The sequence below is a fragment of the Microtus pennsylvanicus genome, chromosome 13 (assembly GCF_037038515.1).
Source record: "Microtus pennsylvanicus isolate mMicPen1 chromosome 13, mMicPen1.hap1, whole genome shotgun sequence".
Taxonomy (NCBI): domain Eukaryota; kingdom Metazoa; phylum Chordata; class Mammalia; order Rodentia; family Cricetidae; genus Microtus; species Microtus pennsylvanicus.
Genome location: NC_134591.1, coordinates 70,678,236 through 70,821,906, shown reverse-complemented (window position 1 = coordinate 70,821,906; position 143,671 = coordinate 70,678,236). Strand labels below are relative to the sequence as shown.

At 47.9% G+C, this 143,671-nt stretch overlaps 1 protein-coding gene across 11 annotated transcripts; it reads right to left on the bottom strand.

Moving 5' to 3' along the window:
- Positions 1-29,371: 29,371 nt before the first annotated feature.
- On the bottom strand, positions 29,372-141,349 carry Ubr4 (ubiquitin protein ligase E3 component n-recognin 4). Of its 11 annotated transcripts, none has more exons than XM_075944673.1 (108): positions 141,110-141,349; positions 133,193-133,290; positions 131,652-131,755; positions 130,782-130,911; positions 130,536-130,675; positions 129,648-129,750; positions 129,373-129,514; positions 129,106-129,230; positions 125,508-125,632; positions 124,875-124,934; positions 124,603-124,793; positions 122,643-122,742; positions 122,374-122,511; positions 121,714-121,831; positions 120,612-120,799; positions 119,353-119,512; positions 119,189-119,274; positions 114,684-114,853; positions 113,337-113,619; positions 112,415-112,550; positions 112,127-112,206; positions 111,169-111,297; positions 110,270-110,452; positions 110,011-110,133; positions 109,688-109,917; positions 108,176-108,297; positions 107,244-107,341; positions 105,917-106,074; positions 105,064-105,273; positions 103,796-103,897; positions 103,391-103,491; positions 102,962-103,160; positions 101,753-101,941; positions 101,068-101,131; positions 99,704-99,895; positions 99,167-99,237; positions 98,940-99,087; positions 98,350-98,577; positions 97,723-97,893; positions 96,370-96,552; positions 95,233-95,391; positions 94,751-94,903; positions 94,381-94,608; positions 93,194-93,351; positions 92,139-92,310; positions 91,583-91,784; positions 90,671-90,834; positions 89,991-90,207; positions 88,619-88,835; positions 87,858-87,890; positions 86,793-86,856; positions 86,372-86,506; positions 85,133-85,307; positions 84,311-84,394; positions 84,081-84,221; positions 82,967-83,088; positions 82,060-82,171; positions 79,605-79,735; positions 79,318-79,495; positions 78,845-78,949; positions 77,262-77,399; positions 76,637-76,811; positions 75,133-75,229; positions 74,465-74,572; positions 73,395-73,511; positions 72,265-72,474; positions 70,255-70,404; positions 68,928-69,155; positions 68,079-68,157; positions 67,387-67,632; positions 66,562-66,730; positions 66,027-66,171; positions 65,156-65,241; positions 63,939-64,026; positions 63,498-63,691; positions 62,034-62,273; positions 61,787-61,925; positions 61,220-61,345; positions 60,989-61,117; positions 59,935-60,278; positions 58,773-58,863; positions 58,432-58,516; positions 58,153-58,280; positions 57,192-57,321; positions 56,951-57,108; positions 55,704-55,813; positions 55,105-55,246; positions 54,700-54,781; positions 54,247-54,420; positions 52,066-52,187; positions 51,101-51,298; positions 50,345-50,425; positions 49,241-49,328; positions 48,671-48,798; positions 47,786-47,893; positions 47,244-47,363; positions 46,481-46,671; positions 45,878-46,051; positions 45,472-45,571; positions 42,106-42,324; positions 41,096-41,209; positions 39,975-40,117; positions 39,430-39,555; positions 38,309-38,503; positions 36,063-36,287; positions 33,028-33,118; positions 32,189-32,351; positions 29,372-29,740 (listed from the first exon to the last, which is right to left on the bottom strand). In XM_075944673.1, the coding sequence occupies exons 1-108, from the start codon at positions 141,283-141,285 to the stop codon at positions 29,676-29,678; spliced, it is 15,663 nt and encodes a 5,220-aa protein (XP_075800788.1). In that variant the 5' UTR covers positions 141,286-141,349; the 3' UTR covers positions 29,372-29,675. The 11 variants fall into 11 exon arrangements, with proteins under 11 accessions (XP_075800788.1, XP_075800789.1, XP_075800790.1 ...); XM_075944674.1 differs by having other exon boundaries at positions 77,262-77,393; XM_075944675.1 differs by having other exon boundaries at positions 119,189-119,265.
- Positions 141,350-143,671: the final 2,322 nt, after the last annotated feature.

The following is a 143,671-nucleotide window of genomic DNA, read 5'->3' as shown; positions in this document are numbered from 1 at the left end:
CCATTTTTTTTTTCACTCAGTCCAGCAGGCAATCAAACTTCCCAGAGACTCAGGCAAGAGGAAGACAAGTTGGCCCATTGGGCAGCTCATTTCTGATGAGACAAACAACCCAGGATAATCAGAACTTGGCATGCTGAAGGCACCATGGAGCTGCCCTCTGACCTCCAACTTCCATGGTAGCCCAGGGAGTTCCCAGAGAACAGGAACCCAGCCTCTCTGTCCTCACCCACCAACAAAGGGTGGGAACCCAGGATGGCATCAGAGCCAGGGCTCCCTTGGTACACACTGCAGCAGAATCTCCTCTGTCTGCCCTGGAAACACTAAAGATGCGTATTGTAGACAGTTCCCCAGGGTTGGGAAGACTGAAGGCCCAGCTCCCTGAGATGGGCCTCAGCGGCCCTTGGTAGTTCATCACTTAGGATCATAGGCAGAAAAGTACTTGTGAACTGGGACTGGGGGGATGGCTCAGTGGTTAAGAGGGTTTGGTTCCCAGCACCCGCATGGTGGCTCGCAAACCTCTGTATGTCATTCCAGCTCCAGAGGATCCGATGCATTCTTCTGGCCTCCATGGGCACTGCACACGTGTGCTACGCATACATACATGCAGGCAAAAACATCCATACACATAAGAGAAAATAAACAAATCTAAAAGATTTTTAAAGTACTTATGCACTAGAAAGCATAGGGGTATGCTAAGAACGTAAGTCTTTCCAGAAAACCCTATATTGTTTATACAGAGCCTCCATGCTCAGCCAGGACTTGAGACGACTTTCAGGAGACAGCCAACAGCATAGGAGGCCGGCCCAGTCAGTGACAGGTGTGGGCTAGGCACTGGGAAAGCTTGGAGGAGGGTGTAGAAGTACAGAATTAGGAAGCCTCGGAGATGATGGAGAAAGTCTCCTGTCGGGGATTAGCCTTTCAAAAAAAACAGCTCTTGCCAGGGTAGGCGCATGGAGATTTATAAATATTAGTAAAGAATACAAAGACACGTGAAAAACAATAAGACAGAAACCATAGACTAGTACTGGGAGGGCTTCCTCACTGGCTACAGATGTTTGGCAGGCACATTCCTCAAGCTGACTGAGAAGTTAGGTTCATAGCCGGGCGTGGTGTCACACGCCTTTAATCCCAGCAATCTGGAGGCAGAGGCAGGAGGATCTCTGTGAATTTGAGGCCAGCCTGGTCTACAAAGTGAGTTCCAGGACAGCCAGGACTCTGCTACACAGAGAAACTCTGTCTCAAAAATAGAACAACACCAAAAAAGTTAGGCACATGGCCTCTCCGGAAGTCTCCAAGCAGAGAGGTGGATGGGAGTGAGTGAGGAGGAGGGTGAGGGGCAGATAGGACCGGCAAGAGGCAGAGCAGAGTCCTAGTGGCCTGGGGACCCTGAGGTTCTCCTGGTGTCAGGCTTCTGCTTGCCTCTCACGGGAGCATCCTCTCATTGGAGGAGCCCATGGCTCACAGGCCCGCCCTGTGACAATAGCCACCTCCTCAGCCAACCTCCATACCTCAAAGCCAGAATGGAGAATGGCCTGGATTGGAGTCACCCAACAGTCACAATCAAAAACCAGGGTTGAAGAGATGACTCAGTGGTGAAGAGCACCAATTCTTAGCATCCATGTCTGGAGACTCGCAACTGTCTGCAGCTCCAGTTCCAGGGGGGTCTGCTACCCTCTTCTGGCCTCTGCAGGCACCCACAAATATGGCACACAAGTATACAAGAAGTAAACAAATTATTTTAATTAAATTAAGAACCAAGAGGTGTGGAGATGCTTAGTCAGTGAAGGGCTTGCAGTATAAACATAAGGACCAGAGGTCCATGCCCAGAGCCCATGTTGGAGTAAGGCTGTGGTGGTGTGCACACTTGTAACCCCAGCTCCAGGGAGGTGGAGACAGGCAGATCCTGGGGGCTCATTAGTCAGCCAGTCTAGCCAGATTGCAGTGCCCTGGGCCAGTAAGAGACTTTGACTCGAAAAACAAGGTAGATGATGCTTAAAAAGTAACAGCCGAGATAGTCTTCTAGCTTATATGTGTACACGATCATGTGCGTGCACACACAAACACACACTCTCTCGTGCTTTGTGGGATAGACAAGAGCAATATTAAATCATTTGGTCATGTGTATGTGGATGCATGTGTATGTACAGGGCATGTGCCTCTGTGTGTGTGTGTGTGTGTGCACGCATGCACGTGCGCACACATACATCGACTCTGCCTGCAGCCAACATAAAGTCTCCCAATCACCGCATGTCATGAGTGTAGACCAGGATGGGTGATGTCAGCATGACTAGACAGCTGTCAGTCACCCTGCTAGGCAATGCAGATGGGAACAATGCCTAAGCAGTCCCCTGAAGCTTATGACTGGGTCCCAAGGTCAGGCTCGAGCCTCGGTTTTTCCTTCTGTAAAATGAATAATAACAGTTCACATACAACACTTACTCCAGTCCAGGCATATGTACTGACTCCTCATTCCAGTGTCTCTGGTTCAACATCCCAACTTACAAGAGGGAGGGCTGAAGCACAGGGCATCTAAGTAACTTGCCCAAGTCACACAGTTAGTGTGTGGCAGAGCTGGGACTCAAATCCAGGCCATGATCTCCCAAGTCCCTGCACTGAATGCCAGGTACCCACTGTGTACCCGAGACAGCCGTGAAAACTAAGGTAAGGACTTTGCCCAAATGCTTGGCATCAGCTGGCACATGGGTAGCATTCGGATGTTGCTACTTCCGCCCTCTACAGAGGTGAGAGGGTGTGGGAAGAGCCCCTGCGTGACCTCTCAAAGCCTAGGGCACTCTTGGGTCACAACTCCCAGGAGGCAGTTTCCCTGTGCCACCCCCAGCAGAGGCTGAGCAGGGAATTCTCCCTGCGTCTTCCTCATAGCTTGGCGCGGAGGCCTGGGCAGGTGTGTGATTCAGGCTCTGAGAGCCTGGAGCTGATGGCTCTGGGACAGTGGGTGTCTGAGAGGGTGGCCAACCAGGTCAGGAGTGAGGTGTGGGCACCCTGTCTGGGTTCTAATGCTGGCATCGTAGATAAAACCAATCACATAGGTCAGAGAGCTCTGAGCCTGGGTGTAGCCATGGCCAGAGACCCATGCTAGTTAGAAGATGGTCACCCCTCAGAGAGCTAAAGACCTCCCTCAGGGTTGGGAAGATGGCTCAGTCAATAAAGTGCTTGCTTTGTAGGCACAAGGTCCTGAGCCAATTCCCAGCGCCCATGTACAAGCTGGGTGTGGTGGAACATGCTTGTAATCCCAGCACTGGGGAGGAAGAGACAGATCTCTAGGGCTTCATGGCCAGCCAGCCTACCTGGATTAGCAAGCCCAGGGTCTCAGTGAGAGACTTTGTCTCAATTGACAAGACAGATAGCACCCAAGGAATGACACCTAATGTCGGACTTCTGGCTTCCACATACATGTGCACACACACGCACACACACAATGATCTGACTCAAACTGACCCACCAATAGTTAGAACAGTCCTGCTTAGGCACAGCCGGAGAGATCATTGTCTGGGCTTCAGGCTCATCCTGTAAGATGGTCCCACAAATTGTAGGCACTTTTGTGGAATTTCTTTCTAGAAAACAAGGTCCCCCTCTGGCTTTGTCCTTTCTTCCCATTTCTTTGGGAGTCCATCATTTGAACAGCCAGATAATCAGATTGAGAGATACAAGTGTCTCTTTAGAGCATGTTCACTGGACTGGAGAGATGGATCAAAGGTTAAGGTTAAGACTGCTCTTAAACCCTCTCGGCTTCTTGGATGGAGGTGGGCGGTCCTTGGACTTCCCACAGGTCAGGGAACCCTGATTGCTCTTCGAGCTGATGAGGGAGGGGGACTTGATCGGGGGAGGGAAATGGGAGGCGGTGGCGGGGAGGAGGCAGAAATCACAAATAAATAAATAAATAAATAAATAAATAAATAAATAAATAAATAAATAAATAAATAAATAAATAAATAAATAAATAAATGAGTGCTCTTAAAGAAGTCCTGAGTTCAATTCCAAGCAACCACAGGGTGGCTCGCAACCATCTAGAATGAGATCTGGCGCCCTCTTCTGGCCTGCAGTCATACACGCCGGCAGAACACCGTATACATAATAAATAAATCTTAGAGTATGACCACTTCTGCCAGATCCATTACCATGTGGCCACCCTGTGCACACAAACTCAGTTGGTCAAACTAAACAGGAAACACCCAGGGAACCGCACACCCAGGTGGTAACAGAGGGTCCCTGTCCAGGAAGCAGAAAGAAGGATCTGTGACCCCACCCCCTCAGCTGGTGACTGTGACCTCACACCTGACCAGACAACAGTGTGAATAGGGAGAACAATCAGGGCCATTGCTCCAGAGAAAGGGTTCGGAGGGCAGCCACTAAGGCCCATGCATTGGTCTGGGGCTGCTGATTGCATACCTGAGGAGTGAGGCCACCTACCTGTAGGAGTTACCACAAACCTCTGCCCACAGTCCCAGGCCCAGGTTGGCAGGGAGCCAGGATAGAGATTGGGGAGAGCAGGAGGGGGAGCCCCAAAGCTATCACTTGGACAGCCCCTGCCCAAGGCCTGCTGGATCTGCCGCTGGGCACTGAGTCCAAACCACTGGTCCAGTGTTCTTGAACAGTCCCCAGGGTGATTTTGAAGCCCAGGTGAGGACGGGAGTATACGCATTCCGGCCCTACCCCAAACCGTGCAGCATCCTTCAAGCCAGGGGCCCATCCCTCCTGAGAGGGTTTCAAGACTTACCTAGGAAAGAGTGACAGGAGGGGGGGTCACCCAGGAAACGGGGTCCTCATGATTGTACAGCATGTGCTCTTAGCCACTGAGCCATCTCCCAAGGTTTGGGTTTCTTGGTTTTGTTTTTTAAGATACAGTTTCTTTATGTAATCTTGGCTGTCCTGAAACTAACTCCGTAAACCAGATTGACCTTGAACTCACAGAGACCCACCTGCCTCTGCCTCTGACTTGCGGGGATTAAAAGCACGCACCACCACCACGCGGCTTGTTTGTTTTTTGAAGCAGTCTCGTGTGGTTCAACCAAGCCTAGGACTCTCATAGCAGAGGATGGGTTTGAACTTCTCGTCCTCCTGCTCCAGCTCCCGAGAGCGGGGACGACAGACAGGCTGCAGCAGCATGTTTGACTTCTGTATTCTTCTTAGAGCATCTACTGTGGTTGAGCGCAGGGGTACATGCCTGTAATCCCTGTATTTAAAAACCTCAGGCAGGAGGATGGTGACTTCAAGACTGTCCTGGTGCCGTGCACACCGCGCCCCCATGTCTGCCCTCTGTGCACTGGCACCCAGTTCGCGAGCTTCGGGCCAGGGGGCTGGAGGTTAAAATACACAGACACACACAGACAGAGAGACAGCGACACGGGTCATCCTTGAATTCCCCAAGAATGCCCCCTTTATTGTGTTCAGGGGCAGATTCTATAGGGATAGCCATGCCCCAGCCAAACCCACCAGAAACCACTCTCCTGCCATCGGGAACTCCTGAAGCTCTCGTGCTCAGAGCAGCTGTAGGCACTCAGATCAGGGGATTACAAAAAATTCAAGATCTGGGGTCTCACTGCTCCCAACATCCTGGGTTTCATGGAAAGACCTTATCTCAAGGTACTGAACAAAAGCGAGACCTGGTGCGATAACCGAGTGCGGTGGTGCACACTTGCAAGACTGTAAATGTCTAAAAACCTGGGGCCAAGGGCTGACAGGGCAGCTCAGTTAGTTTGGCTAGCATGCAGGGGAGCTCTTGCCTTTGATCCTCAGCACCTGAACCAGGTGGTCCAGAAAGTGGAGGCAGGAGGCTTGGAAATTCAAAGTCATGCTCAGTTGTAGGTTAAGTTTGACTTTAGAAAAGATCATGATTCAAAAACAACAAGAACACATTGGGTCTAATGGTCAGGGATGGTGCTACATGCCTTTAACCCCAGCATGTGAGAAGCAGAGGCACACAGAGCTCTGAGTTCAAGACCAGCCTGGTCTACTTAGCGAGTTCCAGGACAGTGAGGGCTACACAGAGAGGAGAGGCCCTATCTCAGAAGAAGAAGGAGGAGGAGGAGGAAGAGAAGGAGAAGGAGGAAGAAGAGGAGGAGGAAGAGGAGAAAAGGAAAAAAGATAAGAAAAAGCAAAAAAAGAAAAAAAAAGAAAGAAAGAGAGAAAGAAAGAGAAAGAGAGAGAGAGAAAGGAAGGAAGGAAGGAAGGAAGGAAGGAAGGAAGGAAGGAAGGAAGGAAGGAAGGAAGACAGACATTGGGTTTGGAAGATGCGTCAACAGATATGCCAATCACTGACAAGCCTAGCACCCTGAGTTTGGTCCTAGAATCCCCAGGGTGGACGGAGAGAACTGACTCCTGAAAGTTGTCCTATGACCGCCACATGTGCATCATGGCACCTGCATACCTACACACATATGAAATGGGGGACGGGACATGGGCCTTGCAGTTACTGGAAGCAGATATAAGGACACTCAACAGCACAGACCTTTTAAAATGGGAAGCTGAGCTGGGGCTGGAGAGATGGGTCAGTGGCTAAGAGCACCTGCTGCTCTTGCAAAAAGACCCAGGTTCGATTCCCAGCACCTACCCACACGGCAGCTGACAACCATCTCGTTCTAGGGGATCCAATGCCTTCTTGTGAGCTCTGCAGACACCAGGCATGAACACGGTCAGAGCATATTCATACATGCAGGCAAAACATTCATATGCATAAAATAAAATCTTCCAATCACAACACATACCACTTGGCTATGGGGTGAGGGGCTGAGGCCGGGTGTGTGGCTCCCTGTTGTTCACCTGCAGAACGAACACGCAGGTGTATTTGCACAGGTGTGTCCATACAGGTGTTATCTGCTGCTTCTTGTACCGCAGAGTCACAGTAGTAGTGACTCTCTAGGCCAACACGGAACAAATGTCCCATGCTGGCTTACCCTGCCACCCCCACCCCAGAAGCTGCAGCTGGTGACTAACGGTGTGAGCAACAGTGCTCACACGCACTTGGTGTCTGAGGCAGCCCAACCTGCCCCTGACGGTGCCTTTGTCCTTTTGAAATCACGTTCCCTGGAACTGCAAGACGATAAGAAAGGTCCCTTTCGCTGAGCCAGACTGAGAACCGCCCAGCTACAGCAAGAGAATGGACCTGCTGAGCCAGATCAGCCGAGATTCTGGGCAGGATGGTGGGGATGGACTTGACCTTGGGTGGTGATCTTGAAGAAGGCCTCTGTTCCAAGGAAGTGGGTGCACACTCCCACCAGAGGATGCTGGAAGGCTCAGGTGGGGGCAGGGGCAGGATGTCATCATCAGTTCAGCCTTGTCCTTTGCTTCCTGAGCTGTAAGCGATGTGAATTAAAACAGAGCTGGAGGTCAGCCAGGCTCTGGAAGTCACCAGTTCTCATGACATCTTTTTGGAGGACTTCCTGGAGGAGGATCCTGTTGAGTGTGGAGGGAAATGGCAAGGATCAGCAGGAAAGAAAGATGGATCCAGCAGACAGAGTGAGCTCAGCAGCCACGCCACAATCCCGTCGGTCGGCGAGTGTGCGCTGTGTACGGACTTGCTGAAAGCTGCACTTTATGCTTTTTGGACTTTTACCTTTTCAGAGACAATCTCAAGACTGGTCTCAAACTCACCACCCTCTGCCCCCACCCTCCTATCCCACCCCCACCCCGAGTGTCAGGGATTACAGGTACTTTTTGTTGTTGTTGTTGTTGTTTTGAGACAGAGTTTCTCTGTGCAGCCGTAGCTGTCCTGGAACTTGCTCTGTAGATCAGTCTGGCCTCAAACTCACAAAGATCCGCCTGCCTCTGTCTCCCAAGTGCCAGGATTAAAGTCACGTACCACCATTACCTGGCTTCTGGCTTCATTTCTAAACATTCTTTGGTTGTGATCTATGATTAAGTAACCTTATACACTTGGCATCTCTTCTATGAGTTTCTTTTCTGAATTTGGTGACCAGGAAAACTATAACCATCTAGTCTTCAATCTCCGGAGACCTAAGAAGGATGAAATACTACTTGAGTCAACAAGAAGTGCAGAGCAACTTCCAATCTATAGAAAGGACAAAACAGGTAGCTGCCTGGACCATCATCCAAGGTTCCTCCATAATGCTGAGGCACACATCTTCAACCTACAGACCTAGAGCATCTGACAGACTTTTCTGTGAAGTGGGAATTTTGAAGGACTATCGTACCTTGTCTTGGCAAAGTTTTTTTTTAAAATATTTATTTATTTATTTATTTATTTATTTATTTATTTATTTATTTATTTATGTATGTATGTATGTATGTATACAATATTCTGTCGGTATGCCTGAAGGCCAGAAGAGGGCGCCAGACCTCTTTACAGATGGTTGTGAGCCACCATGTGGTTGCTGGGAATTGAACTCAGGACCTTTGGAAGAGCAGGCAATGCTCTTAACCACTGAGCCATCTCTCCAGCTTGGCAAAGTTTTGCAGTCACCTTTTGTTTTTTTTTTTTTTTTTTCTGAGACAGGGTTTCTCTGTGTAACAGCCCTAGCTGTCCTGGAACTCGCTTTGTAAACCAGGCTGGTCTCAAACTCACAGAGATCTGCCTGTCTCTGCCTCTAAGTGCTGAGATTAAAGGTGTGCACCACCACCACTCAGCCAAAGAAGTCACTTTCTTTCGTGCCCTTGCTTGTCCAACTTGAACAGCATGCTGTCAGCAATCCAGGCAAGAGCTGTTTCTTGCCCAGTGGGCTAACTTTTGCCACAAAGAAAGCAAATTCCATATGGAGCTTCTTAAACGTCTATGACCTCATCTGAAGTAGATTGGTCCTGCCAGGAACAGATGTGTCTCATTGTCATGAAAAGCCTTATGCTATTAAAACATCTTAAATGCCATATTCTGTACATCTCTGAAGAATCTGAAGACCATCTATCTATCTAAAACATATGTTTGACCTTAAAAACATACATAATATAGCCACAAATCTGATTGTTAGATGACTAACTACTAACCTGTATTTATCAATTATCCTAGATAGTTTGTAATAATAACTTTCAAGAACTAGAAATTTATATTACATTGTTAAATGAGCTGCATAGGTACAATACCTTAAACAAGAGTAGAAACACATATATAATACAAAAATAACCTCAAATTTGTATCAATATACAGAAATTCATACCAATGTAAAATATTTAAGACTAGTAGTTCCTTGTTTTGTTTGAAAGTAAATCAATATTCTACCCTTTTATTCTATCATTTTTATACCCCCTTTTCTTTTCAGAACAAGATCCCTGAATCTAATCTCTTTTGTTTAGTTTCCTCACTGACCAATAAATAACTTGCAACCAACACCCCCAAAAGATGATAAACATCCTTAACCCATGGAATGACCAAAAACCACCCACCCTACCTCTTGGGAATGTGGATGTCATGTTTTTAAAATTACTTCCTGTTGTCTGGGGGTGATGGTATCTTTAGGGGACACTGAAAAAAATGAAATAATGATCAAGCACTGGGAGAGCTGGCTTGTTGTTCAGTCTCCATGTGATGGGAAATTGCAGGGCTTATCTGAAGTCTTAGTCAGAGTACTCTATAGGTTGGACCATCTTAGCTAACTGGGGGCTCACTGTCCAGCCTAGCCAAACCATGGCCAGCTCCGGGTTCAATGAGAGACACTGTTTCAAGAAAGCAAGGCAATGAGCCACAGGTACCCATTGGTTTCCTCTGGCTTCTGCGCAGGCGCACATAGACGTGTGTATATCATACCACACACACATATGCAGGATGAAAGGATGGGCTGGATATGCAGCTCTCTTGGTAGAGTGTGATTATGAAGGACCATCGTCAGGCTGGATCTCCTGATGCTCCTGTCGGTTGTCACTGCTGCTCTGATTAGCTCGGAGGAAGGCATTCCATAGTATCTTGCCAACGGAAGATTGCGGGCCAACTTTGTTGAGATGAGAGGGCCATCCCAAGGGATGCTACCTGCGCTTTGGGTTTGGTCTCCTAATGATGACGTCAGCTTCGGTTGTTTAGTTGATAGCTGTGTGTGAGCTTTTGTTTGTTTTAGCAATGCTAGGGACTGAGTGTTGCGCCTCACGCATACCAAGCAAGCACTTGCCTACTTATCCACACCCCCAGCTCCAAGTTATTCTTTCTCAAGAAATACTTTGAGAGCAAGTAAATATCCCAGGGCCAGTGAGAGGGTTTAGCAAGGTGAGAAGCTTGCTGCCCAGCCTAGCAACCTAAGTTCAGTCCCTAGGACCTAACTGTCGGAAGGCAAGAACTGATTCGTGCAAGTTGTCCTTGACCTTCAGCTGTGCATCCCGGCACATGCCTGAGTGTGCGATGCCCCCTCACACACACAGTGAAATAAAAAACAGCGTTCCCCCTTCATCACACTTCCCACTTACTGGTTCAGTTACAGCAGCACAGACCTGTGGTCTATAGTCAACAGTCTGCCACCATTGTCCCACTTTAATTGCTGTCCTCTTCTTGAGCCATGGGATGGGTTAGTTTGTAAATTATGTGTATGTATGTAGGGGGGCCTACAGAGGCCAGAGGCATCCGGTCCCCTGGAGCTGGAGCTAAAGGCAATTGTGAGCCACCTGATGTGGGCACTGGGAACCAAACTTACGCCAGCTCCAGGAGCAACAATCATCTGTAACCACTGAGTCACCTCTCAATTTTTTTGGATAGGGTCTGACTATGTAGCTCAGGCTAGTCAGGAATTCAGAATCGTGCTGACCTGGCCTCCTGACTATGTAGCTCAGGCTAGTCAGGAATTCAGAATCGTCCTGGCCTGGCCACCTGAGTGCTGAGACCACAGGCGGGCACCACCACACCTTGCTTTTGGACACTTTTTGCTGCTGCTGTTGTTCTTAATAACCAAACACTTCCAAATTTGGTCAGACAGCTACTTCAAGTGGCCCCTGGAACCTGTTAAAACCACCCTTGTTCTTGCGAGCATTTCCTTACTTTTTGTCATGAGGTATCCTGGGCTCATTCTTTTTTTCCCCTGTGCTAAAATCAGTCCTAGCCCAAGTCAGTTCCCAGAAGCTGGCTTTCCTTTAATGGAGAGCGGAATAAGTGTGCACCACACACGCCACACACACACACAGACACACACACACAGGCACACACACACAGACACACACAGACACACAGACAGAGACACACACACCACACACACACAGACACACACACACAGACACACACACACCACTTGCCTCTGCAGTTCCATATTCTCAGAATCAACCAATCTCAGATGGAAAGGAGAATACAAAACAAACCCCATTCATACTGAACGCTCACAGGCTTTTCTTGTCGGCTCATGAGTTATTTACATAGCACACGTATTAGATATTATAAATAACTCAGAGATGTTAAATGTCTATGCGAGGGCCACGGGAAGTGGGGTACAGCTCTAATCCCCTCACTTGGGCATCTGGGGCAAGAAGAGTGTGAGTTCAAGGCCAGCCTGGGCTACACAGAACAATCTTGGGGTAGGGAGAAGGGAGGGGGAGGGAGGAAAAAAAGGGAAGCTGGGAGAGTCATATGTAAATAATGTCCTATTTTATAGAAGGCATCTGGGCACAGGAACTTTGAAAACTGAGGGAGACATTCTCTCTCTCTCTCTCTCTCTCTCTCTCTCTCTCTCTCTCTCCCTCTCTCTCTGTGTGTGTGTGTGTGTGTGTGAGAGAGAGAGAGAGAGAGAGAGAGAGAAACATACAGTACACATTTCTATCTGTATTTACCCACCTCTCTCTGATATTGAATACAATGAGCTCCTACAGGCACCCCAGATTTCAAGCTAACCCAGCCCAGAGAAATCACATCATTTAAATTCCTTCTCATGAGAATTTCTGCTTTTATTACTATTGTTGTGAGACAGCTCTCACTCTGTAGACCAGGCTGGCCTTGAACTCACAGAGACCTGATTGCCTCTGCCTCCTGGGTTTTGGGCCTAAAGAAATGGTCCACCATCTGGCTGATTTCTGTCTTTTTGCTTCTTACATCTTTGATCACTACGTTCAGCACCTCCTCTCTCTCTCTGTCTCCGTTTCCTGTGTCTCCTTCCTCTCTGTTTCTCTCTCTTCTCCCCTCAGGCCCTGGCACTCCCTGACAGACCTCTCCCCTACCGGGTAACCCTATCTATTGCCAGGATCTACCCATTCTGGGATACTTACGTCCTATGGACTCCTCAGTTGGTGACCAAGCTGAGATAAAATCCTGGGTCCGTGTGACAGACCCCCAGCTCTTCATCACATACTCCCCGAGAGCTGCAGAGTGATTTCCTGGCTGGCATATATAGGGACTGGAGGGAGTTTAGCTTCAGATAGGACCATCTGGGTGTAGGAAGGGTACCCGGTAGTCCCCTGTCTCCTTCTGCCTCCCGCAAGGCCCACAGGCCTCCCCACGTGAACTTGGGACAGGAGCACTTGCTAACTGGCTCTCACTTCTTTATGTACTTACTTATTTTGTTTTGAAGTGAGATCTCAGATAGTCCAGGACGACCTTGAGTTTGCTATGTAACTGTGAAGATTACTTTGAATTTCTGATCCTCCTCCTCCCACCCTCGGAGTATTGAAATTAAACCTGTGTACCACTGTGCCTGGCTTTATGTGGTCCTGGGGATCAAACCCAGGGCTTCCTGCATACTAACACCAACTGACCAACTGAGCCCATCCCCGGGCCCACAGTTTTCTTTTCCATGGCACTTTACAGATTGCCGAGACTGCGTAAAACTGAGCCCTGTGAGGTCTCAGGTGAGGCTCAGAAATTCCTTCTCCACTTGGTGCTTTGGAGCCTCAGTCTTCAGCATCCACGGTGGGTAGCAGAGACCAGGACACACTTAGGACTGCCTGCCAAGGCCTGGGCCTCTGCAACAGCTCCCCAGCTCACACTAATCTGCCTCCTTCTTTGGGGATGTTTGGCTCAGGAGTCTCCTGCCACCCCTGAGCACCTCCTGGGGAATCCCTGGGTCACACATCATCAGAACAGGCAGCTTGATCCCTGCCCCAGAGTCAAGGGCTGACATCACAGGGCAGTTTGGTGCCCACACCCCAGTCTCCTGGAACCCACATCCTCCCCTTCCTGGAATCGCCACCACGTTCTTCCTTTCCATTGTAACTGGCATGTCTTGTGTGTCTTCTGGCATCAAGGGTCAGCCCTTTGTTGCCTCATGCTCCCTCATGAAGTCCATGATCTTTCTTAGGACGGTGGCTCCAGCCCATCTGAGACTCACAGGCGGAAGCCAGCAGCAAGGACAGTCAAATCCCTCAGTCAGCAGGCCCCAGTGCCAGGACCGCCTGTGGGTGAGGGCGGCTGCTCCAGCCGGGAATTTGTTCACCTGCTTGGGCCTCATCTTAGGCGGGGTGGCAGGCTGGGCTGGAATATTCATTAGGTCCGCACGTGTCCTGGGACTGAGCCACCAGCGCGGCCTCGTGGGAGCCCCAGGGAAACCAGGTTCCTGTGGCCACAGCACTGTTGTGAGTCAACTCCATGCTGAGCTCCGAATGGAGCTCCTGGCCTGGTCCCACAGGGGACACCACTCCTGGGTTCCTCTAAGTTCCAACAGTGGGAGGCAGAGTCCAGGTATCGCTGGGTGTGGTGTTATACTAAAGCAAGCAGAGGCAATGCCCAGCAGGGAGGGATTTCCAGCAGGCTCAAGACCTCTGCCCACCCTGAAGCCTGCAGGCCCTTACTCTCTCTAGTACTTCCCAAGGGTACCCAGCTCCTCTTCCCAGGCCAGAGAACAAGGTCACAGCCAGATAAGAGTGAATCAGGGGCAGGACCTTGGCTCTAGAATCCATCCCTGACCCTGGAAAGATGGGCTTGTACAAAATACCTAGTCCAGTGATCTGAGTTCAAGCCCTAGGACGGAGAGAACCAGCTTGCACAAGCTGTCCTCTGACCTCCACACTCATGCCATGGCACACTTGAGCACGCACACACACACAAACATATTCAACAAATACATGTTAAAAATAAATAAGAGGCAATTGCTCCCTCTGCCCCCAGTTCTCATGGCATGGGAGCAGGGACAGGGCTGATGTCAGCAGGTAAGGACTCTGAAGCAAGACAGGACATTAGACAGGACAGGGGACAGTATGGGGTGTTCAGCCAGAGGCCTTGGAAAGGTTCCTTTGACAGTATGATTCGTGCTCTAAGTCTCTCCTGGCCTGAAGGAGCTCAGACAACCCAAGGAAAGGATGTTCAGGCCCTAGGCAACATGAGCAAAAGCCCTGGGGTGGACAGGGTTCAGTTTGCTGGAGGGAAGAAAGGTTAAGACCTTTCTTATAGTTCAGGTGGCCTCATGGGGGCACCTGCTTAGTTCCCTGCCTAACCCAGGCACAGGGTAAATTCTCTGTTTCCTTTCTCCTACAACTTGGCTTCCCTTGACTCCTGATTTGGGGGGCAGAGCTTCGAGATGTCAAGAACTCCTGCCCTTTGGGAACCCAAAGTCTCAGGAGTAGAGAGGACCATAGCCACCTGAACAAGCTGAGAAAATTCCCAAGACATTGAGCTCTGCCCCCGAACCTACCTGAACTCAGGTGCCCAGACACGTGCCAAGCTGACCCTGAGGGCTCCACCCTAGCAGACAGAGCTTGCCCGAGAGGAGATGATGTCATGAACTGTGGTCCTGGGACAAGCCATGCTGAGGGTGATGGAACAGTGTGTCACCGGCAGGACAGGGATGAAGGCTGGGAATGTGTCACGTGCCATGGACCCCAGCTCCTCTACCCTCCCGGACCTGTCTGGGGACCTGAGAGATGCTGCTGCAGGAGACTTTGCTAAGGACAGGGGGAGATGGGTTGACCTTGGGGAAAGGGAGAAGAGAAATATTGAAGAGAGAGAACAAGCATGCTAAGGAGCTGGGGGAAAAGGAAAGGTCCAGGGGTCACCTTCAGCCTTGGAGGGATTGTAGGGACCGTGGCTGTAACCCAAGCATCAGCTGTTCTATGCAGCCACCTGCAGCTCCTGGGGGGAGCTCACCTGAGCTCACTTGAGATAGGACTTCTCCTGGAGTACCCAAAGGACATCCTTGTGTGGGATGGGTTGCTGGGGAGGATCTCAGTAACAAGGTTCTGTGTCCCAGATTGCATTGGTTTAGGGGGCTGAGGACAGGGGCTTCCTCTGCCTTATCTATAACAAGGTCCAAATGGGCTTCACAGGGGGTGCTGACATCTGACAGAGTATGGTCTCGTTTCTGTGTCACAGACCTTGGCTAAGGCCTTGGGGTCTGTGGTGACCTGGATGTACACAGACATGTCCTCCACCCCATTCCATCCAGTTCCCTGGTGCTGGGCACTTTAGCCTGATTTCTAGGTGTAAGGCCACGCCCTTATCTTGAACCAACTCCTTCCAGTGTCCCCTGTCCTTTGCACATAGACTGTGGTGCATGCACACTCCCATACAAAATAAATAACAAATAAATATTTAAAGAGGCCCGTAGGCTCAGACATCAGAGAAATCTGGACATGTATTCCAGCTCAGTCCTTCCCTGCCCTGAGACCCTGGAGTAAATGCTACCCTTTCTTGGGCCTGTTTCCTTCTCTGTCATTACAGAACACTACTCTGCGGAGTTGGCACAGGGTGAGAGCAAGAGGAGACACTTTCCAGTGCCTACCATGGCCTGTCCCCTGCTGCAGAATATCCCTTTACATGGTGTGAAGATGCATGCTGTGATTGGCCAATAGCTAAGACAGAAGGAGGTCAGCTGGGACTTCTGGGGACAGAGAGGTCTCGGGGAAGAAGGAAGAAGTCACCAGTCAGATGCAGAATAATCAGGCTGGGCATAACAGAGACGAAGTGACAAGCACATGGAAGAACATAGATTAAAAAACATGGGTTAATTTAAGTTACAAGAGCTGGTGAGAAACAAGCCTAAGCTAAGGTTGAGCTTTCATAATTAATAAGTCTCCGTGTCAATTTTTTGTGTGTGAGTTGGTGGCCTAAGAAGAAAAGCCTTATTAAAACATCGCCAAATATGGAGCCAGATATAATCACATCAGGCTTGAGAAAGCTTTTTTAAAAAGTTCAGAAAACAGAGTCAAATACGGCTTCCTGGTGACCACAGTCTCTCAGGCAGGCCCAGTGGTGTCCAGAGGTGCAGCTACCGGCTGCTGCCTGCAAGCCGAAACCAGCACCATGCTGAGTCATGCCGGTGGCTGACAGAGCAGTTTAAGATTTGTCTCATGTGGTCAGAGAACGCTACAGGTGCTTGGTAAAGACAGGTCCAGATGGGAAAAAAACCTCTAAACAGGTGACAGTGTGCTTTAAAAAGGTGTGTAGGCTTTAAAAAGAAAAGAAAATGGGTAGAGCTGGTCATAGAAAAAATAGTTTATAAACAAGATAAAGCCTTTAAAGAAAAATAAAATAATATAAAAAGGATAAGTCAAGTAAAGATGGAAAATACAGTCTGATTCCTATATGGTGTCTTATTACTTCTTTTTTTGTTTTGTTTTGTTTTGTTTTTGTTTTTCAAGACAGGGTTTCTTTGTAGCTTTGGAGCCTGTCCTGGAACTAGCTTTTATAGTCCAGATTGGCCTTGAACTCACAGAGATCCGCCTGCCTCTGCCTCCCAAGTGCTGGGATTAAAGGCGTGCTCCATCACTGCCTGGCAGTTACTTTGAATTTTTTTATTGCTGATGAGTGAACAACAGTTGCTGAGAGACATGGGGTTGTAAGAGGGACTGGTGAATTAGACCAACCTAGATACTTAGGGATGCCTTAACTTTAAAATGGAAGTCAGAAAACATATCGATTTGGGGAAGAGGTTGTGTTTCTGTTTCCACAGGAAATGAAAGCCTGTGGATTTCTTCAAGGTTGATAGAGATCAGCTTTGATGGCGGAAGACCCCCTGAAAATCCTGGCTACAGACATAAAGAATAAACCTAGAAAACTACAGGACAAATGATGTGTCTTTTACCTGCTCAAACATAAAAAAAAACCTCTTTGGCTGGCTTGTGTACAACACATAGTCCATACTTGTGTTAATATAGATATGTATGTTACGTTTGAAAGTTGTGTGTTTTCAGAGCAAGGGGACCAGATACCAATGAAAACACGTGGCCCAGGTGATCCAGTCTCTCAGAAGGCCTGTTACAGTTTCCTCAGAGTTCTACGTCTAGAACAGCTTCAAGGCTGAGATGGTCCAGCCTCACTGACTATTCTAAGCAGGACTACAGGCAAGTCTTTCACTGTCCCATTGCACAGAGACTGGACAACAAATGTTATGGCTAGTTCTCCAAGGACTTGACCATTATCTCACTTTTCTCAGGGTTTCCTCAAGATGCTGTCACCCTAGACAACAGGAAGCAGTCTGGATAATATGAAGCCTCCATTCCCAAGAGGTGGAGTGGGATGGACTTGAAGACTAGATATTATAGTTTTCCTTAGTTTTCTATAGTTCCTTCGAAGGTAAAATAGGTACAAAACTTTGGACTAATTAAGAGAGGATAGATAATTAAGAGATAGAGTATTTCCTTTTGCCAAAAACAAATAGACTGGACATTATGAATGTAATTCTTACCTGGTAATTGTTCTTACTGCTTATAGTTTTATTATGTTAGAGTTAACATAATATTTTATTTAGACAAAAAGGGGTAATGTTGCAGAATATTCCTTTACACTACGTGAAGATGTGTCACTCTGACTGGTTTAATAAAGAGCTGAATGGCCAATAGCCAGACAGGAAGAAGTTAGGCAGGACTTCTGGAGACAGAACGGTCTCAGGGAAGAAGACAGGAGTCACAGTCAGATGCAGAATAATCAGGATGGGCATAGCGGAGATGAACTAACGAGTGTGTGGAAGACTGTAGGTTTAAAAATTTAAGTTATAACAGCTAGTCGGAAACAAGCCTAAGGTAAGGCTGAGCTTTCATAGTAAATCTCTGTGTCATTTTTGTGAGCTGGCAGCCCAAGAAGAAAATCCTGATCACAGTCACCATCGACCTCATCAGCAGTATCAGGCCTTCAACACTGTCATCATGAGATGACAATGCTCTGCCCTGTACCCACGGGAGGCAGGCAGAGTTCCCCGGGCTCTACAGCACAGAGCAGGGGTGTGGTGTTCTGGGCTCATTCAGCCTGGCCACAAGCAGGGGTGTCGCCTTATCCTTCCACACCCTGGGCCTTGGCTCCCCAGTGTGTGTTGAACGGACTTAATTCAAGGTACCGGCAGAGGGCCTGATCGCTCACAGCACTGAGTAACAACCAGCAGGGGACAAGTCTGGGGACGGGAACCATATTGCTGTCCAATCCCCAAGAGGTCCAGAAATGGACAATTGAACAGAGTAAAGGAGAAGACTGGGGTCAGGGGTGTTTCCAGGGACACTGGAAAGGGGCTCTCAGAGGTGGAAACAGGGTAAATGAGGGGTGGGGTGGCCTCCCACGAGGCCCAGAATCACACCTTCCCCCACTTCTGCAGGCCCATGTTGAAGGCACTCTGTGCCTACAGCCAGCCCCGCCCAACCACCTTCCCCCAGCACTAGCAGGAGGCTTCCCCAGCATGTCCCAGGCGGTGCCTTCTCTACCACAAGACACACTACTAAACTCTCCAGGTGTGGCTCCTCCAAGCCCCCCCTCCTTGATGTCCACTCTGCTCCCCTTCTGTCTTGGTTGTGCTCCCTCAGAGGAGGAGCTTGATGTGGGAGTCCCCTCTGTGTGTTCCTTGTATTGGCTAATGAATAAAGAAACTGCCTTGGCCTAATAGGGCAGAACTTAGGTAGGTGGAGAAGACAGAACTGAATTCTGGGAAGAAGAAAGCAGAGTCAGGAGACACCATGGAACTGCCACCGGAGATAGACGTGCTGAGACTTTGTTGGTAGGCCACGATCTCGTGGTGATATACAGATTAATAGGAATGGGTTAAATTAATATGTAAGAGTTAGCCAATAAGACGTTAGAGCTAGCTGGGTGGTGGTGGCGCACGCCTTTAATCCCAGCACTCAGGAGGCAGAGGCAGGCAGATCTCTGTGAGTTCGAGACCAGCCTGGTCTACAGAGCTAGTTCCAGGACAGGCTCCAAAGCCACAGAGAAACCCTGTCTCGAAAAACCAAAAAAAAAAAAGGGCTGGAGAGATGGCTCAGTGGTTAAGAGCACTGGCTGCTCTTTCAGATGTCCTGAGTTCAATTCCCAGCAACCACATGGTGGCTCACAACCATCTGTAATGAGGTCTGGTGCCCTCTCCTGGCCTGCAGGCATACACACAGACAGACTATTGTATAATAAATAAATAAATAAATATTTACTCTCAAAATTTCAGTGGATCGACATTATTAACCAAAATTTTCTGGCTTGTATTAATTAGAACACCCATGAAACGGCCCAGGCCATCAAGGGTATGCATATCCAAAAAGTCACCTGGTATCTGAAAGATGCCACTTTGAAGAAGCAGTGTGTGCCATTCCGACGGTACAATGGTGGAGTCGGTAGGTGCGCCCAGGCCAAACAGTGGGGCTGGACACAGGGTCGGTGGCCAAAAAAGAGTGCAGAATTTTTGCTGCACATGCTGAAAAATGCAGAGAGCAATGCTGAACTGAAGGGTTTAGATGTGAACTCTCTGGTCATTGAGCACATCCAGGTGAACAAAGCACCTAAGATGCGCCGACGAACTTACAGAGCTCATGGCCGGATTAACCCATACACGAGCTCCCCCTGCCACATCGAGATGATCCTCGCTGAAAAGGAACAGATTGTTCCAAAGCCAGAAGAGGAGGCTGCACAGAAGAAAAAGATATCCCAGAAGAAACTGAACAAACAACAACATAAATTCAACATGAAATAGATGCAGATAAGGTCCCAATGAGGAGTGGAAGGAGGGAGAAGATGAGCAAGGAAGTCAGGACCATGAGGGGCGCACCCACCCACTGAGGCAGTGGGGCTGATTTATTGGGAGCTCACCAAGGCCAGCTGGACTGTGACTGAAAATGCATGGGATAAAACCGGACTCTCTGAACATGGCGAACAATGAGGGCTGATGAGAAGCCAAGGACAATGGCACGGGGTTTTGACCCTACTTCATGTTCTGGCTTTGTGAGAGCCTAGCCAGTTTGGATGTTCACCTTCCTAGACATGGACAGAGGGGGGCGGACCTTGGACTTTCCACAGGGCAGGGAACCCTGACTGCTCTTTGGACTGGAGAGGAGTGGGGGGAGGGGGAGAAGGGTGGGAGGAGGGGGAGGGAAATGGGAGGCTGGGAGGAGGTGGATACTTTTTTTTCCTTTTCTCAATAAAAAAAAAGTAAAAAAAAAAAAAAAGAAGTTAGAGCTAATGGGCCAAGCAGTGATTTAATTAATACAATTTCTGTGTGGTTATTTTGGGGCTAAACTAGCCGGGCAGCCAGGACGAAGAAGCGGGCCCTCCTTCTACAGGAGCTCATCCCCAACACCACCTCCTTCAAGAAGTTCCCTTCTGCCTAACCATACAGGGGTTCTCCTTCCCTTGAAGCCCCAGGCTGTCCTTCCCCTTGCTTAGTGCTCTGGTCACTCCTTGCATCTGTCCCCTGCCTGGCAGGGACTCCTGATGTGATCTTGAGAGTCTGGAGGTGGCCTGTGGGTATGTGTGTGGGGAGGGTCCTGCAGGTCAGCCCTGGGCCAACACTATTCACACTAAGACTTACGGAGTTCGTGACAGGGAGCTGGTCCAGCACACACTGATCTCACGTTCAGGTGACTTGTTTGAGGTGTTACTATCTCTTTGAGGATCTGAAATCTAGAGAGGCAGTTTGCTCAACGTACCCAGTGGCAGGGCTGGTTGACTGGCACCAAAGCTGCTCTGTGAATTACCCCTGCCGGCAGGCAGGAGAGGTGGCACAGCAGTAGTTAAGATGCTTGATGCTCTTACAGAGGACCAGACTTCTGTTCCCAACACCCACATCAGGTAGTTCGTAACTGCTGGTAACTCCAGTTCCAGACTACCTAACACCCTCTTCCGGCCTCTATGGGTACCAGCACACACATGCACACATGTACATACGGTAAAAAAAAAATCTTAAAGAAAAATTACCATTTCCATCCCTCAGGCCACCTCCAGTGTCAGCCTGTAGGGACAAAGTCTTTGGTTCTTCCATCTGAGTTCTGGTGGAGGCCACAGACTCCCCTTCCAGGCTTTCTTGGGGTGAAGTGTGGTCATATGGTTTAGACTCAGCCAATCAGACACATCTGACCAATGGTTCAAAGCAGCCAGGCCATGGGGTTGGGAATGGGGCGTCTAGGTAGGGGCTGGTGACAGGGACAGTCATGCCCAGTGTTAACACATCCTGTTAACAAGAACAGAAGGAAGGACTGTGCTGGATGACTTAAGACATGGGCTGCAGACATTGTTGCTGCCCTCCCACGAACGGGAGCCTGGGCAGCTGGGTGCCTGCTCTGTGCACCCCAGCAAGAACTGTCTATCAAAGCCAAGTGTCTTCCGACAAAGACCAGATGGGTGAGGGCCTGCATTTGGTACATGGGACAGTGAGGAGGTTTATAGGGGCAACGTTTCCTAGAGGGACTACAGAAAGCAGTGGGCTCTGTTCCTCAGGCGCGCTTAGGTGGGCTAGGGTCATGGGTGATAAAGGAGTCAGGCTAGGGGGAAGCCCACAGTCATTCAGAGGCCTTAGCCCAGCCCATCTGCTGCGTCAGCCACACCCAGAGCCACATAGCAAGTCCCTTGATTAACTAGGTTAGCGTGTGATGGTCTGGACTCCCAGCTGCTGGCTTACCGTCCATAGGGTCCAACCGTCTCTACTATAGTCTTGGCTCCCTGGGCCCGGCCCTGGGAAGCTGCTACAACTGGAGTTATGGGGAAACCCAGAGTCAGCCTGCTAAGGGCTTCTCATTCAAGCTACTGCCTAGCTGGATGATGAGTTCTTCAAGGCCACTGTGGTTCAGTTTCCCCACCTGGACAAAACCAGCTGCCGAAGTTGCCGTGAGGACTCTGGTCAAGTGTGAAGCTTCCAGTCCTAAGCTGACCCCGATGGCTGCAGCTGTGACTGGCACTGTGCTTAACATTAAACCCTGAGGGAGGTGTGGCCGCATGCACCTCACAGGTGAAGAGGCGGTCTCAGGGCATGGTGCTCACCCACCTAAGGCCACTCCAAGCTCCTCTTTGAACCCATAGTGGTTTCATTCCTACTCCATGCTGTCTGCTGACAGAGGAGACAAAAGTCTTCTATAACCCACCGGGGTTCCCTTGGCCACTCTTGCAAGCCCTCCTCTCTCTCTCTCTCTCTCTCTCTCTCTCTCTCTCTCTCTCTCTCTCTCTCTCCTCTCTCTCTCTTTCTCTCTCTCTCCTCTCTCTCTCTCTCTCTCTCTCTCTCTCTCTCTCTCTCTCTCTCTCTCTTTCTCTCTCCTCTCTCTCTCGCTCTCTCTCTCTCTCATTTTTATTTATTTTATTATTATTATTTGCTGTTTGAGACAGGTTCTCTCTATGTAGACCCGGTTGGCCTAGAACTTTTGATCCTCCTGTCTCAGTCTCCTAAATGCTGGGGCTGCAGGCCTATGACACTGTTCCCGGCTTGCTGACCTTTTTCTGAAGCGAGCCAAGGAGCTCTTGCGGGCTTTTAGGCCGCACACGGTGTGTGGTGCCCCCCTGGCTTCCCTTGCATACCTGAAGTGTAAATGCACTCACATGCTGCAATTGTCCCGGCCTCAACAGCCCTACTGGAGCAGACGCCCCACAATTAGTGAAGCCAGCCCTTCAGGGACCACAAGAAGTCACTCGGTTCAGCCCACAGAGCTGGGACTGAAGACCAAGATTAGGCAGCAAAGAAACAACGCCCAGGGATGGCGGCCAAAGGGGATTTAAGTCCCAGCTCTGACAGGGTGGCCTTGACCTTTCATGGAGCTGGTCAGACCATTAGGCTTCTTAGCAGCCAGTGACTGTGTCCTGGGAAGCACTGCGCCTCTCGGCTGGATGGGAGCCTCTGAACAGCAAGTCCACCAGCTTTCTGACGAAGCTGGGTTCTGAAGCTCCCTTCCCCTAGGATTCCTCCCAGTTTCCTTTTTCTAGAAGTCCTTGACTGGGCTACATCGCAGAGGCCCTTGTGTCCTTTTGGAGTTACTAAGATGCAAACAGGGGCCCACCTGCTGTCCACACTGCCAGAGTAGGCACAGCCCTGCTCACCTGCCCTGGCAGGGAAAGCCACAGAGCTCAGCCCTGGAGGTGGCAGTGTTCCCTGACCCAGGTCCTCTCCAGGTTCTCTCTTGGCACTGGGGATCCTGACACTCTGACTCACTGGGCAGCCCTGCAGAGTAACCTAGAGACCTGGTGGCTCAGTGGCCCCACAAAGATCTCTCTTCTGACCCCAGAGAGACACCTCCAAGAACCTGTGACTCCATCTACTCAGAACTGCTGGTGCAGCTGATGGAAAAGCAGGGATCACGGGGAGCGAGGCAGAGGCTACAGCCAGGATTAGGACTCCGGGCTGACACCAAAGCCCAGGGGCTTCCCATTTGCTAGGAAGCCTTACAACGGGCATGACCTTCATGACCTTTGACATCATCGCTCCACAGGGTATATCCGACTGGCCTGGCCTGGATGCCTCTTGGGACAGCCGTGTCTCTTCTACACAGCTCGTAACCACTGCAGGATCCCTGGTTCTTGCTGAGTTTTCCTTAGAAGTCAAGCCCCTCCCAGGGTGAAGTCATTTAAACTACAGCCGAGGCATGCCCAGTTCATGCGTGCAGAAACAGCCCAGAGAGGTGAAGGTCTTGGTCTAAGGACACACCCAGAATTGAGATCTGACTCCAGACTGTGACCCCAGAAACTTTGTCTTCCAGCCCTGCAGCCCTGACCTTCGGGGCCCACACACGGCTGAGCGAAAGTGTGGATGGAGTGAGAACCTGGGCTCTCAGTGTGGCCATGTAACAGGATGGCTGCTGAAGCACGTCTGCCCTCCCGACCCCTACTCCCAGATCAGGGCTCCTAGGCCTAGCATAAACCTCAGCCCCTCGTCATCCCATCCCCAACGCTCCAGGCCTGTCTACTACACCATGTTCACCCAAGATTCCAGGCAGGCATGGCCGTGCCCTAGGCCCCTGGAGCCGGGATGTGACTAAGGGGTTTTCTCATGAGGAATCATGAGCCCGATGGGCCCCAGTGTCCCCACTTCAGGTACTTGGGGGGCTTATACTGTCTGAAGTTCCGTTTTCACTCCGCTCCCTGACTTCCCCAAGGCCTCTGTGCTAATGGAACCAGCAGAGTCTCCTACAGCTAGTGTGGGCACAAGAGAACTGCACACTGGTTGCTGGACACATCCTTGGAGAGGCCTCAGGATGAACGCCTCTGATGCAGAACTGGCAAGGAAGGGCCTGTGTGTCAGCAGCGTGGACATGTCCACGGGTGAGGTCCCGTTTGAGAAAGTGCCTTTGAGAGCAGGGGCATCAAGGGAGATTCACTGGGAGAATGACCAGTCTGGGGACAATTGCTTCTGTAGCCAGAAGAGGATGCAGCGTTGTCAGGCAACAGGACTGTGCCCGTTTCCACGGACAAGCAGATTACTGCCACACGAAGGGCTGGGGCTGAGAGGCTGAGTGGTTGGGGCTCAGCCTTCAGGGTCTACCAACAAAAGCTACCTTCTAATTGCACTGGCTGGTGCCCAGAACCTGTCATCCTAGCTCCCAGCTGGCTCTCGTGGTCTTGCATCTCATCCGCTCTCCGGCCAGAAGCCTAGTTCCCAGCGTGAGGTCAGCTAACCTTTGGCTGTGGCTGCCACACCTGCCCGCCAGGCTCTTGGCCAAACCCTGGCTCCTGAAACCACTGGGAACTGGGACGATCTACATCTGTGCCTAGACAGACAAGGAGCTGGGCTCAGACAGGCGGCACAGAGCTGAATCTCACTGACAAGCTGTGCCGCCTTGGGCAAGTGAGCTGGGTTCTCTGAGCCTCGGGCTTCTCCTCGAACCAGGAGCAAAGAAAACCTAAGGATTCGAGATCATCTTAGGCACAGGGCTTAGAATACTGCAAGGTCCTCAGATTCCTAAAGCCATTAACAGTCTGACGGTGTCCGGACTTGCAGAGACAGATGAGGACAGCAAGAGTGGTTGGAGCGACAAGGGCACAGGAACAGGAGGTAGAGGGATGAAGCCCAGGCAGCAACAAGCACAGACCCCACCCCCATCCCACAAGGTGGTGGTCACTTTCCCACAGATGTTTCCTTGATTGCCCCCATGTCCTGGGACCTCATCTCTGTCCTCTCTGGCTCTGTCCCAGGAAGCTCCTGAAGGGGATAGCTCCACCCTCCTGCAGCAGGAAGTCACGGTTCCCACAGCAGCCTGGGTTCATAGGAGGCTGGAAGCAGCGATCAGTATTGGGCCTGGGAACCCAGTGTAATAGAGGAGGTGAGCTGGGGACACTGTACTTTTAGTGACAGTTTATTTACAAGAGAACACTGTTTCGTTCTGTACCCCTACCTCTTCTCGTGTCCCTCCTTTGGTTCAAAGTGACAATTTTAAGTGCTGCTCCAGCCCTCTGTGCCCAGGACAGTAGTCCCTCTCCCCCTCTGCCCACTATCCCCAGTCCAAAACAAAGGGACACAGACTGCTGGTAGTGAGGTCTTCTGCTGGGCTGGACCAAGGAGTCTGGGTGGGTAGTGCTAACAGAATGAGCGGCAGAGATGGCCCTGTGTCTACACATGTCTGCTTCCTAGTCCGGCCTCTCTGGGCTTGTTGCAGAGGCCATCAGATGAGTGTCAGCCAAACCTTGGTCAGGGAAGGGAGGGGTCCCACCTGAGACAGGAAACACAGACCAGAAGAGGCAGGACTAAAGCTAAACAGACATCAGCTGGGCAACTGAGCTCTGCTGGCCGGGAGTGTGCATATGTGCACGTGAGTGGGTTCTGCTGGCCGGGAGTGTGCATATGTGCACGTGAGTGGGTTCTGCTGGCCGGGAGTGTGCATATGTGCACGTGAGTGGATTCTGCTGGCCGGGAGTGTGCATATGTGCACGTGAGTGGGTTCTGCTGGCCGGGAGTGTGCATATGTGCACGTGAGTGGGTTCTGCTGGCCGGGAGTGTGCATATGTGCACGTGAGTGGGTTCTGCTGGCCGGGAGTGTGCATATGTGCACGTGAGTGGGACTTCTGCCTGATACTGAGAGATACAATGGCTGACGTGTTCCCTAAGGGCTCCCACTTGGTCGTCCATGACTCCTTCCAGCCTCCTGTGGTAACACTGCCTGTTAAAACATCACAATGAAGGTGAAGGTATCCTCACACAAACAGGACAGGAACCTTGCCCTGCCCCTCCTTGAGACTCAGGAGCCCATGGAGGAGACTGCTGCCCTTGGGAAACATCCCCTATAGTCTCAAGAGCTCAGGCTGGCCAGAGGCTGCCCCCATTCTGTCCCAGACCCACCTCTGCCCTCACTTTGGAACTTCTGCTCCACGTTATGTGGACTCATTTCTGTCTGACCAGGGGGTCAGATGCCGAACAGAACTGTCTGGCCCAGTTCTTCCACGCCCCGCTGTGTGCCCAGTCTGGTGGTTCCTATGGGCATGGACAGAGTCTGGGCCACATCTGTCTGTCTCATCATGGCTTTGCCTCTATTAAATGAAAAGAGATCAACCTGTCCAGTGCAGAAATCCAAGTGGCCAGAAGACAGAGACTGGGTCTTGGCTCTGCCCTCTCTGTGGAAGCCCCCACAGCACGTGGTTCCAGGGATTTGGCCTGGGAACTCACCTCCGCCCTCTCAGCTGTCCCTTAGCATGACTGGGAGGGCTCAAATTGAAAAAGATTTAGTGTCCCAGGACACCACAGCCAACTCAGCAAATAAATGACCCTGAAATCAGGCGTGGGGCAGGGCTATCTGATTGAAAAAAGGGATACAGTTCAGCAGTAATAGTAGTGGGGGGGTACCCCAATCTGTCTACCTGGTAAGGGGGCTGTCTCCCTCTAGGGAACCTGCCTGGTACAGCACGTGGGGCGGAGTCCACACCAACCAAATCCTGGAATGAACATATGGATGTGGAGTAATGATTCCCTTAGCTCTCATGTCCCCAGCAAGCAAATGTCCTTTGAGACACCACTGCCCAACTCAAAGCTGGTGTCAGAATGAAGGCAGAGCCCGGCCCAGGCCTAGTGGGATGGGGGTCACACAGCCCTCTCCCAATCTCAAACAGGGTAGTATACTTGGAGAGCTAGAAGCCAAAAGGGCTGTGGGGGTGACGGTAACGGGCTTGAGCAGTGAGAAGAGCCGATGGCCTTCCTGCTGAATAACTTTGGGGACTTAAGGCTTCAGACCTCGCTCGGCCTAACAACTGGCCTCAATCCCCTAGAACCTGCAGTGGAGCACCATGGCCCCAGGAAGGAGGACCGGCTCATCTGGCGTCCTTCATTGTTCCTGCTATGGGATGCAGGTGTGGGAAGGCAGCCTGTTTTCCACTACTGTGTAGGCACAGCCAAGGCCTGGCCCTGGGACCTGGCACGGACCTGCAGGACTGCCGTGTCAGCAGCTTGTCTGGGATGGTGCAGAACCGCTGGGAAGTGCCCTTGAGCAGACACCTAGAAAAGCTGCACGGTGAAATCAAGACAAATGGGCTGGGCCCAGAATCCTCGGAGGCCTTGTAATATGCATTCTGTGGTAAGTGATGACACGTTACTTAAGCCAAGAGCAGGCTCGAGTGAGGGTGGAGGCTGCACTGTAGACCCAAGCATGTGTGTCAGATGTCGAGGGCCTGGTCCCTGGCTCAGGCTGGCTCTTGATTCTGTAATAAGACAGACCAGCCAACAGCTGAGGGTGTTAAAGCAATCTTTGAGAACGTCATCGAGAAGGGAAACTGTTTCCAACAGAAGTCCCTACTGTTGACCCATGTCAGAAACACCCGTGAGAAGGAAAGCGATGCTCAGCTCTGAGAACTCTGCTCTGCCTGGCTCCTCAGCTGGGGACTCAGTTGCCCCAGTGCGGCTTCCCCAGTCTCTGACAGCCATGAGCTACGCTGTTTTGTTGGCTCTCCACTGGCCTGTTCCAGCTCTCTGTGGGACATTGTGAGTGCTATTTGATTTGTATTGCCTTGCTCTTTATCAGCTACTTGCTACTTCATAAGCTCACTTAAAACCACAGCAAGGCTACCCTAGGTTTTTCTCCCGACGGGACAGAACAGATCTTTGCAAGAAATAATAAAAAGCGGGAGGGACCTTGTAAGGAGTATTGGTGGCTCTTTCCCTCTCTGCAGGCTTTGGTTAACCTTCTGAAGGTGCTGCATTACTATGAGAATGTGTGATCAGAAATGGGGCTTGGCCTACAGCAAGTCCCCATCTGCACTGGCAGCCCTTGTCCCACATGAAGTTGCTCCAATTTGTTCCCTATCAAGTGACAGGATGGTGGCTGTCCCCTCCCCACAATGCCTGAACTGAGTCTCTGGAGTCCAGCAGGGCAGACAAGAGTGTCTAAGGGGGAAACCCCAACACTCAAAGCCAAGGTCTCCATCCTCCTTGCTGAGCCCACCCAAGCATGGAGGCACAAAGAAGAGGGCTACAGAATCTAAGCAGCTAGTTAACAGGCCCTCTTCTAAGGGGAGCTACTGTGTTTTTCTTCTAGGACAGGCAGGTGATCTTCCCAGCTCTGGGTGGCTGCCATTCCTCTTTCATAGGTGAGATGCCTACAGAGGCACCCAGGTGTTAGAAGCAGGCAAGGAAGCCAGATCCAGCTGTCCCAGAGCTAACTCATCCCTCAGTGTGCTTGTCTGGTCTGCCAGGGCCTCGGAACAGTACCCAAACCAATCACCTTTGTCTCATTGTTAGGTCTGAGCACAGTACTTTCCGCCTTGTGGCTGCAAAGGCTCTGTGGGAGTGACATGGTGCCTTTGCTGTGCAAGGCTTCCAAATGGAACTGAGGCACCACAGGTCCACATGGTCTGGTCCAGGGAGTGAGCCTTGTGAAGCAGACATTCAGAGGCGCTGATGTCACCCAGAGCCTTTGGTTGAGTGACCCTCTAGAACAAAGGAGATGAGAGCTAGCCAGCTCTCCTTCCCCACATGGCTATGATTCAGCCTTTTGCTGAAGTCTGGGAAAGGCTCTGGGGAGTCCAGGAGGTGGGGAGCAGGTCTCAGAGGCACCACACTGGTCAACTGAGGTCCCAGTTGAGGACTTGGGGTGCTGGGTGATGCACAAGCTCTTTCTTCACACAGCTGCTAGGGAGGGCAGGCAGAAGAGGCCTAGCAGTGGGAATAGCTATTCTCGCCATCTTGAGTCTTCCTGGGGTCTCTCCTCTCTGCAGGGCAGTCAGCAGGAGACTGTCAAATGTTTTCAAGGCTTTTGAAGCAGATGCTGACCAGGGCCTGCTTTGCTGAGCCCTCTTTTGGCTAAGGACTAAAAAACCATCTCCCCCCCAATCCCTCCCTCAAGATAGCAATTCAAATTCAGCAGTCTTCCTGGTGCATCACCACAAGGCTGAGAGCTCACTGGAGAGCACTGGGCAAGCAGCAGCCAAACCCCCTTTCCAATGTGTACCAAGTCATTTATTTCAAGATGTGCACACTCAAGCTGGCTGGGACAGCTCACAGCTCCTAGGTATGTATAGGTCCTTCAACGGCTTGGGCTACAAACAACTTCATAGCCAACGCAGCACACACACGCGATAGAACAGGAAGTCTACAGACCCCAAGCCACTCCGAGAAAAATGAGGGAGGAGAGGGGGTGCTAATGCAGCATCCGTGGGGGAAGTGAATGCACACGGAGGGGCGAACGAGGGAGGAAGGCAAGCGAGCTTCATTTCCGTGATCTCATTTCCGTGGGGATTGTCAGGGAATTGAGTTCAACAGGTCCTTTAGGAAGCCCTCTGGATCGGTGACTTCTGACAGAAGACCTGGAAAGACCACAGAGGCAGAGTGGGAGTTTAAGTGGTACACAGTGCCCCCAGCCCCACCGCGTCACAGGCACCTCCTTCACACACAGAACACACTGAGGGCAGCATGCTCCGATGGAACCACTTGCTGGGTTCCAGCAATGGTGGGGAGGTGAGCAGTGTGGCAAATGCACACACACAGTGATCCAGAAGGGGTGCCAGTCTCAATTCCCTGGAGCAGAGGATCTCAACCGGTGCAGGGGCTTGGAGGTGACTGGAGAGGCTGCAAATCACAACTCTAAGGTTGTTTATTCTTGGTGGGCTCCCGACCCCAGACTGGCCTCAAACTCACTATGCAGCTGAGGCCCTCCTCTGAACTTCTGTGCTACCACGCCTGACATAGTCAGTGTTGGGGACTGAATCTAGTGCTTCCTGCAAGCCAGGCAAGCACTCTTTAAGTTTAGCCACACTCCCGCCCCAGAGCAGTGACCGGTGTGTGTGAACATCGAGTGTCTTTCTTCATTGCCCCTACCTTATTTTCTAAGACAGGGTTTTAGAGTTTGCAGGCTGGCTAGACTGGCAGACCAGTAAGCTCAGCAGGGAATCCTACCACTGGAGCACCTACCCACACCTGGTTTTTATGGGTGCTGGGGATCAAAACTCAGGTCCACATGTTTGCACGGCAGACCATAGCTGAGCCGTCTCCTTATCCTCTGTCATCATCTTAAATTGACCAAAGAGGCAAATACCAAGAAATGGTCTTGTGGGCTGGAAGGGCAGAACAGGCAGAGGCCTCTGGCTTCTTCTGGGCTTCAATCTCACCATACCCCTGGATTCCTTAAGCAAGATGCCAGAGCACAGGGGCTCCCTTTCTTCAGTTCTCAGAAAGAGACAGTAGGGAGCCCTCCCTGCCTGCCATGGAGACTAACAGGAGCCTTCTCGGTGGAAGAACCCAGGCATCCTCTATACCAAGTCCCAGCCAGGCACCTGATATCATCAACAGTGCAGAGGGGACACGAAGTCTCAAGTTAAACACGAACGTCCAAACAAGTCACCTCCCAGCATCTGCAATAATGGAGGCAAAGCAGCCAGGCTGCTTCTCTTGGTCCTGGAAGTTGTTTTGTTCTTGAAGTTGAACAGGCATGTCTGGTATTCTGGCAGTTTAAAGGTATGAAGTATGTGCAAAAGCCTGGCTTCGCAAAAAGGCTAGAGGCTTACTGCTGCCAGAGCACGCCCAGGTGCCAGGCCTGGAGGCAGCTGAGTCCTTTGCCCCTGCCCCTCTTCTCACTGGCTCTGACAGTCTCATGTGACAAGCACAGGACCTGAGGACTCAGCTCTGAGCTGCTCTTGTTCCGGATTAACTCTGAGGAAAACGGTGAGCTGCTGCTTAAACAGCCGGGCTGGAAACACCATCCCAGGGCAGAACCCCCACTGGGCCATGAAGAACATTTGTTCTCAGAGTGTCCAGAGCTGGGCAAACAGAAGAGCGCATGCAGACAAGATCCCAGGGTTTTAGTGGGTCTCCTTCCCAGAGGATAGAAAGGGAAGAGGGAGTGTTAACAGAAGTGGTCACTCAGCAACAGGGCCTGGGGGACTGTCCCCTGCGTCTGCACAGTCCCCACAGTGAACACCAGAAGGTCGAGAGGCAGGAGCTGGCCTGGTCCGGCTCCTTTGCTTTGGTTAGCAGCCCTCCCTTCTAAGACAGCACCAGGAGAGGCTGTGCCACAACAGTTAGGAACTGAGAGGGGTCATCTGTAACCCTAGGTTGTTTTTCCCAGGCCTGAGCCCGAGTCACGCCCTTTTCAGATATGAAATCCAAGTAAGTTTCAAAGTATTTCCAAGTAAGTGGCCAATTTGTACAGATGATTTGTGGATAGGAGAGAACAGACTTGAGCTCTGGGAGCTGCAGCACAAACGCTCAGACGCTGCCCTCAGTGAGCATCCTCAAGGCGCTCCATGCTGTCTCTATCTACTTAACATCTGCAGCTGCTGGAGGCAAGGAAGACAAGCGCCCTTTCTCCTGTTAAGCCTGAGCTGTCACTAAAAGTCAGAACCTGAAAGAGCTTGTCTCTTCTGTGCTACCCATATCCGCTTAACCTCCACAGCCTCCATGACAGCAGCGACAGAGGGAGGCTAAGCAGAGTAGCCCAGACCACTGAGCTCATGTACCACAGGCAGAGGTGGAGCTGGGGAACCGAAGCGCTTTCACCTGTCAGTCTGATTTTTTTGGAGACAGGGTCTCTCTATGTATAACTGACTGTCCTAAAACTTCAGGCTGGCCTCAAACTTAAGAGATCCACTTGCCTCTGTCTGAGTACTGGGATTAAAGGCAAGTGCCACGACACTCAGCAAGTGGGCTGCTTGAATGAACACCTCTCCTATGACTGGAAGTGGCTACTGTAGGCCTATTTAACTGCAGGTCTACTGAGTCAGACTTGAGCTTTGCCCCAGAGAAAACTGTGCACTGACCTGCTGCATCGAGGAACTCTGAGAAGGTCTCCACTGGCATGAACTCCTCCTGGAAGGTTTTCAGGGCTTTGTCGGCAGCTTCGTAGATGGGCATGTCATTGTGGCGGATGTACTCGGCCAGAGAGCAGGACCAGCCGCCCTCCGTGTTACTGGTGGGCACCTTCTACAAGGACAGTAGGCCACGGGGCCAGTGAGTAACTGAATGCAGCCAGCTCTCTGCCTCCATCTCAGCACTGTGGTGAGACCACCCTACACGGACCAGAGCCTTCCTAGACTAAGGAGGCCCGACCTCCAGGGCCTACCGGCCTTAGTTACTCTCCACAAGACCCTCTTTGTTTACGCAATGTTCCGTTTGAACCCGTAATTTCAACATGGGACTTTCCCACATCTGCATTTCCAAAACTAACACGACTGGCACCTCTGGCTGGACCATTCCACTCATTATCACAGGGCTCACCCCATACACCAACCCTCCTAAGACACGTGGGCCCAAGCAGATAGAAAGCAGGACATTCTACTTTAAGTGAGGTTATGTCGGGCAGATTCACAAAGAGTAAAGTGTTACGCATAGGCAAGGACAAGGGTGAGAAGGCTGTCAATGTGCTCAGAGCTCACTGCTTGGAGTGTGCATGACAAAGTGGTCTCAGCTGTGAACAGCTGGATGTGCAGGTCTGAGCTGAGGGTGCATACCTCTCCCCAAGTAGAGACCTTTAGCTATCCAAGGGCAAAGCACCCAAAGTTAGTGAGGAGCCTCGGAATGTGGCCACCAATGGGGTTTAGGCAAGGATGCACACATCCCATACCTCTTGGAACTGGCTGGGCCCTGGATGCTTCCTTACCTTAAACATGTTGTAAATGAGATCAACAAGAGCCCAGAAGAGCAGGGAAGAACGGTAGGCAGAATAGTCCTTCACTGCCTTATCTGTTAGCCTGGAAAAGCAGAGCAAAGACATCTGTAAGGGCCCTGCAGAGACGGGACACTGTACTTGGGGACTGATGGTACCCAGAAGCTGCTGCACATGGCCTGAACAAAAGCAGCTATGGGCAGGGAACGTGGATGCCCTGGCTCCCAGGGCTGCTTTAGGAGCTCATCTGACAGTCTTGGCACTTTCCTAAACTGGGCTATCAGGAATAGGTAGACACAGGTAGACATGTGCACCCAAAAGCTCTAACCTAAGCAAACACAAGGATTCCCTGCTCCCTTGTACTCTGCCCCTCACAAGCTCCCAAATGTAACGATGTCTAACAGTGAATAAGAAAAAAACAAGGTTCTAACTCAGGCTATACCTGCCACCAGAAATCTACTAGACAGCCAAATGCATCAAAGACGCACTCTGCAGAAACCCGGCAAGCTGATAGGAAATTCACATTGAGCAACCATGATATCTAGGACTGCCCAGGCAACCATCCAATACTTCCCAAATCCTAGGGTAATCTTGGAGCTGCTCAGACACCCCTTTATCTCTAACAAGTGTCACGAACACCCGAGTACCTGGCACAGGCTTGAAAGCCAGCAAGTGCTGCATGAACTCATCTGAGAGTCTTAGCACTTAGAACATGGGGGGCACCTCTGTCAAGGTTCAGTCTGCAGTAGATATCCCTCTTATAAGGGGTGATCCCACTGGGCTCTGAAGGATCAGAATGCTCCAGCACAAGGGGAGAGTTCATTCATGGCTGTGGACAGTAAAGGCCAGATGAGCCCCTGTGGTGATTTAAGGTCATCTTCTACATCTCACAACGCTCTGGTACATATCCTAGGACCAAAAGACAAGCAGCAGAGTGCTCAGCATCGCCTGATTTAGTTTAGAGCTTGCCTACTACGAGAGGCCCAGCCACAACTGCCTGCAGCAACCGTTTAACTCACAAAGTCAAGCCTATTGGCATGTGCTTCCTGTAGCCTCTGCCGTGTTTCCTCCTGCCCACCTGCTTGAGAGGTGGGGGGTGGCACAGCTGTAAGATGGGACTAAGGGTAACAACCGTCCAGATACCACGTAAGATTCCAGTGGAAGCCTAGACAATTTCTAGGCTAAAATACCCGCTGAATCTATTTTGCTGAATGTTAGACATGCAGAGTCATTAGCTTCTCTTGAGCTCTAGTCTATACCCCCCTCCTCGGTGTGTGTTGTTGTTGGAAACTGAACTTGGAGTCTCACACATGCTAGGCAAGTGCTCATCACTGAGTTATAACCCTGGCCCTTTAAACTATAGTTTTGTGTATCTGCTACTGCCCCCTACCCCAACCAAAATGTACAGGACTTCAAACAGAACCTGCTGCTAGCAATAGCACCCAACGCCACAAGAGAGACACCTTCTCCATGCCCTTGGCTGAAAGGCCTCTCCTTCAAGGGTGTCTCAATCCCGGGCAAGCCCTCAGCACCTTTTATAATCTGTCTGGCAAACAGCAGGCTTAGAAGCTGGACCACAGCCGGGCTTGGCCCTCTGTGGCTGTCCTGCTTTGGTGAACATGAGTCTTGGGTGACCCTGCCCAGCTTAATTATTTACAGCTAATTAGGAAAGGTGACTAAACTGTTACACAGAATGGCAATGCTTGAATGTAGCCCAAGCTGGATTTCCTAATTAAGCCATGACCAAATCAGCTTTTCTTCAACTGCTGGGACAGAAATGAGTTCCACTCTTGGCCGATAGAACAGCTCGGGTGGGCTCAGCCTCTACTCCGCTGCGGAAGCCTGCCTGATAAGCACATCCATCCTGTGTGCTACGAATGCAATTTCTGTTTCACTTAACAACTTCAGCATCTGAAGACCTAACTTCTGATTTCAAGCAGCTAACTATTAACACTAGGGCTCCTGGGATATCATGGATGTGATATGTTTGGAATGGGGCAGGAATCTAACTCTACTACTTCACACTTGGCTCAAATAAGCTTCTATTGGCTGGAATCAAGATGACAGCAGCAAACTGGTCACTCTGGGGGCATAAAAGTATTAGAGCTAAAAGAGGAAAAGCCTCAGGTAGCCAGTTCAGGTACTGCTGTACCATAGGGCATGCCATCACCATGGCTGGAAGGGAGCCTCCTTCTGCTCCCTTCCTGGCCTCTAAGTGTGAAAATGATCCCAGAGTCTAAACTTACGAGTTCAGAGACAACAGCAGGACCACACAGGGACACCAGGTATTCCACTAGCAGAAATAAGCTACCAGGCCACACACTGTGGTGCAGCTCCTGGAGGGTGAGGGTGGGGGGTGGGGAGTAGGGACTATCCAGGGCCACTAAAAACCCATGAAGTGGCTGGGTCTATTCTGTGTGCTGTGACCACTGGGTATTGTCAAAGAGCTTGAGATGAAGGCTCTGATTTCATTGCAGATGGCTCTTTCAGATAACCCCCAACTGACTCAAACAAACAATGCAAAGAACTCCTGCACGCGCTCCTTGATTGGTGCACACACGATTGTGAAGAGGGTCTAGAAAGCCTGAGGAAGGTGTGGCAGATGAGACAGGAAGGAAGGAGGACAATCTTTAGTCACTGGACAAGAAATCCCCAGCCACAGCCACACTGAAACCTCCCTAGTTTACACCAAAGCCAGCAAGAGCCAGAAAGTCTGGCTCCCTGGCTTAGCCTTGCTGCTGGGTCTAATTGCCTCACCAGCCATATCCCTTGAATCCTGGCTGTCTTCCTTTCTGAATTTTCTACAGATGGAAACCTAAATCCACCTTTTCAGTGGCTCAACACAAGACCCAGAGGGGCTCAAGCAACTGTCAAACACCAGTCTAGACTCTTAGGGTGCCGGCTGGAGCCAGAGTTGAGAGCCAAGTCAAATGAGCACACCTTCAACAGACACACATCATGTGACAGAGACAGCCTGGAAACACACGGGAAGACACTAAATGCTGCAGCTTCCCAAAGCAAGCACTGACCTGGTAGCTCCTCCTGGAGCCACTGCGCGGGCATGTGAGGCCACCAGCAGCCTGCGAAGGATCTCCACACGCATGGCTCTCCACTGCTCAGGGGGTATGACGTGCAGAGCCAGGATGGTGAAGTAGTGGGGCCCGTCTACCTCGAAGGCGCTCTCCACCCACTTCTCTTTGGGCTGCTCCAGGAAGCCTTGTAGGTTCTTCTCCTCTCGGGATGTCGCTCGGGTTCTGGAGGAAAAGAATTCAGATGGCAGCAAGGAAGGAGCAGGGCCAACCAAGATGGCCCTGAACAATCTTGTGGGTTTGTACTTCCTCCCCTCTAGTAGCACAAGCCTTCTACCCTTTCAGGTCCCTGACTGTCACTTCAACACAGATCCCAACATCTCCTGGCTCTTGGACAGGGCATGGCTACCAACTCTCCACTATGGACTTGTCATAATTTTTCTGGAAGCTCAGGGAAGGAAGATGACTTACCAAAGTCACCAAACCAGTAAGCTATAACAGAGTGGAAGAGTAGGTTCCACGAATCCCACTATGCAGTCCCCCGGCATTCAGGCTCCCCGCTGGGCTGTTTACTTGCAGCATGTCCTCCCTCCCCGTCACCAGTAGTTTCTTCTGGGTGGGCAGCTGTGTGCCAATGACCACAGCACACTGCCTGCCAGGCATGGTTCTCAGTTCTGCACGTGACTTATCTCATTTAACAGGCATAAATAGCCTGTGAGACAAGAGCTGCCTGTCCAAATGTACAGGAGAGTAAGCTACAATACTAGGATCTAAGCACCATGCTAAGCAAAGACTAGACTGAGGCCCCAGGCCTGGTTCTAGAGTCTGTCATCAACTCTACCCCCTTTTCATGAAAAAGTCTTGCCAGTGGCAGGACCCACACAAAGAGGCTAAGACTCTCCAGTAGTGTCCCTATAACCTACTGGTGATCATATATGAGGGGAAGATAAAACAACAAAAACCCCATGTCCAGGCTGCAGGCAGCGAGCCATAGGGATGCAGGAGGATGGGGCAAAGGTACCCCGTGTCCTTTCGCTTCTAAAAAATGGGCATGCCCAGAACCAATTGGAACCCCAACTAACTTTCCACCCCTGTGGGGAAGCTCAGACTTCTGGCCATGGCAGGTTCTTCTGAGGTTCAGATTTTTGGCTCACTAGTATAGCACGCTTGCTCTTGTGTGTAAACGTCCCATCAGAGGCCCAACTGCCTTATGACCAAGCTCATGCCACTATCCAATGGCTAGCAAAGGAAGCAGCCTATGGCTGAGGAGGCCCTGCCTGCCCAAGGAGACAACAACAGAGCTGACACCTGAAGTCACCAGTTCCATCTGGCTGGGTCAATCCTGGGAAGTGTTTTCTTCCCTGGGTCTCTGCCTGAGCAGTCCACTCTAGCTTATGGCTGCCAAGAGGCATGTCTCTGCAAAACCCACAGCCTTTGTCAGGGCCTCAAGAACACTGGCAATTAGCACAGATGGGGCCTGCAGCAGGGTCCAGACAGTAGAATGCCTGTGCTGCTGGCAATGCCAGGTGTCTCTCTTGACAGCCTGGGCATTTGGTAGATGATGTCATGTGCCCTGCCCTGCGATTTAACAAAGAAGCCTGCAGTCTCAAGGTCAGACTTTATCTCACAAGGAAATGGGAAGAAGGGAAAACAAACTGTCTGAGGGGAAAGGACAAGAGCCAACTGACTGCCTTGGTACCTACCTCAGTAGTATGGTAATAGTGTGGGAGGACTGTGCCCAGCCTTTCCATGGCTACCAGCTCTGCCTACTAAAGTCATGGATCTCAGGAAGAAAGGTCTGCAGGCAGGTCTGCACTCAGCCAAATACTCCAAGTGCAGGCACAGAAATACCTTAATGTGCTTCTAAGCCTGGCTGCGAGTGGGAGGGCTTCTGCCCCCTCGGAGGGCCTCTTTGACGCCCCATTTCCAGCACCACAGACACAAACAGTTGTTTCTTCCCGGCCTCATTACTGTTCAATTGCTTTCCCAATATTCAACCCCCTCCAGCCCCATCCTTGTCAGAAGCATTACTGATGGGCTAAGAAAGCTAGTGTTCCATTGGTGTGGCAGCCTCCATCCCACCGGAAGCCTATCGTTACACCCGTGTGCTCTGACTGACATGATGTGACCCTCAAAACAGTGAATTAAAAACCCTTCCTCAGTAAAGGCTGGGGGATCTAGCTAAGCAGAGAGGGACAAGGAGTGTCAGCCAAGGTAGCATCTGGGGCCACAAGGTACTGACGTACGTGTTCAGAACGTAAAGCACGGTGTGAATGATGTATGGGATCAGGTGGATGTTGCTCTCCCGGCCGCCCCCACCAGTGTCTGCACTGAACGATTGCTCCATGGCGAAACGCAGGAATAGTAGTTTAATGTCATGGATGTTGAGCTGGTACGTGGGTTCCCGCTGGCCCGTACATTCTTGGAGGTAAGTGTTGTGCCTAGGGAGAAGCAGAGCCAACGTGTCATGGAAGCCAGACTCCTAGAAAAACCCTGGGATGGAGTGCAGAGCTCTCTTTCTGGTCACTCTGATCTGCTGACTGCAGAGGTCAAATGGGGGCTGTCAGACAGACCTTAGGACATTGCTGCTGCTGCTGCTGCTGCTGCTGTGACTGCATGTGATCTCTCAATGTGGGTAAGAGGCTCATTTCTTAACTGACAGATGCCATGACACATTACAGAGAAATGTGAATTTACTCATTCTGGTGACAAGGTAATTTATCCTTAAGAAGGATCTTTTCACCCTCCAATATGTTGTGCTTTTTTTTCTTCCTAAATCAATATCCATTTGATTCTGCCTCTTATTAACTGAATGGCCCTGGGTAAATGACTCCCCGTATGGCCCAGATTATTCATGTGTGCAGCAGTAACACAGTACACAGCTGAGTATGCTACCTACCATCACTGTCATTACTGCCGCCAAGTCTCATGTACTAAGTACTTTATACCCCTGGGCTTTAAACTAGAACTCCACATGGCCTCACAAACATACAAGGACCCCAGAGAAGCTTCAGCTATTGCAGTCTAGTATGTGGGAACAGAGAGGCCTTAGAAGGAACTCCCACCCCACCCCACACCCAGGAGCTTTCATTACTTAAAACACTAGAGTCATTGACCAGAGAAGTGAACTTTGGAAATTCTGGTCCCGAGGACCAAGTTAGAGGTTCTGGGTGTTACAGGAGAGCTAATGAAAAATCTTGCATGGAACCCAGGAAACCAAGGAGGCTGGTTTTGTTTCAGCAGGTCATTTTACTCAGTCCTATCTGCTCAGAGCAATTCTGTGGTCTGTTAGCACAGACAGACATGGACATCCACTGAAGTGCCCAGGAAACTGCTCCTTTCTGTGATGAAAACATTCAACACTCACCTTGCTAAACAAGTGGCAAAAGCTGATTCAGGGACGTGGGGGCCCCAGACTGGAAGGAGCCCATTGCACTTTGTGTTGGCATTCTGCAGGGCAGCACTCTCCCACTCTTCCCGGCCTCTAGCCAATCTGGATGGGGACAGGGAGGAGAGCAGGGACAAGTAACTGCTGGGATTACTCTGGTAATGAGACACCAGGGTGCTGAGGGCTTGCTAACACTAGCCCTGGCCCTAGGGAGAGAATTAGCCATTTGTGAACTCCATAGGTAAAAGTTTGCTTCATTAATTCAGGCAAGCAGGACTGTTTCTACCAGCCTTGGCCAAGGCCAAATATCCAAAGTCAAACACAGTTTCTCACAGGGTAAGTACAGTTCATGGGTCTATGGGGGCTAAGGTAGACACCCTACTGCTTGGAGAGAAGAAAAGCAGGCTTCGGCCTCAGAGCTAGTAACTCCAGCCCAGCAGCCCAGGACCTGAGCCATGGCCCACTCATTTGAAGCAATACAAGTCCAGGCTGGCTAAAGCCATTCTGCAAGAGCCAACACCTACCTGACGGCAGCTAGGTGACAATCGTAGTGCACAATGTTGAAATGGGACACAGTACTGTAGCCCTGCTGTTTCCGGGGCTTGTTCTCCATCTCTTCCAAAGCTACCCGCTTGGTGAAGGTATAAATGCCTAAGACCTTTGTGGGCTGCAAGGACAACACAGAATTGGGGGGTGCGGGGGGTGAGGAGAAATTCCCAGCCAACCTATGCAAGGAAGTGACAAGGTGTGGAGAACTGAGCATCTCCTTTCAGATGGGAAAGTGGTCACTCTGGTGCAAGCATCATTTGCTGCCATAAACTCATGTGAGGCTCAATTTCTCATTGTGGATTTAACAGAAACCTAGGAGACCCCAGTATCCTACTCTTGAATTTCCAGTACTGTGAGCTAAATAAACTTCTCTCTCTCCTCCCTCTCTCTCTCTCTATAGTTCTAGGAATGGAAGTTACGGCCTTGCGTATGGCAGGCAAGCATCCTATCACTGAACTACACTCCCAGCACCAAACCTCATAATTTGGTGGGGGGGGGGCAGAGATCTCAGCCTATGCCATCTCTGCCTGTGCTTCATCTATCTAGAAGGGAATACGCAGAATTTCCATGGCCACTTTACATCAACCGGGACACTGGCTCTTCCAGAGTCTAGGAGCAAAGCAGGGCTAAAGAGGAAGAGGTCTCTCTCGGTACTGTCAGAAAGCAAACAGGCCGCCTCACTTGGACACATAGAAAGTGGGGCTCTAATCGCTCATAGTTGTCCTGAACAGAAGCAACACAGTAAGATCTGAAGTCCCCAGGCCTGGGATTAACAGAACCTCAGCTGGAATTCTGGCTTTGCCACATGCCCTACCCATCAGCTGGGGCCTTTAACAGGGTTTAAAGACAAGTGCCCTGGCACTGATAGAGGATGCCAAAAGGTGGTCTCTTCAGGTGCCAAGGATGCTCATGCTTAGATCATTTGCCTTCCTGCCTACAAGGCTAGCTAGCCACTGGCACTGGTGTCAGTCCCCCAAAGCACAAGCTTATCTTAGTACAAAATGGCTTGCAGGAAACTAGCATGTCTAGACATAGAGCCAGGCTGTGCTACTAACAGCCAGAGCATGTGCAGCCATGCGCTGCCCAGCAGCCTTACCTGGAACTTGTATCCCTCCCTGCAGATGCAGCACGTGAGGCCTGGCTCCTCTATCAGCTCTTCCATCTGCTTCAGGAGCGCAGTCTTGGTCACCACTTGGCCCTTTTCATTTGTCTAGAAGGGAACACAGGCGGCATGTCACAAGAGGATTCCCACATGTCTCTCACCCTAGCTTGAGATAACCACACACAGACATAAAGGAATGAAGTGTGGAGAGAAGAGCCCTTCCACTGTGCTGAGAGGGGTGGAACTGGGGCCTTGACAGCCTCAGCAAGTGGCAAGCGCTCTACCTCTAAGCTACACATCTGCTGTCTCCACTGACTTTTATTGAGGGAAAGCCCTGGGATTCGTTCAGAAGCCATCAAAGCAGAGGACACCAAGCAGTGGGAAGCTGGCACGTTGCCACGTTGCCATTTGCTACCACAAAGCCCCTTTGGTCTGTGCCAGCCCCACCACGACTCGGCTGCCAAGGGCCGCTGTGTTCTGATCATTTACTGTCCCCAGCAAGGATCAAACTGCTGACACACGAGTTTGCTTGTTAAGACAAGGCTCTTCCAGGGCCACCATTTCCTCCAAAGTAGGACAACAGAGCCCTCTGGATCAGTCCTTGTTCAAAGTCCTGTCCAAAGTTAGTAGCTATATGTCATGGCCAATGTGCTTCACTTTTTTTTATCTGGAAATGGGTGTAATGATGTCAAGCCACAGGACTACTTGATGATTTAAAAATATCATATATATATATATGAGGTTCTTTCTGGTAGTGTCTGGCATGCAGCAAATCCTGAATACACAGTAATTAGTATCTTTACTTTTACTGTTTGCATAAACCTGCCAGGTCAGTTTTCTTTGAGTCTCCAAATGTAGTATGGCAGTAGCCACATCTGGAAGAACCCAGCACAGCTACCTCTGCCTCTCCTCTGTGCAGCCCTCCCACCATCGTGCCCAGCTCTCCTGGGAAGCACATTCGTCTGCCTGCGGGGTTCCTTGTCCACTTAGAGAGGGAGCTTTACCGTCATGCCCAGAGTGCCGAGAGCCTTCTGCCTCATGGCCATGGCCATGCGCTTCTTCTCAGCTCGGGTCTCCCTGCGGGCAGCATCAATCTTCTTGTTCACATCAGGGTGTTCTCGCAGGGCCTCCAGCAGGTTCTCAGCCAGGGTCCCAATGCCCTCATCACTGGATACCTGCTCTAGTTTATGCAGGTTTGTGATGGAGTCCGTTCCAATCAGAACCTGCAAAGAGAACCAGTGAGATGTATGTATCTAGTTATAGAGGCAGCCTTCTACCAAGGCTCAGAGCCTTTGGCCATCAGCTGGCGTGCACGATCTGTCCAGTTACTGAGGGAGCCTATTATCCAGGCCCAGTCAATACTTCATGATCAGTCCAAGCGCACAAGTTTGTGTCACTGGCTTCACAGAAGTCAGAGCCTGAGAATCTCTACTGCAAAAGATGTAACTGGGAGGTTTGGCTGCCAGGAACCTCTAGCTAGCTACTCTACTCATTAGGTCCAGCATTCTCACACACAAAACAGGGACAGTGTCAAGGCGGCTGTAAGGATGGAAGGAGAGGCAGCATATGAAGCACTGTGGACTATGCCTGGGAAGGGGAAGCCAAAAAGAGCTGCTCCTGCTAAAAAACAGTGGGGCACCTGGCAGGGCCTGTGCAGGAGCACCCTGGGGGCAGAAGCCTGAAGTCGCAGGAACTCCCATAGTTCTGCAAATGGGTGCCTGTAGCCATCAAGCTGGTGGCAGTCCTCCCAGTCTACAAGATACTAGAGGCAAAACTCCAGCACGCAGGAGTGAAAACGACAAAAAGTTAAACGGCTATCAACGCTGGGCGTGGTAAAGCTGGCTTCAGGGCCCCATGACCCCATGAGAGGGGAGCTGAGGCAGGTGCAGGGGGAAAGGCCTCCAGGTGAGCTCGGTGGGTAGTTAGTGATGGGGTTCACTCTGTGTGATGAAAAACGGAAAACAATAGTGCCAACTTGAGAGGAGAAAGCCTGAGCTGTCTGCCTCAGATTATTCAGTAACTCGTAAACCTGCCCTTCCTACAGGACACCGCAAACTCACACCTCAGCAAAACTGCATGTTATCTCATGCCTCGTGCTCCTAAATGCTGAGTGAGCCCATGTTTAAGACCTAGCAAACTTTTCCACAGGCACCCACACCCCAAACTCAACACCCTAAGTGTTTACTGTGAGCGTGCATGTGTGTGCATGGCAGACATGTGCGAAGTAGGAGTAGGGAAACCACAAGGCCTTGTCCACACAAAACTCAGACAAACAGGAAGGGTGGCTCATCTGTGCAGGACTTGTTCACCATCCCTCTTCTCTCACCCTCAACCTTGTCCATCTCCTCTGATGGAACAACCATTCTTTTCATCACTGAACCAAAGGACTGGGCAGAGTTCTAAAGTTGCCAAGCCCTTTCTTTCCAAATCCTAGTTAAACAACTCCCAGGTCTCTGCTGAGCCCATTCACTAAGTTGCTCGAGCTACCACTGGACCAAGACAAAAGCCCACCATATGGTCATCATCTTTCTAACTTCTTGCAGCAAACATGGCACTGCCTTGGAGGGAGCTTCATATTCCTAAGCCGAGTATGGTGGTGCACACCTGTAATCAGAGCACTTAGGAGCTAAGGCAGGAAAATGGCTGGGCATTTGAGGCTAGGCTGAGCTTCACAGGGAAGACATGGCCAGCTAGCACTGACAGTAGTAAGATGCATGAAAAGCCAGCACATTTTGCCTTTGGTCAAATCACAGCTGTTCCTTGGTACACTACACAAAATACAGCTGTTCCAAAGAAGTGGAAACAATGTGTGCAAAATCTGACCATAAAGGCCTATCATCTGTGGCTATCTGCTGGACTGAGACAAAGGCTAGCAATGACAGAGATTTGAATAAGACCTTCACTGTATATGACTGAGTCACTACACTTGAGGTGAGTTATCAGAACAGGCTGCCAAACAAGAATGCACCCTATATTCAATGCAGAACATTATGAAAGCAAAATAATTAACTCTATGGATTCTCAAAACTCAGCATTAAACCTTATACCATCTACCTAGAAAATGGCGAGACACAAGAGCCATTTCATGCAAAAGACCTGTACAGATGAAGCACAGGAAGGCAGTGTAGCATCATTAGCCATCGGGGAAATTCAAGTCAAAACCACAGCCATGCAGCACTGCACTCAGCAGCACAGCCAGGGTAAAAATAGCCAGCAAGTGCAGCAAAGACAAGAGAACTGGGCCACTTATGCACTGCTGCCAGAAATGTAAAACGGGCCTGCTACTTCAGGAGAGTCTGGCAGCTTCTTTTTATAACTGCCGTGTGTGATATGTCAATGTGAGCGTAGGCACACATAGGGGGCAGAGGAAAACTGTCTAAGCCAGTTCTCTTCCTCCACTCTTGTATGGATTCTGGTCAGAAGGTCAGGCTGGCATGGCAAGTGTTTTTACTACTTATTGAACCACACTGCTGGCCTGGCAGGTTCCTATAAACTAAATGTATAGATACTACCAGCCAACAACTACCCACCAGCTACTACCCCAGTAGCTACACACTTTTGGGCATTTCCCCCAGAAAATAAAAACATTCAAACAAAACCTGTCCCTCAATTTCACAGCAGCTTGGTAAGGAGTACTCCAAATGGGAAATGACTAGTTGTCCTTTAACAGGAGGATGGGGACAGACTGGAATGTGTCCCTATGCTAGGACACTACTTATGAATAGAAAGGACACAAAACATGTGCAATGACCCAGAAAAAGCTTCAAAAAATTCAGGCGAATGGAAAAAAACAATCCCAAGGTTACATGGTCCATGGGTCCACCTTCATGGAAATGGACCCCATTACAGAAATGAAGAGCTTAGCAAGGGTCTGTGGGAGGGGCACAGAGGAATGTGGACACTATGCAAGGGCAGAAGAGGGACTCAGTACTAAGTTCACTGTTGGTTTTAATATATACTGAAGTTCAGCAAGATGCTTCTCCAATGCATCTATAGCCCGAGAATCTATAGCTATCTAAAATGGGGTGGAAAGAAAACTTAAAGCCCACATCATCCGCATGGGACAACACATAGGACAACAGGGCTGAGAGGTCAGGAGTGGGTCACAAAGCTGTCAGCTGCCTGAGGCAGAGCAGAAAACAGTGGTGATGACGTTCCAAACATCCAGCCATCTGTAGTGTCAGCCAGAACACTTGATTCAACTGCAGCATGCCGAGCCCTCACACTGTCGGACTCACTGCACACAGAGAACTAGAGCAGCTGAGGGTGCTGCCCTAGAAGCCTCAGGCCACAGGGTAAGCCACACCATGAGAGACTTGCTGGTTGTACACAGATGGTTTATGACTTTCTCTTGTTATCTGTCTACTCACCTGAGTGGCAGGGTGCTGCATGGCCAATCCCCGAAGAAGCCTCAAAATAAAAGGCAGAGCAGGGCGAGACAAAAACTTTTTCCAGATGTCAGCATCCAAACTGCAAACAGACAAGAGCACATGAGCAGCCAGGAAGCAATGCTGAAAATCTGCTGCCGAGTCTGGCTTGTTCAAACAGGATCTTTCATGAATGTACTAAGGGATCAGTAAGGGTAAATCCAGCTGAGAAGTCAGATGAAGATGAGCACTCGAACAGAAGCAGAAAAAGTTCCAGGACTCTACAGTGCCTAAGTGGCACTGGACAGGTCCCTGAAGGGGGAGGGACATAGGGCACACAGGAAGCACCACATGAGAAAAATGGTCATGTATGAGAAGGGGGCACAGAGCCCCAGGAAGGGCGCCTTACTTCTTGGCACTGGGGATATGCTTTTTCATGTAGTCCAGAGCATTCTGGGTGATTCCCTTCTGTAGGATGAGATCCTTCAGCTGGTGCCCATTGCTGTTGTTCTTGATACCAGCAGCAATTTTGCAGAAACAATCCAGGAAGACTTTGTCATCCCCACTGTGGTCTTCATCGTACCTAGAGAGCATAAAAGGTCCCAGCATGAAGGCAGAGCTCACATCACCCTCTTAGGTAAAAACTACGTGAACCACCTAGAGGATCTAGTCTAAACTCCCACAGGGAAAGGAGACCTCAGACCAGGACCCTGCCACTCTCCCTTCACCTACCCTGTGCCCAAGCCTGCATTGTTCTTTTGCATCTACGGGCTTTTGCAAGTGTAGCTCCCCCCACCTAGTCAGGTCTTTCCCCCATCATACCCTCATACTGTTTTAATATAATGTGATTTGGTGACTGCCACCCCACTAGACAAAGTCCCTTATATTCCAAATCACACACACAAAAACTCAACAAAAACCCAGGTTACTCACTCAGTCTCACAAAGCTAGCTTGGAATTTCTGTGGGCATCCCCCACCCCCAGGCTTGTTATATCAACTCCAGGCTCATACTTATCAAAGCTGCAGTAAGGCTTGAACCGTTCCACCAGAATCTGCATCTTCTCCACCTCTCCAAAGGACAGGTATGGGATGATACGCAGCAGACCCTGGAGCACACTAGGGTTGGAGCGAACAAAGGTGCTGTTGATCTGGTCCAAGAGCATCACCAGTTGATCCTTGTCACCTGTGAGGAGGAGATTGCCCTGCAACAAAAGAGGATGGAAGTCAGGATGGTGGTTGTAGCCAAGAACTGACCCCAAAGTCAGCCACTCTCACCAGACAGAACTGTTCTGTTCTTTATTTAGTACTTGATAGAACAATAAGCTGCCTGGATTTCCACTGCTGAATTTCCAAGCTGCTGAGATGACCAATGCAACATCCTGCTCCCCAGGAGAATGGAGACTACTAGACACTCCTGGGGTCACAGGCCCCCTAATCACCAACCCCAGAAGGCAGGAAGTCCAGGTGCAGACGGGAGAAACTGCAGTGTAGGGCTGTACCAGTCACAACCCCTCTCAACTCTAAAGTGAAGGGCTGAACTACATACTGCCTATTCATCTAGGTCATGCCTGGGTTCCATGAATGAGCACCTTCAGACTGAAAGAACATCCTTGGCAGCTAAGGTCTCAGACTCAGTATAATGACATCACTCTGATGAGAGCCCTGGTCACTCCTAACATGAGTTCAGCCATTTTGAGTTGAGTTCAGCTACCTTCAAACAAGCCCATTGTTGGTTCCCAGTGTCTATGGGCAGAGGGACCAGGCCCCCACTCACCTTGTCCTCACTCAAGGGCTCTGCATTGGACTCATCTAGAATGATCTCCATGATGCTCAGCACCTGCTCAGCCACAGCAGCACCTCCGCTGTCCTTGCTCTCTTGTTCAGCTACCAGAGCCTGAAGGAGGAGACCCAGCGACTCTCAGGACACAACCACAGCCACTCCCTACTGGTGACCTCCGCTGCCTTTCATGGTCTTAAAGCCCAGTGTGTATGTGTGTGTCTGTGCATGCGTGAAAGTGTATATATGTGTGCAATGCATATCTGAGAGGGAGACAGTGGAAATGGGATGTTCTGGGCCTCATTCTTGGGTGCCCTGAGGAAAGAGAGGCACTACGTCCTTGCAGTGTTGGGTCTGTTCTACAGACTTCTGCTTCTGGTCTCGACTCTGCACTCAGCAAAGGGACAGGAAGCTCTGAGATGCCACGAGAGCAGCATGAGTCACCAGGAGAAGAGAATTGAAGAACCAGGCTGAGAGCCAAGATCTCTCATTTAAGACTGTCAAAGCCAGTCTTCATCATCTGTGGCCCGCACTCTTACCAAGTTTAAAGTCCCCAGCATGACATTCAGAGTGTTCATTTCCAGCTTAACCAGCTGTTGCCGGTTGACTTTCACCTTTACGCAGTAACTAAACAGCTTCAGCAGCACCTGTGAAGAGAGGCCAGCTCAGAACCACGAGAACACCCACATCCGTAAAATGTGCAAGCATGAGTGTCAAAAGTGCCTAAGAAGACGTCTCAAACAGTAGCTACTCCTCCTGCAGTGCAAGGTGACCCTTAAATGGCGGGGTCATGTGGCTGGGATCCCATACAACGTTGGCAGCAAGTGCCAGCATTCTCCAGATTTCTCTCTACTACCCTTACATGATAGCAGTCACAAGGGTTCCTCATACATTAGTTGGTGTCCCACCATTCTGGGGAAATCAAGTACCCAAGACTCTGAACTAGTAGCAGACAGAACACCCCAACACATGTAGCCTATGGAGGCCAAGAGCCAGGTAGGGCCACTTAAATGACACAAGAGTTATTGAACACCCTGGAAGGTAAAGATATTAGTGAAATCTCTGTGGTTCCACTAGAATCCCCTGACTAGTGAGACAGAGGACCCTCCAGGAGAAATCATCTATTTAAGAGGCAATCATAAAACAACGATGACTAGCACAAGAGCAGATTTTAGGGGAAACAGTTATTGGTTCCTCTGATACCTAAAGAGATACTGGAGAAGACTGCCACCGCCCTGGTTTTTAGGTGGAGTAGGCCAGGAAGAAGGCAGTGGGAGACTTAGATGTCAAAAGTCTGGGATAATGCCAGGTCCTTCACTGGCTTGCACTGGTCTCTGCTGCACCATACTGCCCTCTAGTGACAAGTGGCTCAATGATCACAGCTTTGTGTAGAGAGAGCCCCCACCAGACTGCCCACAACTCACTGTTAGAAGGTGGCGTCCCTGCTTAAAATCTTTGATTCCTGCTAGTCTGTTAAGCATGCATTCTAGACCCCCACACTGGGCCATCACACTGGCCATCTTGTACACTTCTTCCTCATCTTCTTCTTCATCTGGGAGGAAAGGGAAATGAAGAGGAGGAGAGAAACTGAAAATCAAAGTAAAAGGATCAAAACACACAACCCTTCCCTGGGCTGAGAACACGGCTCTTTGCCGGTCTGCAGGGTCATTACTCTGACCTATATGCTCTCACTCCCATAGGAGCCTTGCTCCAAGTGTAAGATAATTAATGTTTTCTGCTATTACAACAAAGTACAGGCAAAAACTTTTTCAACTACTTCAATGGAACAGAGAGCTAAGGCAGGAAGAAATCTAATCTCAAGTCTGCTAACTGCAGCTTGAAAGTTTTTATCCCAATCAGGTATCCAAATCAGGCCACGGATGCCTGTCTTTCTTCGCTACAATTATGATGCAGAGCACAGGCTACCATCCTTTGGGACATGGCTGCTCTGGCCAAAGTTCAATATGCAACACTGTCTATGTGGAGCGCCGTACCTGTGGTGGAGTCCAGGGACTCAATGAACTCCTCAGTGGCATCACCCAGCAGCCCCCGCATTCGATAAACAATCCTCATGGGTTCTCCCTAAGCAGAGAAATTTGGAGAGGTAGACTTAAAAAACAAAGTCACTCTTGAACTTGCTCAATGCTGTGGTGATATAACAGTGGAGATGTAAAGCAGCCTAAGTTTCACTTGGTTCAGTGTCTGCTGTAGGCCTGGCACTGTGAAGCACTGCAGAGATGCAATTCTAGCTGGTATCATTAAGACGCTAGGTAAGCACTCTGACAACTAGTCCCCAAATGTTTTACTCCGTGCTGAGTCCTGTGCTGATCAGACCTGTTAGACAAGGTTGGACTGTATGCTTGCCTAGGCTAGAAGTCGAGGCCCAATTCTAAGCCTGTGCCCATCAGGACAAACAAGTGTATCTGGACCAAAGTGTGTGGTTCAAGGTTCAGGAACAGAGAGCAGGTACATCAGTCTTTCTTTTTATTTATTTATTTATTTACTTACTTACTTACTTACTTATTTATTTATTTTATTATATTATGTGTATAGCATTCCTTCCACGTGTGCCTGCAAACCAGAAGGGGGCGCCAGGTCTCATTGTAGATGGCTGTGAGCCACCATGTGGTTGCTGGGAATTGAACTCAGGACCTTTGGAAGGGCAGGCAGTGCTCTTAACCACTGAGCCATCTCTCCAGCCCCTACATCAGTCTTTCTTATGGACGACCACGGTCTTCATTTACGGCACACAATACGGAAGGTTCATCCCAATTACCAAACTGACACCCACAGCCTGGGATTGTCAAGGAGCTGCTGGGATAGTCTGTCTGTGCCAGCACCATCCTGGGGACCCTAGAGGTCCAGCCTCAGTTCAGAGGTGAGAAGCAAAGGTCACTCAAGATTTCTTGAAGTCTACCTGACCCACACATTAGCTAAATGCCTCCCAAACTGACAAGATGGATTTGCTTCACACACAGAAAGGAAGTAAAGTTACAGTGGCCACACGTAGGTCATGATTAACATCAGTTCCATTAAATCAGTCCTTAAGGCAGAAAAGGCAGTCCACCCCAGATCCTGGAGAGAAAGCAAGCACATACCTCATTTGTGGTACACCAGACCTTCTTGTAAACCTCCGCCACAGGCAGGTCCAGGCTGATGATCTTATTGTTCACTAGGAGCTGAAAAGTAGAGGAGGGGATTACTAACGTGACTGCTTATGACTCCATATAAAGACTGAAGGTGCCTAGGCAAGGGTTCATGGACTACACTTGCCACCCATCACAAGGCTCTGTCAACACTTAGCTCTGGAGAAAATGCGTGTGCACTACACCCAGCATTTTGTGTGCAATGTTGGAGACAAAGACCCTTAACCCACCATGGATTCCAGCTCTGACCCAACTGAAGACTTTTTACCTTGAGCCTATTTTGGGGTCAGCACCAGAAAATCCACCTTTGCCTTTAGTCACAGAGATGGTAACACCAGACCTGGGAAGTCATCTGCCAGAAGCATAAGGCTCAAGGTGTTAACAGGAGCTATGACCCATGTACCAGAGTCAAAGCACCAAGATCCCCGGGGCTCCATTAACCTGGAACGTCTAGAAAACTCCTCCAGAAGCAACAGTAACAAAATCCTACCACTACTCCAAGCAATAACTACCAAGTTTCCTCCTGTTTCATGCCAGGAACTTGTCAGAGTATTCCATGGGTCACTGACCTTATCAGCAGCAGAGGCAGAAGATGGGATCTGCCCCACTTTACAGACTAGCTTCCTATCTGGTTAACCAATGACCTACAAGAAACATCCAGGTGCGACCAGCCCACACTGGTGGTGAGTGACCAGCACAGTCTCTTACCTCCATCCCACTGTCATCCTCCAGAAGAGCCACCAAGTCACAGTCCTGGCAAATCTTGTTCTTTATGTCCCTCATAAGAGGCCCAATGCCTGGCTCATTGCTGCTATATGGGTTTCCAGGCATCCTGCCCTGTAGAAAGTCCTCTTGCTGGGGATCCTTCTCCAGGGTCACAAAGAACTCAGTGACTTCATTCTCCTCCTAAAGGAAAAGAAGAACATGTCAGAAAGGACAGCAGAGAAGAGTTACAGCACTGACTGTTCTGTGGGCACCAGGAGGAAAACACAGCAAGTGCAGCACACCTTACACTTGCACACTTGGGGACAGTGGCCCCAAGGTCATTCTAAACATGATGTGAGCACCTGAAGCATCATACACTCCTCGAGGAGAGACAGCCTAATGGAACAGCTGTCTGGTGAGAGGCGGACCAGCCAGAGGCTGGGCAAGAGTCACTGGAGACTTGGAGTAGAGAAGGGGTTTCTCTCAGTGATACACTCAGGCACGTCGACCCCAATGCTCTTTCATCAGTAACTGAGGATGTTGGTGTTTCAACAATAAGAAAGGTCTCTGGACCAGACCATAGGAAAGACACATATGTGGCTAGCACGCATATCCCAAGGTATAGAAAAGGAGGAAGACGTGACAGTATACCCAACTGTATTCCAAAACTGCTGCTGCACCTGCAATGGGCTGTGAGATCTAATTTTTAAAAAGGCAAATTATGCCAGACTGTGGTGGCACACACCTTTAATCCCAGCACTCAGTAGGCAGAGACAGAAGGATCTCTGTGAGTTTGACACCAGCCTGGTCTACAGAGGTAGTTCCAGGACAGGCTCCAAAGCTACGGAGAAACCCTGTCCTAAAAACAAACAGACAAGAGCTAATCTTGGCCCACTGTAGGAAGCTAAACCACTTTTTGTCAGTGGATCTGGTGATAATGATATTATTACAACAAGCACACTGCTTACAGGGTAGATGATGCTGCACAGTCTCTCAAAGATGAACACAGGAGTCCGGTAGTCATCCAGATTGTAGCGCTTGGCTGTCTCAATGCACACAGCCATGAAGGCTTTGGTTTCAGACTCTGTTCCTGCCAGAGAGCAAAGGAGCCATGAGTTAGGAAAATGCTTCAGCAACATGAACTGAGCTGAGACAATGAAACACCATTTTTCAGATTCTGAGTGCCCTACACGGGAATATCAGTAGTCCTGTTGTGATAATCCTACATCCCAAATCAATCCCCTACATCACAGCTAGCTGTGTGCTTTTCTGCTCTCTCTGGGAGCACAACTTCCCTTAAGGAGAAGGAACACACCTCCTTTGACCTAGCATCCTTTCCCCCAAACAGGCTCCCCCAAACATCCAAGGACTTCCCTCTTGGGTATTCAGGCAGATGAGGGTCACTAGCTGAACTCTCCACACCCAGTACTTGAAAACAACTTCAAATTGACAGTGAACTATTACTCTAGTGAGGAACAAAAGCCTACAGAAGTAGTTTGGGCCCAGAGAGAAGCAGTCACAGCAGTTTACGTCTTAAGCTTTAGTGTCCATGGCCTGCCAGGATGGGGAGACTGCGTACCCTGCAACCCTCTAGCCATCCCACATCTGGTACCTTAGCAGCATAGCTAAACTCTCGGTATGACGATCAACTAGGAACCACTTTTTCTTTTCTCCATCCACACAACTGAAAGCAAACTGTTCTTTACAATAATGGTAGCGAGCCAGGGGACAAATACGAGAGCTAACAAGTCATCCCCTCCCACATGTGTGACGCCCAAACTTTACACTACCAAAGTCTGAAAAAGTTGGATGAAGGCATGCCAGGGACAGCCTAGGGGTCCTCACAGAGACAGCAGTCACAGACCCACCTGGAGAAGACCAGCTTGCACAGGGCCTGAAGAATGTTCTTTTCCTCTGCTTTTATTGATTTTCACTAATGTCTATGTGTGGGGGTCTGTGGGTCTGTGCATGCATGTGTTTGAAGGAGGCCAGAGGAGGGTGTGGGATTCCTTGGGACTGGAGTCACAGGTGGTTGTGAGCTGTGCTGGAACCAAGTTCAGACTCCCTGCAAGAGCAGCAAGAGCTCTGAAGCACTCAACATTTTCCAGCTCTTCTCTTAGTGGGTTTTTGTTTTTGTTGCGCCCACCCCCTCACCAAGATCTCTGTGTAGCCTTAGCTGTCCCAAAACTTGCTCTGCAGACCAGGCTTGTCTTGAACTCAGAGATCCTGTCTCTGCTTCCCTTGTGCTGGGACCTAAAGGTGTGCACCACCACTGCACGTGTTCTCTTAGTTCTATGAGGCAGGGTTTTGTCATGTAGCCCACACAAATCCTCCTGCCTCAGCCTCCCAAGTGTTAGATAATAGGCAGCTGCCATCATTCCCAGCTTCTAAGGAATTTCTACAATAAACTTTAAAAATAAGAAGTCAAATCACCATCCAAATCATAAAACACCAGTTTGAGAATACCACCTAAGAAGCAGAAAGACAAACAGTAGAACAGGCCACAGGAAATTTAAAAAGAATGATCAAGCACAAATACATTTCATAGATTATGAGAAAGTTAAGAAATGAGAAGTCTCAGCAGAGAGGTGTCAGTACATGCCTTTAATCCCAACACTCTGCAGGTCTCTGAGTTCGGCCAGCCGGGGCTACACAGAGAAACCCTGTCTTAACCACTCCCTCCTCAAAGAAAGGAAAGAAAAGAAAAGAAAAGAAAAGAAAAGGGAAGGAAGGAAGGAAGGAAGGAAGGAAGGAAGGAAGGAAGGTAGGTAGGTAGGTAGGTCGGTCTCTTGGCTACAAAATCTAGAGTTCTAAGAACTCAACAGTAGAGTAACAGGATAAATAGTGAAGAACAGAGACAGGGTGGAGTTATATAAGGAAAAGGTAGCAAGAACACAGCAAGGCCACTGACATTCCAGATGACTGAAGATACCAGCCTGAGACCTCCAACCCCTTCCTTCCCTAAGAGCGCAACCCAGGAAAAGTACACGTGAGTTCAGCCCTAGGACTGTAACACTGAGCACCATAGTGCTCTTGAGATAGGCTTCTCTCCCCAAGTGTGAGATTCGTAACCCATTCTCTAGTACTGCGGCACTCAGAGACAGTGCACATGTGCACCTCTGCAGCTTCAAGCTGCCAGGGGGCATTACCTGTGGTCATGTCCTCTAGCATCTCCAACAGCATGTCCTGAGTCTCATCGATGAGCTTGGTCCTCTGCAGCACTAACTTCCGCAAGCACAGGTACCCATTCAGCACAGTGCCCACCAGGCGGCTCTTAAAATGCCTTTTGATGGACTCCACCTCTACAAAGGAGGAGAGAAGGCCTGCAGGGACAGGGAAAACCTGCTGTGAGATCTTGGGAAGACAATACGGTAGGCCTGGGCTATCCAAAGAAAGGTGAAAAGAAAAAAGCAAGGACTGTGCAAGTGTCTTCCTTTGCACAGACGCTCAATAAGCCAAACGGCCAGCAGTGAGGACTCAGAAGTGCAGGCCCATCTACGAGGAAAAAAGTCCCAGAGAGAAGTTGACGAGCACCAAGGAGCAGCGGCTCAGGACTAAAGCATACCCAAGACACCCAAGGGAAGGGCTGGGTGGCTCTCTACCTGTGAGACTTTTGAGGGCATAGCCCTGCTGCAGATCTGTGCTCAGGGTGGCCTCCTCCAGGGCCAGCAAGCGGGCGATTTCCTAAACAGGATGACAAGCACAGTGTGATAGGGCCCGCCTCCATCACCATCCCATGATGTAGCACCAACCAAAGGTGCTCAAAAGTCACGCGTTCATTCTAATCCTTGAAAAATGCCTTTCCAAGAAGCCAAAGATGGCTGGAATACTGCCAAGGACCTGCTTAACCCTGAAACAGCTGAAATTCCCCCAACAGTCTGCCATGGGCCTTCTAGTTACAGTAAAGTCTGGAAAATAATTATTTTCAACAAATGCTTCTCAGAAAACAAGAATCCGACAAAAGAGCCTTTCAAAGCAGAGGAGGAGCTGGGGAAGGGATAGATCACCTTGGTGATGAGGTTGCCTACATAGGGCAGGACTCCCCGAGCAGCCAGGTAGACTTTCCAGTGACATGAGGCGATGAGTTTCTGGTAGAGAGCCAGGTACTCTGCAGCACACTCCCCAGCTACACTCAGCTCGTCCAGGTAACTGTACCAGAGACAGGGCAAGGCACCTTTAGGGACTAACATCACAGAGCCCAGCAGCTCCCTCCTCTGTATCTACTGCTCAGCCTCTCTTCCCTCCTTCTTGAGGTGGATGGAGGTCATCTGAGAAACCTCACACTTTCCTTGCTGAAAGGATTCACAACACTTCAGGGAATGGCTGCCAAGCCTCTGAGCACCCGTGTCTCCATGCTCACTGCTCGAGGACTGCAGAGGACAATGAGTGACAATTATGCCTGTGCTCAGAGGCGCTCAATGAATACCCACTGCTGTTTTACCACTAATATTCCTAAAGCTCTGTGTGGTTTCTGTGGCAGGGACCAAGATGGTTATATACCACTCAGGGGTGCCTCCCAACCCTGACCTATGTATTCACCAGAGCACGAGGAAAAGGCTCGATCACGCTAGCCACTGTCCCAATCTACCCTACCCCCACATGGTACCTGGTGAGGAGGTCAAGGACCTGTTGCTTGCGGCTGGGGACAGTAGCGAGAGCTTCCACGATGGTACATGCTGCTTGCCGTGCTGCCTGTGTCGCGGGGGTAAAGAGTACCTGCCAGACACAGGAGAGAAAATAGGGCCGGCTCAGAGGCCACCCTGTTTTTCTAGGCCCAGAACATGAGCTGACTTCCACACACCCAGAATTCTGACTATCTCTCTGGGCACAGTGAAGGGTCCACACCACCAGTTAACCCAGTACCCAGTGGCTGCAGACTTGAGAAAGGCTGCTAGAGAGCTTCTTGCTTCACAGAAAATTCTCCAAGCAACTTGGAGAACACACTGCCCCTAGTTAGCATTAACTGTTAACTTGACAAAGTGCAGAATTACCTCAAAAGAGCCCCAACTGAGTAACTATCAGACTGGACTGTGAGCATGCCTGTGAGATACTGTCTTGATTGTTAATTGATTCAGGAGGGCCCAGCACGTTGCAGGTGGCACCATCCCCCGGCAGGTGGTCCTGAGCTATATATAAGAAAGCTGGCTAAGGATGAGCCCGTGAGCAAGCAAGCCATAGTTTCTGCTTCAAGTTCCTGCCCTTCCATCAATGATGGCCTGCGTCTTTGATGAACAATCCAAATAACTCTATTCCTTCTCAAGTTGCTTTTGGTTGGTATTTTACCAGATCAACAGAAGGGGAATCAGAATAGTACCAAATGTCAATGAGGGAGGAGAAATCCAATGAGCATTCACATTGGCAAGCCCTCGAGAGTTCTTTCTTGGGGATACCTATTAGTGGGCTAACTCTAGTTGAGCGTAAGCTGAACATCTCTTGCTTAGCAACAGAAAACGAAGAAAGACTTTCTTGAGGGGAGGGGTAGGGATGGGGGTGGTTTGAGACAAGGTCTCACTGTGTAGCCTTGGCTGGCCTGAAACTTGATATGCAGACCAGGTGCCTCCCAGGTGCTGGGATCAAGTGCCTGGCTAAAGTTAATTCTTGAAAACTTAGCTTGAGGGAGGGAAAGAATAGTGGAGCTCAATAACGAAGGCAGCAAGGGAAATGAATACAGGCACTGGTTTGCCTCTCTGGGGGAACTGGGTGGCATGTCAGGGGGCACAAGCAGCAGAGGCCAGCTGTACTGACCTGTCCCTACTGGGGGCTGCACTCAAGAACTTCCACTGAAAGAACGCAAACAGCAGTAAATGGAGAGCGAGAAAGCAGGGCAGAGAACGGCAGGTGGAGGGTACTCACCTGCCGCAGCCAGTTGTTGTGGCCCAGCTTGAGGTCGAGAGGGGTGGTCCTCTTCCCCCGCCGGCTCAGGAACTGTTTCCATCTCCACACATACTTCTCAGTCAAGTAGAGACGGTGGAGGTCTGACTTGCTGGGGGACTTCCCATTGCCATCTACTCCTGCAAGGCAAAGACAGGGGTAAGCAGGAAAGCACAGCAAAAACAGGGGCTGCTGAATGAATGGCTGGAGGGAAGAGACCCACCTCGGGTGGGCAGACACTTCTTCCAGGCTTCGTAAGATGCCTTGGGATCTCTCTTGAGCCACAGCTGGGCCTGGGCATGGATCTCGTTGCAGTATGGCTTCACTGTGGTGAGGGCCTCAACAGGGACATCCTGAATGAGAGAGCAGAACAAGGTGAGATGTAACCTGCATACCTAGGCCCCAGCGTGGAATGGCACTGACACTCCAGAAGCTTCATGAAAAACATTATAGCAAGAGCTCTGCTGCCCCAGCTCTTGCTAATACTGTCTGCACCCACGTGAGGTCTGCACCCACGTGAGGAGGGCCATCTCCATGCTGACGCTGAGGCCACAGACTTTGGAGTGCTGGCTTTGTACAGCCGCACACATGTGACTGCAGTTAAGAGTTTTACTCTCCACTTAATGAAGACTTACTGAGCAGCTATTGAATGCTGGATATCACACTAGGTCCTAGGTCTTAAGACACAAATTAAGTCAAACCATCCTTAGACTCAAAGAATTCATTACATCATTTATTTTTTTCTAAGTTTCGAGGTGGTCACTACTTTACATCTCAGAGATGAGCAAACTGAAGAATACAACTAGCTTGCTCAGTCTTGATGTCAGTAAACAGCAGAGCTGGGATTTGACCTCAAGTCTATTTCAAGGTCGTGGATTTCCACCCATATTCATAAAGCATGTACAAAGGTGCAGATGTAGTAAAGGGAGTCACAGGCCATCTGTCTCAGTATTTCAAAGGTCTCACTCTGCTCTAGCTTTTATACTGTATAGTTTGCATTACACTATACTCCTCAAAAATCCCAACCCACCTCTGCTGAACTAAAGCAAAGACAGCCTGGTGATCACATCAGTCAGAGAAGTGACCTTGAGGAAGCAGGGTACAGTGCTCAGTGCTCAGAGACTATGTAACTCTTCAAGCCCCATCTCCTCCCCCCACCCCGCTCATGCCCAATGACACATTACCTTGTTTTTCTTGCTGGTTGGGGCAGGTGGCTTAATCAGCTTCTGTAAGATCCGCAGGCACATAAGGGTGATGTTCTCAACAACCACTGGTGTTTTGATGTTCACGGCCATAAGGAAAAGACTAAGTGCTGGTGATGAGAAGAAGCCACAATCAGTACACATGGGTTACCTGCCCCAGCAAGGCTGCCCGAGTCATCTTCCTCCAACTCTTGCCTGGGTACCAGGACTGCATCTTTCTGTTTTCTGAAAAGCACCCACCCAGATGGTCCCCAAGCTCACCACAGCGTAAGCGGAGCTCCCAGCAGTTGTCCTCCTTGGAGATGGAATCCGTCAGCAGCAACATCTCATACTGAAGACTGCTTGCCTGGAAGGACAACAGGATGAGGGGAGTCAGGATCTAAACTCTAATTACAGGTCTCCTATTAAAATCTCTAGCCAGGGGAGGCCTACTAGGACAAGGAGACATCAGAGACCCCGTGCTACAGGCTCTAGCTGACAATAAACTCTCTACACACAGTCTGGTCCCTCCCACTTTGGTCTCCAACACTGGCCTGGAGAAGCGGTCAGCGACACAGAAGGACCACAAGGAAGAGGTCAGAAAGGACAGCTGCTCTGCTTACCAGGTCAGGATTGGCCCAGTGGCCTTTCAGGGCTGTGGAGACTTTGCCAATGATCAGGTCGTTCATTTGCTGGGTGGCCTCTGGGTTGTCTCTGGGGAAGCAAAGAGTCTTGTTTGTCACAGTGAGCATGCACGCTATGGCGGTCTTCACACCCGGAGCCCAGAAAAAAATGGATGCATGGATGGCAAGGGCTATCCGGCCCCGACTTTTCTACCTTCTTCCCAGGAGCAAGACTACATCTTTGAACTTACTGGGCCTATGATGGGAGGGGATGAATACAGCCCCTTTTCGTAAGGACAGCAATAGAAGGATGCACGCATTAGCATGGAGGGTCATGTTGTAGGTGGTGGCCCTAGGAGCTGCTGGTGTCCAACTCCAAAACCTGAGTCCACGCTCAGTGTGGACTCCACATCACTTCCTACACAGCACCCCATTTCCCTTCTGTGTTAGTCCTTAATAACATCTCTACTATTATTATCAACAAAATACACTACACAGGAATCCAAACGCTCAAATAGTACAGCTGTTTCCAAGTGCTAATACTCCTTTCCCTCTACACCACCTGTATCCTTGTGTTCTCCAGCTCTGCAGGCCTCTGCCACTCTCGGCATCCTGGAATAGGCCTATCCCAGCCGGGAACGGAATTCCAGGCCGAGCCTTCTCTCCAGCCCCCACTTACTGAATTTTCACCCCTGACATCACCATCTTTAAGGTATTTGCTATTACTGATATTTCTCAGATGAGTCTTTTGTCCAAGGCACACAGTGCACAGTGCCAGATCTTAAACCCAGTCCTTTCTGACTAGAGTCTAAGTACTCATCCCTAAACCCCCTCTGGCTTCTTTTTCTTGATTTTTTTTTTCTGCAATTTTTTTGAGTTCAAGTGTTACTTTATTCCCTTATCCTCTCCCACCAAGGAAGTTCCCTCAGGACACACCACCACCTGAACCAACATGCCACTCACAGGACACACCACCTGAACCAACAAAGCACCACCAAGCAGCACACTCAAAGAGCTGACTATGGTGCTTCCCCCATCCACCTACCTCCCATCTTCCCTCACTTCCTCTGGGATAAACTAGCCTACCACTTGGCTCAACTTTGCACTCCCAGTGCTAGCATTGCTGTTGCCACCACCTCTGGGTCAAGGAGCAAGTTCTGACCTAGTCAGGAGGCACATGAGCTGGCGGACCTCTTCACGAATGGCTGAAGCCCCTCTGCGGAGGTTGTAATCAAAGAGCTCTCGGATGAGGCCCTGGGAGACGAGGATGTGCCTCAGAGCTGGATTGGTGGCCAGGGCCCTCAGTAGTGTGATGCAATGCTCTGTGACAGCTGAGGCACAGCCATAGCACTTGGTGGAGGAGGTGTGGCCACAGCCTAAGACAGACAAAGCACGGTACTGGCTGGCAGTGAACGTGGGCTGCACGGATGTTCGGGATGACTTTGTGGCTGCTTCCCTTTGCTGCAGATCATATTCTAAGAGCTCTTTGCGTGAAGCAAAAACTTTCTAAGAATGGAAAGATAAGAAAAAAAATTGACAAATAAATGAGAAAGAGGAAAATTGGCTTGCAATGAATTTACGTGTATGATATAATTTATTCTTCTCAATAACCCTACCACTTATTTATTTTATCCTCATTCAACAGAGAATGGTCAAGGGCAGAATTGGAAATCAGACTGATCACGGGCTTGAACTCTTCACTACTACAAACACTGTCTTTTAAAGGGTTAGAAAGCCAGATCATTTGGCAAAGGTCATCAGCAACTTAGAGAGACAGGACAACTGGCTACTCTTCTGGGACGAGGATCCACTGCTGATGAACAGCATCCTACCCACGGAAACCATGTGGAAACATTAAAGGAAAACATGGCCCACCTTGGCTAACTGCAGCTGGAGTGCCCTGACCCTCCAGCCTGAGAACACAGCAGCCAAGAACAGGGAGTAGAATCTCAGCACTCACTTTTAGAAACCAGGAACCCCTCTACTAAACAAAGATGTGTTGTCTACTAATGTCCCACCACCACTGTGCCTGATGATTCTGAATGCAAATCGCTGTGACAAGTAGGCCTCACCCCCAGAGAGGGAGGAACCATTGGTGCAGCTGCTGAGACAGCATCGACCCCTAGGCAAAGACAACACCTAAGAACGGGAGCCTGGCTAGGGGAACAGTTGTTCTGAAAGCATAAAGCCCCCTGCAAGCTACTCCCATTCCCTACCTGGATGATTTTGGAGAGCTCATCAAATGAGTTCTTGCAGTCTCCACAATACTCCTGAGCCAGCTGCAGAATGTAGCGATTCACACTGGCTGAAGTGGAGCTGATGCCCCCTGCCGTTCCGGAGTCTTCCTGCAATCCCAAGAGATCACGTATGAGACTTCTGCCCTAGGGATGACCTCACCAAGGGCAGACTTCCACTCCTGACCCAAATACCCTCTGGTCTGGGACCACCTGTGGCTTTTCTGGAGCTGCTTCGTTCACTTTGCAGAGTAGGTTCTCCAGCTGTGGCCGATGTCCCATGAGCTGATGGTAAACCCGGTCAGCTTTGTCCAGAAGTGTGTTAATGTTGGAAACAGCCTAGAGCAAAGAGACGGGTACTTGAGGGGGACTTTTCAGCTTCATTTTCCCTTAGTGGCTCTAAGTACTAGTCACCTACTGAAACATGTCCTCTACACAGACCAGGTACATGGCTCCACACAATCTGTCCTTTACGACAACCCTACGAGGTGGCATGTTAGTCTTTATGGCAAGCAGTGTGCAATGTATATGAACTAGATTCAAAGAATTTCTTGCTGAAAAGTAACTCACAGCAGGTCACAGACACAAAACAGCACAAGTGCTGTGAGAACTATTGTCCCGACTCCAACGGCAAATGCCCCACTGTCTCCCTGAACAGGCATCCCCTCTCCAGTGCCCTTTACTTCCAGACCCAGATGAGGCTGACATTTGTCACCTGGCTCCTACCCCCAAAGCTCAGAGCCAAGCCATGACCTGAGGCTAAGACAGATGCAGCCTTACCTTCTTTCGATCTTCTTCATTCTCGATGGGATCCACAGCGCAGCAAGGCTTGGCGTAAAGCATGAAGTCAAAGCGGGCGTATTTACAGAAGCCACAGGCATTGCAGAGGAAGGGATCCTTCTCATCGTAGTTGATGGACCTGAAGAACCACAGTGCTCAGGTCAGTGGGAGCAGAGGTTTGGGAGAAAAGGTGAGTAAAAGGAGAGATGATAGCACATGCTTGCCCTGGATGTGCAGGACAAGTTACCTGCACTTGTGACACTGGTATACATTCTCGCCACAATTGCCACAGACGCCTGGGTTGGCGGGAACGGAGGCACTGCAGCGAGGACACTGAAGGGTCTCTGTGGAGGCCTGGTAGTTCTCATAGAAGTCCGCAAACTCGATCATCAGGTTAGAGGCCACAATAGGCAGCGGCAGGTCAATCTTGACTTCTGTCTGTCCAGGAGTCAGCTGAACTTTCTTGGCTTTGTGCCAGCGAGCTGGCCTAGAAGAGATGACAAAAGCTCAGTGACAAAAGACTGACAGTGTGAGAAAGGCTATCCTGCATGTTCCTCTAAGGAAATTAAGTGACTATTCAAAGAAAAATCTTTTCCTTTATGGTTTCCTCTGAAAAAAGTATAAGATGGATCATTCTCCAAGGTAGTCAGGTAAGTGTGATCCTCATGCCACCATCAAGGGACTTCTCTTTGCAACAGAGAGAGATCAATGCAGAAAACAGTAATGGATCAAAATGCAGAGTTGTGGAGCCCAGTCCCAACTGATACATCTACAATACAAGCCCTGCACCTAAGGCTCAGGGGTCATTTCAGAAGGATCCTAAGCGCCAGAGGACCAGGAAGTTTGCTGGGAGACTGTTATCTCTTAGACACATCAGAGAAGCTATACTTCTCTACCATGGCGACCTACACACTACCTGAACAGACAACAATGACAGATATGCTAATGTGGACGGGAGAAAGCTCACAAGGCCTTAACTGTAGCAGAACTACAGGCAACTAAGGAATGCTAAGAGCAGGAGAAACAGTCTTCTTCAGGGAAGAGCACACCAATTGGCTATCCAGTATCAAGGGGCAGCCCTGAAACCATTACCAGTGGCTATGCTTACTCTCTGGGGGAGAGCCTACCCTGACAGGCAACAGCCCTTTCAAGATCAAGGACTTCTCCAAAGAGCAGATTTAGGCAGCGCCTTGAGTCACTGGTTACTGTTAGCTGCCTTCTCCTTTTGTGTGCACAGCAGCGCTTGAGCTTTAACAGACCAGTCACATCTACCTCTGCTCAGTAATACCCAAGACTCCCTGGGGAGCCAACACATGCAGCACATAGACCTATGGCATGCCTACTCCAGATGCTGGCTTGTGGGGGGAGGGGGGCAAGATGTTGAAATGGAAGAACATGCAGTGGAGAAGACTCGGAGGAATACTTCCTGCTCTATGAGCAGACGCAGGGCTGTTTTGTCTAATGCACAAGGTTTTCCACAAGGCAAGAGAACCTGGAGTCCCTTTTCAATGAGCCCCCACCCTAGGCAGGCTGTGAGGAACTGTCATGGTCCCCTAGGGAGCCATTCAATGTCAACAGCCTCAGAAGCCACCACTTCACTGCAGTCCCTCTGCCAGCGCTGCTGTGGCTGAGAGGATGCAGATCCGCTGCACATATCTGCTCTGCACCCACAGGACACAGCTGCACCTGGTGATGCCTGCAAAGCCCGTACTTGTTTTTCAGCTCCACAATGGCCTGCACAGTTCGGTTGTTGTAGTACAGGTTGATAGTCCGCACCATCTTGGTCCGCTTCAGGTCCCCAATTTTCACTGTCACCTTACTGATGGTGTGACTGCCAATGAGCTTTACAACTTGCTGGGTCGTGGTGTACCGTGTGTCCACTTTAATGGAAGATAGCTTGATATACTAAATACAAGAGCACACAAAACAACACAGTGAGCACTAGACCATCCATCTTCATCAAAGCTGATCAACACTGCCCCCTCTCCAACCACAGATGAAGTGAACTCAAGGTAGCAACTGTGGTGGGCAAAAATCCACAGTGCCAGGCAGGAACCTGAGAGGAACCCCTAAGTAATAGTAACTAGTCTTTGGAAATAAGAACCACAGAGCCAGAAAACCTCTAGACTGTCCTGCTCAAAGTATTACTTACACAGAATGGCACCTCGGGGTTATTACACACCAGGCAGGGGTCACTCTCCAGGTAATAGCCATCAAACTCCACTAAGCCAGACAAGGTGCTAGGGAAGAAAGCAGTCTCAGCATCAGCAGAGTCCTCCAGGACCATGCCAAAGCCATCCCCACTCCCCACTCCCCACTCCCCCTGTGAGGGGAAGGAAAGGGATTACAGCTCAGAGGTCTTAGTAGGCACAGGAAGAAAGGTCAACTAATCTACCTGGGGTGTTTCCTACTTTTAAGCTAATGTCTGAATCCAGAAAGGAATTAAAATCTCAGAGTCATAATTAAATTTACTATTTATAGAAAAAAATCCTAAATTATGTTAAAAATGTTTGTGTTGAGCCAGGAAGATGGCTCAGTCTACACAGTACTTGACATGTAAGCATGAGGACTGGAGTTCAGATCCCAGACCCCACATCAATACCAGCCAGCTGTGTATGGTAGCTTGTCTACAATTCCAGCACTTGGGGAACAGGGACAGGGGATCTAAAGCAAGCTGGCCAGAGCATCCACAACAGCAAGCTCTTGGCTCAAATGAGGGACCTTGCCTTAAATAAGATGGAAAGCAACTTAGAGCACTGGGACTCTATACGCTGTACACGTGTGTACCCACACACAAGAACACAGACACATACCATATACATGTACACATTTAAAATGTCATTACTAAGCCAACATAATAAAGAAACATAAACTTAATGCTCTCTTCTTTTAAAAGTTTCTGTGAGGCTGACAAGATAGGTTAGAGGGGAAAGGGGCTTGTTGAGCAAGCCTGACAATCTGAGTTCAATCCCCGGAACCCACATAAATGTAAGAGGAGGGGATAAAACTGACTCCACAAGGCTGACCTCTGACTTCCACATGTGTCATGGCATGCAAGCCCTAAGATATCACAGGCACACATGTGCAGGGATATTTCTTTTTTCTTTTAATAAAAAAGGTGGACATTTCTGTAAACTTGTTTTATATGGTTAGGTTAAGTTCTGCTGTACTGCTCACAAAAGTGAATTTGGTAATTATATCTATGTGCCTTCTAGAGTCCAAAGATCTGGGCTCCACAGGAGATGAAGGTCAACTACCTGGGGGACTACACCTAAAGGGCACTCAGTTCATGCACAAGCAATTTCAATGTGCAAACAACTACTTCAAACTGTGACTGCTCTTCAAATGGCAGGAAGAAAGAGGGCTCACTTGTATATGTTGGAGTTGGGATGGTTGGTGAGAATGTGGTTTTGAGTCCTCAGAATCTCCACGGCCTTCTGTGAATACTCCTTCAACTGAGAACAGAATTCAGGAAAGAAACACGCTGGTTAAAAACCCGAGTCCTGAGCTTGCAAGATGTCTCTGGGGTAGAACTGTTGCCACCAAACCTAGTGATCTGAGTTTGATCCTCAGGACCCACATGATAGGATAGCAAGTGTCCTCTGACCTCCCTGTGTACATCAAGGCATGCAGCGTCCCCAATACCCAAACATCAATCAAACAATAAACTCATTATTTCTGACTATGGTCCTAACTCATAATCCGTTAACAGATTCTACTTTCCTCACTAGGCAGCCTTTGCCATCTAGAGAAAGACTATTAAGCTCTTATAGAAGTCGGCAAGTGGCTGTCTCATTGTAGTGGCATTCCTGGCTCCCAAGCAGGCCTCCCAGCTCAGTAAGTAGCACTTCCTTTCCAAGCTGAACCAGCTACCTTTCCCTCCCCCACGTGACCTACTTCTCCACCAGCTATCTATAGGACATTTAGACTAGAGAAAGGTAAACTGTATTCAACAGTAACAAATATAACACTAGAAAGATTCAAAAAAAGATTTCAGGTGTGGACACTCTTTTTTTTTTTTTTTGTTTGGTTTTTCGAGACAGGGTTTCTCTGTGGTTTTTGGAGCCTGTCCTGGAACTAGCTCTTGTAGACCAGGCTGGTCTCGAACTCACAGAGATCCGCCTGCCTCTGCCTCCCAAGTGCTGGGATTAAAGACGTGCGCCACCACCGCCCGGCGTGGACACTCTTTCTAGAGAAAAATTACTCCAAGTGTGTGTGTGTGGAGGGGCTTCTCTCTTACCTTCTTCTCTGTCTGTGCAGTTTTCAGGGAGAAATAGCCCAGAAGGTCCACAAACTGGGCAGCCTTTCGACCGTATGCTGGGAGTTCTGGCCAAATAGACCACATGAGATCTAGCAAGAGCTCCTGCTGAGCCTTGTTGGAGTTTCTGTGGTAGAGAGCAGCTCTGGTTAGCAGGCAGCCACGAGTGAGGCCTCTCACTTACCACCAAGGCCTCAAGACTGTGCCTGCACTGTCTCTTCCCACATACAGTCATGGGTCAGGCTGCCAGGGTCTTGTGGCCCCTGACAATCCTAGCAGATGTGGTACCACATCAATTTACTGGCTTCATCCAAGCTTATTCCAGAGCACAGGCTGAGCTTCTCTAGCCAACCATCATTTTTAGGAGCTCCTGACTACAACCCTCTGGGTGGAAAATGTCTCCCGCCAAGGACATTAGCTTATTAGTTATAAAGCACATAGCTCAACAAAAAGACCCCCCAGAGCTTGGTATGGGCACAGACACTGACACAGTAACCATGATCATGCCCTGGCCCACCTGTAGATATGCAGGGTCAGGCAGTGGGCCTGCCAGCGCACTGAGGAAGAGTTGGACTCCAACAAGAAGCAGCGCAGGAACTGGATCAGAGTCTCCTTGTCTGCAAATCTGTTCAGCTGGTTCACTAGAGCTGTGCACAGCTGGTCCTCCTGGCTGCCCGCGCTCTCACCTGCAACACCAGGGCAGGACCAACTCACCCAGGGGCCCAGAGTCTTACGACCAGGTGGAAAAGTAGGAAATCTATCTTTTAGAAAAATGTCTGCTAAATAGTAGCAAATTGCCAAATGATTTCTCTTAGGTAATATTTCTCTTAGGTAATATTGCCAAATGATTTCAAGTTATTTTGGGAACAAATGGTTTGGCCCCACCTGGTACATAGCCCACCCCAGCCCCCATGTATAGGATACTAATGGCACTGAGTCAACAACTACAGCGGAGGAGTGTCCCAAAGAAGTTTGGTGTCTCAACAGTAAGAACTGCTCTGTACTCACCCACTGTTTCCTATCTCAGGCCTTTGAGGACCATGAAAAGTGAAGACGCCAAGGGGAGGGCTGGCCAACAGAGCAGGTGTTCAGCGTGTGCAGGGGATTATACAGTCTTAGTGCTAACAGCGTTCAGCGCACCCTGTCCTTTCCTATTTCTATCGCTTGGCACAGAGAGCCACAGTTAAGGTGTCCCTTTCACCATGACAGAACATGTAAGCAGGAGGAGACACAGGGAGCATTTGGACAAGCCACGGTAAAAACCATCCAGAACCTGTAGTTAAACAATGTGCACTGAGGGGTTAGTATGTCACCCATCACAGGACCACACAGCGACTCTTACCTTCTTTTTCTTTTTCCTTTTCTTCTTTCTTGCTCTTTTTGGTAGAAGATTTGGACTGAGTTGTTGCTTGTCCAGAACTGGTCGCACCAGGGGCTGATGAGGAAGCCACACTGGAGGACCCTGTGGAGGCCGCCAGGGCTGCGAGGACTTTGCTCCCACACAGGGCACAGGAGAGTAGCTGCAGCAGCACAGGGGACACCCCCTCGTCCACCAGGAAACTCACTTGCAGGAGGAAGTAGAGGACAGCTATGAGGAGAAAGATGGGAGTCAGCTCTGGAATGACTGAACTACTTAGAACATGAGCAAGAGATGGGACTTGATTAGAACTGTAGATGGGACAAGGCTTTTTCTCCTCCAATTCTCTCTCAAAGGCCACTGCTACCAGGAGCAGTGGAGTGATTAGAAAGGGATGGGGGACTACAGAGGGGAGCCAGCCCCTACTGCCTTGACGAGTAAACAAGCTCTACACTTCTGTTTTCTGAGACTTTATTGCTATGGCCTGGAAACCAGTCACTCCTGCTCTGTGCTCCTGCAGCAGCCCAAGTTTACACAAGCAACCCTCATCACTGAAGTTCTGGTTTGTGTTCTGTTAACAGGTCTATCTCCAGCCCAGCTCACAGCTTAATACAGAGCATTCTCCACAGATGGTCTCTGCAGGGATGAAGAGTGGCAACCCAGGGAGGACGGCTTACAGTCATCTTTGATGCAGAACTTCTGCCAGTTGATGGTTCGCTGGGCGGCAATCTCTGCACAGGCCTTCAGATGCTCCATCTGAAACAAGAGTCAATCACAGGTGAGTATTGCCATCAGGCCATGAAATAACACCAGCTGCTGTGTGTGCTGGTCCTGGCTTGGGACCACAAAGTAACCCTGAGGCAGGTGTCCTCTGGATTGGGTGGTAGACCTGGGAGCAGGGCCCACACTCTCCTGCAGCTTATAGGCAATGTCCCTGTTCTGCTTCCATCCACCACCCCATCTTCTCCTGCACACCCCTCAAGCCCAGGCTTCAGTTTCCTGAGAAGCTTCAGGTTCGTTACTAAGGCAAATGCCAAGCCATAGCCTGAGAAGTTACAACTCACTTCCCTATCCCCTCTATCAAAAGGACACTGAATGAGGAGGCTAGGCTATCCTTAACACCAAAGATGAGATGCTCAAATGAAAAACATTCCATTCACTATCTCAAGTTTAGTCTCTCTTTAGGCAACAGAACATATTTATACTAAACCCATCTCTTCTTTAGTATTTAAGGGCAAAAGCAGAGGTGGAGGTGTACCAATCTTAGGTTAACCCTATTTGTGAACAAACGACACTGGGTAAGATACTCAATGCACCCACTTTACAGGTACAGAACCCCTGATGGTCTGGGTAGGAATTCCAGACCCTCAAGTCAACTACTCAATGTCAGTGACTTACCTGGCACTTGACTCAAGACACGGCATTTTCTGAAATATTTAAAAACCTTGCACTGACCCATGCTATGACCTCTTTGGCTGAGCCTTATCACATGCCCGCCCCTGGCCCTATCATCCCAACCTTCGTACCAGGCTGATGAGCGTGTCATACTGCAAAGCAGAGCCAGAGCTGGCTGTGACCACACTGGCCCGGAGGAAGATGCCCTGCTCTTCCAGCAGCTTCTTGATCCCACGCACATGGGAGTCCAGGGTGTGCAGATCTCGGAGCTGTCGGTACTTCTCCTTTGATCCACAGATGAAGAGCAGAAGTTTTCGAACTTGGCGACGCACAAAAGGGGTCTGCTGGATCATTAAGTACTTGAGGGATAAACAACACAGTTAATGATTCAAGGACTGTAAGCACCACTGTGGCTACAATACCCTGTTTTGTTTGGAAAACAAACTGTTACTATAAACATAGGAGAATACAAACCAAGCCACAGTTATCCACAGGGAACTGGGTGGGGGTGCTGATCCCTTATGTAAGATGGTGTTGTATTTGCAGATAACCTCACACATCTTTCTTGCAATAATGATCTCTAGGTTACTTAAGGGCTTTCTAAGTGATTACACTATGCTATTCAGGGAATGCTGGCAAGAAAAGTCTGTAAACTCAATGCTCAACACAGATATCTTTTTTTGGTACATATTTAATTGGTTATATCTGTAGGTACAGGACACATGGATACCAATGGTCAAGTGAGTCAACTCCCAGCCATACTGGCCTCTGAGGAACTTAAGAATTCCTTAAAGGGACCAAGAGGAAGTAACACAGAAAGAAAATTTTTTACCTGGGGTGGGGGGGCAATAGTCATGTTTCTCTTCTCAAACACTAAGGAATCTATACAGAAGCTGGTCTCCACACCAGCCCAGAGTGAAACCCCAACTCTGCTTTTCAGGTAAGGAACTGGAGAGGGGACAGGGAGGCACAGCACGCACCTCCGAGCAACTCTCAGTGTCTTCCCAGAGTTGATCTTGGATTACTGTACTGACTCAACTAACATCTCAGCTTCAGATGACCTCACTATACTATGCTGTGAGGCCTGGCTAGAATCAGGCAGCAAGATGCTGGCTTCCTGTTCCTGCTAGGGATGCTTCTGGGTGTGGTTTCTCCGTGAACTATTTCACAAGTCACCAATCTGTCACTGTATCCCTGGGGGATGGAAAGTTCCTGACTGAACTCAAAGACTGAAGTGGCAGCCAAGCCTAGAGGGACATTACATGGACACAGACACAAGAGCAAACAGGTGCTCTGATCCATGTACTCCAGCATCACTTCACAACACATTCCTGAGGGGCAAGGGCATGGCCTAAGTGAATGGAAGGGCTCTGTGCAGGACACAGAGTGAAATCAGAAGAAAGGGGAAAGTGGAACTTATCTCTGTAGGAACAGGATACTGTTCAAGGCTTCACTCACCTCGGAGAGAAAGTAGAACCAGGAGTGATCAAAGACAGGAGGAGGAATTCGAGAGCTGGTGTCTGCGATCTTTTTGATTTGGTAGGGAAGCCGCAGGACCATTTCTGTGAGCAGCTGGGTGTAGGCTTCAAACACGTCAGCAGCATGACCCTTATAAGAACATCTCTGTAAGAACCTGGGCTCACCAGTCTTCCGTGCTCACAACCAGGAAGAAAGCTGGTTAACCACTAAGCATTAAGATGCCTTTCAAAGCTGGAGCCTTAGTGCATACAGAATGACTGAGGAGACAGAGCATATGGTTCATGAAAGCTCTGGGATTTGTACAAGATGGCTCAGCAAGTAAAGGTTCCTGCCAGAGTCTGACAATCTGAGTTTGATCCCTTGGATCAACACAATAGAAGGAAAACTGACTTTCAAAAGTTGTATACACACACACACACAAGGGGGGTGTACAGGTGTACACCCATATATACAGTTTTTCAACTGTAATAAATTTTTTCATTTAGGATTTATTTATTTTATTTTGTTTGAATGTTTTGCCTGCATCCATATATGTACAAAACATGTATGCCTGTTGGAGCCCCTGGAATAGGATTATAGATGGTGATGAGCCACTATGTGGATGGCAGGAATCAAACCCAGGTCCTCTGTAAGAACAGCAAATGTCTTAACCAGTGGGACATCTCTCCAGTCCCCAATTAAAAACAAAAACAACTTATTTTTAAAATTGTGTGTCTGTGTAAATGTCACAGAGGCTAGAAGAGGGTACCAGATCCCTGGGAACTGGGGGTTACAGGCGACTGTAAACAGCCTCAGTGCTGGGAATGAGAACAAAATTCATGTCCTGCAAGAGCAGCAAGTGCTTTTCACTGTTGGGCCATCTCTTCAGTCCCCAATAAGTACTCCCCCAAAAGATATTATAGACCTGGAGAGACAGCTACTCAATGATTAAAAAAGATTACTGGCTACTCTTCCAGAGGTCCATGTTCAATTTCCAGTACCTACATGGCAGCTTATAAATATCTGTAACTCTAGTCCTAGGTAATCTAACACCCTCTTCTGTCCCTATGGGCACCAGGCATGAACATGGTACACTACATGCGGACAAAAATCTATACACATAAAATAAATTTAATAAGTAAAAGTTATTTAAAAAGACAGAGAAACAGAAGCACATGGCCATACTGACATTTTTTTGCCTATTATTCAAAACAAGCACTGGTCTACTCTCCTGAGTCTACTAACTGGACTCAAAGAGAGTAAAGTGTAACAATCGTTACTACTGATAACGATAGCATTCTGGTGGATGCCAGGCACTCAGTCCTTTATAAACATTAAGCTGAGCTGGGCAGTGGTGGTGCACGCCTATAATCCTAGCACTTGGGAGGCAGAGGCAGGCAGATCTCTGTGAGTTCAAGGCTGGCTTGGTCTACAGAGCTAGTTCCAGGACAGTCGGGGCTACACAAAGAAATGCTGTCTCAAAATAGTCAAAATAAATATAAATAAGTAAATATTGAGCTGGCGGTGCTCATGACCCTAGGAGGAGTAAGATTTGTATCCTTATTCTCCAGGTGCAGTAGCTGAGGCTTACTGAAGCGGGGTTGAATTTCTCCATTCTTCCTGGCTGGTAGGTAAGAGTCCATGAGATTTTCTTCATCCTGTGCTCATCTAACTGGAGGCCCATCATAACTAGAATATTCATGAGCCTCTCATGAAGTATGTAGAGTATGTGACATACAAATGCGAACATGACCCATTGCTGCTGCTTGGGTCATGTTACACCCTCACATTTACCCAAGGAGCTTCATAGGAAATGAACTGACTCATTTTACTTGCTTCCTCGGGCTTACAAAAAGAAGGAGGAATCAGAATCCCCCCCAGAAGTGGTTGGGAGGACTGCCCATTGGTTAAGTAATTTCGAGATTAGAACCCACCTCCCTGTGTGGCTCCCAGTGCCAGTCTTCCTAGCTTAGGGAGGGCAGAACACATGGTTCTGAGGAGAGGCCTCACCTTCACATATTGGCGGAGAAAGAATGGACTCATATCTGGTGGGGATGATGTTGTGTGTGGTTTCAACAATTGGCTGGCGGCTACGGGCTCCTCATCATTCTGCTGGCTCTTCCAGTATTCCAGCAGAGACTTGAGCACATGGAGACAATAGTCCACAGCCCCCGAGCTCAGCAGGGCTGCTGCCGTAGCACTGGAGATGAGGGAAGATGACTAAAAGGAAAAAAAACACAGAGCAGGCAAGGATGTGGTGTAAAAACTGAATCCGCATCAGCCAGGCAATGCACTCAGCACACAGCAGTCTTAGGATCAGTCCTTACAGACACGCATTCACCAGTCTGTTGCATAACAAGTTTCTCGACTGCCTTAATCACTCTCCCAGCTCTTTCAACAACTATATCTAAGAGAAAATAAATGCTAATTCTCAACCTGGCCTCACGACACCTCTGTGCTGGGGAGGTGAAACCATGATCACCCTTCTCTCCAGAGCTAGACTTTCTCTTTTTCCTGAAGCAAAGCAAACAGCAGCTATTTTGAAGGAGAGACAAAAAGTTCCACTCTAGGTCCTTCTTGGCAACCTCTCCCTCCCAGCAGGGTGCTTCCAGAAAGCCAGGCTCAGATGGAGATGGGGTGAGTGAGCGCATGCATAAGCAGCAGGAAGGAGCAAAGCTACTGTACATAAGACCATTAGGAGAGCCTTAAAATCCCAGCAAACCCCACAGCCATAAGCTCATTAAGATTGGATGCAGTTCAGCCTCGATTTCCACCGTCTCTGCTTTGTGCTAATCTCCTTTGAGCACACACACTTGGCTTTCTCTCTGCTCTATTACCATACCTTATAGCGACAGACACTGAGGAATCCTCTTAGCTACTCTGTGCTGTGCAGAACAGGCCCTTGCTTTTCAATAGTGGAAGCCCTTTAACCCCTCCACTGGAGGGATTGTTGGTAAAGACCTGGGCTTGGATGAGACTGTGAAAAGGGAAGAAGTTCTGCTCCTGAAGAGGGACAGACTCATACTTTCTTCCTTAGGTGACAATGGTTAGCCAAGGACTGTCACCTCTGCCTGCAGCCCTGCACTAACCACTCCATCCTCTTACCTTACCTCCAACCTGTAAACTCAAAGCACAAATACCTCACAGATGGAAGACTTGGAACCGGACTTGGTGCGGGACATGAAGACACTCAGGAGTCTCATTACAACCAAATGGACTTCGTTCAAGGCACTGCGCTCGTTCTTCTTGGAGACATCCTGCAGCAGAAACAGAAGTTCAGATGCATATCCTTCTCTAAGCTCCTACAAGATCCCCCACGCCTGGGGCAATAGAGGCTGCTGCACTCAGAGGCCATGGGAAGATCTAAACAACAACCTTCATGCTTTTACTTTTACTTCGCTAAGGGAGGTACTGCACTTACTATTTTTAGTCCCCTGAACTAGAGGCTACAGTAGGCATTTACCCCTTGTGATGGTTACTCTAACTGCCAACTTGATATAATCTAGAGTAACCTGGGAAGAGTCTTAATGAGAGATTTATGGATCAAGCTGTCATGTGCAAATGTCTGTGAGGGACTGCCCTGATTAATTAATGTAGAAAAACATAGACTGAAAGCAGGTATCAGACACCATTCCTGGAATCTGTGCTCAGGACTATAGAATAGAAAAAGCAGTTGGGCACTGAGAGTGTATTTCTTTAATCCCAGCAGGGAGGCAACAGAGGCCCACCTGGCCTAAGAGGTCAAGGCAGTCAAGGCTATGAAGAGAAACCATGCCTGGGGTGTGTGTGTGTCTATCTGTCTGTCCACCTCCCTATCTATCCATCTATCTATCTATCTATCCCTCCCTCCCTCTATCTCTATCTATCTATTCCTCCATCTACCTATCCCTCCATCTATCTATCCATCTCTCTATCTCTCCCTCCCTCCTTCCATCCATCCTTCCCTCCCTCTTTTCATCTATCTATAGACACACAGAAAGCTAACTGAGCACTACCATGTGTCCATTCACCCTGTCCCCCGCTTTTTCCATCTTTCCTGTAGTGATGACTATAACCTGATCAGTAAACTGAATAAATCATCTTTCCTTTAATGCTGCTTCTGTCACAGCAGCAGAAATGAAACTAGAATCCAGAGGAAGTCCCCCTAGGAAAGGAAGAACCTAAAAGGACTCCTGGCTAATCCCTGCTCTTCATACCTTTCGAGTTTTACCTTTTTGTCCATGCCAAGCTCAGCAATAAGCTGGGAGAGCAGGTTGTCCAGGGCCCCCTTGTCTTTCTCATCTTCTCCATCCAGATCTGTTGTGAGCATCAGAATGACCTAGCAGGCAGAGAGTGAACACAGAAAGTCAATTTTCCAAGGCAGAATGGAAGAGCATGTGTGTCATGAAGCAATCTTGACCTTGCTGACTTCTCTGCCCAGCCTGAGATGCAGGGGATAATTCTAGATTCTAAGGTCTGCCCAAGTTTAAGTGCTCAGAGTTGTAAAAATCAAATTTTAACCTGTGCCATTTGGGGCATCGTTGAAAAGACTTTATAGAAACTTTATAAAACTATCGAGTAACACGCCAATCAAAGTGGTGTGAAAGAGGATACTGTGTTCATCTGAGAATTAGAGAACAGTGTACTCTGGTACTGAGGATAGAGAGAAATGCAGATTGTCAGGAAAAGCCTTGTGCTCTAGTTCTGTCAGTTACCTTGCTGGACGACCTTGGGCATCCCCTAACCACAGCTATAACCTGAAGGGCTGAAACTCGCAGCTCAGGCTGCATTCCATCCTTTTTGTAACTTTAACACCAGCCTTCTGAGGCCTCTGAAAAAGTGCACTGTCCCAGGGTAGCCTAACAGTAACACAGCTGATCCAGGAGAATTGTGAGATACCTGCATGTATGGGATGGCTCGGACACCCCCAACGTTTCGTAACTGGGGTAGTGTCTGCAGTAATCTCTCCAACAGCATCAGACGAACCATGTGCAGTCTGAAAAGCCAAGGAAACAGGGAACATGAAATGGCATATAAACAAGATCCAGCAGAATACAGCTCCTGCCTCTGCCACTGGGGCCAATAAGGAGCTGGATACTTAGAAATAAGCCTAGCATGGTAAGCAACTAAGGCTGGGCACAGTGACATATCCCTGTAATCTATCCCAGGACACAGGAGACTAAAGCAGAAGAATCTGAGTGGGAGACCAGCCTGGGCTCTGAGGGAGCTACAGGCCACCACTTGTGGGTACTTAGAGAGATCCTCTCTTCCAAGAGTAAAACAATAATAATAATAGAAATTATGATTACTATCAAAATAATAATAGAAGTTATTATTATTTAAAGTATTATGAACAACTTTATGCCCAACCAACAGCTTTAACATAATAAACAGATTCTACGTAAGACACAAAATGCCTAGACTGATTCATAAAGACACAGAAATAGCTGAGTGGTGGTAGTGCACACCTTTAATTCCAGCACTTGGGAGGCAGAGGCAGGTGGATCTCTGTGAGTTCAAATTCAGCCTGGTCTACAGAGCAAGTTCTAGGGCAACCAGGGCTACACAGAGAAACCCTGTCTTGAAAACAAAAAAGAATAATTCTCTATCACACACACACACACACACACACACACACACACACACACTCCCCCCCCCCCTCTGTTTTTGTTTTCCAAGACAGGGTTTCTCTGTGGCTTTGGAGCCTGTCCTGGTACTCTCTCTCTAGACCAGGCTGGCCTCAAACTCACAGAGATCCACCTGCCTCTGCCTCCCAAGTACTGGGATTAAAGGTGTGCACCACCACTGCCCGGCAATTTTGTATTTTTTTTTTAAATCTTCCCTCAATGAAAATCCAGACTCAGATCAATCTTTACTGGTAAATTTTTCTAAAAATCTGTGAGAGACATAAGAAAACTGAAACCAGCCCAAACTCATTTTATGAGGCCAAAAGATGGTGACACAGATATTTCAAAGAAAAATTCCAGACCTTACAAACATTAGCAAACCAAGCCCAGAGATAGGAAGGGTTAACTTATGACCAGGCATCCCCACAGCTTTGCTTAGTACAGCAAGACTACTCAACTCATACTCTTAAAACTGCAGTGTGGGTTTTGACTTAACACCAAAAAAGAAATACAGTACTACAAAAAAACACACTCAGCTGGGTGCCTTCCACAAGCCCTCAAAAGCTGCTCCAGTCAGACATTAGTCAAAGCAGCACAGTCCAACTCCCAAAGCATTCTGGGAGGCACAGCACCCTCAAGTCAGCAGTGGCTGGGAGGAAACTGGCAGCTTTCATTTCCTTTAATACTTGGGAGCCCACAGTCTTAACACCCACCACTCCATCTCCCAGTTCTGAATGCTCAAGCAGGCCTGGTGTCAGTGACAGGCCGATCCTGACCTGTTGCTAGTGTGCACATCTCCTTCAGCTTCCCCTTCACCTTCTCCCTCAGAGCCATCTCCCTCCTGGTGCCCAGTGGTGGTGCTGATGGCGCCTGTGCTTGAGCTGACGCTCCCTGGTCCAGCTGGGTGCCCCTCAGCTGTGGCATCACCATATGCACTGCTCCGGCCAGACACTGGAGGGAAATGATATTAGAAGCACATCAGTTTCCAAGGTCAGCCCTAATGGGAAAATGTTAGCTCTCGACAGTTTCCAGCTTCATGAAGGATGGCAGAACCCTGGTGTGGTCCTGGTCCCACCTGAAACCTTTCAGATTTTACCTGTTCAACTTGCAAAAATGCCCTTGGCCTCAGCTCAGAAACTGCTAGCGTGTGCAAACCTCACAGTAGGTATACTGGGAGAATGGCTTGATTAACAATGAATTCCCTCAGGAGGCTTCCATATTAGCCACAGAATTTGAGCTCTAGTCACAGAACACTTGACATTCCATGGCTGAGGTCAAATGAACTCCACCAGACTCTGTGAGTCCCCACAATTCTGCAGAAAGCAATCACAGGACCTTCCTACCTTGTTTGCCACCCCCACCCCCCAAGCCCAAAGATATCAAGACACCCGGGCACATTACCACTGTGCTCGCCAGCCACAGAGTCCACGGCACTTCCCCCGCTCTCTGAGCCCACACTCCCGCCATGGTCAGCGGGCGAGGTCCGCAGGGTGGAGCCATCAGTCGCTGCGGTGCTGCCCTCATCATCTGAGGCTGGAGCTGAGAGAGTAACGAGAGCTGTTACAGGTACAGACCCCTCCTTGGGGCGAAAGCACCACAGCACACTGCAGAGGACACAAGGCAGTTTGAGTGTCCTGAGGTTACAGAAAAAAGGGCAAGATCTGCTTTGCCAATTGATCAACGAAGGGAACAGACACTCTACAGGGTGCACTGCCAACAGCTCTCAGACAGAAGTGAAAGCCCAGTATACTGGGCATTTCCTTCACTGTTATAGCATGTGCAGATTCTGTAAGATTCTGTGACATGGACAATGAGTTTTCTAGCTGAATGCTTCATGGTCACCATTGTCGAGGTGTCCCTGACACCTCCTGAGAGATCCAAACTAGCCATTGCCATTCAGAGCACAGAATTCAACGAGGCGTGCTCAGCAATCCATCTGCTGTTATGAAATCACTAGTCATGAGCTCAAGTCAACTGTTTGATTTTTGTCTTTTGTTTTTGTTTTTTTAATTAAATGGCCCAGAGGAGAGCTCATTAGAAAATTTCACACCTCTTCATCCTCCTCCTCAGATGCTAATAATGAAGCAAGGAAATTCCCCAGAGACAGCCACAGCATCCAGGATCAGGGCTGAGCTGAGACAGGAGGAAAATGCTGGATGAGATACACAGGGGAGGAAAGCCAAGACAGCCAGAGAGCATGACAGACATGACCAACACAACACCATGACCACAACCACGACCCTTAAAGCCTGAAGTGAGAGCAACTGAAGAGACCTCAGAGAAGCAAAAAGCCATGACAGCAGGCAGGGACAGCCACTCTGTTTTTTTGTTTTGGTTTGCTTTTTGTTTCAGATCTAAGCAGGCTAACCTTCCCAAAAGAAAAGCAAACGCAGGGATGCAGCAGTCTGAACAAGAATCCATCCCTTCATGTCTGGGTTGATTTTCAAAGGATCTCTCCCATGGGCTGCTGCCACCCACAGTTTGGTCCAACTCTTTATCTGGAATTTTATCAGGCTAGGAAAGAGACTCAAAACAAAGACAACATAAGTGAAGGTTTCCTAGAGACTGAATGGACCAAAAAAACTCTCTCCCAAGCTCACAGGTCACTGCTGACTGCTTATGGTTTTAATTGATTTGCAAATGAAGGCTTAGAGCTAAAAGTGTAGCTTTATTTCTCATCTCTTTCCATACTGTCTAACATGTTAGAACTCTAGCACAACACTGTAATAAAGCCAACATGATGTTCCTTGGATCTCTCAGTATCAGCCAAAGCCAGGCAGCATGCAAAGAGTGAGGAAGTGGGGTCACAAGCACTGATGCCAAGTTGCAGCACTATGCCTTCCACAGCACATGGCTAAAGCCGAGGCAGAAGCAGGAAGTCCAGGATGGCCTGTCAAAGCAGCTGCCCGTCACACTCTCACAGCACTGAACAGGGCTGCAGGGTCTTGAGGCCCTGAGCCAAGTTCCTTGCTGTGGACAGTTACCTGATGCTGTGGTGTCAGAGAGGGTTCCTGCGTCCAGAGAGGAAGAGCTGGGTGCCTGACCGGATAGTCCCAGGCTCTGCAGGCCCAGGGCACTGCTGCTGCTGCCTGGGAAACAAGTGGAGAGTGAGCACAGCATCCTGTCAGCCCCATCCACAGCACTGCTTTGGCCATCTGCTGCCCTCGGGAGTCCAAACACCAGCATATGACCTGTCTTGGCCACTGCTGTCTACCCGCCAAGTTTAGTTATAGATTCAAGATGTACCCATCCAAAATCAAACCAGCAGTAACTATGAGACTGGCTTCCAGTCTTGAAATGTCAGAGCCATCCCTCACTCTCCACCTGTACCTCTGAGCAGCTCTCACCCAGATCAACCTCTCCCCCAATTGGGGACAAGCTACATCAGCAGGGTATTAGTAACTGCCACGCCCTCTTTCCTGTGCAAGGTTGCTGTGTTCCTGGCATTGCCTTCTACCTTGCTGGTCCTGCTGCAGGCTCAGGGCAATGGCTAGTTCAACCATGGTCTCGTCATCTGCATCAGGTGGGATGTCCAGCATGGGAGGAAAGCCCTCAGCACCTGCCAGCAGGGCCTCCAGGGGAGAGGGGTTGCCATTGTTGACATTTTCAGCTGTTTCCAGAACCATCGACTCAGACTGCAGAGAGAAAATTTCATCAGTGTCCCCCAGCACACAGTAAAGCTGTTGAGTAGGAACCAGAGAGGAGCTGGAGGCTCCTCCTCCCCTCTTCTGCCACCAGACTCACCACCATCTCAAAATCTCCGTGGTCTACCTCACTCTGTTCCTGGCTTTCCTGACGAATGTGACCACCATCGGGGATGCCTGATGACTGCATTTTCTCATCTGCGTCATCATCATCGTCATCATCCTTGTCTCCTGAGTCAAAGAAATCCCAGTCATCTAAAGGCACTCCTTCAGTGACATATAATGTGACTGGTCATATAGCACGGGAGCCGAAAGAAGGCCCCAGCTGGCACCCTCCACTTGTGAGGGCAAACTTGTAGGCACTGCACTGGAGGCCTACTTTTCTTCTTCCTTGCAACTAGCAGGGTCTAGAGAAGATGGCGGTTGGCAGTAATAGCCCATTCCCCTTCCCCCATCCGCCCGACAGGAAAAGACTCTTATAGACGAGAAAGGATTTAAAAAAAAAAAAACAGAAAAACAGAAACTAAACCACCACAGGCCCTACAGGCTCCATTCTCAGAAGACAGAACTTTGACAGGACAGGGAATAACTCAAAAGAATGTTGTCGTCCCTGTCACTGCAGCCTAGAACTTCATTCTCTAAACAGGTCTGTGCAAATCAAACTACAACCATGAGAAAAGCGAAAACCAGGACTGAAATCTGAAGCCATAGACTGGAAACTGAGGCCAAGTGACAGGTCCTAACAGACTCCTTGTTTGGGGTAAGGCTATGGAAAGCCCTCTACCAAGCAGGAGGCCCCGGTGAGATTTCGGGCTGTTAGAAAAGGATGGAGGACTGTCTTCCACTTGCTGAGTTGCTAAAGCAAGTCCTTTCTTAGAAATTCTAATTTCCCATACTGTGGGTGTGGAGGCCAGGTAGATGTCAGTTGCCCTCCCTGTCACTCGCTAAACCCAGCACTCACTGACTCAGGGTGACTGGCTGCCAGTCAGCCCAAGCACCCGCCCGTCTCCACTTTCCCAATGCTAGGGGTCTAGACACCAAGTCCTTGTGCTTACAAGGCAAGCACTTTACCAGATGAGCCACCTCCTAGCCTCTCACACAATAAATCTTAATTCTGAAAGAGTGCCTGAAAGTTACAGACATATACATTCCTCAAGATATGCACTGTGGGATGGAAATACAGTTCAATGGTAGTGCGCTTGTCTAACATGCATGAGGCCTAATTCAATTTCCAGTACTGCAAAAGAAGACAGGATTGTTCCATATTAGGGACCAGCTACTGAGCACCTGAGACATAGCTAGTCCAAGTTGACAAACTCCCAGAGGGAGCCAGACACTGGATTTCAAAGACAGCACCACAAAATGTAAAGCATTTAAGTTTTTATACTAACTCCTAGTTACAACAGCAATATACCACATTATCTCTAAACTTATTGTAACTTATATCTCTGTATTCTTCACAAGTGTGGCACTTAGCCATGCAAGCACATCATGAAGGAAGTCTGACATTTGCTGCCTATCATTAGCATAGTCATATAATAAGTCCACTCAGGGCTCTGCTTGTAAGCAACACATTGGACCTTTAATGAGATTGTTATGAAAAGCAGTTTCGTTCTAAATAAAAAATAAAATATATTTAATGTTTAGTCATTGTGACTACTATCTATCTATTTTCTGTGGGGTGTGTCATAGCTCACATGTAGAGATCAGAGGACCACTACAGTGATCAGTCCTCTCCTCCTACCACAAGTCCCACAAATCAGCTCAGACTCAGGTTGTCAGGTTCAGTAGGCTTTTCAATGACTACTGAACCTTGTCATTCCACTTGATAGCCCAGGCTAGCCTTGAGCACCGAACCCTTCTGCTTTATCATCCTTCTGAGTGCCAAGAATACAGGCTCAATAGCATACTCAATAGCAATGCTTTTTGTTTTAATTATTAACAATTACATACAAGACCTTTAGTTTCTTGATTGTAAAGACAGGGTCTTGCTTGCCACATAGACCATGCTAGCCTTAAATTTAGTCTCTGTACCCTCAGCCCACTCCCACAACCTCAATATCACAGTGATCTTTAAAAATATTTATTTATTAGTTTTTAATTTAATGCGTGTAAGTACTATGTCTGCATGTCAGAAGAGGGCATCAGATACCACGCAGTTGCTAGAAACTGAACTCAAGACCTCTAGAAGAACAGCCAGTGCTCTTAACCTCTGAGCCATCTCTCCAGCCTGCCACAATGATTTTTAAAATGTCTTTTACATGTTTTTCCTATGGTTCTAGGATGTTTCACCCAAATGCAAGCTCTTCATTTAACCACGTGGAAACTGGTAATTAGACGCTGTGTCCTGGACATGTTATCATGGCACCTTTATGGTCCCATGGCTTTGGCCTTATTTTATTCTATCTAATGCATTTTTATACTGTATAGAATATTAAAGGAACAGAAAACTGAAAAGACCCTGGTCAACAAGAGTGCATATCCCAAAGCTGTACCTTCTTTCTGAGCCCCCTGGCCCACCCGGAGTACAACCTAAAGCCAAGACTTCACATTACCCATTGGTGTGTTGCTTCGAGGGGAGGAGGGCAAAGTCACGTGTCTCCGCTTGTTCCTGGGCCTTAGGACTCGAATTAGAGCTTGTTTGCAGGAGAAGCTCACTGCAGGGTCCTAGGGTTTGAAAGGAAAGTGTCAAGCTCAGGTATTCCATCAACATGAGCAGTGACTCCACCTTCTTCTACTATCAGCCACTTACAGAAGGCAGAAGTCTGTCTACTCTCACCTGCATCCTCCTGGCCAAATGCAGCAGGATGGAGCAGGCCAGCCTCTCCAGACTTGACATGGTAAGACCATTTACCACCTTTCTGTCTTTGGGGACAGTCTGCAAGGCCATTTGATCCTGAAGCCACTTTGGCTTTCTACAAATGAGCTTTGACTTTTCATCAGATAATCAAGCCCTGACGTTCCTCTTTGCTCCATGCCACAAACAGCACTTTTCACACTTATCTTCAGGAACAGGCACAGTAACACAGTCATTCATGCATTCATTTCAGCAGTATTTACTCAGCAGTAACCCTACAGCAGGTGTCGCTGGGAAGAAAGAACTAAAGAAGGACCTCCCTTCCCAGCCTCACTCTCTACAGCTTTTATTGCTGTTAGCAATTACTGACTCCCATTAATTTTTTTAAAAAGATTTATTTGTGTGTGTGTGTGTGTGTGGTGTTTTGCTTGCATGTAGGTTTATGCACCTATGTGTATACAATGCCCAAAGAGGCCAGAAGAGAGTAAGAGTCACAGGCAGTTGTTACTTGTCATGTGGTTTCTGGAAACTGAGCCCCCCCACCTCTCCAGCCTCTCCCAGCAGATTTTAAGTCTATCTGATTTCATTATGTTGGATACTTCAGGCTATTTTCCACATACTCCCAGGCTGAGCAGAGGCACCCGGGTTGTTGTGCTGATACGTACAGGACACAACAGCATCTGCATGTAGATCTTGGATGCTGTGTTGATACAGTCCAGCTCGCAGGTACAATAGCCATGGATAATGTCTACCAGTGCATTAACAGTAGCTTCAATATGAGTGAGGCCTAAATGGAAGAAAAGGATCATCTGAAAATCTGTTAACAAAAACAACCCCAGACCTTGAAAGCTTGAGACAAAAGCACAAATCCTCATCACATTGAGGACAGCTAGACAAAATCAGGCACACACACAGCAAAGCAAACCAATAAAACACGCTGTGGTGTAGCCCAACTGTGGCTGGGCTGCTTTTATTAAGTCTGCCAATTCTATGAAAGTCCTCAAAAGCCCTTGCAGACCCTGTACCAAAGAAGTGGGGATCAATGCGGACAGTCACAGACAAGGCAGGGAACCTCAAGGTGGGCAGATAACAACACCCTTATGCTCCCCTAAACCTGAGGTACTGACAAAGTAGGTCTCTGACAGGCGCCTTTGAGGGTGTAGGTCTCAAGTGATCTTCAAGCAACAATGGGGGTATCTACTCTTCTATTTGACTATAGGGTCCTACCTCTTCCCCCAACTTTGAGGAGGTAAGAGAACCAAAGCAACAATAGCATGGGAATAAAAACACTTTTCATGGCTGTTTCTACTACATTCCTACCTTCTGAACTGTCTTTCTTATTTTTTTTTTTTAAACAAAACAAAAAATAGGATTTCTCTGTGTAACAGCCCTGACTATCCTGGAACTTTACTTTGTAGACCAGGCTGACCCTTAACTCACTGAGATCCACCTGCTTCTGCCTGTGCTAATATAAAAGGCATGCACTACCATGACTGGCTCAAGTCTTTAGAATGCTTTGTTTTTAAATAACAATCAGAGAGTTGTCATGACCATTGTTTCCCATGTCAACAACGTAATCCCACAAGAAAAGAAGATATATACAAGGCACGCACACACACCTGCCTACCACACTGCTAGTTCCCATGGGTAGCAATGCACTGAGTTCACACATGGCTCTATGCTACTGCTCTGGAGGAGGAGGTCACGCTGTTGAAGGGCTTACAGCTAGTTCACTAGTATCAAGATCCAAGAATCCCTGTTACCCTGTTAACATGATACCTGGCAGGCAGGCAGGTGCCAGGAAGGCATTCTTGGGCTTAGAAGCATGGAGTTTCCAGAAGTGGTTCACAAGCTGAGTGATGAAACTACAGCCATCTCCTTCCACCTGCTTCTGTGGTTCTTTCCCCTCATCTGCTCCTTCTACGCAGGAGAAAGGAAATTATTAACGATGGTAAATCTAAGACAGAATTTAATTTGTTTTAAGGTTAACTCAGGTCAAGGAAGCTTGCCTGCGGAGGGAGTTTCAAGTGGGGCCCCAATCAATATGCCAACTATCCCTAGATTCCAGCAGGCACATCTGGGAAAAAAACAGTCTGGGAAAGGAACATCACAGAAAACATTGTGTGTTAGAATTAGACAGAGAGGGGAGCATTTGGATCTTTACAGCAGAGTCAAAGATGCCTGTTCCAACTGTTTGACTAAACCTAGGGGAACGTCTGAGATTCCTCTAGATTGATTGCAAGATTGTACCATTAGAAGGACAGACAGGAAAGCAATGGCATACAGGAACACGCAGGTGATGGGGGATGGCAGAGGCATCAACAAGCTCTTTCTAATGATGTCAAGTCAGGTTTGGGACTGAGCCATAGCCAGCCAGTGTGAGGAGAGATGCCAGAAGAAGCACTGAGAAGCCACTGCACACAAAGTACTACTGCCAGAACAGCACCACAGCACACAGCACACTCCCTCCAGGTACAAGGGCAAAACCAAGCTCAGCTTCACCCAAAAAGCATAACCTTCTGCACCCCTCTACAAAGAGATACAGTGAAAGAAAATTCCAGTCCTGCCTGTGGCACCAGGGTGAAACTAAGCTCAGTTCACCCTGGAATAACTAACTTCACAACAGACTAGCTGAGGTACAGAACACTAAAAGCAAATTTAAGGATGGTCAGGTTAGTTAAAATGGGACAATGTCAGAGACCCTACAAAGTTAAAACACAGGGAACAGATTATCTGTCATCAGAACCAATAAGAGCAGGAAGAGCACCACAGAGGGCAAAGAAGGTGCATTAAGCAGGTCTCAGGACCACGGCCACATAGGCCAAGTTCACCTGTTTCCATCTGGGGCAGCTTGGACTCCGTAAAGTGCACAAGGTTGCTAGGACGCATGATGGCAATCGAGCGAGCTGTGATCACTAGCCGCTGGAACACCTCAGGGTCCAAGTCCTTGCCTTCTTTGCTGGATGTGTTGAGACACTGCACAGCTTTGCTCAGCAAGGCCTGGTCCTATAAAATACAGGGTCACAGAGGGTCAACCGTAAGCAAAGGCAGGACAGTAAATCACACGGAGGACTGGAAACTTCTCTCAAGAGCTGTCACCAGCTATCAAAATCCATCTTCAGGCTACCCAGTGCTCAACTGCTTGATACAAAATCAAGTCTTAAAAAGTCAACAATTGGCCAGGTGGTAGCGGCGCATGCCTTTAATCCCAACACTCTGGAGTCAGAGGCAGATGGATCTGAGTTCAAGGCCAGCCTGGTCTACAAAGTGAGTTTTAGGACATCCAGAGCTGATACACAGAGAAACCCTGTCTTGAAAAACAAAAGACAAACAAACAAAAGTCAACAAGCACATTAATGGCTTCACAGTGTACCAGGAAAGTAACATCTACTCAATCAACAGAACTACAGTAGCCCATCACTTTCTCTGGCAGCAGTCATCCCTCAGCAGGGTCTTTATCCATGAATGATGCAGCTAAAACAACCTTTCCTTGGGAAGCTGAACTCAGCTCTTGATGTTAAAGGACAGAGGCACAAATACCAGGCTGGCCACGCCCCAGTACCTTTCCTCCTACTGGTCTGCACTGTCCTATTTTCCATCTACCCAAAGAGGCCCAGCTTACTTCCTTCAGCAGATAATGAGACCCTCCGAGGCCCAACAATAACCCTCATGCAACAACCCCCTGCCACATATGCATGCCTCTCACCCCAGCCCACGGCTGAGGGCTTGGGATAACAGTATATTAACCACCTATGGCACATTCCTAACCTTTGCATTCTCCCATGGGGAAGTAGTCACCCATACTCACTCTCTTTTTTAAAACTTGCTGATCCTGTCAGAGAGACAGAAAAATAAAGTGACATGCCAGTGGCCTACTAGATTGCTTTCTTGGTCCAGAGTAGTATACATCTCTTGGGAGAAACTTGGGACTGGCTCTAATCTCAGTGTGAGTTCCTTCCTCATGCTTACTCTACTAGGGCCCTGCTTTACAAACGAAGAGCCAACTATTTGACTCCCTGTCAGGACAATTGCCATTCCTACAGAAGGCCTCCCAGAGCAGGAACGATTACCTTGTGGCTGTGATAGGCTGAGCGGCTGGTGTGTAGGCTGGCCAGGAGGCTCTTTGACTGCTGTTGGACACTGGCAGGTGCTGGCAGGGAGAGCAGCAAAGTGGCCAGCTCCTGGGCTGCATGCTTGTTTCTCTCCTGATGTAGAAGACAGCAAGCAGGGTTATCACTCAGTCCTCAACAGTGCCCTCTCCCTCTCCTCCCTCAGGCTAGCCAAGGTTACCCACCACTGACTAGAAAGAGCAGAAAAAAAGGTTTCAAAACTACAACCCTCCTATGAAACAGGTGCAGAGCTCAGGGATGTTTTCAAAATCAAAGAGTGTGCTGTCAGTATTCTTACGCACCAAGGCAGCAGGGCCTCAGCCAACAACCCTACTTCCTGCCTCTTCAGAAAGCTCCTGTGTGCTTTGAAGAAATAACTTGCCTTCTCGATGATTGGGCCAACAGCAAAGCAGCTTTCCAGGGCTTCCAAAGAACTCACAACCAGCCTGGGGAGACAGAAAGCCTGGCCTGAGAACAAGCACGCATCCTCTGCTCATGTCAGCCCGGCAAGCTGTAGTGGTGAGGACCTTGGGGACAGCTATCGAATGCCAAATACAAAATCAAAGCACAATAAAACCTGCCACAGGCGCCGTGCATATCGCTCCCTGTGTTACAGGCCAGAAGAAACCTGGCTCCTGCTCGGAGATCAACCTGAGGCCATGTTCATAATCCGTCACTCAAAGACAGGGCTTTTCTTCCTCAAAGAGGATAAAAGTGCTTCCTTCTACTGCCTGTGGCAGGGATCCTGAGATGGGCTTAAGTCTCGATGCAACAGTGCCCGAAGCTCAGGAAAATGCACACAGGCATTTCCTATGGGTTTTAAGTACAGGAGCAAACAAATCATTTTTAGATGCATGTCACTGGAACATTCAAAGGAAGAACATGGAACTTCTCCATTAGGGAAGAAGCAGTAAGTTCAGCCATTAAATAGTATCTATCAGATAACATGCTCTAGGCTTACTCCTGTGAATTTAAGTGACATAGTGAAACAACCATCACCCTGACAGTTGGGGTCTGGGCAGGAAAGGAAAGCACTGAAAAGGTCGCCAGAGTGAAAAGGGGCAGGGATAAAGGAAGGAGCCAAAGATAGAGGGAGATGGAGGAAGCACAGGATAAAGGGAAGTATAACAAGCTCCAGGAGCTTCTGAACTGGTAGGGCATTTTGCCCTTCTACCCCCATCCCTTTGCATCCGTCGTACAGAATGAGCAGCAAGGATGGGTTAAGGAAGACGGAGCTGAGAGGCTGATGTGGCCAACACCAAGGGTGCACTCACAGTCCCAGGGAGGCTCCAGTTTACACATGGAGAGCTCTGCAGCCATGCAATGACCAGAACAGAAAGTAGCAGGACTTGGAACAGAAGCGAATCAGCGCAAAGCCACACCAATGCGGACGCTGCTCTCTGACACACACGCACTCGTGCAGAGAAAAGAAACAGGGCATACTAACCGGTCCAGCTTGGTTAGGGACTCAGTTTCAGAACTTGGGGGAGAAGCAAAGGGAAAAAAAAGGAAAAAAAAATGTGAAGCTCAGAGAAACCTAGAAACACATCCTAAGCAAACGATATATGAACCAAGGGGAAAAAAAGAAAGGCGAAGTGGGGAGGCTGCTGGTGGGACGCAGCGACTCCAAGCATGGCTACCTCAGGGCTTACAATGTAAGAAACTCACTCTTACATCAGGACCTGCTTCATCTACCATGGCAAACCAGCAGCCACCCAGCACAAAGAAGCCAAGCATGTGCTGACGAATGCCACCGTAGGGAGCTCTAAGGACACTGCACTCTTCTGCAAGATGCTGCAGCAGCCTCTCTTGCTGGCAGTGTTATTACCACAGAGTAGCAACTTCCACAGAGAAAGACGAGAAGATGATGCGATTGGCACAGAGGGAGGATGCTTGCTGTTGATGCAGTCTGGATTCTAATCTAGAGCATGGGTATAAACACTTTCTAGCCTGCAGCCTCTGGCTATTCCAAATGCTTATGGAATATTAAGTAAATGACCAAGCTTCTGTCTGGACAGAGATCCAGCATTAGATACCTCTGAGCCCATTTCCCAGCCTCTGTACGTGTATTAGGAAGAAACTGAATGTTCAGGGGACTGTGTGAGAACTTGACAATCACAGATTAGGCTTGGGAGACTCAAGACATAGGACTCTGCAGTCAGTGCAAAATAGTTAAGAACTAAAGTCAAACCCTGCCAACACTGGTACCTCTCCAGGACAGTTCCACTGGTCGTAGTTGGAGCGACTGAGTCACTCTCCCCAGTGCCATTGCTCTGATTCAGGTTGGAAGGACAGATGTTGCTGACAGAGGCAGAAGGGAATTCTTCTGGGGGTTCGTCAGGCCAGCCAAACTGTTCCTTAGTCTTGCCATAAATTTTTACAGCATCTATCATGGTAACGCCTGCTGGATCCACTGAGGCACCGACTGCAATAAGCAAGAGAAGCCTTTAGGAAGCATATTTACAGAGCGCTCACACCACCGTCCAAGGTAAAGCACAGCAGTCAGGCACATGTATAAATCACGTCCGTCTCAGCATTGCAAGCTGTGTCTGCTGAGACACTTGGCAGCACTCAAGCTGAATGTATAAGGAACAGTCCAATGGACCACAGTCTGATGTCTCCCACTTGGGGAGACCATGAGCATCACTCTAAGGATCCTCTGGTGCTCACTGGTATTCCACCTCCCAGCCCTTACTCCCAGTGGTCTCTAAGCACTTTCTTTGTTCTGAGTACAGGTCATCTCCATACACACAAAAGCAACTATTTCTAGGAGTAAGAACTTCAGCCAAGTGGCCAGGAAGTGCTAGAGAACACACAGGCTCAGAGACATGTGACATGTGAAGAAAGCCTGGGGCTAGGGCTGCAGCTCACTTAAGTGCTTGCTGGGTTCCATCCCTAACACCACATAAACTGACATTATGACATACACTTCTAATTCCAGAACTCAGGAAGTGGAGGCAGGAGGGTCAGAGGTTCAAAGTCACCCTCAGCTATACAATGAGTTCAAGGACAGCCTGGAGTACACAAGACCTTGTCTATAAATGCATGCATGAATTACACACGTAAAAAGCTTTGAGCCAGAGATATTGTTCAGTTGATAGGGCACATGCTTCCTGATCTCATCTATCAGTCTCCATCGATAAGGCCATTGTAACGCCAAAGCAAATAGCTAACTGGGCCTGCCCTCTCACTACCACCACATCTATTCCTTTAATAGGCCTGCTGGCACTGGCCTATAATCCCAGATACTCAGAAGGCTAAGGCAGGAGGATCCCAAGTTCAAGGCCTGTTTGGGCTATAAAATGGGAGACCCTCTTCCAAAATAAAAAGTTTAAAAAAGGTGGGTGATATAGCTTAGTGGTAGAATATTTACCTAAAATGCACAAAGTCCAGGGTTTAATTCCCAGTACCATCAACAAGAAAAAAAGCAACTTCCTTTCCTGGCAGCCTACCTCTTACACCTCAAAAATAAGGGAGACTTATGTGGAGCAGGGGTTCCCTAACAGTGGAGGGCCACCTAGTGGCCATCTATTTTAGTCACAATGAGAAGGTTGCAGCCTGCCCTGGGTGGCTCACTTACTGAAGAGGTTCAGCTTCTTGTCAGCCTGCAAGGCTTCCTCTCTGGTGAAGGGAAAGTCAAACCAGCGGGAACGGCTCAGATTGAGCTGCATGGTCCTGCCAAAGATCTCGATGTATGATGGGGCCCGTTCAATTGCCTGGGTCCCAATCTGGATCCGCATGCCTGTCATCACCATAGTGCTGCTGTTGTTACTAATCTCAATGGTGAAGCCACCAGGCTGCAAGGACAAAAGCACATGTCAGAAATCTCCAGAATCCTGCCTCAACCTAATGGCTACTAGGCAAAAACCTCATTTTTTTCAACTCCATCCTAATCATATCATGAACAAGGAAGAAGAGAGGCAATGTAAGGCTTCCTTCACCCGAAGATTAACCAACCCATGTTGTCCTGTACATAGTAACCCTGCTAACAATGGAGAAAATGTAGCCTGGTGGGATTCAAGACCTTCAGCAGTGGAAAGAATGTTGATTTATTCAAGGATCATTTGGCCAGAAGTGAGCAACTCTGAGTGTACATATTCTACGTCTGATTCTAAAGGAAGATGTGAGGCTAGTCCAACTGCTCAATGGAGGAGCACCTGGGTTCAAGCCTAGTGCCAAAAAGACAGACACGAGTTGTTTAACAAAAATGGCCACAAGAATGCTAACCCAGAAAGTGAATCAGCCCTGTGTGCTCCTCACCTTGGTGTTAGCCACGTACATGCCAGTGGAGTTCAGCCTGTGCTTTATCTGTTGTGCATTGTAGACTTGCAGGAGGTCATTACCACCAAATTCCACATCTGTCAGCTGTTGGTTGTGTTCAAAAAAGTCGATGGGGAAGGTCACCTGGCTGGATGTGCGGGCAGCTGTGGGGACAGAGTCAGATTGCCAGAGTTCACTGGTGTGTGGTTTTAGTGCCTCTGCTCTCACTTCCAAGGCTAAACACTGAGCCTGCCCATGCTCACATACTCTGCTCTAACCAAATGAGATGCCATCATCTGTTCACCACAATGCTTACTTGAGATCAGCTCTCCAGCATACTACCCCTGACCATGTGACCCACCACACAAAACCTGGAGAGTACAGTTTAAAACACAACAGAATCTATTTCTTTACAGGATGATAAGCTACATCATCATCTCAAACACAGACTCTCTAGAACAAATTTAAAGAAACATGATGATGCCTGCAGTGTACTTCACTTTGCTAGGATCATTCCCTCCTAAAATCATGCTTCCTCTTCTTCAAAGTCCTCTCACAGTCAGGAGCAAGACCTACAACATCTACAGTATTCTGCAGGAAACTAGTCAACTGAAGGGATCTACCCTTCATTTAGAGCAAATGCACAGGTAAGCCACCTTCCATAACCCAAAGAAAACCCAAAGCTGAAGATAACATTCTTTATGGGGCACCAAGAACTGCTGGCACAAAGTAGGTAACAAATGGTGGTTGCCACATGGGCCTTTGTTTCACAAAATTGGCTAGGACTGGTCTCTGACCTCACCAAGTGTGCAAGCGGGAGAGCCAGTTCTTCTTCCGACTAACACAGAGACCTACTGTGCACTGTCTAGAAGACTGCTGAACCCATGCCCACGGGGTCTGCAGGGGCCTTACTGATCGTAGCTGTTTTGCGCTTTCGCACAGGCTTCATGATGCTGATGACGCTGCTGGGCTGCAGCGAGGGCTGGAGCCAGTAAGAGGTATTCTCTACATTGGCCATGTAAATGCGCAGGCTGCCATCCTCACACAGCAGGATCATGGTCGTCCGCTGCTGCTCATTGCAGGCAGTGTGCCTAATGGCAACCATGTCTTGGATCTAGGAGAAGAAAAAAGGGGAGCCAGGGTGGGGGTGGGAGGTACACTGAGTTAGTCCTCACATCTGTGGCTCAAGAGCCACACAAAGGAACAAAAACCTCAGGCTCTACAGGTGGGTTGGGGTGCAAAAGGGCAGCAAAGGCAGCAGCTAGAAGAGACATCTTTCATCTGTTTGTTTCTTGAGATGGGGGCTCAATACGTAGCTTAGGCTGACCTCCAAACTCTTAATTTCCTTGCTTCAGCCTCCCCAGTGCTAGAATTATGGACTTGTGGCACAATATGAGATGGGAAAGTATTTTCAAGCTGTCAGAGACAGAATAAATTCCTAAGTAGGAAACATGGGAAGAGCACTGACCTTTGCTTTGGCGGGAAGAGTCTTAATCTCCTGGATGAGGAAAGTGTCTGGTTTCACCATGACTACCAGAGGCACGCCAGTAGTTTGCTGGACACAACAGACCAAGCCAGGGTGGTTCATCACTTCAGACCACTGGCAAAGGGCAGGAGAAGTCTTACTGCCACCATTGGAGCTGCAGAGAACAAAAGCGGATACAGTGCCACTCCCCATTTTTCAGTTCCTTTCTTAAAAAGGATCATCCTATGAGTAGCTATCAAACTCAGAACAGAATCCCTGGCCAAGGAGTCAAATTCGCAATGGGTCAGTTTACTAAGAGTCATGTGTGTGCTACCAGTGTGTGCCCCCAAGAGTCCTCACTGACATTGCTACTTGAAGTAAGTGACCTTTTGAGACTATCAACTACCAAGGTCATAGGGCTGCCTAAGGTGAATGGCACGGCGTCCTACACTGTTCTTCTGCCTATGTGATGTCATTCCAAAGCAGGTTAATTTCCTACAGATCTAAAACAGCTCTTCAGTAGCAGATGAGGAGTAGAAGAGACTCTGAATCTCCTCCTCCTCTTCTTCTTCTTCTTCCCTAAATATAACTCACACCTCTGACATCCAGAAAATTGATGAATAGACTTACCTGCCTCAGTTCTAGCCACACCCCCAGGAATGATTTACTATTTACTTATGGGGAAGGAGGGGGCTTCTCAAGGAGGCAAAATGAAAGGGTCTTGGGGGCAGGATCAGTGCCTCATGGGCACTGTCTCCTCCTTGAATCTTGGTCACTGTTAAAATCACACCAGTTGCCTTGACTACAAGTTTTCTCTCTGTGTAACAGTGAAACTCTTCAGCCCCTAAAAGGCTACCTCTTACAGCCTGGTGTCTCCATGGTGAAGAACAAGCAAGTGGGTAGCCCAACTTGCCAAGCATGGCTGTTTGTCTTTAAAGATACTCAACTGGAATAGTACAAGCCTGGTTAGAGCCAGTATGTGAGGCACTAGGAGAGGCGAGGGGTAAGGATGAGAAGGGAGGGTGTCTAGGAGGCTGGCATTCCACGATTGCTCTCACCTTTTGATGTTGATGGGGAAGAGCTGCAGCACCTCCAGAGTGCTCCTGCTGACGGTGGCTGCAAAGGACTTGCCCTGGCTGTAGCTGAAGAAAAGCATCTGCAACACATGTGAGTAGTACACAGACACACCGCCACCTGCCACCTGGCTGTTACTGTCCTGCAGGAGAAAAGGAACACATGCGCAGATTTATTTATTTCACTTACTGGCTGAAACCCAGGTTCTGGGGTAGGACTTTAAACCACCACAAGGTACTTCCACACCCTAAGCATGAGACTTCTACGAGTAAGCTTCCTATGAAGGTTGAGATGGTTTTAATAAACTGGCATCCTTAGAAGATATTACACCACACAAAAGTACATTCTAGCTAAAGGAGCAGTGATTCTTCAGTGCAGATTAGAGACGATGACCCTGGTGGACATGGGCCTCTATCAGGAAGAACACAATTCCGCCAGGTAGGCAGAATGACCCTGATGAACAGCTACCTGGGAAAAGCAGCCCTGATCTGTCTCAGAACTGACAATATTCTACACGGTAAATCTCCCAATCTGTCCAAACAACCAAACCTTGGGACCTCTGTCTCTGTAAAATATGCCTAATTGTTCCAAGTGTAACTTGGGCCCCTGAAACTATTTAAGCTGATGGGGATTTCTGTTCAGGACCGGTTCCCTTTTGTGCAGTACCCATTGGTCATGTGCTATTATTAAAGAATTTTTCTAGCTGGAGAGATGGCTCTAGTGGTTAAGAACACTGGTTACTCTTCCAGGGGACCTGGGTTCAATTCCAAGATCCAAATGGCAGCTCATAATTAATGATCTGTAACTCCAGGTCCAGAGGACTGATACCTTCTTCCGGCCTTCAGAGCCAGATGCATGTGATAACATGCAAGGAAACACCCATACACATAAAATAATGATACTTTTTAGAAAGGTATTTTTTCTTCAGTAATCCCTCAGTGCTGGAGTGACTTGTCACTGGGAATGCATAATAACTGATTACAGATCCTAAGAAACAAGGACCTTGCAGTTGAATGGTCTTAGTGATTTAGATTTTGGTATTAGGTAAAAAGAAGCTAAGCACACATGCTTGCACACACGAGAAAAAGTAAGGAAACCAAAAGGAGACAACAGAGGAGTTGCTAAACAAATCAAATATGGAACAGAAGGAAGTGGCAAGATGTCCTCTAACCTTCAGGTCTTCGTGATTTATTTCCAGAACATTAGTGACGTAGAAGGGCCCCTGCTGGGCACTGCTGGCCTCCTCCATGAGCTGTGTGTACATGTACCCAGCAGAGGACATGATGACAATGATGCTCTTGCCTTCCTCATTGAAAAGGAAGGTAACATCTCTTATCTTTGAGCTCGGCAGGAGAAAGTAGTAGGTAGGACTCAAGGCATCAACAGACAAGTCGTAAATCTGCAGGGTGACAAAGAAGGTGATCTCTTTCGGTCCCCAAAACGCCTTAGTGACTTCTGATAGCTGCAACTTCATAGTGATGGGCATTCACTCTAACTAATGAAATGAACTAGTCCCTAACTAGTAAGCCAGCATCATTTACCTTGACAAAGTCTGCTGTGACAATGGCCAGCTCAGTCTGTGAACCAGGTAACCACACAGCTTTGATGATGAAGTTCCCTGTTGCCAACTGGGGATGTAACACTAAATGATCCGAAACAGAGCCCGAGCTACTGAAGGTGAGCACATGGCAGTCCTGGGCATGGGTTAAAGAACATAATGTTAAAATGTGACTGGTAAAGTGGTGTAATTCATTCCAGAGTTCCCATCTTTCCTTCCTAACATCCCCTGCCTCCAAATCGCACCTCAAACTGCCTAAACACTCAGGTTTCCAGAACACACAGAGAGCGGAGCAATCAAAAAACATGGACTGAGCTCAGAGAAAGACCTCTGCATTCCAGTAGCTTTTATGCTTTCAGCTATCAGTGAGGAGGAGGAGGAGGAGGAGGAGGAGGTGAAGCTGAGGTCAGGAAAGACTTGGTCAGAGCTCACAGCTCTGGGAGTCACTCCTGTATTGGATTTTACCTTCAGCCCACACACTGCCAGGTAGTCCTCCTTGCAGGGGTTTCCAGTGAGACTCAGCACTGTGAAAGGAACTGGGGCAGAAGCCAAGCGGGTCAGAGTCAACTTCCTCTTGCTGGAATCCGCTTGTTTCAGGAGTGCAGAGAGCTGTAGCACTGTGATCTGCAAAGGAACAGTCACCTGCTTAGCCCTAGTACCAGGGCCATCCCTCACAGTCCAGAACAAGCAGCAAGGCTCCCTGGAAAGGGTGTAGGTCACTGGGCTGCTTTATGGATTAAGTCACTTAGAAAATGTCTAGATGAAGACTGGCCTCTATTTCTCCCCCAAAGAAAGACATGGAAGGTCATTCATGCCCTTCTCCCAATGAGGGCAAAAGAAATGAATAACAAAACCAACTTTTCTATGCTAAATCTTTTCATAATAGTTAATTCTAGCCTGGCATGGTGGTACATGCTTTTAATTCCAACACTCAGTAGGCAGAAGCAGGCAGATCTCTGAGTTTGAGACCATCCTGGTCTACAAAGCAAGTTCCAGGACAGCCAGGGCAGTTACACTGAAAAACCAATTTAATAGCAACAACAACTATAAATAATTAATTCCTATGCACTACTGTCATCAAGCATCCTGTTAAGTACTTTCTGGGTCAGCTAGATGTTTTAAGGACTATCCATACTTTCACTTAAGGTTAAAACAACAGCCCCAATGAGAGGCAAGAACAGAGAACAGATCCTAGCATTCCCCAACTTAACAGCGCTGCATTTCTGAAGAGCAGGAAGGAAACACAAGAAACACTGGGTCTGTCCATGAAGGCTTCTGCCCCTCAGCTTGTGCCTTTCAGTGCCCAAAATGGGCAGAACTGGGAAGTAAGCTGTCCTCGACACTTAGTGCCCATCACTATGAAGTTGATCACTGCCTCTGCCAGGGCCTTTTCCTAGTCATCTCAGTTCTAGGGATAACCAAATGACTCAGGTTCAAATCAAAAGGTTTCTTTTGATGAGATAAGTCTTGAAATTAATTCTCACAACCAAAGCAGCAATGTTCCCCTTACTGGGTCTATCTGAACATGGTCATCTCTCTGCTCCACGTAATACTTAAGATAATCAGGACCTAAAATGACTGGGAAGGAATCATGAAACCCACCTTGCCCTTCTCATGGCTGACAGCCAAATGCTGGCGGCGCCCATGCGGGGAAGAAAGCACACACATAGCCACCCGCCTGAGAACATGGGCGCTGATCAGCTGCCGAATAGTCTGGCCCTGGTCTCCACTGTAATTCATCCGAACATTCTCAAAGGCACCTTCCTGTGAGCCTAAGGTAGGAACCTGGAAGAAACAAGGAGCAGAGACAATATGGGAGTAAGCACTGGATTTGGGAGGAGTTGATCAAAATAAATTATATGCAAGCATATAATTCTCAAATAATAAAATTACTAACAACAATAAAGAAAAGTAGCAGGGCAGGGCGGCAGAAGCCTTTAATCTCAGCACTTGAGAGGCAGATGGATCTGTGTGTGTTCCAGGCTAGCCTGGTCTATTATAATGAGTTCAGGCTAACAAGGGATTAAAAAAATATATTAATTAATGGACTTTGGCTTCTAATACACCATGCGTAGCTAAGTAAAGACCACTATTTTCAGTCTATTTAGAACAGCGGGGTAAATTTCCAATGAAAGTAAATTAAGTCCTGGTTGCTTATTAAATGTTAAAATCTACTTTCACTTATAAAATGATGGTAGTGATATATTTTTCTTTCATGCATTCCGCTTGGTGAAAGTGAAGTTGACAACTTGATGGGTCTTTAACTTATGTCTTTAGCTCTGGATGTCAATAGTCACAACCTTACATTCTCTGCTCTAAGAGGATCGGCATCAATGAAGCACCACCATATGTCCACGTTTGTATTCCTGGGGACAACTCTCTCTCCAATAGACCCCTTCTGAAACCTCTCATGACCTCATTCCTGGTGTCTATTCTTGCCTCTTTGGGAACTGCCTCTACTTACCCTGCAGGTCAGCAGTCTGCCGTGTGAAGCTAGGAAAATAGTTCTAAAGCAGACAACTGACAGGCTGCACCCGAAGTTGAAAGAGTAACTAAAGGCAAGCTATCTTTAACTCAAGGCTAGAGGTCAGAAAAGGACAAAGCTACCGAGCCTTAGGAAGGAAGACACAGTCAAGAGGCTTTCAGTTATCTACAAAGGACTTCTGTTCCAGTGCCCCCAGAACGGAGCTCCTCACATCTTAGGAGTTCATACATTTGGAAGCTTTAATAAAAAGAGGACTTACTTCCTAAATACCCGGATTCGTGCCAGATATAACTCATCTGTGGGTTACTACACTGCTCAGAGTACAGCTAAGGAAGGAGGTGACCACTGATTCTAGGTTATGTATGGCTGGGACCAACTAATTCTAAATCTATTCCAGTTGCTCTGCCACATACTGGGATGCTGTGCCGCACAGGTTGTAGTAAGCAAACCGTGCAACCCCACACACTCACCATCAGCTGGTCCGTCATCTCCACAACCTTGTCCACTGTATGCAGCTCACTAAGGGCCTGCTGTGCTCGGCTGCTGCTCCCCACGGCTGAAGCCTGCTGAAAGTTGGTCTGAATGGCATCCATGAGGAAATTGAGCATGTCTAACACGAGAGGAGCGAAGGAGAAATTGGCCTGAGAGAAATCGAAATACACAAGTGAAAAAAAAAAAGAAAGAAAGAAAAATCACAGGTCACATGCAATAATCTTGACAGTTTCCCTTCTCCAGAATCCTAGCTCTGACTACAGTCAATGAGCTACTGCTGAGAGGAGCATTTCTAAGTCAGGGTCCCACAGGCACCCTACGTCATTCAAGACACCCAGCACATATAACCACCTCTCTCCTATCCATACAAAATGGGAAAAATAGAAAACTCAATGGTTTCCTGAATTCTGGGCCCAGATGAGAACCCCTGGTCAAGAAAGCATGTTCTAGAATATCACTGCTGCAAATCCTTCCCCAGACACTCCTTGCATGAGCACTTCAAGAACGAGAAAGAAGAAACTGGGCTGCCAGGAGAGCCTCACAAACTACTGACTCAGTCTGGCTAAACTCTGTCCAGAGCACTAGTGCCCATCAGGAGGTCCCACCTGATTCTGCAACTCTTCACGGCACCCCTCAACTGTGCGGCACAGGCTGCTCTTCTTGGGCTTCTCTTCATCAGTAACCTTCCCATCACTGATGGTAACCTTGGCCTTGTCAGCTGGTGAGGTACTGGCATGGCGCACCAAACTCTCCGAAACCCTAGGTTCACTCTGAAATGCCGACTCCTTCATGGTAGAGCTCATGCCACTGCTAGGAGTTCGCTTCACCAGTGCCTAGGAACAGAAAATGGGAGTGCCCCTAAGTTATTGCCACAGCCAGATGAAATACTGTTAAGATACTGGAAGTAGAGGCGGCTATATATGTGATTCCCAAGCCCAGATCCAAGGGGCTTACTAAATGCCCATCTTCGCTGCCCACTCAGAGCATCAGGCCTTGACTATACAAGGTGGTTGCTGCTTTTAATGCTCTAATTACTTGGGCCACAAATGGATACATCACTCATAACAGGATGAGAACAAATTCTTGGCCACACAGAGCTAATATGGGAATTTTCTGCCTTATTTAAGCCTTCTTGTGTTACTCCTGTGTTACTAACAAGTTGCCCATATGACACTGTGAAGGCTCAATCTCTCACCAAGCAGCTGCCATCTTCTTTGGCTCCACAGTCACAGAAAAAAGAACCATACTTGGCATAGGAAATCTCATGATCCTTGTGGCACACCTTCGCACACACCGTGCACACGCCCACCCCATCCACCATCTTACAGGTATGACAGTGGTACCTACAAAGAACAGAAACCAGCAGTAAGTCACAGGTCCCAGCACTGGAGGCCCAGCTGGCCTCACTTTAAAAGAACTCACCAATGCTGGTTCATAAATTCCTTCTGCGTGATGGTGAAGGTGCAGAGTTTATTGCAGAGAGAATCTTCATCCTTCAAAGATCAATATGTCTTGTTAGTCAGACACATAACTCTGCATATAGGGACCCATAAAAGCACGTCCTCCCATATCCCATGCAAAGATATACCCATGACTAGTGAGAACCTGCCCTGGTTTGAAAGAGCCAGTTATCGGAGAGCCTCCTGCAATTTCAAGTGCAATCTTCTAATTGCTTTGAGGGTGGGGGGAGCAGATAATAAAAACCTTTAATGCTTTTGAAGGTCCCCCCCCCCGCCATGAAGAATGCACCCCCTCACCCCAAACTTGGGTGAAGCAGAACAAGTAGCTCCAGAGAGAAGAAAGGTATAATTCATTTAAAAACAACTTCTCCAAGAGACTGGCTTGGCATATCTGCTCTGCAGACCCAAAAAAGCACAAGAGCAGAGTCCTGCACTAGGCATGTGGGCAAGAAGGCTTAAATATGCTAGACAGCCACTCCTTTCTCTACTTAGCACTTACGGAGTCCTCAGCCTGGGAATCTTCCTCCTCTACCGCTAACTCTTCTACCCAGTCCGAATCCACCTCAATGACACGCTCTTCCCCATCCACGGAGAGGTGACTGGGTCCTTGGCCATTACTCTGACTCAGGGCATTTGTGACATCAGCCAAGTAAGACATAATATGACACGTGCACTCCAAGACCATCACATGCTGCAAGAGAAACCACAGAAGCTTCAGTTCTCAATTTATCTTACAAGATAAAGTACATCTGGGACTGGGAGAATGAAGTAAATAAGGAAACTAAGGCCCCTCAAGACAAGACGGGTTTCTAAGAGTCTCATCAGCATTCTCCTGCTGTTAACATTATCATTCATGCAAGCTGTAACAGGTTTTAATCTGCAGAAAGAAACAGCTCCAAAGACCAAAAGAGAAGCAAACCATAGCAGTTAGCTTTGTGTTTCTCTTAAAAGTCCAGTAGACAGAGGGTGGGGAGACAGTAGTGAAGAGCACAAGCTGCTTACAGAGGACTTTAGGTAGCCCTCAACTCCAGCTCCAGGGGAATCTAACACCATTTTCTAGTCTCTGTAGGCACCATCCCCTCTCTCTCACAATTAAAAATAGAAAGGCAGGCATGGTCGTGCAGGACTTTAATCCCAGCACAAGGGAAGCAGAGGTAGGTGGATCTCTGAGCTCAAGGCCTGCCTGAATAGATCAAGTTCCAGGAGAGCCAGAACTACAACAGAGACTCCACCCCAACCCTCCCCCAATTAAAAATACAATAACATAAAATAAATTTTAAAGCATTAATACACCTATAACCACCAAGTCAGATATCAGACTCAGATTTCTAAATTCCCAAGAGCCTCTTTACTCTGACAACTCAGTGCCAAAAGGACAATAATTCGTAGTTAAGGAGGGAGAAACTTACTGGGGTTCAGAGCCCTGCCCTGAATCTAGCCACCCTGCTAGGTTTCATGGGTGGGAACCAAGCAAAGTACTTAACCTAAGACTTTTGTCATCCTCAAGCCCCTCTGCATAGTCCAGAGCTCTGCAGGCACACTGATCAGCTGCAGCATCTGGACTAGGGCTTAGAATGCCACCCCTCACCCACATAACACTGACCCAAGGCAGCAACACAGGAGCATCTCAGGCCGCAACAAGTCCCTGTGCTTAGAAGGACTCTGCTGAGTCCTTCTCAGAGCATCACTTCCTGAGACCTGCAAGAGGCCCGAAGGCATGCAGTCAGCAGGTACACTTTACCAGTCAAGAGTCACTTCCTGCAGGCCAAGATACGTAAGAGCTCCAGAGGGAGACTTCTATCTGACCGAAGATAAGAAGCTCTTTCCTGGCTCCCTGCCCTCAGCATTCCTCATTTTCCTTACCTTTCCATGCATTACATTGGCATTCAGTTTCTCAACCACATTCTTCTGAGACAGGTACTTCTTGCTGTCCCAAAGCAAAGAAAGAAGACACACAATCATCTAAGGCACCAGTGGAAGGACCACCTCTAATCAATCTGAGATACTGTCAAGCACAGGAATCTGTTCACAGAGCACTGAGAACATGGCTTGGGCTTGGCTGGTCTTAGGACAAACAGTGCATTCAGTATTGTTTCTCCAGGACTTGTGACAAAGAACCAGGAAACTCCACTAAAAATAATGAAGACAGCTAGGCATAGTACATGTGCCTACAGTCCCAGCACTGAGGAAGTTCAGACAAGTATATTGTGTTTGAGACTGCCTAGGCTACATAGTGAGACCCAGTCTCAAAGGTGTGTGTGTGTGTGTGTGTGTGTGTGTGTGTGTGTGTGTGTGTGTGTGTGTGTGTGTGTGAGAGAGAGAGAGAGAGAGAGAGAGAGAGAGAGAGAGAGAGAATGCCCAGCTACGTAGGTAGCCTGAAATGAAGAGACACACCTGCCGCCATACCCCTAGTTAGATCTTAATACTCAGAAAGGAAGAAATTTTAGGCTCATTTTATACTACTAACTCTGAACTATAAAGGAAGTAACTTGCGATTACCTGCCTCTCCTCTGAGCACCAAACAGTTATAAAGGCTAGTCCCTCTTACCATCTGCCCAGCCAGTCCACAGCAGCATTGTGAAGCTGAAGGTGGCCAGCGCCTTGTCCAGCACTAGCTAAAGTGGCCATCACAACCATGAGTTCGGGGAAGCCAGTCCCGTCGCCATTTGCCAGCATCTCTGTTGCCATGGGCGTCAGGGTACCCAGAAGCACAGCACACACACCTTCTCCAACTTGGCTGGTGGAAAAGAAAAAAATTGACATTCTAAGTGTAGTCTTTCAAAGAAGAAAAAAAATTTTTTTTTTGGTTTTTCGAGACAGGGTTTCTCATTGTAGCTATCAAGCTCTGTAGACCAAGCTGGCTCGAACTCATCGGGATCTGCCTGCCTCTGCCTCCCAAGTGCTGGGATTAAAGGCATGCACCACCACTGCCCAGCTAGTCTTTTATTTTTAAGAGCAATTAAGACATCAGGTTTCAATGGACAGTTCAAAGCTTATGGTTACATAGCGGTGCCTGGGAAAATTCAGTGGGCCACAAACTACAAAGTCATGAATGTGGGAAAGGGACTGTGGGGGCAGGTGACAGGGGTGAGAGATAAGGGAAGCTATGGAAGCACTGGACAGATGGCTCAGCAGTCAGAGCACTGGCTACTATCCCAGAGAACCTGGGTTAGATAACCAGCACCCATACGGCAGCTCACAACCACCTCTCTTGTCCAAGGGCCCCAGCACCCTCTTCTGGCTCCCACAGGCACGGGCACAAAAGTGATATACAAACATCATGAAGGTAAACACTCATTCTCATATTCACACTTATGCAATAAAATAAAATACTAAAAAAAAATCTTCTTAAGAGGCAGGCAGATCTCTGTGAGGTCAAGACCAGCCTGGTCTACATAGTGAGTTCCAGAGCTAGAGAGATCACACCTAAAAGCAATGGGGGGAGGGGGGAGATCAGAAAGCATTATAAACAGGCATGAAACCATCAAAGTACAAATTTAATTACTAAAATCTATTAATATTATAAATTAGGTATTAAATACATTAAGTAAACACACCAATCTTGGAACTGGATTTGAACTACTAGAGCACAAAACATCTACTGAGGTTGCAATTGACAGGCTAAGTCAGCCCAGGAGTTTCTCCATAGGGAAACTCAAGAAGCTATGCTAGATTCCTCGAGTGGGCAGGAGAGATGTGAAATGCCCAAAGGCAAGGCAAAGTTCTGCGTTCTAAAGCCAGCACACACACTTCCTACCTGTTTTCCCGCACGATGTATGTGGTCAGCAACTGCAGCAACTGCCGGTTCTCCTGAATGATCTCCAGCTGGTCAGAATCCTTTGGGGGTGATGTTGTCATGCGGGTGAGCCAGGCCTGCAGGCGAACCGGCTCCACGCAGGCCAGCTGGGCAAGAGAGCCACAGAGATGAAGGAGGCTTGGGTTAGGGCTCTTCTCAGCTAAAACAGGACAAGAGGCTTCTGTCAGTGAAGAGGGCAGGGGCCTCTAGGAAGGGGCAAGAAGAGGAAGAAAGGTCTCAAGAGTTTCAGCACCTTTCCCAACTTTCTCTGAAGGATTCTCTACACTTGTTAGCACTGTCAAGCTGTGGCTAATATCAGGCAGAAGCCCGGCACAGTATTAGCCAGACATCAAAGTTCCCATAAGAAGATTACCAAAAGCTGTCACTCACTCAGTTGGAAGAGTTTGGTGAAGAATTTCAAGACGCGGTTACAGAATTTAGCAGAGAGGTCCTCATTGGCTGTGGCCATCATGATCTGCACAAGTTCCCCACTGCAAGGCATGAGGGGAAATGAGAGACCCACATTAAGACTCATATAAAAAGAACCTGCTTCTGCTTCAGTCTCATTCCCTGGGGGAAAATGGTCACTGTGAACAACCATACAAGGTGCCCATGGAATACAGGTCCTCATCAACAAACTCAAGGAGGCAGTCAGCAACCCAAGTCCTCCTCAGGAGACAAACACCCAAGCAGGCCTTCTGGTCCCTGGGACATCTGAGTTGGTATAGCTGTCTATACCACAGCCCCCTGCTTTCAGGAGGCATTGAACACGGAGTTAAGGGAGATAGTGCTCACCCATCAGAGAAGAACTCCTCCATGGCTTTCCGGGCCTGGCTGCTCTCCAGCTGCTTTTCCAGATACTGCAAACATTCCTCCAGGATGGACTCATCCAGCCCACTGAGGAGCAAGAACACTATTCAGAACCCTCCCAGCTGACTCTGAAGAACATAATGACTAGACTTGTGGAAGCCTAGCATCAACACTGGCACATAGTAGGTATTCAATAAATGTTTAATCCAAGAACAGCAAGACCTCAATTTTATTTTACTACCTTCTTTCCTGGGAAAATAAAAATGAGAGATAAGCCAGATGTGGGTTCACATGTGTGTGATCCCAGCACTCAGAAGGCAAGAGTATCAATTTCCAGGCCAGTCTGAATTCCAGTGACAGATCTAGTCTCATAACATGAAAAGTGCAAACAAAAATCCAAAGAGGAAAGGCATCTGAAGTTAGGAGTGAGCCACAGTCAGTCCATGACTGTTCCGAGAGGAGGGAGACAGTCTGCATGAGTCACTTTTGCAGGGCTAAATCACCTTAAGTTCCTCATGTTCAAAAAAACAAAAAGAGACTAGGGAGAGACTCTGTATGTGAGGTATTTGTCACACACGAATGAAGGCCAGAATTCAGATCCCCAGCACCCACACAGATCCAGGCAGGTGTTGTGGACCCATACATTGGAGGCAAAAACAGGATTCCCAGGAGTGACCTAGCTGAAACCCTGAGAATGACCAAGTAAGGACTCCCAGGGTCAGCCTTGGGCCCCGCCCATATCCACATAACTGTGGAGATGCATATACAATATGCAAAAAATACACACTAGTAATGCCAGCACTTTGAAGGCTGAGGCAAGAGGAACCCAAGTTCAAAGCAACCTGGCTGCACAGCAGGACGGGGGGGCGAATGAGAATCTGGGAAGGAAAAGAAAGGAAAGGACTTGACAAAAAAACCACAGCTCCTGGTGCGGGTACAGCACATCCCCACAGCACAGCCTAGAGAGGCAGGTAAAGACCTACTTTCTCCAGACCATCCATTTCAGACAGACAGTCACAAAACAGGACTCTGGTACCTCTGTATCACACCACACCTACTCTCACTTCAATACTTCCAATATGAACATCTGACATTCCATTCTCTCAACTGATTCCTAATTTATAGAGGATTCCAGCACCTCTTCACAAACGCCCAGAAGCACAGGACCACGGAGGTACCTGTCACCAGCATGGCACGGGGCAGAAGTGGCACATCTCACCACCAGTTGCAGCAGCACTCTTTCAACTGCTTACCTGCTGGGATCTGCATGGTTGGCCAGAATGCTGTAACACCCGGTGATCAGCTTCTCATACACACGAGCCAGAAACTCATCAGACTCCGCAGGTCCCAAGATGCGCTCCAAGGAGTTACTGCTGATCTCAGCCACACTCTCTGTGCTCGACTCCAAGAGAAGAGGTAGTAGGGTCCGGATGACCTGTGCTGGGTTCATCTCATCCGACCAGCTAGAGTCAGGGAGGCAGAAGCAAGTTAAGAAACATGTCCTAAAATGCTGCAAGGTTGGGGCAAGCCTTAGTTTAGTCTCGTCCCTCCATGATAGCCGTTTCTTTACATTTTTCTTTTTCTATTGTTTTGGGAGGCAGGGTGTGTTCCAAGACAGGGTTTTTCTGTGTAACAGCACATGCCTTTAACGCCAGCACTCAGGAGGCAGAGGCAGGCAGATCTCTGAGTTCAAGACCAGCCTAGTCAACAAAATGAGTTCCAGGACAGCCAGAGCTACACTGAGAAACACTGTCTCAAAAATCAAAACAAAGCAAAAATCATTTATTAAAACAGCAAATTAATAAGATACATTTGTGTATTAGGCATAAAAGAAACTAAAACCAGAGATAGCAATCCATCCTCGAATACTCTAGAAGAGCTGTCAGGTGACCATTGTGAAGGCAATGCAATGTATTCTCCTTTGACCAAAGTACAGGAAGACAAACTGTCCTTCTGGTAGCCTGCCCTACTCTTTGATTCTAGCAAACATGATGTAGGAATGTCACTACTGCCTCAACTGTACTGTACTCTTTCAGCCACAAACAGCACCCACATCATGAACATGTTTGGGGGGAGGCGGGCTGGGCTCCAGGCTCTAGTACTCACACTATCAGATCCCCAGTCAACCTGACCAGGGAGAGGAGGGTATGCTTCAGGGAAGCCGCCAGGGGTAGACTCTGGCCACAAAGAGTCCCCAGGTGAGCAGCCTGCACAGCACTGATGTAACTCTCAGACGGGATGGTGTCATTGGCAAATGCATTGCGCTGAAATAAGAGAATTAGGAGTAATAAAAGGATTGTCTACCCTGCACAAAATTCACTGGCAGATTTACAAAAAGCCAAAGCAAAACAAAACAAAATCTACCATGAGCTAAGGCCTCACTAGGTTTGCAAACAGTACTCTTCCTGAGGATGCTGGGCAGAGGGGAGGAGGCAGTTAAATTTTATTTAGAACAAGGTCAATAGTTAAACAGAGCAAACACCCAGTACTCCCTCCAAATGATCTGAGCATGGAACAGTAAAACTCCTGCTTGTCTGGAACAACTAGGGAGGATCTGGACTTTGCAAGGTTGCAAGGCATCTCATCTCCATTACAAGGACAGTAACTGCCCTAAGTCCACAGTTTCAAAACCAAAAGAGGAAGATGAGTCATCCCTTGCTCCTCCACAGACGTTAAAGAAAAGAATAACTGTCCACAGAGGTAGTCTGAGTGGCAAAGACACAATGAGAACGCCAACAGCACTCAACAGCCCAGAAAGCCTACGATCTGCGGCATCAACTTGCTGTGGACCACTCTTTGTACACTGTAAATATGTGTTGCTCTCATTGTTAATAAAAGCTGAGTGGCCGATAGCTAAGCAGGATTTTCGGGGCACAGAGAATGATGGGAAGAAGGGAAGAGTCTTGGGAGTCACAAGCAAAAGTAGAGGGAAGCAAGATGAACACACAGTGCTGAAAGAAGGTATTGCCACATGGCAGAGAATAGGTAAGAAATTTAAAATTTAAGCGATAGCTAGTAACAAGCCTGAGCTATGGGACAAACTTTTACAATAGTAAGTCTCTGAATGGTTATTTGGGAGCAGCCACTGAGACAACTCAGCCTTCATCAACTCACTGCAGAGATCAGCACCTGACACAGGCAAGAAAACAGTCACCACTGAGAACTCGTGCAACACAACATGTGACAACACATCACACTTAAGCAGGATTAACAGGTGGTGCAGCCGTGGCTCAGAGAAACACAGTGGTCTGTGTTGTGGTAACATGGATTGCTAGGCAAAGGGGTCACATGAGAACATCTGGGAAATCACACTACGGATTTACTATAGGAAAGTGTATTACCATGAGATCATTTCCCAGTAGCCAACTAAAGAATAAGGACACACAGAGTGGCTTAGTGCTTTGAATAAGCCCTGGAACCCAGAGGAACTCACCCAGGATCCAATGTTGGGAAACTCATTAGTGTTGATATTATTCCAGGACTCACAGACAGTCTGCACTGATGACGGTAAATTCTGCACCAACGTTGGACCTGGAGGTGATAGTACGGATGAGCAATCTGAGCAATCATCACAAGAAAGAAGGAATGATGGAGCATTTAAAGCAGCCCCCACTGTCAGAACCATTCTGTACTACGGCCAAGAACCAGTTAATTACTCTGAAGCTAACAATTGCAATGGTAAGGCTTTCATTTCCCATCAGCCACTTTCTAATCTCAAGGGTAAAGATGACAACTGAAAACAGAGGAGGGGATGCATTTCAGCAAGTCAGGCTCCAATCACCATCAAATCTGCCCACCCGCATCCCCATTCTCAGAGTAAGTATTGCTTTGAAGCCCCCCTCCCCCCCGCGCGCAAAAAATCCTGAGGGCAGGGATCATGAAGCCACATGAACAATGTTCATTGAAGCAGTACTAAGTAAGACTCCAAAAAATTAAGAGTATTTAAATGTGACACTGAGGACACACAGACAGTTGTAAACTGTAAAGGGGAATGTCTGAGCTGAACTCCAATTCTGCTCAAGAACTCAGATTTTCTGCCCTATTTTTTGCCAGATCATTCCTAGGGCAGTGGGAGACTGTAGGCCTGATGCAGTCGTCAGTTCCTGTTACTAAACTCTGAAAGTCAAAGAACGCCACGGAGGAGCACAGTAAAAGCAAGCAGCCTGGTTTAAGATTTTGGCTTCACTCTTTGCATAAGATTCATGACAAATGAAGCTCTCCTAAACCTCAGTTTCCCTGTAAGTAAACTGGAGAAACTTCACAGAGTTATTGGGAAGGTGCAATCAGATACACCTAGAGAAATGGCTGACACTCAAGGTGGCTCCAGTTAAGTGGTAAAGGCCAGAAAAGCACGTGCTCACTTACCCAGTGTGTTTGCCTTGCACCTGCTAGAGCCAATAGCCAAAACAGCTGCAAAGCCGCGCAGCTTCTCCTGGGAGGGCTTCTCAGTGGATCCCTCTTCGTTAAGGTTCTGGAGCAAATAGGCTCTGAAGGGAAAAGAGGAAGAAGAGGGTGGGGGAACTGAGTCCTGCCATGCTCAGAAGAAACTAACCTTAAAGCTCAGGAACCAGCATCTCTGTTCCCAGTCTATTCAAAGACAGGTGACAGTGCCGGCCCCTCCATGGGCAAAGGGCAAGAGCTTCCCGAAAAACAGTTCACCCTCAGAAAAGTTCCCAAAATACAATTCCATGACAAGCAAATCTGAAGGGCACTGAACACTCACTCCTATCCTCCATCCCCCATCTTGGAAGACCAACAACCTATACATACATATATGTGCACACACGAACACACACACACACACACACACACACACATATACATATCCATACTCTGAGGATATATTGTAAAAAATAAGTCAAGTGGTGGTGGTTCACACCTTTTAAGCCTAGCACTCAGGAGGCAGAGACAGGTGGATCTCTTGGAGTTCAAGGCCAGCTTAATCTACAAGTGAGCTCCAGGACAACCAGGACTACACAAAGAAACCTTGTCTTGAAAAACCAAATCAATAAAAGTAACAAAAACAGCAACAACAACAAAAAAAAAAACCTGTTCAGCTTTAATTTACCTAACATTTCCCAGCTTATTTGCCAGGGAAAATCCACCAGCAGCTCAGTTTTGGAAGCACTGGCCTAGGAGGCGGAGCAAAGCCTAGGTTCTGCAAAGAGCAGGCCCATCCACGCTTTGCAGTGTCTCATGTAGCTGAGTCAATTATTTGTGTATCTGCCTCCTAAGTGCTAGGATTGCAGGCATGGGCTACCGTGCCTGACTGTTCCCTCTTTTCACTCCCAGTACTGAGGACAGAATCTCCCAGTTCCAATTTAAGAAAAACTAGAAGTCTCAATTTGTGAGCGATCTCCACTTTGTATATATTGAAAAAGAATTTTAAACCTTTTAAACGTCATTTGCTGAGCAAATTCTATAGGACATGTAGTTTGCAAGGTTTGCTGAAGAAAGAGAAAGGTTTTGAAATACCCTCCAACCCATTTAGTAATATCTGTCTCTCAGCCTCTCAGGCCTCTAAGTCCAGCAACAGGAGGCTAAGACAGGAAGACTGCCACAAGGTCGGGAATAAACAACACAGTGAGACAATTTCAAAACAGAGTTAGTAATTGCTCCTACATCTAGTACAGTAAATTGGAAGCCCTGGGAGTGCTTCATTCTCACTGAGAACTGGAATGGTGGCACTCAGAAAAACTCCTATTCTCTGCAGCTTAGAAGTCCTTCATGGAATTATAAAAATTCAACATCCTGTGACTTTGCCTCTTGGTCACCCCTTTACACTCTGTACTACAGGGAAAACGCAAAGCTGGCACACAAGGAGGGGTACAAGCCGAGACCCCAGGGATCTCTCAGAGTGAGTGTGAGTCTCCATACCTAGTGAACGAGGCATAGGTGTCAATGAGTTGCAGCGTAGCTGGAAGGAGGTTCTTGGTGATCTCAGATGACTTATGAGGGTCAGTCTCTGCAGCCATCTTAGAAAAGTGCTCATCCAGAGAGACCTGGACCTTTGAGATAGCCGCATCCAGGGTGTAGATGGACTGCAGACTAGGGATCTCATGCAACTGCAGGACGGTGGTGCAGTCAATGGAGCAGAATGATGAGATCTTTAAAAAGACCCAGGATATTAATTAGCTATAGCAAAACGAAAGACTATAGCAGAGCCTAGTTCTGTCGTTAGGGATAGAATAATAGCACACCTGCCGGGCGAAGTACTCTTCCACAATCTCAACGTCGTACTTCACTGAGCTACACTTGGTGGAGGTCAGTTCTATGACAGAGCCAGCATGCTCGGGCTTCATACCCTGTTTGATAAGGTGATCCTATTTGGATAACAAAAAAGAGTGTTTAGGAAAATAACCTGGAAATCCAAAAGCTTTCACTAACTTCACAAGTCCCCACAGTGTGAAGCAAGTAGCCTGTGGAACTCCCTCACAGCACTGAGCTCCCCTGTGGTACCTTTATCCAGCTGACATAGGAGCTGATCCGGAGGCGAGATGACCATCGCAGAGTGTGTAAGATGTCACATTCACTCATCTCAGGTAAGTTCGTGGCCAGCTGGTTCATGTAAGTCTTTGAAGGTGGCAAAATTCCCAAGATCCTCCAGAGTATCAAGAAGTAATACTGCAGGGCGCAGGCCTCCTGAGGAGGTGAACAAAGCAGTGGAAGCATTGTGACATGCTAAGATCTCCCTAACAGAACAACTGTTAGAAAAGATAGCCTTTCAAACAGAACTGTGTGCCATTGTGAACTGAGAGGGCCCTGAGCATCTCAGCACACAGAACTGCCTAGTGTGAACTAGGCCCTCAAAGCATCTCAGCACACAGAACTGGGTGCCCAGTGTGAACTGAGAGGCTTCAGAGCATTACACCAAACAGGCAGATACACTATGACAGTATGCTCTGTTCTCTACACTGAGAAGCTACGAGGATACTCTCCAACAGCCCTGGCACCCCCTACTTTATCATCTAACCAAGGGAGAGGACAGGAGCTGGGCAGGGCTGCAATCAGACAGCCCTTTAATAAACAGCGTGGAACTGTGCAGACCTGTTTTAAGGCATCTAGAAACCCACATGCACTAACAGGCATAAAAGCTCATGCGTTAGCCTTCTAACATGACACAACACCCAGCCATTAACATGTAGGCAGTCACCAAGCCTCAGTTACATACCACTCAACATTAACCAAAACATAAGATTACAGCTGACAGAACCATGCAAACTTTGTAGAAATGCTACATAAACAGTCTGTTTTGCAAACAAATGACGAATAATAGCTTAGGCCCAGAAAGGAGCTTCAGGCCAAAATGATCGATCATCACACGCAGACTCAGCCCCTCCCAGGGACCACAGTCTTACCAGGGCAGTCACATTCTTATTCTCCTTTCTCCTGACTGTATCAAACTGAGAGCCAGCCGCAAGCAGGGCTGTCAGTGAGGTGTAAAGTTCATCGTACTTGACAAGCTTGGAGAAAAGAACTTCACATGCCTAAGACCAAGAAAGAAACCAAGAAAGACCAAAAACAATTTAGGTCTAGGTGTTGGTGCACACCTTTGATTCCAGCACTCAGGGAGATGAGGTAGGGGGATCTCTGAGTTCCAGGCCAGTGGGATGAAGAGGGAGACCCTGCGGGGGGCGGGGGGGGAGAGCAAACACTTTTTTCTTCATTTTCTCCTCCTGGCCTCACATGATCACTTAGTCTCCTGGCTGTAAAAACATCCAATCAACTTATTCTTAATTGGTTTCTCCTTGCAGCAGACTACGAGTTCTGGGCCTCACACTTAAGTTTGTACATTGATACAAGCACACAGCTGCAGGCTTTAGAATGAGAGAGCAAGATAACCATTTTGTTAAATGATTTGTTAAATTTCTGAAGTTTTCCTTTAAGACAGTCAAATGCTGACGTGTGTGTGTGTGTGTGTGTGTGTGTGTGTGTGTGTGTGTGTGTGTGTGTAGTAAAGAGCACTCAGTGTGGGGGAGTGGAAAGCATCTGACCCACAGGTAAAAATGGCTTTAAAATTCTTGAGCAGGGCAGGACGGGGCGGGGCGGGGCAGGCCAGACCTTATAACCCCAGCTACTTAGAAAGCTGAGTCAGGATGATTGCTTGACCACCCTCAGGCTTTCAAAGTTAGTTTAAGAGCATAAGAAAAGACCCTAACTCTTTAAAAAGAGGATGAGGAAGAGAAGAAAAAAGGCAGAAAAAGGAAAAGAAAAAAATTCCAGAGAATAAGAAGAAATAAAGAAAAGAAAAAAGAAAATTCCAGAAGAAGGAATAAGAAAGAAAGAAAAGAAGAATAAAAAGAAAATTCCCAGTACCATAGAATCAAGTCGGTGCAAATCCTCCTCAGAAGCCTCTGGGGACAGGACGCAGTAGAACCTGGGTTGTGGGGCTGCATCTGGAAAATGATGAACTTGTTAATCAAGTGTGAAGCATATGAAAGTCAATTTCTACAATTTTCCTGAACTGGCAGGTGATGGACCACCGTCAAGGGGGAGACTGAGGCCCAGGGCCACAGCTCCTCCAGGAGTCACTGAGCTACAGATTCAGTGCCACCAACAAGGACCAGAAGTCATCCCCCTCTTGCTGACAATCTTATTTCTGACCTGATGAAAAATGTTTGGACCAGTTTTCTTCTACTTCCTTGAACCCATGATACAGAGGAGTGTTGGCCCGGCGGCTGCTGCTGTCTTGGGATCCACTTGCCCACCCAAAAGGGGGACTCAGCAGGTTGTGCTGCACCTTTGAAATACAACAGACATTCGAGTAAAGGATATAGTCACTACTTGCTTTTCACACCAAGGACAAAAACAGATCTAGTTATACAAAAACTTGTTAGCATCAAATGAAAATGAAAATTGGAAGATTTTTCTATGATTTCTTTTGGAAAGTAATTTCTGATAATGCATCGTGGGGAAGACTGCTCCAGGAATTAATTTGAAAACTGCCGAGCATAGAATCTCTGACCCACCGTCTCATCCTCTTTGGTGTTGTCAAAAAAGGCTACAACTACAGCATTTACTGTGAGACCCTTCCCCAGACACTAATGCACATGTGGAGCCAAAGTTAAGGGCATTGTAGCTACATAAGCAAGTAGGTTGGTTGAGAAAGAACAGTCATGAGTGAACAAGAGGACACTAGTCAACAAACCCATCAAGTAGCCTCCAGTTATCATGTCAAGCTAAACAGCAAGTCTAAACCTAAAGACGTAGCTAGCCCTACCCCATAAAGCCTTCAGAGCCACAAATAAAACCTTACTGCCTGCAAAGAATGGAGCTCTGGGCTGAAGAGATGGCTCAGAGGTTAAGAGCACTGACTGCTCTTCCAGAGGTCCTGAGTTCAATTCCCAGCAACCACATGGTGGCTCACAGCCATCTGTAATGAGATCTGGTGCCCTCTTCTGGCCAGCAAGCATACACACAGACAGAACACTGTATACATAATAAATAAATAAATCGTAAAAAAAAAAAAAAAAGAATGGAGCTCTCAGAAGGAGAAGGAGAGAGAGGAGATGGAACAGGTCTTCACCTGCTCAAACAGATACACAGGGGCTTTGGAGTACTGATGAAGCAGGTAGTCGAAGATCAAAAGGAGGCGCGCCAGGGTTAACGGCACGGAGCGCATCTGAACCTCCATGTTCACACTCAGCTCCTGGATGCTCTGCACCAACATGGTGAAGATGGTCCTGCGGCCCTTCTCAGAGAAGCTGTGGAAGATGAGGAGCAGCAGCTGCAGGTGCTCGACATTCAGGTCCTCTGTCTCACTGGGCATCACCCCCTGCAGAGCACTCTGCTTCATTGTAGACAAAAACCTGGCACAAAAAAGGGGGAGCATGTCTGGTGGAGAAAACGCAGAAAAGCCCCAAGATTACAGCACCCAGTGCTGGAAGGAGAACAAATTAAAGAAGAGAAAAGCTGGTGCAGAGAAGCCAAACAGTCAGATGTGGGACCAACAAGGTGGCTCAGTGGGGTTAAGATGCTCACCACCACGCCTGCCACCCCTTGTTCCCACCCCAGGTCTCACATGGTAAGAGAGAACCAACTCCACAAGTTGACCTCTGACCTCTCCAAGAATGATGTGGCACATGGGACTGACTGCCATGTATGCACAAGCGCACACCTACAGAGTTCTAAGCCAGGCAGGAGGAGGGGTGGCAGAAGGGGAGTGGGGAAGAGAATATTATAATATTTGGGAACTTGTCAGAAGAGCCTTTAATAATAAAAAAAAAAAGGAATGAGTACAGTCCATTGTCCGCATGTTCTTTGGCTTTTAGGAAAGAGATCTGTACTTTAATATGGGTGCCCTTCCTTCATCCCAGCTCCCAGAATGCCATAAAGAACACAGTGAGCCTCTGGCATTCAAAGAGGGCTATGATCTTGCAAATCCAACATTACAGCTATTTGATCCTGGGCTAGGGGATAGAAGAGCAAAGCCTTTTAGGAAACCAACAGCTTTGAAGCCTAACCATGAAAACAAAAAAAGAAAAAAAAAAGGCAAAAAAAACAGGTCTATCTGAGGATTTGGGTGATTAAGCTGAGCTTCCCCCAAGGAAAAGTTCTTTAAAATGCATCCAAAACTGCAGCAGCCACTCTAAATGCGCTTGTGTGGGAAGGACCTGAGGCCTTTCTCCTTCAGGACACTGGTCATCTTTGGAATCCAGGCTCTGAATGGCAATTGTAACCAAATCTCCCATGGCTATTGGAAGTGTCTTTTCTCAGACCACACTGTTTAACAGAACATCCTCCACACTCCCCATCACTTCTCCACCCACCTATACAGACAGAGAGAAGCTTCTTCCAGTCAGACTGCCAACCAACCAGTGAAACCCCTGCACACAGCACTCAATCACCCACAGACCTTCTGTTACAGTCTTACCTGTCCCACACTTTCAGGCATTCTGGGACATCAGGGTCACCTTGTGCTCCAGCTTTATGTTGCCAGATAAGCAGGAGACGAGAGAGCACAGAGAGGCCTTGGGGGTGAATGTACAGGGGCCAAGGGCCCTCGGAGAAAGGAGCAACTCCTAGCTGCTGTAGTAGTGTATTCTGGAAAAAAGAGAGACACGGAACAAATCAAAAGGTTGTTCATTCACCAAAGCTCCTTTTATGAATAATAAATAACAAAAGGACTTGTCAGTATACGGCTAAAAGAAATCTGGAAAGGGGGCTGGAGAGATGGCTCAGCAGTTAAGAGCATTGCCTGCTCTTCCAAAGGTCCTGAGTTCAATTCCCAGCAACCACATGGTGGCTCACAACCATCTGTAATGAGGTCTGGTGCCCTCTTCTGGCCTTCAGGCATTCAAGCAGACAGAATATTGTATACATATAAATAAATATTATAAAAAAAGAAATCTGGAGAAAAATTATGTTGTCTACCAAATGAGAAAAACAGGACAAACCCCAATCACACCTGCAGTTTAATTAGTGTCTACGCAGGCTTTGGAAAGGACAAGTGCTTGGAGACAGTGGAATCAAAGCAGTTTTCAAAATGGCTGGAAAGGGAGAATTGGAAGCATTTAGAAGAAACTCAACACATGTCAGAGCGGGGTGGACTGGGTTTGTTTGTTTTCTTTTGTTTGTTTTTAAACAGCATCTCTCTGGGTAGCCCTGGCTGGCCCTGAACTCACAGAAACCCACCTCCTGAGTGCTGGAAGTAAACGCATGTGCCAGCACACCTGGCTAAGTGGACTTCATTTAAGCTAGTTACCTCAGACAAGTAACATCCACGGGGGTTGACAACTTGTGTTAAGTAGAAAAATGCTGCCTGTGAGAAGCCAGTGTGTGTTACTCAATAGGGCCATCTGTTGGGAGGCCCTGCTGGTCATCAGTTACAGTCTGCCATGGCCTGGAGGCTCTCCCAGAATTTGCAACATGGAGGACCCATCCCCAGCAAGACTTCTTGCTTTCTACCTGCCCTTATTTGGAGAAGATCTCTAGGCCTGGAGGCCTGACCTTATCTGAAAGCTGTCCCTAAGCCTGGCCTGACTTATAGCTAGTGTGACCCTTGGCAAAGTTCCCTGATAGAGCACCCCGACCTTCCCTTCCACAAGTAACTAGGACTTGTACTAAGGACTTTATGATAGAAGCATGCTGTTTAATGCAAATTAGGTGATGCCCACCATTGTCCCCTGCCTTTATATCCCGCTCTCATTCTGGAACAGAATGGAGCTGGAACACTGTCTTCCCAGAGAGTTATCTCAGTGGACTCACAAGCCATTCAGCCCTGCTCACTCCTTCTACTCCCTTCCCTTTGGTGGACCAGAAGCCCATGATCCCTGAGAAAGAAGAACTACAGCTGTCCTTGCTTCCAGCTGAGTACTGTTCCCAAGGAACTAAGGGCGCACACAATGAGCAGGTGCCATCGGAACACAACCCAGATGGCTCATTTGCCATACGGCTGTGAAAGGCACAAATCATGCTAGAAGAAATTACTTTTTCTTTTTTTCCCTTTTTTCTGTTTTTTCGAGACACAGTTTCACTGTGTAACTCTGGCTATCCTGGAAATTACTCTGTAAACCAAGTTAGGCTTGAACTCAGAGATCCACCTGCCTCTGCCTCCTGAGTACTGGGATTAAAATGTATGAACCACTACCATCTGACAACTAGAAGAAATTTCTGACAAACTAAATTCTATCTTTCAGGATCCCTAATAACACAACTCCTTGGAATTCAGCATCAATCCAACGCCATGGATCTCAAGGGCTGTTTCAAGTACCAGGCAGTTACTCCAGGCCAAGCACTGCACTAACAGCAATGCATACACTTCCTAGTGAACTGACAGCCTCCAAACAGACAGGGATGAAAAGAGGTTGGGAATTCCCTGTGTCATGATGTCACAAGTCTGCACACACACATTAGCAGTTCCCTCTCAAATGCTGAGGGCAACATCACTACAAGAGGCCTAGGGACTCCAGTCCAGAGAAAAGTATTTCGTCTCTGTTCTCTAGACGAGTTAGGTAAAACAAGGTTATGAACACTGAAGCTTCCCTAAACAAACTCCAACTGGGGGAAAGAGCTGAGCACTGTGCAGGACCAGCTTCAGACAGTATAGGAAGTTGCCACAGAGGCCACACTCTTAATAACTCACTCAACTCTCATTTCCTTCCTGCCAAAATATTTCCCTTAACAATAGGCAGGTATTAACACATTTCATAACCATCTTCTTAAACTATAGAAGAAAACTTTAGAGATTCTGCTAACAGTTTGGGATTCTGAAAATTTAACTTTTTCCAATAGCTTGCAAGATTTATCCCTTTGGGAAAAATTGACAAGCCCCTAAAATATATCTGCTGAAATCACTTTTGTTTGAATTTTTTGAGATTAAAGTTTCATTATGTTGCCAGGGATAGCCTTGGATTTGCAATCCTCTTGCCTCAGCCTTCTGAGCAATAGGCACTGAAATAATTAACAGTAAAAGAAAAACTTTCAGAATAGTTTCCGGTCAAATGTGGAGATCACTGAATAAAGGCACTGGGAAGGGTATCCAAAAGAAATGATCCTTTTGTCTGTGGTGCTAGAATCAAAGTCAGGGCCTGCATGACCAGGCACATGCTGTACCACTGAGCTGCACCGCTGAGCTGTACCACTGACCCAGGATGCACTCTTTAGAGAAAAGTTATTCCCAGGAATCCACAGGATGACCCCAGCTAAGACCCTAAGCAATAGTAGAGAAGGTGTCCGACCTGGCTTTGCCCTGTAGTCAGACTGATGACTATGTTAAACATCACCATAGAACCTTCATCCAGCAACTGATGGGAACAGGGGCAAAGACCCACAGTGGAGCACCAGGCTGAGCTCCCAAAGTTCAGTCGAAGAGTGGGAGGAGTGATATGAGCAAAGAGGTCAAGACCATGATGGGGACACCCACTGAAACAGCTTACCTGGACTAATGGGAGCTTACCAACTCTGGCTGGACAGGGAAGAAACCAGTATAGGACCAAACTAGACCTTCTGAACATAGGTGACAGTTGTATGGCTGGGGCAGACTGCGGGGGCCACCGGCAGTGGCCCCAAGATTTATCCCTACTGCTTGTACTAGTTTTTTTTTTTTTTTGGAACCCCTTCTCTTTGGATGGATACCTTGTTCAGTCTAGTTATAGTAAGAGGGCCTTGATCCTTCCTCAAAGCAATGTGCCTTACCCTCTCTGAGGAGTACATGGGCGGGGGGGGGGGGGGGTGGTGGCGGGGGAGGGAAGGTGGAGGGAATGGGAGGAAGGGGGGAGTGGGATTGGTATGTAAAATTTAAAGGGATAGCTTGTTTTCTTTTCCTGTTTTTTTTGGGGGGAGGGGTGTTTTGTTATCTGTAATTTTGGAGCCTCTCCTGGAGCTAGCTCTTGTAGAACGAGCTGGCCTTGAACTCACAGAGATTCGCCTGCCACTGCCTCCCAGTACTGAGATTAAATGCATGCGCCACCACTGCCCAGCTTTTTTTTTTTTTGCTGTTTTTTAATTAAAAATTTCCACCTCCTCCCCTCCTCCCATTTCCCTCCCCCTCCCCCCACCCCCCCTCCAGCTTTTCTGTTAAAAAATAAAATAAAAAATCAAGACAGCTAAGTTATTATTAAAATATGATATTGCCGAATGTGAGAAAAGGATGTGCAACCGCACGATCTGACTCCTTGTGTGGGAGTGAGAACTGCAGGTCCCGTGCAGTGTGGCCTGATGTGCTGACTCTCACAGTGACAGCCCCAAGAGACCCACACTCCTCCACCCACAACAGGGAACATGATAAGAAAGATCACAGCAACACTTGGGATGCAGTAAGCCTGGACACAAATCAAACGGACTTCAGTGGAAACAGATGCGTCAAGCGGTACAGCGTAAACCTGATAGGTAGCACACAGCATGTAAATAAGGGCTACAGCAATCCTCACTGTAATGTGAAACTAAAGAAATGAGGAACTTGAGACTTAGGGTTCAAACCACCACCCATTTCAGTAGGGAGGGAATCATGCAGTTACATGTTCGTGAAAGTCTTGAACTCAGTTTGGGTGAAAGGTTTGTAAGGGAGAGCAAACATGTTTCCTGTGACCTGATGGCCGCTTTAAAGTGCCTTTGACTTTATATTCCCCATCAGCCCGGTGAGCATCTGCCACTCTTACTTTGTAAACAACTTTTGGTGAGTTCTGTCTATTGGTCTACTATGAGAAGTACTGGGAGCTTGTTCAGTTGTTTGCTTCCTTTCTTTAAACTTCATGACATGGGGAAAGGAATATCTTTTTCTTCCAGAGATCCTAACCACTGCACAGGGGCACACAGAACACCCAAGCAAAACTCTGCCCAGCAGAGAGTAAGAACAAAGCACCCTTCAATGATGAGAGCCACCATGTCACAGTGAAGGTGTGAGGCGTTCCCGCCTAGGCAGCCACAGTAGACACCAACCTGCAAGTTCGGGGACTGTAGGTCAGAAGTTACCAGGGAGTGGTTGAAGTGATAGAGAGCAGCAGCAAAGTCCTCATCTGATGACCCTTAGGACAAAGGGATACAGTTACTCAGGAACTTGGAGCCATAAGTGCCCTACAACAACACCCAGCCTCTCCACTGACCCTTGAGTCCATCTTTGTCCACCTCCTTTATGATGCTTGCCAGGGTGGCCATATGGTGCTCTGAAAGAGACACACTCAGATAGTTCCGGATGAAATTGTTCCGAGAGTTCAGCATGGAAGATGTGATAAAGTTCAGAATGTTGGAAGCCAGACCTAAGAACTAAAAGGAACAGAAAACAATTCGGTTCAGGGTCATGTGGTACAAACTTCAATCAACCTTAAAGTCAAGCTAGTATTTATACAAGCCCAGAAACCCCCATGCCAAAAATGAAGACTATCACTTAATTCTTACAATAGAACTATATTCACAATGAAAACCACCTGCACAGAATGGTCACCCACTTGATGGAGACCTCAGAAAACACCTGTTTTCTGAGCTAACCCACTAGTTCCCCTTTGTCCTCCAGAGCCCACCCCTGTCCAACTCAAGACATTACCAATAACATACTGGAGAATGAGCCCTACATACATCAACAATTATTACACTCCCCTTTCTCTATTATTACACTGATTTGTCATTATTATAAAGACTAATCATGGGCTGGAGAGATGGCTCAGAGGTTGAGAGCATTGCCTGCTCTTCCAAAGGTCCTAAGTTCAATTCCCAGCAACCACATGGTGGCTCACAACCATCTGTAATGAGGTCTGGTGCCCTCTTCTGGTCTGCAGGCATACACACAGACAGACTATTGTATACATAATAAATAAATATTTTTTAAAAAGACTAATCATTAAACGATTACATAAATGTTTTATGCTCATAACCTTGAAATAGGAAGGTATTTAAGGCTACGTGAAAGAATTGCAAATGACCCATTTACTGATAAATTATCAGGATAAAGGCTGAAACACAAAAAGATAATCAATATTGGCTGGATCAATAAGTAAGCATTTATGATGCAGCAAACCTATGCTACAGGCTTTGAAACCACCTTCACAATGCCCTTCGGGATGGATGCAAATCACCCCCCAACACATTCAGATTCTGGCCCAGAACCATTAAGAGGAAAAAGTAAGCTTCAAATCAACCTCTATCTAAGCCAAAAAAAGAAGACTGTATTAATAACCATCAGTACTGGAAGCAAGCTCTTTAGTGATACATAATTACTCCCTCAAAGTCCTGTACAGGGGAAGATCTAGGTACCAAAATTATCCAACTTAGAACCGCTTTAACTCAGACGGTCCACTTCTCAGCTCAACCACTCGACTGAAGTAATCTCCCCTCCTCCCACGGCCCGAACCTCAGAATCTACTCTTACCAACTCAGGATCTTTGCGACTGGCCAAGATGTTGCCCTTCTCACCGGAGGCCTGTTTACTGGGGCTTTTAACCCGAGGAGAGCTTTCCAGGGGAGGGGGCGGTGGAGGGGGTGGAGGTGCAGTTTTTTCTTTACTGGGAGAGATGGTCTCCTCAAACCACTGCCCCAAAATGGGCTCGCTGTCATCATCTGAAAAGAGAAAAGTCACAAAAATAACCATCTCTGTATGTGTGAACCTGTTTTTTAAAAGTGCTCAAGCCAAAAGACCCCACAGCATGCTGATGCCAAGGATGGGGACTGCTCCTGTCAATCTTTCAAGACGACTAAGTGGATAGTGTTTCCATCTTATTATACTTTAGTTATGGTGTAGTGAAACTGATTTATTTTTTAAGGAGTCCAACAACAGAAGAGAAACCATTTCCTCTTATCTACCTGCCTGAAAAGAAGCCAAACATTTACAAGAGCAATCAAGTCTCACCAGCTGCATGCCCAAGATGCTAAGAATCACACCCCTTGGTGTGCCATACTGTCCCACAAACTTGACCATGAAAGGGAAGTGGAGAATTATCTTCTCTACTAAGTCTTCAGTTCTGACCTATTCATCCCTAAGCTACAAACCCTCGGTAAAACCAAATCCCTGCCACATGGCCCTTTGTCCTGCACAGGGAGAGCAGAAATCCCAGCATGGGCCAACAAAGGAGGAAACATGAGCAACTGAGATGTATTTTGATTCTGGCAGAAACGAAAAGCTGCATGGGCTTAGCTGAAAGCAAGATTTATCATTTAGTATAATACACTCAACTTATTATTTTTGAAAAAGGTCTCAAGTAGCCCAGGCAGGCCTCTAATTCACTAAAGCAGTCAATAATGACCTTGAACATATACCGTTCTTCCTGCCTTCCTAGTGCTGGGATAACAGGTAAGTGCACCACACCTGGTTTACCAGGCTGGGACGCTAACCCAATCCATCACATGGTCTAGGCAAGCACTTTCCCAGCACTCCCTGCCCCTCGAGCATGTCATCTCTGAAAACACATAAATGCAAAGGCAACCAGGAAGGGGAGACAGAGAAGCACAGCAACTAGAGGGCTATCTCTGACTACCTTGGCTGCTGTCCTCCTCTGTGCTACTGAAGTCATCCTCATAGTATGTGTTGGAGTCGGTGGAGGCGCTGGCATCACTGCTCATGGAGCCCTTCCTCTGCCGCTGCAGGACACATGCCTAGGGAAACCACAAGGTTGCAGAAAAGATGAATCCAGAAAAGAGCTGAACAATTTCATCTCCTTGACGACCTACAAGCGTCTCCATGTCTCAGTTGCTTTTCAAATCAGGTTTCCCCAAATGCTCCCCACGCAGGACTCTAGCTGCTTTATCTTACATAAGCACTCAACCGGAGACATGGCCAAGGAATGTAAAGGAGCATTCCTGGAGTGTCCACCACGCTTCTGCTCCAGAACTGTCACCACAAGTCACCAAGGGTCAACATAGATCTAACACTGGCATTCAATAACTGCTTCCAAAGCTACAAGGACTATTGTCTTTGTCAAGCTGGGTACAGTGACATGTGCCTGTAATCCACGGAGCCTGAAGCAGGAGGATCACTTGAGTGCAGGAATGCAAGCCCAGAAAGGGAGGCAGGAAGGGAGGAGAGAGGGGTTCTAGGGAGGGTTCCTTTCCAGAACTATCACCACAGTCTGCACTGATAAACACCACGCTCTTGTCAACGTCACTCCAACTTATGAGTGGCTTGATTTTTCACCCACCTTTCTGTATGAAGTTGAAAGTAAAGTCAAGAGCAGGTTAGTCAGCGGGACAGAGTCAATCAGCCGTTGAATCCTTTGTGTGGAGGTGCTTTGGGCCATAATGCTTAGGACTGCAGGGGGACCATCTGTCTCCCAGCCCTGAAGACAACAAAACCAGAGGTGCATTAGTCCTATTACACTGTTAAGAAAGAACCCTCACTGATGGCTCCAGCCAGCATGCCGAGTAAACCTCAAACCAATCTGCAGACTCCAAAGAAGAGCCACCTCACCTTGTGGAGCGCCTCCACCTGCAGGTCCTGAAACAGAGATGTCAGCAGCTTGATGGCATGGTTTGCCAGGATCACTGAGAGCACTCCAAATCCCTGATGCCTATACAAATGAAAACAGAACACAGACCTTAAGATCTTTAGCAATGAAGCACAACCTCAGAAATGGCTGTTATCTTGCCATTCTAGCATCCCAGACCCCTTTAAAGGATCTACAAACCTTTCCACTGAGTACTATACACATAAAAATCACCCTAGCACTGCAGCTCATTAACAAAGTCCTAGCCACCAGCTAAACTCACCACAAACAAAAGAAAAATCTTACTCCTCTCTTTCTCCAATCTGCTTCTAACCCAATAGTCCCTATTTCAATGCACTTATACAACCCAGATGCTCATGCAAAATGTGTGTGTGTACATGCACACACCAATGTGCATAAAGGCCAAACCTTTAATGGTCAACCTTGGATGCTGTTCCTCAGGGCAATACCCAGTAAACCCGAATGATCTTCCCATCTCTACCTCTCCTGTGCTGCAGTTATAAGGTACTCGAGTTCTAGGAACTGAACGCAGGTCCTCATGACTGCACAAGCCTCTAGCTCCTTAGCTCCAGGCCAAACACTTTTTGTGTCACACCAAGTCTGCTGAAGCTAATGCTTAATCTACTTCCACATCGACCTAAACAATTCCTTTCCAAACACAGCACAACTCCTGCTAACCTCTTGCTCAGGCCTCTTTTTTTCACAAGACTTATGACAATCTAAAATGGACTTGCTAGTACCGCTGTTATTTCTCCAGTTAGAGAATAAAATCCAAAATGGGTGTGATGACAGACTCCTATAAAGCCCAGTACTTGGGAGAATAAGCCCAAGAACCAGGAGCTCGAGGTCACCAGTTACACCACAAGTGTGAAGCTGGATGGGCTATCAGAGACCCTGTCTCAGAAGGAAAAAAAGAACAAAGAGGAGCAGAGCAGGAGAGGTAGCTCAGCAAATAAGAGCACTGATTGCTCTTACAAAGGAGCCAGGTTATACCCAGCACCCACATAACTTATGGCTTTTAACTTATATATCATCTGTGGCTCCAGATCAAGGGAATATGAAGCCTTCTTCTGGGCTCCAGGCACAAACACATAGGCAAAACACCCATACAAATACAGAGAGATAGCTCAGCACTAAAGAGCACTTGTTGCTTTTGCAGAAGATCTCCCAGCACTCACACAGTGAATCACAACCATCCATAAGTCCAATTCCACAAGATCTGATGCCTTCTTTTGACTTCTGTGGTTAATAGATATGCATACAGTATGTATATATGTATGCAAGCAAAACATTCACACATATAAAATAAATCTTAAAAGTAATATACACATAAAATAAATTAAAAAGAAAAAAAGGAATTAAAAGAATAAATAAAATCCAGCAATGTCTCAATTGAAGGAACCACCTGAGCAACAGGTAACATTCACTGTTATCGCCTTATCTCCTTCCCAGCAAGTGCCACTTACCTCCCCTCCACCCCCCACCTGCCCAAGACAAGGTCATATGTAGCCCTTGCTGTCCTGGAACTCACACTGTAGAGCAGGTTGGCTTCAAACTCACAGAGGTCAGCCTGCTTCTGTCCCCCACTTCCCAAGTTCTGAAATTAAAGGCATGTGCCACCATCACCACCCAACACATATCTCATCTTTTGATATGAACTTGTTGGAAATTAAATACACACATCATATAATCTTTCTGTCTCTCAAAAATGAGGCAATGGGATCAAAACGAACTAACCTATCTAGATGCTAGAGCAATCTTGAACCCTTGGGACAAGGTGTGCACAGCACGCACAGACCCTGGCTACAATCTACAGCACCAAAGCAAACACACAAGCTCTGATGTGGGGTCAGCAGCTCATGAGCCCTGTGAACTAGGAACAGAGCACAGCATCCAGAACTGGAGCCAGAGGCAGACACATACCCTTTGCCAGGACCCAGTTTGGGGGAGCCTACTCCCTCTTTTGTACGAGAAAGGATGTCTCTGACTCGGAGAGCAGCCAATGGGTCCTTCTCTTTCCCCTTGTCAGCCAGGGCAGTGGGGCTGAGATTCAGTATGAGGAAGAGGCTATTCAGCAGACACCAGGCGCCCAATAGCTGGAAGTTCTGGAAATGCTGGTGAGAAAGGACAAAACCAAACATCAGCGAGGAAAATCACACCTGACAGAAGGTAAGCACAGCACACAAGCCTCTTACCTCACCACCAGCACGGCGGGAGCTGCTGATTGCTTGTCCGATCATGTCGTAGATCTCAAGCTGCCCAGGAACAAACAGACGTACAATCTGAGCAGCTCAGGTCACCATCACAAATCTAAACCTTACAACCTGAGCCAGTTTACTGGAAGAAGTATAACTGTCATCAGGTCACTCGGTGACCTATCACCATCAGTTTCTGACCTCATGGGGAACTACCTGTACCTCTCTCAGTGCACGACACCTTCTTAGGTGTTCCCATATGCCCAGCCCTGCATCAGCCAGCTTCCCATCCCAACTAATTCCTTTTATGTACTTACAGCAAAACCTTGTTTGCTACGTCCTGCCTGAAAATACATCAGCACCCAGTAAACCCAAAACAGTTCACTGAGTAAATGTCAATCTTTCCCAAGGCTTATGGCTGCCACAAACTTACTGTGTTTACAAGACCAACACAACACAGAAAAGGGAGCATTTATTAATGCAAATATGCAGAATACCTTGGCTGAATCCATCTTAGAAACACTGTCCAGGAAAGGAGTGTGGAGACCCTAAGCCTTTTCCTCCATCAAGAAAAGAAGCCACACTCCCACATGTTAACAGTCAAGGTTTCCATGTCACCGACACTTGACTTACACATTTCTGGACAATAGTGGCCGCATCACTTTCATAGTCGTCGTCTTTGGAGCTTGTGGACCCTGTTCGCACTTGCTGGGCACTACCCACATGAAGAATGGCCATGCAGGTGGCTACACTCACGCCTGGAAAAGAACAGGCACAGATTTCAATCTTGGCGAACGGCCTCAAATTCAAGATACAAAGATGGAACACGCTAGCCACAAACAATTCCATTATTCGATTCCTCAAAGAACTCCAAAGGTCGAGTGTAAATGCAGTCCTGCCACATAATCCAGCTGCCATACTCCTAGCTACTCACCCAAATGAGAAAACCCCACACCACACAGGAATCTGCACATGAGCATTTAATGACGCTCTATTTGTAACCACCAACAAATGGAATCAAGCAAGATATCCTTCAAGATGAACAGACAAAGCCAGGCATGGTTGTACATACTTATAACCACAACATGCAAGAGTCTGAGGCTCAAGTCATGCCTGGGTTACAGAGTGAATTCAAGGCCAGCATAGGCGACTTGGCTGCCATGTCTCAAAAAATAAAAAGGTTGCATGTATAAACTCAGAAGTATAACACTTAGGCCTAGCATGAGTGAGGTCATAGATTTAATCCCCAACGTATCTCTCTCTCCCCCTCCCTTCTTCCCTCCCTCTTTCCCTCTCTCTAAATTGGATGCACTACACAGAAAGGCCATGGAAGAACCTTCATGGCCGCTGCTAAGTAAAAGAAGCCAGTGTGAAAAGGCTCCAACCTATACGACACTGATGACACAACATTCTGAAAGGCTAACACTACAGGGACAGTAAGAAGTCCAATGGTTAGTGAAGGGTGGGGAGGAATACAAGATAAAAGGAGCAGCAGAGGGGATATCTGGGGCAGTGACTATTCTGCTTGCTGTGATAACAGTAAAACATGATATTATACATTTATGAAAACCCAGAATCACACCACACAAAAAGAGGCCTACGGAGAGTAGAAGACAGCTCGGTTGGGCCAACACTGGCTATGCAAGAATGAGGACCTGAATAAAGATCCCCAACGCCCATGGAAACCTGGTACACAGTGCATGTCTGTAACCCCAAAACTAGGGAAGATGGAAACAGAAAGATCCTGGGAGTTCACTGGCCTTGTTTATGCAAACAAGGAGTTCTGGGTTTACTGGGAGATGCTATCCCAAAAAATATACAAAAAGATAGAGGAAGACACACTTGATTATTATAATCTCAAGCCCCTAAAGACACAGGCTCAGATACAGGAACATACTCATACAACCCCCAAACACACACACATAGAACTATGGATTAGTTCACATGTGTGGCGATATTCATTTGTGATCTAAAAAATAAGGCTTGCTTGGAAATCAGCCACTAGTTAGCGATAAAGGCCAGGCAGTGGTGGTGCACACCCTTAATCCCAGCACTCGGGAGGCAAAGGCAGATGGATCTCTGTGAGTTCAAGGCTTCGCTGGGCTACACAAGATTGATCTAGTCTGAAAGAGAAACAGAGCCAGGCAATGCTGGCTCATACCTTTAATCCCAGTACTTGGGAGGTGGACAGAGGAAGGGATATGGCTGGGCGGAGAGAAGAATATAAGGTGGGAAGAGACAGGAACTCACTCCAGTTAGTCTGAGCATTCAGTCTGAGGACTTGTACAGACAGGACACCCCATTCAGTCTGAGGATTTTGTAAAGGTAAGAACTAGGGGCTGGCTGCTCTGCTTCTCTGATCTTTCAGCTCTCGGCCCCTAATATCTGACTCTGGTTTTTTCTGTTGTTGTTGTTTGTTTGTTTGTTTGTTTGTTTGTTTGGATTTTTCGGGACAGGGTTTCTCCATAGCTTTTGGTTCCTGTCCTGGAACTAGCTCTTCTAGACCAGGCTGGCCTCGAACTCACAGAGATCCGCCTGCCTCTGCCTCCCGAGTGCTGGGATTAAAGGCGTGCGCCACCACCGCCCGGCCTGACTCTGGGTTTTTATTATTAAGATCGATTAGAATTCGTGCTACACACCTATGTCAGTAGTGGCTTACTGGTGACAACAAATGGGTGGATTATCAGTAGGGTACCATGAGTCTCAAAGGAAGCATGTGAAAACCGTGTAGTGCCTGCTCATTCCAAACACCTTTAAAAGAAAATCTAAGGCCAGGTGTGCCAGTGCACGTTATTTCCAGCACTCGGGAGACACACATACACATAAACAATAAATGAATAAATCTAAATTTTTGAGGGGACAAAAGAAAGATAGGGGACTGGAGAAATGGTTTAATGGTTAAAAGCACTGGCTGCTCCTCCAGAGAACTCAGGTTCAATACCCAGCACCCATGTGTTGCTCATAATTGCCTGTAACTCCAGTTCTAGGAGATCCATGCACCAGATATGAACATGGTGCAGAGAGGAAACCCTGCCTGGGAAAACCAATAAATAAGTAAATAAATAAGTAAGCAGAGAGCAAAAAAGGAAGACACCTGACACTGACTGGCCTCTACAATGTGCTCACCAACAGCAAGTGCACAGGAATGAACACACACTCACACCACCAGCTGTCAGGCTCCACTTCTGAGGGAACCTGATTAACAATAGGAAAGGGGCTGTATGAAAACACAAAGAACACTCTTCATCTACACAGGCACCAGCTTTCCCAAGAAGCCATCCTCAAATCAATCTCACAGCAAGACTCAATCTCTCCTTGATCTGTACCCTTGCATTCTGCTTTATGTTATTCCACTTAGCCCTCTGTTCTCCATTGTTCCTTGTGAGCTGAGTTCCAGCCCTTGAACCCATTTTAAAAAGCCAGGCATAAGTGGGGCATGCTTGTAATCTCAGCACTGAGGAGGTCAACAGGTGGCTCCCAGAGACTTGATGACCAGCCTATTTGGTGAGCTCTCAGTCAGTAAGAGACCCTGTCTCAGATCTCCTGAGTAAATTGGGAGCATGGGAACCTTGGGGGAGGATTGAAGAGGGGAGGGGAGGGGAGAGAAGGGAGGGAAGCAGAGAAAAATGTAGAGCTCAATAAATATCAATTAAAAAAATGTTTAAAGACGGGCGGTGGTGGCGCATGCCTTTAATCCCAGCACTCGGGAGGCAGAGGCAGGCGGACCTCTGTGAGTTCGAGGCCAGCCTGGTCTACAAAGAGAGTTCCAGGACAGGCTCCAAAGCTACAGAGAAACCCTGTCTCAAAAAACAAAAAAACAAAAAAGAAAAATTAAAAAAAAAAAAGTTTAAAAAAAAGAGACCCTGTCTCAAAAAAGAAGGTGGAAATAAATAAATAAATTTAAAAAAAAAAAGAAAGAAAGAAGGTAGACAGCTACTAAAGAACAACACCCAAAGTTGACCTCTGGTCTCCACATGCACTCACACATATGTGCACAGACACACACCTGTACATACACACGTTCACACACACACACAAATTGAGGCCAGCAGTTAAACAGCAGGGTCACTTCAATGCCCGTAACTGTTTCCCTTGGCCTTACATGTGATATTAGATAGTCTCAGAAGTAATGATGCCAAGGAAGGAGAATGGAGTTCTCAGGGTTTTTATGACTTCCTCGAATCAAACCCATGTTTGACTAAAGAAAATTATAGCAGACATAACTTCTTACCCGCGTACAGACAGCTGAGGCTGAGAACTGTCACATCTTGCAGACGTGAAGGATTGAGGGGTTCCAACACAGGTAGAGAAAGGGTATCCAAGGCCATGGTTACATCAATCACTAGTGAGTGAAAACTGGAACACAACAGAAGAGGATCAGCAACAGTCCTAAGACCACTTGCTTCTATAGTCTAATAAAGAAAACCAGCACGGGTAAAGACTAGCCAGCTCTATCCCTTGGGATTATAATGAAGTACAAGGTCAAGGAGCAACTTACCCATTGCGAACAGCAGTGGCATCAGCTACTGTTGCAGGCATGATGAAAAAGGAATTGGCTACCACTGCATCCTGGAACCGATTGATGTAGCGCAGGAAATACGGCAGGTTCAGGCACACTCGAAGCAGCTTCTCTGAGCCACCTGGATTAACAAAAAGACACACTGTCCAATGGGCCTCTGTCTGAAGCCTGGTCCTTCTCCACATGGAAGAAGCACAGGCAAGATGTTTGGGTAAGCATATAGATTAGCTTTCTAAGAGTAGACGGGCTCCTACCAAGCTCTTGAAGGCTAGCCACATTCTGAGCTATGAACACGTTCTTGGTCTTGACAGCAGAGGCTTGATCTGTGGATGGCTGCTCATCATTTTCTCCTTCCACCTGAAGAGAAACACAGGCCCTAGCATCACCACTTGCCTGCTGCCAGGCACCCTGCTGGGTACAACAAGGCAGCTCCTTGGAAATGCTTGGACATTCAGCTACAAGTGAGAAACTGCTGACCCAGGAGAAAATACAAGCGAAGTTGAGACATAAACAGCTCATGAACTGTATGTTTTCACCAGAGTGGGAGCCTTGTGAGGAAATCTGCACATGTTTCTGTGGCATTCACACTGAGGAAAGCACGAAAGAATGACCCACAAACGGTCCAAACCACACAAAGGAAGATGGGAGGCAAATCATTTGGTATGATGTTTTGTATATTCTTCCACCAAAGCCCGTCACTTAACGGTGGGAATATAGTCTAAGAAATGCCTCATTGCATGATTCTGTCATTGGACAAGTACCTGAGTAAACTTACACAAACCAAGATGTCTACAAGGTCACCAGACAATAAAGTTTTATGGCTCTATCATCACCTGTATGCTCCCTTCCTGATCAAAATGGTATACTGTATCTTGTTTTGTTTTCAAGATAGGGTTTCTCTGTGCAGCCCTGGATGTCCTGGAACTTGCTCTGTAGACCAGACTGACCTCAAACTCAGAGAACCCCCTACCTCTGCCTCCCAAGTGCTGGGGTTAAAGGGATATGCCACCACCCACTGGCCTTTTTTTAGGGGGGGGGGGGGGAGAATGGGGCTATATCTTTTAAGTAATATATAATCTTTTCTCAGTTCTATCATCTTAACATATTCCATGAAAATGAGGATATTTGGGTAAAGTACTCACCAGAGCCTGTGGACTAATGGGAGGAGATGGTACGGTTCTAGGGTTAAAAACTGAGGTGAGCTGGTTCAAAAAATTCATCTGTACCTCCTTCTGCCTTAGCTCAGGGCTTACTGGAGACGCCAGCTCTTTCTGATCTTCCACTACAAAATTCAGAAACGAAAAGGGGGGGAAAGATGAGGAGAATGCCAACAGAAGGCAACAGTGGCCACAGAGGGGGTCATGTAAGTAGGGATGTCAGGCACACACCATCTGAAAGCGTCTTCACTGTTTGTGGAAGCTTGGCGGACTTCATCATTGCTGTGAAGGTGATAATTTCCGTTCTGTCTAGTCGGCTACAGCCAGTGCACAGGCCTTTGATCAGCAGAATCAAGTGTTTCTGAAAACAAAACATATCCACATGTCTTTTAGACGATTCTGTACTTTGGGGAGTCTAACTAGTGCGGGGTCTGAGTTAGGTGCACACAAATAATTGCCGTGTGAAGGGCTGGGAATGTACCATAGTCCCGGGGGGCCCCAGAAGGGGGAGGAGAGAAAAAAACATAACTTCAGTGAAAAATACACAGGCAGAGATCTCAAACTGAGGTCATTGAGAGCTAATCAGTTTGCAAATGTCTTATTCTCACAGACTGCATAACTGTTTTCTGTTTTCAACTACAGCTGTGGCTAACTTTTGTAAAAACAGAAGGCCTTAAAACAAACTTAGATTCCTTATGAGTCTCAATTATCCACAACAGGCTAGCTTGATGCCTCCATTCCTGCATGGCAACAATCAGCCATAGCCAGAGTGTGGTAAGGCCTGGTCCCTTTTCTTCCAAGCCTGCCAACTTGTCAAACAGCACACCCTTTTCACTGCTACCTGCTTACACATACAGAAACTTTCCATCCTTGGGAGACTCTAGCCTGTCTACAACTAGCAGGATATAGCATATTCATTTCCACTCCTGTGTTTGCAGCATAGACTGCTGGCAAGCTGCAAGAGACACAGTATGGCCCACAAACAACTATCTCATCAACCTCAGAAAAGGTTTACCCACCTTAGTCTGACACCATTCATCCAGTTCCCATACTTACAGCTGGTTTTAAAATAAGGGCCACAAATGGACCCTCTCCTCTCACCTGGGACACAGCACATGCCTCATCCGGGTTCTCCAGACGAAGGAGAGAAAACTCAATGAGGACTTTACAGGCCGCTGCCACCGACTGAAGCTGGTTCCGGGGAACTGAGAAAGCAAAAACAGTCACTTAATTGGCAACAGGTCAGCCTCACATGCAACACAGCAGCAGAACAAGCACTGAGCTCACAGGTTCTGCATTCTTAGCAGCAATCTCCCCAGATGACAAAAGCTAACTAGTATTTAGTAGATATTAAGATGACTTTAACAGGAAACACACCACACTTCCTGCACTTCAAATGTGTCAGCTCATCTAATACTTAGGCCGCTTTGTAAGGGAAATACCATCCCAGCATATTTTTAGGCTTATTTATTTTGTTTTGGAGTGTTTTGCCTGTACATATGTATATGCATCATGTACATGCCTAGCGTCCGTGAAGGTCAGAAAATGGTGTCAAACCCACCCTGGAACTGAAGTTAGGTATGATTGTGAGCTATCACATGGATGCTGGTAACTAAACCTGGACCTCTGCAAGGGCAGTAATTGCAAATAAGGAACAAAGGTCAAATCTCTTCCCATACCAAAGAACACAAGAGATTCATGTTCACACAAAATCGAGGGAGCAGAAGCCTCCTGGGGCACTAACCCAGTCATGCGTACCAGCATTGCCCTCAATAAATCAGTCCGCTAGCAGGTACATGTATATATGAGTTTAACAATGCTGTGACTCCAGGCCAGTTCAAGGCCAGCTTGGGCTGCCTGGTGAGCTCTAAGCCAGCCTGGGCCAGAAGTCTCATTAATGAATACAGAAAGGAATGGGGGAGGGGCTAACAGGGCCCCAGTCCCATCTGAAGGATTACTGATAAATGATGAAGGAGAGTCATTTTTTTCTTTAGGGGTGTGGCCTCTGGCAGGCTCCAGTGAATGGATCCACACCTGTGTGCATCCAGGCAGCACTAATATTATATATAAGAGGCTGGAGAGACAGCTTAGCAGTGAACAATTGTGGTGCTCTTACAGAGGACCCAAGTTTGAGTCCCAACACTCCTAACAGGCAGCTCACAAACACCTGTAACTCCAATTGCAGGGGTTCCAACGCCCTCTTCTGACCTTCAAGAACAACTGCACTCATGTGCACATCCCCACAGAAGGACATGCACTCATACACATAATTAAAAATAAAAATAAACCTAAAAAAAAATAAAATAAACAGTGAAAGCAAGCACAGAATAGCATAAAATGGAAATGGCAGGAAACTTTTTTTTTTAAAGTTCTTTTGATTAAGAAGAAAAATGGGCCTGGCTTCATGGCTATGAGGCAGGTGACAAAGCCAGCACTTTTCCAGATCCTGTGGCAGGCCCAGGAAAGGTCTCTGCACTCCTTCCTGGGGTAGGAAAGTGGGAAGATCAACAGCTGCTCCCATTCACAGCTGAACAGCCTGGGAGTTGCTCAAACAAAACTTCATTAGCTAAGCGTTCAAGGAGAGACTACCCCCTCCCCCCCACCCCACAAGCCCTCTCCGGTAACAGGGCAGGCATACTCACTGAGGCTACAGACCGTGGTGATGTAGTGTGTGGACAGAGCGACAAAGGATGAGTAGAATGGCTCATACTGCTTCTCGTGGTGCAGGATTTCTGACTCACTGCAAGGAAGACAACGTCACCAACAATCCATAACCATCATGTGCCCCACATCCCTCTAAGAATTGCCTTATTCTGTCCTTTCAGCAACCTACTTGGTAGGAAGTAAAGGAAATGGCTACTTATTCCTATATTCAATGTGTGGGCTGGGGATGGTGCTGGGACACAAGGCCTCAGCACCATAAAAACAAACAATAAAAAAGCTTAGAGAATAACTGTAATTATCCTGTTTAAGAAATCAGACTTAGTAAGAAGAGGCTAATGAAGAAAAAATATTTTCTTTTTCTTTTTTTCTTTTTTTGAAACATGGTTTCTCTGTACATCCCTGGCTGCCCTGGAACTCACTCTGTAGACCAGACTGGCCTCACAGAGAGCCACCTGCCTCTGCCTCCCCAAGTGCTGGGATTAAATGTATGTGTCACTATCACCTGGCAAGAAACAATTTATCAATTCAGAAATTGTTTAAAAAGGGGGGGGGGGTTGGAGCAGGGCGTGACAGCGTCCATCTTTAATCCCAGCATCAGGAAACAGAGGCAAGCAGATTTCTGTGAGCACGAGGCCAGTCTGATCTATATAGCAAGCTCTAGACCAGTCACGTCCACATAGTGAAACCCTGTCTCAGAAATAAAGTTAAAAGGAAGCAAGAGATGCGACTCAGTAGAAGAACGTATGGGGCCTTGTGTTCCATCCCCAACACTCCCCACGAGCACACACAAAACAGAAGTAAGGAGACACAAGTGAAAATATAACAGAAGGGCCGGGCGGTGGTGGTGCATACCTTTAATCCCAGCACTCGGGAGGCAGAGGCAGGCGGATCTCTGTGAGTTCGAGGCCAGCCTGGTCTACAGAGCTAGTTCCAGGACAGGCTCCAAAGCCACAGTGAAACCCTGTCTCGAAAACCCAAATATAGCCGGGCGATGGTGGCGCACGCCTTTAATCCCAGCACTCGGGAGGCAGAGGCAGGCGGATCTCTGTGAGTTCGAGACCAGCCTGGTCTACAGAGCTAGTTCTAGGACAGGCTCCAAAGCCACAGAGAAACCCTGTCTCGAAAAACCAAAAAAAAAAAAAAGAAAGAAAAAGAAAACCCAAATATAAATATATATATAAAACAGAAGGCTGAGGCTATAGCAATAGCAAAATCCTGACCCCTAGCATTAGAAGACATACACACACAGCCCAAATTACATTACCAATTTATTCTATATTACCCATTAGAAAACACCTTAATTGTTGACGACCAAAAGAGGACAGGCTAGGGCACTCACAATATTAGTAACAGAAGCAGATGAAAGTAATCCATTCTGAAGACCAACTACAACACAGAGCGCAGGGACTTGGAAGAAAAAAATCAACAGCTCACAGCAAGAAGTCCCCTAAAGCCAACACCCACTTCACGGAGGCTAACACTAGATGGCAACAGAATAGCTTGTCCCTTTTTAAACCTCATCACTGCGTTTAGCTCAGGAATTGTCCTCTTCTGCGAATATATGGAGCCCAACGCACTCTAAAGGCTGGATACATTTAAGTCACTTTATCAAATGAGAAGCTAAGGCACAAACCATGAACTAAGGCAGGCAAAGAAAAGAACAAAATGTATCTTATTAGACGCAAAGAGCAGAGAGATGGTTAAATCGTTTCCTCAGTGAATTAATCCCTAGCAAAAAGTATCCACCCAGCAAGAGAAATGTAAACAGAGTTGATCCATTCACCAACAGGCTTATCTTCCTGCCAAATGAATACAAGAGCTGAAATGCCAGGTCTGTGTTTGGAAAGTGCCAACGTCAGTGACGGATCACTTCAAAACACTCTCTGGAGTCTGGCACTGCGAGTGCTTTGCTGTCTGAGGATTAAATCAGCGTGTAGCAAAGATTAGACCCTTATTAGAAGAGTAGTCCTGGAGCACCTCCAGTGCGCCCGGACCTTCCTGACCATAGAGTCACACTCCTCTGTTTATCATGGTAGGTAAAGACAAGGGAAACAGAAAGCTAGCTCCAAGTAGCACTCCTCCCTCTCCAAGGCTCCGCACTACACCCTTCCATTCACCAACACACTTGAGTTCTCTTGTCTACCTTCCGGCTTCTTCTTCTTCTTTTTTCAGTTTTTTGAGACAAGGTTTCTCTGTAGCTTTGGTGCCTGTCCTGAACTAGCTCTTGTTGACCAGGCTGGCAGAGATCCGACTGCCTCTGCCTCCAGTGTGCTGGGATTAAAGGCATGTATGTGCCACCACCGCCCAGCCCTTCTGGCTTCTTGAGTATTCCTACTCTCAATTCCATGTAGTCTGCTGACTCACTGTCCTTTGCTGTTAGTTTGAAAAGTTCAGATCTGTTTACCTCCACTCTTTTCAGCTAACAAGTTTACCAAGTCTTAGAGAAAAACTACCCACTCCAAGGATGAACTTATTCTGCACATTCATTCCCATTCTGGTAATAAAATAAAATTAACAGATAAACACACATGCACCCACTGGAATAAGTACACTTATTTAGTTGCCTGGCTCAGTCAGAGGTGTGGAGTTAGAGCTGGTGAGTGGTTGTTGCTCCTGTCCCCTCTTTGGTTTTTTTGAGATATTATCTAATAATGCAGTGGTTCTCAACCTTCCTAATGCTGCAACCCTTTGATACAGTTCCTCATGCTGTGGTGACCCCCAACCATAAAGTTGTTTTTTTTTTGTTGCTACCTTATTACTGTAATTTTTCTACTGTTATGAATCATAATTTACATATCTATGTCTTCTGACGGTCGTAGGCAACCCCTCTGAAAGGGTCCTTTGATAACCCAAAGGGTCGCAACCCATGGGCTGAGGACCACTGGTCTAAATTATCCCTGGCTGGCATGGAACTCAATAAATATCTGAGAATGAATGACACCCAATGTCTGTTCCTTCTGCCTCCACTTCCCAGGTGCTGGAATTACAGGCATGTGCCAAGTATATGTTGCCAGGCAGAAAACAAGTCTGATTTGAGTACTGCTGGGGATTTAGACCCAGGGCTACGTGGATGTTCTTAACTGAGCTACATACATTCCCAGCTCTGTGTGTGTGTGTCTGTGTCTGTCTGTCTGTCTGTCTGTCTTACCCCAGGGCCATACAGATGCCACTAGATAATATATCAGAAATTCAACCCCCTCCCTTACAAATATACAGCAACCTTACTCCAATAATGCAACAAATATATATCTTAGGGAGGAAGATAGTTATTGGTAAAGAAAAAGATGGCACTATATTCAGCTCCACTTACAATTTGTTTATGGTAGACTAGCAAGACAGCTCAGTGGTTAAGGGCACTTGCTACAAAAAGCCTGGCAACCTGAGTCTGATCCCAGGAATCCACATACAAGTTGTCCTCTGACTTCCAAATGTGTGCCAGAGCACAAGTGCTACATACATACATGCACACACAATAATTTTTTAAATAAAAATAATATGCTTAGGGTAGCTAGGGATAAGGTCGGGAATAAGACCTTTTAAAAGGCTAGAAAGAAAAATAGGTATAATTCTCCTATCTCTTGCTTTTGGAGAAATGTCACCAAATAACAATTTGTTGTCACCCATTCACCCAGAAAACCTATAAACACAGAGATCCGCCGCCGGGCGGTGGTGGCGCACGCCTCTAATCCCAGCACGCGGGAGGCAGAGGCAGGCGGATCTCTGTGAGTTCGAGACCAGCCTGGTCTACAGAGCTAGTTCCAGGACAGGCTCCAAAACCACAGAGAAACCCTGTCTCGAAAAACCAAAAAAAAAAAAAAAAAAAAAAATTAAACACAGAGATCCCAGCAGATGCTAAAACCAGAGAAGAGGAACAAAGGGCAGAAGGGTCAGTGGGAGGGAGAGCAAGGAAACCGAGCACAGACATCACAAGGAAAGTGGTGAGCCTTGAAGGCATGTCAGCTTTCTTGAAGCACCCACCACTAACAAACTTTGCAATGTGCCCACTACACCTATATTGTTAGACAAAGACGATGAGGGTTTCCTATCCTAGTCAGTGGAAAGAGAAGAACAGAAGGCAGCCAAGACAGAGAATATATCTGATGTTATATAAAAAAAAAAAAAAGGAAGAAGAAAGAACTAGCTAGCATCTGGAAATATCTAGCTTATTTTAGAAAGAGTAGGGGATCTGAGGAGGGACATAACAAAAGACTAGGGTTCCCTCCACTTTCCCCTTAGATAACACACTGTAAGTCTATTTCATAGACTGTGAAAGTGCAACAACTCCCTACCCCTTAGCAACTTCAACTTCTGCACACAAAATCCATCGAGTTATTTCTTTCACATTACTTCAGGGTGCGCACACAAACACACACATACACAAGTGCATTCACTAGTGCACACACAGGCAGATAGATACACATACAGCTATTCATTTAATCCAAGAACTGTGAGTTTTCTGACCAATTTTTCTCCCGTGCTTGACTGACGAGTGGTGACTGTGCCAATGAGACACCAGGACTACCCTCCAAGCACACTCTTTTGGTGATGGGTTCTCCCTCCTGTGGCTCAACTGTCAACTATGTCACACTAGCACATAAAGTCAAAAGACACCAGTCAGTGCAGCACTGTCTCTCTCCAAGACTTCCAGGAAGGATCTGCACTACCTGATAGAGTGTTCTAACAGCCTCCCTGCCCCAGGTAGCAGCTCTGTTCTAAATTCCAAGAAATACCTGAAAGACAAAAAATTTTTTCAAGATGCTTATCATGAAAGAAGCCAGAGACACTGGGGGAGGGGTGTTTTTTTAAATCTATGTATACTCAATATCAGCTATGCTCCCAACCATGTCTGATAGAGTTCTGAAAGAAATGCTCTTGGCCACAGAACACAGAGGGCTGCACTCAACACTTAAGAGATTTTCAGTCTGTATTAAAAGACCTGCAGGCTATGGACAATAGAAGCCACCTGCACTCAACTAAATAAACTCAGACATCACTTTCTTTCAAAGATCTAAGGACACTTTTGAGGGTACCCATTATAGTTCGTCCATGCTAATCTACTGCCCTTTGTTTCACAGCATCATCTTAACATCAAGCAATTTGATCACACAGTTAAGATCAGACCCTAAGAGTTTTCAATGTATTCTGTCCTCAAAAGGTCAATTCCAATTATAAAGCTTAACTTGAGACAAGAGGTAAAATGGAGACATTGAGAGGAATCTCTCAGGGCCAATATCAGCCCTAGCAGCTCCACAAGAGGCAATCAAAGAGAGAACGGCTGCCAGACAGGGAATAAGGACTGCAGTGACGAAGCCAGAACATCGAAAAAGGATGCAGAGGCCAGCACACTGCCACAGAAAAGCAGGGGGTCCCTGGAGGCAAGGGAGAAAGGAGACCAGCTGTAACCATGAGAGAAACAAGGCAAGTGCAGAAGACGAACAGTCGTCCCACAAGCACAACAGCAGACTTGGCCCCTAAACCTACGACAGCCAGAAACAATGCCCACCCCAGCAGAAACCTGGGCTGAACTATACTCAGTGGCCTAACGCCCTAGGCAACAAATGGTTCCACATTCCTGAGTCCCCTACTGCATTTGTCTGGAAAAAAAAACATTTGAGAAATTGGTTAACAGGGTATAATTAGTGTGCTCTAAGACAGAGGTCAGCAAACTCGGGCCCAGGTAGTTGTCCAGGTGAGTGGATTTATTATCTTTTAATGTCTGGATGTGATGTGTACATTTAAGGCCTGTAAGAAGTTAAACACATCACGTTTAGTCAAAATTGGATAATATCACACATGGCTGCCTTCGTCTAAGATGGCAGAAGTGAACTGCCCACACAGCCCACAGACCTGCAGTTACTACCTGAGCCTTCAGCAAAGGCCACTGATTGTACTCTACCCTCAACACAACACTGTTTTACAGCGTAAGGAACTTATGAGGTTTAACTCTTTTTATAAGATCTAATTTCTCCCAAGAAGACAGAACAGGACTTCAAACTTCACTAAGCTATAAAAACCAGAACATGGAGTTCAAAACTCCTGACTTCCAATAAAACTCAGTATTACTAAATACACAGCACTTTTCCTAACACCATAAAGAGGTTTCTTCATGTCTACAAACACAGTTCGTGGTTCTCTCAGATGATGAAGAATGTAGAAGGGTAACTTGCACTTAGCAAAGTTCAAATCTAGTTCCGTGTTTGGATTCAACAGGTTGCAAGGGGCTGCTCTAAGTTTAAAAAGCAAGGACCACGCATATGGGATATACATGAATGCCAACAAATGGCATTGCAAACTCAGTTCACACCCATAAATACAAAAGAAAATCCTCTAACAGGAAGTGAACATTGTTGATTGTAAGTGGTAGGTATGATTCAGGAAAATAGTGGTGATTTAAACACTTAAGACAGTAAAATAGGAGTCTGCATGGTTGGCTGGAGATGGGGAAGAATGTCTAGCATCCAAATCTGGAAACCTGAGTTCAATCCCTGGAAACCAAGATGGAAGAAGAGAATCAACTCCTACAACTTGTCCTGTGGTCTCCATTAGCACACACACATAAAAATAATTCGATTAGATTATAAGATAGTAGGTTGGGGGTAGAGAGATGGTCCAGTGGTTAAGAGCACTTTCTGCTCTTCCAGGACCCAAGCTCAGGGCCCAGCACCAGCGTCAGGTGGCTCATAACTGCCCATAACGCCATCTCCAGGGAATCTGGAGACCTCTTCTTGCCTCCAATGGCATCCACATACACAGGATATACACGTACACATAGATTTAAAAAAAAAAGAAAAAAGAAAGACTGGTAAAATAAAAAGAGGCTACATAATTTGAGAGTAATACTTTTTGGTACTTGTTTATAACTGCAGAACATTATTAAACATAGTTAAGTAGGAAAATCTACCTGTTAAATCTTAAGTTAGCAGACTCAATGTTTTATTATAAATTGTTAAGGAACCTTCATCCAAAGCATCACCATTACTGTGACAATTCTGACAATTACTGTGATAATTAATGTGTCAAACCATGAGCCTCTCTTGAGTAACACACAGCGGTGTCTAACTTTCCAAATAACATTTAGATATACTCTGTTGACCAACAAGCTAAAATGACTCGCTTAGCAATTTCTGGGAGTTACCCCGCAAGGTTTGGTTAGGAAAACGAAAGTAAGCAAACGGGCTTTAAAAGCCTGAGTCTACTATTAAACTCATCAAAGAAAAGGCAGATACTAAGATCGCCCCCTTGCCATGAAGAAATACGACTCCTGCAATCCGACGATCTGTATAAAAAGGTAACAGCACATAACAGCAAGACAACGAGCAGTCCCATAAGAGAATGAACGTATTTTATTGAGAAAGAGAAGGACTCGGCTCTCTGACACACGCAGTCAGTGTAAAGTACGAGAGATGCAAAGTAAAACTAAAGTATTCAGTGGTAACTAGAGGCTTCAGTCACAGAAACAGCACGTGCCCCCCAGTGATCAGAGCACCAAAGAAAGACCGTTATTAAACTATGTGGTAGATCTCCAAAGTAAATCTCAGGCTCCGCTGGCAGGAGAAATGCAAACTCATCCACGCCCTGACCTTAACACAGAGGGGCAGCCCGGGAGACACCCGCCAAGAAGCACCTTGCACCTCAAAAACCAGTTCGCAAATGCTGGAGGCCACGCCCTCCAGCAAGGGCAGCCATAAAACTTTTGCTCTGGAGGGGAAATCGAGTCAGGAATGGTTTATGCTAGCCACGGGAGGAAACCTGGGAGCTCGAGTCTTCAGGGCCCGGCAGCCCCGAATGCGTGGGGTGGATTCCCGGCGGGAAGCTGCGGGGCAGCGGGGACTCACGACCCAGCAGGTTCTCCCCTCCCCCGCACCGCGCTGCCCGTCGGCGCCGCCGCCCGGTACCTATCGATGACTGAGGCCACCAGCTGCGGCAACTCCTTCATCTCAAAGGCGGAGTAGGACGCGGACAGTAGGGGCCGCACCGCCACCTCCCAGCCCGGGGTCGTGTCCTGCCCGGTCGCCGGGGCTCCAGGCACTGGAGCTGCTGCCGCCGCCTCGTCGCCGCCGCTCGTCGCCATCTTCCGTCGTACTACTGCGGCTCCCTCCGGGGGCTTGCCACCGGCCCAGCGCCGCCTCCCGGGAGGGGGCGGAAGTGACGCATCGGTGCGTCAGACAGGGCGCCGCAGGTCGCGCAACAAAAACGTAAGGCGCTGTGCCTCCTCTGACTTCCCAGGGCAAGACCCGAAGCAATGCGCCTGCGCAGCACTGAGCGCTTCAGGGGAGCCCCGGGAGAGAAGCCCTGTGCGCGTGCGCTAGAAGAGCGGGCACCACTGCGCATGCTCGCAGGAGCATTAACTACTGCGCGGGCGCTGCCCTAAGGGGAAATATGGTTTCTAGTTTAAGAAAAAAGGAGTTTTGTGACTTGCATTCGGAAGAAATGTGCGAGCAGGCGGAATGGCACCATTCTGGGCCGGTCAGGGACGACAAGAGACCAAAGCCTGCTCGCTGTTAACCTCTTTCTCTGCCCAGTGTACCACACGAGCAGGCGTTCTAGCGCTTTCCAGTTCGGAAAGCCCTTTCGCGCACCACCTCATGGCAATGATTTTCTTCATGAGTTCATATTTTTGTTGTCTGTCATTTGTGTGTTTGGGACCCTTCGGTAATAATCGTGAGAGGAGGTTGTTGATCTTTTGAAATGTGGTCGCAGCCTTCTTCCCTGAGGCTCCAGACTGCTAGCTTTACCTCCGGAGCCGTGGGCTCCCTATTTAGTACAGGTTGGCCTCGGACCTGAGCAATCCTTTATCTCCACCTCCGGTGGAATTACAGGTGTGGGTCTTCACATCGGTTTATAACCCCGAAGGTGAGGGGTTATTTTTTTCGGGCGTTCCGCTGTAGCCCAGGCTGGCCTAAACCACAACACTCTTCTTTCAACCTCCCAAATACTGAGAAATTATAGGTTGCTAAGCCACATCTGGCCATTGGAAGTAATGGCAAGTCAAATATTTCTGACTTTTGGGTAACAAGAAGGCACTAGGAATAAACATCTTCCTTTTCAAACACATTTCCGTAGTGGAGATTTGTTCTTGTATTGTCTCAAAGACCTGGGATAACATCTGTGTTCTAAATTTAGAATTGAGGGGCTGAAGACACGGCTTAGCAGAATTCCATTCTCAGCACCCAGGTCTAGCTGCTCCCTAAGGCCTGTAATTCCAGTTCCAGGGGATCTGATGCCCTCTCCTGGACTCTATGGGAATCTGCATTCCCACGTACACATAACACCCCCCCCCCATCACACACACACACACACACACACACACACACACACACATATATGCTCATAAATCTTTTTAAAATGCTTTGTAGTGGCAATGCTGGGGAGGCAGAGGATTACCATAAATTCAAGGCCAGTCTGATCTAAATAGCAACTCTGTCTCAAAAATATACATTTAGATATCAAACACTGAAAAGCAGTTTAGATGAAGCACAAGTTTCATCAATATTCTGACCTAAAAAATAAGATAGGAACTACTGAATAGTAATATTTTAAGAACTAAAACTGAAAAGAAATGTCTTTCAAGCCTGAGAGGCTGGGGAAGTATCTGAGAACTTCAAATCGAAGAGACTAGACAGAGTTCGGCACTTAGTACAAGCTGCTCTTCCAGAGACCCCAGATTGAATTCCCAACACCTACACTCACCAGGAACTCTAGCTCCAGGGAATCTAACATCCTCTTCTGCCCTTCCCCTGGACCTAGAGTTCCTAGTGGGACACGTCATACACATAAATAAAAACAATTTTTTGTTTTTCAAGACAGGGTTTCACTGTGTAGGCCCAGTTGTCCTAGAACTCAATCTGTACACTAGGCTGGCCTCAAACCAGAGATCCACCTGCCTCTGCCTCCCAAGTGCTGGGATTAAAAGAGTGAGCCAACAGTGCCTGTCAAGAAAAATCAATTTTCAGGGAGCTGAAGAAATGGCTCTTTCAGAGGGCCCAGGTTCAGTTCTCAGCACCCACAACCATTATAAGTCCAATTCCAAGGGATCTGATGCCTTCTGATCTGAGGGCATCATAGGTCATGAAAATGGTATGCACACATATATACAGGCAAAATATTCATGCACATAAAATAATTCCTTTGAAAATCTTTTCAGTAACATTTAAAAGCTGGGCAGTAGTGGTGCGTGACTTTAATCCCAGCACTCAGGAGGCAGAGGCACGCAGATTTCTGAATTCAAGGCCAGCATGGTTTACAAAGCAGGTTCCAGGACAACCAAGGCTACACAGAGAAACCATGCCTCTTGCATTGTTTGTCCTGAGATAAGCAGCCATGTTGGAAGGGCACAAAAGCAGCCCCTGGACTTTGTCTAGGACACTTCCAATGAGAGTCCCACTGCCCAGGGAACCTTTTGTTTTGTTTTGTTTTGTTTTTTCAAGACAGGGTTTTTCTGTGGTTTTGGAGCCTGT

Bases quoted from the DNA above. Each gene is read 5' to 3' on its own strand.
- Ubr4 (XM_075944673.1), bottom strand. From the start codon at position 141,285: ATGGCGACGAGCGGCGGCGACGAGGCGGCGGCAGCAGCTCCAGTGCCT. The intron at 119,513-120,611 runs GTAAGAGTAGAT...TGTTCCTTTTAG, and splicing joins GTCGCAAAGATCCTGAGTTG to TTCTTAGGTCTGGCTTCCAA. The intron at 105,274-105,916 runs GTGAGTACTAGA...CCCTGACTCTAG, and splicing joins TTGACTGGGGATCTGATAGT to CTGGTCGGATGAGATGAACC.